This window comes from Theobroma cacao, unplaced genomic scaffold (assembly GCF_053813885.1).
Source record: "Theobroma cacao isolate CCN51 unplaced genomic scaffold, ASM5381388v1 tig013, whole genome shotgun sequence".
Classification (NCBI taxonomy): domain Eukaryota; kingdom Viridiplantae; phylum Streptophyta; class Magnoliopsida; order Malvales; family Malvaceae; genus Theobroma; species Theobroma cacao.
In genome coordinates this window covers 1-107,112 of record NW_028291724.1, presented here as the reverse complement: position 1 = coordinate 107,112, position 107,112 = coordinate 1, and the positions used below count along the sequence as shown (strand labels likewise).

The 107,112-nt window shown below is 32.1% G+C and overlaps 7 protein-coding genes and 2 pseudogenes across 27 annotated transcripts; 8 read left to right on the top strand and 1 right to left on the bottom strand.

Moving 5' to 3' along the window:
* Positions 1–11,813: 11,813 nt before the first annotated feature.
* On the top strand, positions 11,814–22,508 carry LOC148760190 (rab GTPase-activating protein 22-like). 5 transcript variants are annotated; one of them, XM_088802820.1, is made up of 11 exons: positions 11,814–12,362; positions 13,228–13,326; positions 14,659–14,762; positions 15,778–16,586; positions 16,709–16,831; positions 16,972–17,060; positions 17,141–17,341; positions 18,214–18,600; positions 19,280–19,363; positions 20,068–20,312; positions 22,140–22,508. In XM_088802820.1, exons 1-10 carry the CDS (start codon positions 12,204–12,206, stop codon positions 20,107–20,109), a joined length of 2,097 nt encoding a protein of 698 aa, XP_088658946.1. In that variant the 5' UTR covers positions 11,814–12,203; the 3' UTR covers positions 20,110–20,312; positions 22,140–22,508. The 5 variants fall into 5 exon arrangements, with proteins under 5 accessions (XP_088658946.1, XP_088658948.1, XP_088658947.1 ...); XM_088802822.1 differs by having other exon boundaries at positions 19,280–19,368; XM_088802821.1 differs by having other exon boundaries at positions 11,815–12,350.
* Positions 22,475–24,485, bottom strand: LOC18602422 (putative peroxidase 61). The gene is made up of 4 exons (XM_018119999.2): positions 24,186–24,485; positions 23,611–23,790; positions 23,233–23,392; positions 22,475–23,068 (listed from the first exon to the last, which is right to left on the bottom strand). Exons 1-4 carry the CDS (start codon positions 24,429–24,431, stop codon positions 22,626–22,628), a joined length of 1,029 nt encoding a protein of 342 aa, XP_017975488.1. The 5' UTR covers positions 24,432–24,485; the 3' UTR covers positions 22,475–22,625.
* A 6,718-nt stretch (positions 24,486–31,203) lies between these two features.
* Positions 31,204–42,192, top strand: LOC18602424 (uncharacterized). Of its 3 annotated transcripts, XM_007033798.3 has the most exons (8): positions 31,204–31,352; positions 31,549–31,840; positions 36,080–36,179; positions 36,515–36,580; positions 37,323–37,437; positions 38,568–38,650; positions 39,879–39,940; positions 41,771–42,192. In XM_007033798.3, the coding sequence occupies exons 2-8, from the start codon at positions 31,656–31,658 to the stop codon at positions 41,880–41,882; spliced, it is 723 nt and encodes a 240-aa protein (XP_007033860.2). In that variant the 5' UTR covers positions 31,204–31,352; positions 31,549–31,655; the 3' UTR covers positions 41,883–42,192. The 3 variants fall into 3 exon arrangements, with proteins under 3 accessions (XP_007033860.2, XP_017974956.1, XP_017974955.1); XM_018119467.2 differs by having other exon boundaries at positions 31,224–31,840; positions 38,586–38,650; XM_018119466.2 differs by having other exon boundaries at positions 31,226–31,840.
* Positions 42,193–52,124: 9,932 nt separating this feature from the next.
* LOC18602423 (uncharacterized) lies at positions 52,125–64,360 on the top strand (annotated as a pseudogene). The gene is made up of 12 exons (XR_016023327.1): positions 52,125–52,393; positions 52,591–52,872; positions 52,974–53,032; positions 53,295–53,331; positions 53,441–53,545; positions 53,747–54,037; positions 58,253–58,352; positions 58,689–58,754; positions 59,501–59,615; positions 60,742–60,824; positions 62,054–62,115; positions 63,944–64,360. The product of XR_016023327.1 is annotated as an uncharacterized LOC18602423 (transcript).
* Positions 64,361–66,965: 2,605 nt separating this feature from the next.
* LOC18602428 (uncharacterized) lies at positions 66,966–72,587 on the top strand. 3 transcript variants are annotated; one of them, XM_018119464.2, is made up of 11 exons: positions 66,966–67,605; positions 68,695–68,814; positions 69,327–69,451; positions 69,601–69,797; positions 69,995–70,276; positions 70,378–70,436; positions 70,699–70,735; positions 70,845–70,916; positions 71,034–71,184; positions 71,534–71,677; positions 71,807–72,587. In XM_018119464.2, the coding sequence occupies exons 2-11, from the start codon at positions 68,697–68,699 to the stop codon at positions 72,227–72,229; spliced, it is 1,608 nt and encodes a 535-aa protein (XP_017974953.1). In that variant the 5' UTR covers positions 66,966–67,605; positions 68,695–68,696; the 3' UTR covers positions 72,230–72,587. The 3 variants fall into 3 exon arrangements, with proteins under 3 accessions (XP_017974953.1, XP_007033864.2, XP_088658942.1); XM_007033802.3 differs by having other exon boundaries at positions 66,967–67,605; positions 68,690–68,814; XM_088802816.1 differs by lacking the exon at positions 66,966–67,605 and adding an exon at positions 68,207–68,223 and having other exon boundaries at positions 68,690–68,814.
* Positions 72,588–75,145: 2,558 nt separating this feature from the next.
* LOC18602429 (coumaroyl-CoA:anthocyanidin 3-O-glucoside-6''-O-coumaroyltransferase 1-like) lies at positions 75,146–77,271 on the top strand. Of its 2 annotated transcripts, none has more exons than XM_088802817.1 (2): positions 75,146–76,501; positions 76,781–77,271. In XM_088802817.1, the coding sequence occupies exons 1-2, from the start codon at positions 75,193–75,195 to the stop codon at positions 76,912–76,914; spliced, it is 1,443 nt and encodes a 480-aa protein (XP_088658943.1). In that variant the 5' UTR covers positions 75,146–75,192; the 3' UTR covers positions 76,915–77,271. The 2 variants fall into 2 exon arrangements, with proteins under 2 accessions (XP_088658943.1, XP_007033865.2); XM_007033803.3 differs by having other exon boundaries at positions 75,146–76,686; positions 76,781–76,908.
* Positions 77,272–80,482: 3,211 nt separating this feature from the next.
* On the top strand, positions 80,483–82,058 carry LOC18602431 (coumaroyl-CoA:anthocyanidin 3-O-glucoside-6''-O-coumaroyltransferase 1 pseudogene; annotated as a pseudogene).
* Positions 82,059–83,003: 945 nt separating this feature from the next.
* Positions 83,004–87,221, top strand: LOC18602432 (uncharacterized). Of its 6 annotated transcripts, none has more exons than XR_001927579.2 (9): positions 83,004–83,283; positions 83,470–83,660; positions 83,745–83,805; positions 84,113–84,161; positions 84,800–84,854; positions 84,943–85,030; positions 85,464–85,567; positions 85,740–85,858; positions 86,499–86,522. XR_001927579.2 is itself a non-coding variant. In XM_018119716.2 (8 exons), the coding sequence occupies exons 1-8, from the start codon at positions 83,097–83,099 to the stop codon at positions 86,562–86,564; spliced, it is 816 nt and encodes a 271-aa protein (XP_017975205.1). In that variant the 5' UTR covers positions 83,014–83,096; the 3' UTR covers positions 86,565–87,221. The 6 variants fall into 6 exon arrangements, 1 of the variants encoding a protein (XP_017975205.1); XR_001927580.2 differs by having other exon boundaries at positions 83,005–83,283; positions 85,486–85,567; XR_016023331.1 differs by having other exon boundaries at positions 85,486–85,858; positions 86,499–86,529.
* A 6,211-nt stretch (positions 87,222–93,432) lies between these two features.
* Positions 93,433–105,926, top strand: LOC148760189 (uncharacterized). Of its 6 annotated transcripts, none has more exons than XR_016023329.1 (13): positions 93,433–93,670; positions 93,798–93,985; positions 94,061–94,121; positions 94,207–94,255; positions 95,345–95,399; positions 95,474–95,561; positions 96,229–96,347; positions 97,792–97,917; positions 98,641–98,734; positions 100,003–100,157; positions 101,785–101,887; positions 104,545–104,752; positions 105,416–105,926. XR_016023329.1 is itself a non-coding variant. In XM_088802819.1 (12 exons), exons 1-11 carry the CDS (start codon positions 93,517–93,519, stop codon positions 101,842–101,844), a joined length of 1,149 nt encoding a protein of 382 aa, XP_088658945.1. In that variant the 5' UTR covers positions 93,433–93,516; the 3' UTR covers positions 101,845–101,887; positions 105,416–105,926. The 6 variants fall into 6 exon arrangements, 2 of the variants coding, with proteins under 2 accessions (XP_088658945.1, XP_088658944.1); XR_016023328.1 differs by having other exon boundaries at positions 104,545–104,798; XR_001927577.2 differs by having other exon boundaries at positions 104,379–104,798.
* The last annotated feature ends 1,186 nt before the right edge of the window (positions 105,927–107,112 follow it).

The following is a 107,112-nucleotide window of genomic DNA, read 5'->3' as shown; positions in this document are numbered from 1 at the left end:
GTTGTTAAAATGAATTAGACTAGTCAACCAAAGCAAAACAAACTCATTGTACAAAACAACTTATTAGCTACCTCATCTGTCATCTCACTAGCTACAATTGATCATTCATGGCATGTTCAAACCAATAGAACAAAATCTAAACCGAGCTTAACAAAATCCAATTTCTTCCTTTGGCTTTCCCTCGTGTATCTCCATCTTTTTTTGAAAAGTAACAACTTATCATATTTTTTTTTGGGATAAACTTTTTATTTTACTTGAATAATTGGTATAAAAAATAAATTTAAAAACAATGAGTAATACTTACTTTTCGAAAAAAGAAAGCAATATTGATGAAGATAATGGAAATTGGAAAGAACAGATAAATGAGAATTTTTTTTTATTATAAATCTCGTTATTGTTGCTATGTAGCTAAGCTTGGTACCGAACTATAAAAGTTTAGAATAGTATTAAAATCATTGGACGTTTACAATCACTGTAGTGAGAAGATTAAATGATTATTAAAATCAAATAGTTATTTTCATTTCAAAACATTTGTAATTGAGTAAACAAGTGGTATCAGTTTAAGTGATCGATTTACTATTTTAAATCATCAATCATACTTACAAAATTTACACAACTTTTACTTTAAAAGCGTTGGCTCTTAAAAATAGAAACATGAGCCCCCTGTCAAATTGTAGAATTACCCTAAAATTAATCTAAGTAGACCCATGAATGACCTTGGTCTGTTCCCACCCCTAGTGATTGGTTCAATGTAAAAAAAATAAAAAGAAAAGAAAAGAAAAGAAGAAGGAATCAATTTCTGAACAATTGGTTTAGTATAAGCATCACAACTCTGCTCTAGCTCTACTTGGATTAAGTAGCACGGTTTCGATTCAAGAATAGCAGTGGCACAAATACGACAACAAATAAGAAGATGAAAAACAGAGTCCATGTAGTGAACTTCAGCTTCAATGGAAAAGCAGTTGCAGTGGCGTGGCAAAATGCTGCGGCAGCTAGAAACAGTGGAACTTTTTCCAACACTTGTGCAGTTTAGGTATTGTTTTGGCTGATAAATAATGCAACGAAGAGAATGACAAATATAAGCAAGACAGCAAAAGAAAGCAACACAAAGGAAAAAGGGCGCTCCTTGTTCTTGGATTGATCAGTTTGTGAAACTTGGAGAGAGAATCCAAGGGCAAAAGTGAAGCAAAATGTCAAGATTGCACTTTGCCACTGTATATGCTACCGAGCAGCGAGTAAGTTAAGTAGTTGTGACTCCGCATTGAAGGAAGGGGACGATGACAGTGGTGGTGGCAGAGGCAGGGTCGACGGCGGCGATATTTCTAAGTCAATAACAGAAGAAGGCAGTGATGATGGCTGCTGCTGTTGTGATGGGGTGACTGTGACCTTCTTGTGTCTAATTTAGGACAAAGTCGGAGGACAAATGCTGCAATTAGAACAAGAAATGCTTTAACTTTCTCTTGGATAATGCTCATTACGTTCATTTGTGTTGAACACTAATTGCATCAATCTTGTTGTGTGTATATATGTACAGTGGGTCAAATGAGACTATAAGGAGAAAAATGAAATGTACAAGTTTAAGCACCGTTTGACGATACGAAAAAAATAAAAAGATCCGATTATTATATCCGGATTCTCTGTATATAAAAATAATGGATTTAGCGGTAAATAAAAATTCGAAAATCATCTGCTTTGACTGGTAAGGAAAATGTATAAGCCTTTTAAGTTTTAAGTCGAGCGGATACTGCGTGGGACCGGGCCAGTGGGTCACTGTCTTGAATCCTTTTTGCTTAGTTAGGGAGGCAAAGAGAAAGAAAATACACAGGACACTTGGGGCATTTAATAAAATTACAAATAAAAATCCATATCTAATGGATATTGATATTTTATAAAATTTTATGAAATCTATTAAATTGCATCTTACTATCACAATTATAAAACTTATTATATAAAACTCCACAAAATTTAAATTTTAAGTGTGAGTCAAGAACAATTGTAACAACAAAAACTAAATTACATCCTCCTATAATTGTCACATTTTCTCTTAATCAATGTAGTGAATGGATAATCATTCTTTTTCAATTTAAGAAATTTCTTATATATGTTATAGATCTTGGGAAAGTATATTCCCAAAAACTATTTAAAATGTCATAAAAACCTTTCAAAATTGTGCAAAATTAATGCAGTGACTTATCCCATTCCTCCATTGATGGATATATTCTAAAATTACTATCAATTTACTCCAGTTGACAAAATATTCTCTTAATTCCAAAGCACTATTGAGTATGTCAGTCTGAATACAATTTTAAAAGAAGATCTTTATGCCATGATTTCTCACCTTATAGCTTCACTTAATTTACTGTTTCTAAAACTTGAGTTTTCTCAATTCTGTCTCACTGTTCCGTATCTTCAAAAATATATCATCCATCACACGCAACTTATGGTAGCTGGTGTAATAACAAGAGAGAAGTAGCCTTAATTACGATCATTTTCTTTTATTTGTTGAACAATATCATCATCCAAAAAAAATTATCTACAGTAATCTAACTTAATTTCTTATTCATATTTCCACTTTGAGCTTCGAATAATTTCAGTTAAAGTATTTGCAATAGTTATACTCAACTTTTGAAAGCAAGAATCTTCATCTTTAATTCCCAACTTTTATTACCAAAGTGTACTATCAAACAACTTTTATTGCCAATTTTTGTTCAGCAATATCTAATGGATATTGATATTGATACCTAATAATTAGAATTTGATGAAATATGTCAAATTGCATCTTACCATCTTAATTATAAATCTCACTATATAAAAACTCCACAAATTTAAATTTTAACCATGAGTTAAAAACTGTTGCAACAACAAAAACTAAATTACATTTCCCACATATTATGTTAGTTTCTTGACCACCAACATAGGAGTATTTGGTGAAATGATAAAGTTTGAGAATAGATGAAATCACCTGGGAGAAAGAAGCCAACTTCCATGCTTTCAAGTAAAAGATCAAGAGTTCTAAGCCAACCAATCAATGAGGATGTCGACAATTGAGTGGAGAGGATGTAATGAGCTAACTTTTGTATAAAGCAATGACAGGGTAGAACTATATAGGAGACTAAGTCTTTTGTAGTTTAAGAGAAAATGATCCTATTTCAAATATTGTAACAGCACTTGGTGGCATATTTAAAAATTTTTATTAAGTCTTTAAGGAAAGAAATGTTTCCATTTCATGTATTGTAACAATTATTGGTGACATATGTGTAAAAGCTTGTCAGCTCTTTATAAGGGATGAGCAATTGACAAATTGTTAGGTTGTCTCACTAGTTAAGTTATATTTGTAACTAACCATCTAAAGCCGCCCCTATAGCCCAAAGATGGCATGTTTGGTACTCTCGGTTAGACCTGACAATTTTGGACACGACACGTTAATACGATACGAGAAGACACGAGTTAAATAGGTTTTGGGTTTACCCTTAACGTGTTTCGTGTCTAATTTTCGTGTCTTAATGTGTCGGACACGACAAATACGTTTAAAACACGTTTAAACACATTTACTTAATCGTGTTATCGTGTTTAAACGTGTATACGTGTTTAAACGTGTATATATGACACGTTTATTAACCTATTAAACATTAATAGTTAAAAACTATTTTAACCTTATATAAATAATTTTTAATAATTATTTAATGTGTATTTTAACCTTATATATGATAATGAATTTTATGTATGTTATTTATATTAAATTTTATTATATTTGATGTTATTATTATTATTTTTTTGTTATAATTATTTTTATAATTATAAATTTTAAATTTAAATAATAAAATTATATTTAATTATAAATATTTTTATTTAATCGTGTTAATCGTGTTAAACATGTTAAACGTATTATTAATCATGTCGTGTCGTATATTGACACGTTTAATAAACGTGTAAAACGTATTAATCGTGTCGTGTCGTGTTACACGTGTATTAAATGTATACGTGTTTCAAATTTAAGACACGAATATTAAACGTGTCGTGTTCGTGTTTAGCCTTAATGTGTTTCGTGTATAATCGTGTCTGACACGTTAAAGATACGAAAACACGAATTGCCAAGTCTACTATCGGTCTCTTTGTACATACTTTCAATATTAATAATATATTTTTTAATATGGATCTAGTGATTGTGTATATGGCATTCTTTATTCTCATGATTTCGATATTACTTTTGCATAAACTAATTCGTAGCTAAAAAAAAAACTAATTCGTAGCTATTATTGATGTTTGCTTAAATATAATCGAATTATTAATTGGCTTGTACGAAAGCGTTTGCTCGAACGCTACATGGACTATCACATATTTAAACGAAAATGTGTAATTTGTGACACTTAGCAAACTTAATGTTGCACACTTACTCTAACAAAGTATTTAGAAAAAACTAGAGAAGGAGAATGCATAGAAAGGATTGGTTGTTCCAAACCTTTAAAACTTTCCTTAGACCTAAAACCTCGCCAAAGACTCTTTAAAATGGTTAAATACATATAAAGTCCTTATACTTATGTATTTTTTTTTAATTTAGTCACTGTACTTAAAATTAAAGCAATTTAATCTTTTGATTTTGAAAATTATTTCAATTTAGTTTTTCTTCTTAACGGTATCCAATTTTACTCTTAAAAGGGATGACGTCAATATTGACGTGACTCATTGACGTAGCATTAATATGAAGATGTGACATGTCACGTGACATCAACATAATAACATTACAACGCTTATGCACGTTTGATTCGTGAAATAAATATGAATGAAATAGAATAGTTGTTTTGTGAGAATAGAATAAGTTGGCATTAACATTAGAAAATACGAATATTTTATTTATAATTTAAATATTATTATGATTATTTATTTTTAAATATTAATAATTTGAAAATTTTTTAAAATATGAATAATTGACAATTTAAATATTAATAATTTATATTTTCAAATGTTAATATTTTATTTATAATTTCAAAGTCATTATGATTATTTATTTTTATTTTATTTTATTTTTAAATATTAATAATTTATAATTTATTTAAAATATTAATAATTGATCATTTAAATATCAATATTTTATTTATAATTTAAATGTTATTATGATTATTTATTTTTATTATTATTTTATTGTATTTTTAAATATTAATAATTTATTTTTAATATTAATAATTTATCATTTAAATTTTAATATTTTATTTATAATTTAATCATTAATTTTTAAATATTTATATTTTATTTATAATTTAAATGTCATTATGATTGTTTATTTTTATTTTCTAAATATTAATAATTTATAATTTATTTATAATATTAATAATTCATCAATTAAATATTAATACTTTATTTACAATTTAATCAATAATTTTTCAAATATTAATATTTTATTTTGAATTTAAATGCTATTATGATTATTTTTTATTTTATTTTATTGTTTAAATATGAATAATTTATAATTTATTTAAAATATTAATAAATGATCATTTAAATATTAATATTTTATAAATAATTTAATCATTTTATAAAATACTAATATTTTATTTATAATTTAAATGTTATTATGATTATTGATTTATATTTTTAAATAATAAAAATTGATAATTTATTTAAAATATTAATGATTAATAATGTAAATATTAATATTTTATTTTATAATTTAATCATTGATATTATTATTTATTTTTATTTTATTTTTTAAAATGTTAATCACTTATAATTTATTTAAAATATAAATAATTGATCACTTAAATATTAATATTTTATTTGTAATGTAATCATTAATATTTGCAAATATTAATATTTTATTTCTAAATATTAATATGGGTAAGATTGTTAATTTTAAAACTTATGATGGATAATTTAGTCTTAACAAATTTTGAAGCTATTTCATAAAACATGAAATAACTAATACCAAAAGAGAATGTAGGTTTAGTTAAACCTAACTTTTAATTGATTTTAAAAAATAGCTACTCCCTAAACGTGTTATTAATTTACTCTAACAAAGTATTTAGAAAAAAACTAGAGAAGGAGAAAGCATAGAAAGGATTGGTTGTTCCAAACCTTTAAAACTTTCCTTAGACCTAAAACCTCGCCAAAGACTCTTTAGAATGGTTAAATACATATAAAGTCCTTATACTTATGTATTTTGTTTAATTTAATCACTGTACTTAAAATTAAAGCAAATTTATCTTTTGATTTTGAAAATTATTTCAATTTAGTTTTTATTCTTAACGGTATCCAATTTTACTCTTAAAAGGGATGATGTCAATATTGACGTGACTCATTGACGTAACATTAATATGAAGATGTGACATGTCACGTGACATCAACATAATAACACTACAACGCTTATGCACGTTTGATTCGTGAAATAAATAAGAATGGAATAGAATAGTTTTTTTGTGAGAATAGAATAAGTTGGCATTAACATTGGAAAATACGAATATTTTATTTATAATTTAAATATTATTATGATTATTTATTTTTAAATATTAATAATTTGAAAAAAATTTAAAATATGAATAATTGACAATTTAAATATTAATAATTTATATTTTCAAATGTTAATATTTTATTTATAATTTCAAAGTCATTATGATTATTTATTTTTATTTTATTTTATTTTTAAATATTAATAATTTATAATTTATTTAAAATATTAATAATTGATCATTTAAATATCAATATTTTATTTATAATTTAAATGTTATTATGATTATTTATTTTTATTATTATTTTATTGTATTTTTAAATATTAATAATTTATTTTTAATATTAATAATTTATCATTTAAATTTTAATATTTTATTTATAATTTAATCATTAATTTTTAAATATTTATATTTTATTTATAATTTAAATGTTATTATGATTGTTTAATTTTCTTTTCTAAATATTAATAATTTATAATTTATTTATAATATTAATAATTCAACAATTAAATATTAATACTTTATTTACAATTTAATCAATAATTTTTAAAATATTAATATTTTATTTTGAATTTAAATGCTATTATGATTATTTTTTATTTTATTGTTTAAATATGAATAATTTATAATTTATTTAAAATATTAATAAATGATCATTTAAATATTAATATTTTATCAATAATTTAATCATTATATAAAATACTAATATTTTATTTATAATTTAAATGTTATTATGATTATTTATTTATATTTTTAAATAATAATAATTGATAATTTATTTAAAATATTAATGATTAATAATCTAAATATTAATATTTTATTTTATAATTTAATCATTGATATTATTATTTATTTTTATTTTATTTTTTAAAATGTTAATCATTTATAATTTATTTAAAATATAAATAATTGATCACTTAAATATTAATATTTTATTTTTAATGTAATCATTAATATTTGCAAATATTAATATTTTATTTCTAAATATTAATATGGGTAAGATTGTTAATTTTAAAACTTATGATGGATAATTTAGTCTTAACAAATTTTGAAGCTATTTCATAAAACATGAAATAGCTAATACCAAAAGAGAATATAGGTTTAGTTAAACCTAACTTTTAATTGATTTTAAAAAATAGCTTTAGAAATAGCTACTCCTTTATACAATTGCAAACCAAACATGGGAGCAAGTATCAAATGGGCATAGAGGGGTAATAGCTTAACCCAATGTGCAGTTAGTTGTCAAGCTTGCTTGGCGCTTTGGAACTTCTGGTCAATTCTGCCTCCACCAACACACTGCCCTGCACCTTGGACTTGAGTCTTCTTACTCTCTAGCCCACTGCCACTTGGGTAGGCACCCTTCCGGCCCACTTATAGCACACTTGGGGTCAGACCTGGGCGTGGGCGATGACACAAGTTAGTAGTATCTTTGTTCATCGACCAATAAAATTTCAATCAAGATAGGAGTTATTATCACAAGCTGTCCATGGGTCGCATAGCTCACCAGACTTGCGAGTCTAATCTGACTTGGGTTGGCCTTTGGACGAGATATTTTAGATCCAACTCAATTCGATATATTATTATATTAGTAAAAATTATTTTTATTTAATTTTAGTTTTAATGTATATTGACAAACAGTAAAATATTAATATAATTTTTTTATATTTTAATAATTAATTTAATTTAAATGAGCTTAAATGGACCGGTCAAATCTGAGTTTAAACTTAATTTTTAAATATGTCAATTGAGTGTGTGGTCCGATCCATTGACATCTCTATCACACTTTCTCAATGGATCAAATTTTGTTTTATTTCCTACACAATTTTTTTTTTCAACTATAGGAATACTTTTGCTTCTCCGTTTGTGCGGTTATTGGCTTAGGAAACGATTTGGTGAAAGTGCCACTGCACTCAAACCTTGCTTCTTTCTGCTTTCTTCCTTCTTTCCATTTATATATAATAAGAATGAAAGCATGCGAGGGAGTAACCTTAACATAATTGTCTATCTTCCATCATCTATTTGTTCTGATCCTTATAAACATTTTAATTTAATTATGGTCGTGAATTTTCTATATTTAATAATAATTAATTATATTTATTTATATAAATTTTAAAATTCTAATTTATTAAAGATCGAAAGAAAGTTAAAATTTAATAAGCAATCCATTCGATTTTGAACATGAGAGAATTGAGAAACTTAAATATCACTTCTTCAAACTTATTTGCTATCATGTTAGAAAACGGAACCACCTTCATACTATTTTTCCAAGAGTACTGAAATAATTAAGGTAAGACACCATTATCATACTTAGAGTTGATTGATCAATTAATCAAATGTGACACGTACTAACAAGTATTGATTAGTATTCACATCAATGGAGCTTAAGAAAATCCGAACAAGTATTCTTACAATTGATCATTCATGACATGTTCGAACAAATTGATTCGAACATGTGATATAACTAAAGAATTGAAATAAGAAATTGATAAGAAGTGAAAATTGCCTTGATGATTTCAGTTCATGCTAAGATCTTTATAATACAAAGGTACGGTGGTTGGATAAATCTACAAGTTTGAATACAAGTGTGTTTAGATAAGATGATATCAAAACTTAAAAGTACTGATAAAGATTGAATATTGAATCTATTAGCTTCACATTTTCTTCTTCTTATCAAATTGATTATTCTCTCCCTGATGCAACGGAGTTAACTGATGGTGCTGCTGAAGATGTTGTTGCAGTGACGTTGATCCATTTATGTTAATAGATGATGCTGATCCATTTCCTTTGATATATTTGATATGCATTAAGAGAAGTATTCCGTATGAACAAAGCATAGCAAAATCCCATCCCTTTTTTAGCTCCACTCATATATTTCTTCCTTTGTCAAAAAGTACGATCAAGTTAATTTTTATTGTATTTTTTTTATCAAAACACTTGCATACAATGGGAAATCAAACTAATTCTTGTTTTCTAAAAAATAATTTGTATGTCAATCAAGATGGTAGAAAAAACACTTACATACGATGGCAAATCAAATTAATTATTGTAAAAAAAAACATTTGTACGGCAATAATCAATTTTTAGTTTTTAATTTTTTTTATTATATGTATAAAATTTAAAATATATAAATCTATAATATTATATATTCTTTTTTAATCACTTGTCATGTAAAATTTTGAATTTAAAAATAAATTTAAGATGAATAAAAAAATTAACATCACCAAAATTTTAAAATAGTTCTAAACAAGAGCTTTAAATTTAAGAAACAAAGAATAGACATCACCTTTAGTAAAATATCAACAAATGATATATAATATCTACAACCTTCAAGGCAAGGTATCCTAATAGGTCCCCAAACATCATTATATAAAAAATCAAGAGGTCTTATACTTGCTAAACTAGATTTATTGAAAGGAAACCTATGAATCTTACTGCAACCACATGAATTACATGGAAATATAACGAGAAGATCTTGAGAATGGATGTCAAAGTCTGACGTGTCTTGAGGCCTATAAGTGAGAGTGCAGCAGGTTTTGTTAAGAGTTTGGTTTCTTGAAAAGTATAAACTCCGCCTTTACTTGTAGCCTGTAGGGGTGAGCAAATGGATGATTTTGGTGGTTTAGTCCACCATATGTAAAACTAAATAAATCAATCATTTTAACAAATCAATCATTTTAAAAAATCGATCAAATATAAATAAAAATCAAATCAACCAAACATAGAATTGATTTTATTGGTCCGATTTTGAACCAATTGATTAAAATTTTATCACATTTTTTTCATAAATTATAATATTAAAATTTATAAACTTCATCTATAATTATATATATAGATATACATATATATGAAATTAATAAGATAACTTCTATGTTATAATGTTTTATATCAAGGTTTGAGATAACTTCTATGTTATAATGTTTTATATCAAAGTTTGTATAACTAATAACTAATTATAAACAATATGTTATAAAATCTAAAATGATAACTAATAAACTTATTAAGTGTAATCTTATAAATAAAATTTATTATAAGTTATAGTAATGCTTGTGTATAAATTAAATATATGTATATATAATATATTACTTTATTATATATATAAAATTAATGATAAAAATTATATGTTAAAATGTTTTATATCAAAGTTTGTATAAATAATAACTAATTATAAACAATATTTTATAAAATTTAAGGTAATAGCTAATAAAGTTATTAAGTATAATCATATAAATAAAATCTATTATAAGTTGTAGTGATGCTTATATATAATATATAATTTTATTATATATATACATATATATAAAATTAATGACATAACTTATATGTTATAATGTTTTATATTAAAGTTTATATAAATAATAACTAACTATAAACAATATATTATAAAATCTAAGATGATATATAATAAAGTTATTATGTGCAATCATATAAATAAAGTTTATTATAAATTATAATAATATTTATGTATAAATTACGTATATGTATATATAATATATTTATACTATTATATATATATTCATAACATTTTATATTACGAAACATTATTAAAGTGTAATAATTATAATATATTAATATGTAAGATATTTACTATCCTATATTATAATATTAACATATAAGTTATATTATTTAAAATATATAACTTGTAATTTCATATTAATATAGATTTATAAATAAATATATATAACTAATATTCAATCACTATAATTATGATTTGTGTATGTACATATAATACCCTAATATATTTTAAGTATATTATTAATTAAATTTACTATCAATTTTTTTTAATATATAAAAAAATTATATATATATATAAATATATAAAAAACTAGTTTGGTTTTTTGGATGGATTGGTTTAAAAATTTTAAAATTGAAAATTGACTAACAAGATCAAATATTTTGAATCAGTTAATCTAATGGATCAATTAGATCGAACAGTTTTACTCAAATTGCATTTAATTTAGATGAGTAATTGATCTGAATTGATATTACCCACCCCTACTTACTCAACCTTGATCAAGTGACTTATTGGTAAGATTTTTCATCAAGACAAATTGAAAATAATTATATAAATATATTTGAGTTTTAGATATTTTAAAATAAATTAACATCATACGAATTTATTTTTTTATAAAATTATTAATGAATCGATTTAACTTTTTATAAAGAGGTTCTTGTTTTCTTTATTCTTAAAAAAAAAGTTATTTTAATTTGCATACCAAACTATGACATAATTTTATTAAAATTTTGTTAAAATATTTTATTTTTGATCAATAAATTTGATTAAAAATCTAAAGCAAAGATAATATGAAAAAAAAAAACCAGCAAACAAACAATTTACTTGAAGGAATATATAAGGAAAGAAAGGAAAATTGAGGAGGAGATAAAAAGAAAAGAAAAGGAGAGCAACAAAAATGGGGGAAAATCAGTATAAATAAATAATAAAAAGGAGAGAGAAGAAACGGTCCAGCGATTGTAAAATGGCAACGGAGGAGAAGCTCCTCCTTTTCCTTGACAGATCTCTTTCTCTTCTTCGCTGTTATTTTAAAATTCTTTAATGAATTTGAATGCCTTTGATTAGATCAACCAACAACGATCTCGATTAATCAAATGAAATGCAAATCAAACTCCAAAATACGTGATTCGAATGTGAAATTTCGTCATTGTTGGAATTACTTTTGTTGGTAATAAAGAAAGAGGGTGAATGGTGGTTGGAAAAGAAAAAAAGAAAAGGAGGAGGCGGAGGAGGTGGGTATTGTTTTAAGTGTAATGTCTTGTGGGGGAAAGGAAAAGCAATGGAGTTGTGGAAAAGCCGCCGCCGCCGCCGCCGCCGCTGCCGGAGCCGTCAATATTCAAAGAGTTGGTTCTATCGTTCGCGACATTGGAGATCCTTGCCTTTCCCAATCTCCCATCAAGGTTGTTTTGGCTGTAAGATTGTTCCCTTAATATATATATATGTGTGTGTGTGTGTGTGTGTGTGTTGAACGATAATCAATCAATTTGATTTCTTATTCTCAAAATTTAATTCCTTTACATTTTGTGGCTTATGTTTCTATTAGTATTAATCTGTGATGCCTTAAGATGAAACTTTTTTTTCTTCAAGCTTTATAAGGTCTTTAGATGCTAACATTTTGGTTTAAATGAGTCTCTTGGGCAGGAGCTAGGGTTATTTGAAAACTGGAAAGGATGTTATTACAAACCTGAAAATTTTAGTTGGTTACATTTTTAGTTTCAATAGTTTAAGGCATTGACCAAACGTGAAATAAAAATAATTAGTAATTAAAAATTTTGTTGAATAATTAAGCTTTGTTGTTATTTCCTTTAATAGCTGAATTGGCAGCTTACAAAGCACAAAAGTTTGAATTGCAAGGGAAGGCATATGTATCCCAAAAATGGTTGCAACCAAACATTAATTATAAGGGAGGTTTGTCTGTTTGAAAGTTGAATGCTGTGCTCTGGCTAACACAGCTATATATGTAAAAAGGTACATTTTCTGGAAAAATGAGTTGAGATTATGCAATGTGAGTTCAAATCCATCGCAGGATTATACTCTTAGCACTGCAGGACTAATGAGTAATGAGTGTTGTCCACATATTAAATTGTTCCTTTACTCATTTTCTCCCTTTTCCATTTTAGTAATTTCAATGATTAGAGACTGGCATAACTTATCTTGGTTTTGGAAAATTGATATATTTAAAAATGTTCCTTCATCTATTTTTTCCTTTTTCTAGTTTTGGTGTGACTGTGGGTACCTTAATTTTTTTTATTTATAAACTATGTACTTATGTTGCAGGTAAGCAAGATGCTTAAGCCAGAGAAGTGGCAGGCCACTTTTGATAACGAAGGGAAGGTTTCTGGTTTTCAGAAAGCACTCAGGTTGATTGTTTTGGGGGTATGTCTTATTTATTTATTTATTTTTTTCAAAAATCTTGTTCAACTAGCTAGTATTTTTGTTGTTCATTCTTAATGCATTTTTTTTGTAAATCTGTTGGTATTTGGTTTGTATTTCTGGGACCTGGAATTGTGTTGGTGGTCCATGGTAAGAACTACTGTCCTCAAGGAACTTTAATTTCTTTTGTTGAAATAAATAGTTCCAAGTGTCAATAATCTGTCAATCATTATCCTTGCTTTCCTGCCAGATTGTTTGTCTTAGTCATTTGCGAGGTTATTTGCTGATATGCAAATTCTATTTCATTTTTTACTTATACCGCACCTATAGAAATATCTATACTTCATGCCTTTTTAAACAATGTCTACATGGCATGGTTCATTTAAGCAGGTCTTACCGTTGATGGGAATGGGATAGGTTTAGAGAGTACCAACTTGTCCCAACCCTAATAGGACCTGTCAATCAATACCTTATATGATAATCGAACCCTATTGATTGAGAAAAAGAAAAGCCCAATTATATTTTCTTTAATTCTTTTTTTTTTCTTAGTATTTCATTGTTGTATATGATAAGTTGTGTGCAAACTTATTATCATGTCACCATTTGAAGACTAAAATTTGAAAGAGCCTAATATGTTGGGAATTAATTTTTTGTTTGGTCAGATGCCTGCTTTAACCCATTCCATCTCTAATTCTTGGGTGGCTTGGTTGGGGAACAGTACACATCACTTATATGAATTTGCAGTTTTGGACATCGCCAAGTACCTAAATTTGTAAACACATTTGGGTTTTGTTTCAAGAAATTGCATGGTTTCCAACCCATTGCAACCTCTAGGCTTAATGACACTTCTCATCTTGTTTTGTTTGCATTCATGATGCTTGCTGTACATATTTTTACCTTCTCACACACTTTTGGTATCACAGTGGGTTTGTTTTGCCTCATAACACTTTGCATCCTCACTGGTTCTTAGGTACTTGGATATAATTCACCATTGGGCTTCTTTAGTTAGCCACTTGTCTCTTATGGCATCTAAGCTGGTAATTAAAGTGTGGAAGATGACGTATGGCTTCAATCCTCAGCTTGGATGCATGACTGAATAAGAGAATAGAAAATACAAACTAGCAACTTCTTCTTTTGTTATGTTTGGCTCCATAGGATACGCTTGTCTCCCCCTTAACCTTGACTAGCATTAAGACTTTTAGGTGTTGTGCTGCTGTTTTTCAGTATTGTATTCGCTTTCCATATCCCCCTTTCCCCAGCAAAATATGCATACACACTCACATTTTCTGCAGATAGTCAAAAATTGTAACAGCAATTTATCTCATGTGATGTTAGGGAGTTGATCCATCTATAAGACCAGAAGTTTGGGAATTTCTTCTAGGTTGCTATGCATTGGGCAGCACTGCAGACTACCGAAGGCAATTAAGGACAGCCCGAAGGTCTAGGCCAGTTCTTTTTCTTTTTATATTATACTAATATTTTTTTTCCTTGTAAGTTTCTATTTGTAGGCTGTTCTGTTTGCAAGGCAACCAACTGAATACCCTTTTGCAGTTGAATAGTCCTGTCTAATTGTTCTTTATTTTCAACCATGGTTAGCTTTTGATCATGAATTTTTTTAATGATTATCTGCATTGTCCATTATTTCTCCTCTTTCTCAATAGATAGACAAATATGATCTTAGTCATCTGAAGGAAATAGCTATCCATGAAACACATCTTTATGTTTGTCATTGTTTTCCTCATTGTTTAGCAAATTATTGAAAGGTGTGATTTGTTGTTAGCAAAGTCTTATTTCTTGATGATTTGGTTTATACCAACTAGAATGGTACCTTGTTACAGGTTCTTTTTGGAAAGAATTATAATTTTACCATTATTAGCTTTTATTATTTAAGTATAATGAAGTTTCTAGTTTATCCTTATCCACTTCACCCGCCATTTGCAAGCTACAACTTGTTTTAAAAACCTAATACCTTTAAATGGATACTATTGTTTTAAGTGCTGAGAAAAGAGCTCAAACTGCAAAACATTGAAAATGCAGAAAGGAGACAGAAGATTAACAGACTGTGACAAAATTAGGTGCCTTTTGCTTGGATAGAATTACTTTAAGATCATGCTTCTATAATTCACTTTAAAATTATTTATATTCAAAACAAGTTTAGGACCTATCTGTGGGTTTGCTTTGAACTTTTAGTTCTATGCTTTGGTTATGAGAATGATATACGTTAGCTTTATTGAAGAAAACATTTTTTTTTTCTTTTTGGGAAAAGGCTCTCTCTTGCTTAAGCATGGGTACAGATGCATTTGCATCTAACTTGTTTACTGTAGTAGTTGGAAATTTTTTAGAAAATTTCTCTATAGTGCTGGAAATGATGTGTATACCTCAATGCTTTGTTAAGATCAAGGCTCTGATTTGCTGATTTATGAATATTTAACAGCTTCATGGTAATGTACGCAGGGAACGTTACAAGGACCTCGTGAAGCAATGCCAGACTATGCATTCAAGCATAGGAACTGGCTCACTTGCCTATAATGTGGGTTCAAAAGTTATGGATATGAGGACATCCTCCAAAGATGGGGGAAAAAGGGAATCAAAAGTTGAATGTAGACAAGCTTCCACTGATGATACTGATAAAACGGAGAAATATTCTGATTTGGGTAATAACGGTACTGATAAGTCATATGCTGACCAAAGAGAGTGTTGTAGTGATATCACTGACCTTGTCAGTGTGAGGGGAAATACTCAGACTGCTGCATATGACTCTTGTTTTTTATCAACTTCTGGTCTGTATGGCCGCTGTTCCTCAAAAATAGGGGGAGAATGTCACGGATCAGAATTCATAACTGAATGTCATTTTGATTTTCCCCCTTTACCAGTAACAGATTTGTTTGAGAAGAGTGAAGACAAGAAAGAATTTGATGCAAATGAGGAAGGGTATTCTGCACAATGTAAATTGATATTTGAGGATGACAATATGCATAGTTTTCAAATCAATAACAATGCTGATTTAATCATGGAATCAAATGTTTCACCCTCACTATCTAACAATATCTCATGTCCCTTTAACTCGGAAATTCAGTTGATCCATCCTGATGCTTATGAGCCAGTTCTGACATCCAACAATGTAAGTTATAAAACAGAAACAGTCAACAGATTAAGAATATCAGATGTTCCAGAAACACCTTTGGTAAATGCAACCATATCTCAAGAAGGGGCTGCCAATGATGAAAGAGTATCTGAATGGCTTTGGACTCTGCACAGAATAGGTGACTTAGTTACCTTTTGTTATTTGTATTGCAAAATATTTTTCCCTTTTTGTATAGCAATTGATAATTAGATACTGTTTATTGGTTATTCTTCTCGGCTGACTTAATTTTCCTTTTCTCAGTTGTTGATGTGGTGAGAACGGATAGTCATCTTGAATTCTATGAGGATACGAGAAATTTAGCTAGAATGTCTGATATTCTTGCTGTTTATGCATGGGTTGATCCTGCAACTGGTTATTGTCAAGGTTTTAGCTTTCTACTCATAGCACGTTTTGTTGAACCTTTCTCTTGTTGAATTGCTATTTATCTGGTGCAAAACTGTGAAAGATTCACTTTGAAGTTTTGAGTCTTAAACGCTAATTGTCTTGGTTGGATTTTGATCTAGGTATGAGTGACCTGCTGTCTCCTTTTGTTGTTCTCTTTGAGGATAACGCGGATGCATTTTGGTGCTTTGAGATGCTCCTTAGGAGAATGGTATTTTAAACTTGGTGAATGTGTTGATATTTATCACTTATGTTTTCTCCACTTACATCTGCTTTTCCACATGCCTCCAGCGTGAAAATTTTCAGATGGAGGGACCAACTGGTGTGATGAAGCAGCTGCAAGCATTGTGGCATATCTTGGAACTCACAGACAGGGAAATTTTTGCACATCTGTCGAATATAGGTGCTGAAAGCCTTCATTTTGCATTTCCAATGCTGCTGGTTCTATTTCGCCGAGAATTATCTTTCAATGAGGCTCTTCGTATGTGGGAGGTATGTGCTCTTAGTCTCATATAAAGCTGTCAGCTTTGTTGGAATTAATATATTTAGGAAACAATGAAGCAAGCACTGTGTTAAAATTTGAAAAGGCACAATAGTCACTAGATGGAGGATAAAGCTAATGATGGTTGGGTAGAAAGCTTCTGGCACTAATTTTGATACCTATTTAGAGCATTCCTTGTTGCTAGCATCTTCTTTATTGCACACTTGATTGGGCCCCCATATTTCTGGATTTTTATGTCCTTTTTTTTTTGTCTTTTGTTTGTTTTTTTTTCCTTTTTCCGTCCTTGCCTTTTTTAGGGGCTTGCACGTTGTGATCAGTTATGGTTGTCTTACCCTAGATAAACTCCAACATTGGACTGATGGTATATATAAATGCAGGTCCTGAAATCAACTTGGAGGAATATAGACCCCATATTATTTCCAACTAGCAACTTTGAGTACTGCTTCTATGAGGGTCCTTTTACAATATAAAGTTGAACAAAAAGGGCCATAGGAAATTATTTGAAATTTCTAACAGATTTTCCTTTGTTCTGTAAATTGACAGGGGTCATTGTGAAACTATATATATGGGAGCAATATATGTTATTATTGGTTTGCATTTTAATTGAATCTCAAAATGTTAACTTGTTCTATCTTATTTTGTTATCAATTTCTAGTCTTTCAATGTATGAGAAGCAGTTAATGAGCATGGTTTCTTAAAATTGAGCATTAGCCTATTAGGGATGCTAAGATAAAAAATTCTATGAGATCACAAGAACTTCTCATGAAAAGAATGAAATGTATTTTACTTTTCATATTCATTTATTTACTTATTTGTTCGTTTCTTTTTGAGATTTGCACTGATGATATCAACCTCAATGTAGATGATGTGGGCAGCTGATTTTGATGAATCTGTCACATGCAATTTAGAGGAGATTTGTCTGGAAGCATTGATTGTACAGCTTCCGAGGGATTCTGGGTCAGAAATCGGAGAAGAAAACTCAGAAAATGGAAATGATGGTGTAAAGGATGGCCTACAGTTGAAACATTCCTTGTCTGAGAATGATGGAATAAAATCAGCATCAGCTTATCCCTTTTGTGGTTTGACACGGAATTTTTGGTCTAGAAATGATCGCCTTCAAATATGCAATGTTGTCTCATCAACTAGGAAAGGAGATGACGATTTGCCTGTCTTTTGTGTGGCTGCTATTCTTATCATGAACCGTCAAAAAATCATCAGGGAAACCCGTTCAATAGATGACATGATAAAGGCAAGTCCCTTAGAATTGTCAATTCATACTGTCTCCCTCTCTGTCTCTACAGACATGCACAGCTTTGATTGTCCATTCAACTCTCAACTCCTCCTAGTGGGACTTCTTGGGTGTTTGGTTACAACCTTCTTGCAATTTTTCGAGCTGGCCAGCCAAGATCTTGGGACTTATTAAATTTACTTAGAATTGAAAACTTTTTAGTTAGGCAATATATCTTGCCCTTTTGTAAAAAACTAGAAGAGTATTATTTTCTTCTAAAGAAACTTTCAGAACATGGTTATTGATGAAAGGATGTTTTGCAACATTTCTTCATCTGAGGAAGAAACTGAATTATCCCGAGTTAAGAGTTTCAATTACTGTTTTTAAGATGGATAACCAGGGCTACTTCTGCATTGGTGGCTTGATGGAAGTTTGATACAGTTTTGTAAATGAAAAATACAGTAGTTAACCTGATATTGGTGGAATCAACTCTTTAGTTGGTATTATGATGATTAAAGTAATGCCTTACCTATGAAATAGTGGCTTAGCTTCAGTTTGGAAAACGGTTGTTGTCAATATTTTTGTTCTACTTTTCTGTTGTGGGGAGAACTTAAAACTGAAAAAAGGAGGGGTTCTTTTTTTTTTTTCCTTTGGACTGTTGGGAATGTTTGTTTTGATTTCAATAATTTTACTTTTGCAGATTTTCAATGATAAGCTTCTGAAAATCCATGTCAAAAGATGCATAGGTGCTGCGATCAAACTCAGAAAGAAATATTTGTACAAGGTTAGGTAATTATGCATTTTCCTTTTATGGAATTTTGAGTGAGAGGTGACATATAAATTCAACTCTTTTATGCTACTAAGCAGTGAAACCTGAAAACTTTTGTTTCTCTCTCTCTCTCTCTCTCTCTCTCTCTCTCTCATGACAATGGGCACTGTCATATCAGAAACTCTAATGCTGTTATGGTGTTTGAACATGTAAAAAAGGGGCACAATTGCCCATGTGACAAGATGTGAGTTAATGCATGATACCTAAAACCTATGTCAAGGGAGGGACTACAAGAACAGGATTTATAGGACCTCAGTTTTTACTTGGTTTACTGATATAGTCTTAAACAAGAGCACTGTGGTTTTATATGACCCAGATATAGTGGAATAGACATCGTGTGTTTAGTTCTTGACGATGGCTTTTCTTGACCATAGTTAGGATTACCTTGCATCACTTAGTTTTCTGACAGAATTACTACACTTGTTTTAAACCAATTCTCCTTTTGAATGGATCGGATGAGAACATTAACATGCTGACCTGAAGTTATGAATTGTCTGTATTGCTAAGTTATGGTTAACGTAGCTGGCGTTAGATGGCATGTAAAATGTGCATATCCATGGTATGTAATGGGCATGCGTGGCATGACTTTCTTCTTTGCTCTATTAAATGTTTCACCTTCGTAGTAACCTTTAGTAAATCTAACATTTCGTTTTAATCAGCTAATCAAGAACAAAGGCCATCCAGCTCGGAATAGTGAGTAGGTCACAGCATTTCCTGCCTACTATCATGGCAAGAAAAGGCAGCAGCACTTTGAGCCAGTATTTAGTATCTGGGATTCCTAGTTTGGACATGGCATGAAAGTTTATGTTGAATCTCTTATGATGGAGCATGAAGCAGAAGTGCTTTTGCTGTCCGAAGATTCATCCTTTTTTTGCACCTCCATTTTCTTCAAGTCTGTTCCAAGGTAATTACCATCTGGTTTATATTCCTTTCTACACCAGTAGTAATATCTGATGCAGAGGATGTATAAAATTCATGAAGAAGAATTTTTGAGTGGAAGCAACTCAAAATTACATACTGGCACATATTTTTCCCCTATTCTTTGGGGTACACTTTGTCAAGTCAAATATAGTAATAGTAATTTTATGCTTGTGTAAATTAATCAGAGATTTTAACTGTTGATAATCAGATTGATAGTTTCAGGGGAACTACAAATCATTTGCTAATTTATTATGTAAAATGGATTGATATATGGCATGGACCACCATTCAGTGCTCCTTCCTGTGCACTAAAATTATAAAAAGAAGAAAGTTTGAATAAGGAAATGAAGATAACCTGGTGATAAGGGAAGAAATAGTCAGAATGGAGTACATGATTCAAGTAGCTGTTAAATGATAAATTAACATCGCCTTGTTTTGATCAAACCCTGGGAAAAAAATTTCATGAAATAGCTTTTTACTCAAAAAAGTTTTTATAAACATGTATATGTTTGTGTGTGTGTCTCTGTTCATAGGTTATTCTCAGATCATTTCCTGTACGTATTATGTTTGAAGCTGATGGTCGGGTCACCTAGCTCTTGCATACCAACCTTTCATATAAACTTGGAGTTTAAATTGTTATGTACTGTCTCAGCTCTAGGCCCAGCCTTACTTCCTAATTTAACACCAAAAGAAAAGTGATGCAGTATGAAATAGGATAAGTGGAACAAAACATGATAGAGGCTGAATTAATGTAGAATTGAAGGTGAAACAAGAATAGTAAGGTTTGTGGTTGTAGAAGACTATTTATACTAGGACAACAGCTGCTTTTTATCCTAGCCCTTGGTTACAAATAAACCTCATCTACACTGAGTTCAAATTCATTAAAATTTTCATGCAAGTCACATGACCATTTAAATAAAAATACAAACATAATACTGACAAATATAAGGGAATATATCAAGATAATAAATTTAGCAAAGTTCTAGGATGCTCCTGCATCAAAAGGGTTATTAAACCGTGCAAGAAGGGAGTTTGGTATTGAATTTATCAAAGATTTCGTAAAAATGATCAAAGCTACATTTTTCTTCCAGATCTTAGTCTTTCCTACATAGCAATGATCTTTCCTTTTTTGGTCTGATGACCTATTTATCAGATTTCAGAACTTGTTCCATGCTCTTATTTGTAGCAGTTTGGTGCTGGGCGTATGATTACTGTAATATGATATAAGCTTTTATACTAATAATTTTCTTGGTCACAATTAATGCTTGTATGGTTTGACAATCATTTTAATAGGCTGTTGTGTCTTCTTAGAGTGCACTCATCCAGTTATTAAGATGTGCAAGTAGGCAGTTTGATGTTCAATATATGATGGTTTCAGGAAAATTATCAACTTACATTTTTCTTCCAGATCTTAATCTTCCTATGAAGGGATTACATTTTTTTCTTAGATGACTAATCAGGATCTCATAACTTCTTCAATTCTATTATTCATTTCTGTAGTATCATATAATCCCACTTTATGGAGAATCTTTTGGTTAAGAGTGTTGTAAATACTTGCTTCACCTTGAGTTTGTGCGTTTGTCGTTCCATAATTATTAAACAGACTTTTACTATCTTCTTAGAGTGCAATGGACATTCTATTGATGCAAGTTTATTTTCTTGATTGTCTTTTTGAATATCACTGGAATCAATTAATTTGCATCAAAATAACATTCAACCCCTACTCAGTCATGAATGTTTGCCTGGCAATAATAGATGAAGCATGATTGAGATTGCTCTTAACACTTTTTTTGGCATCCGATTTACTGTAGCTTACAAAGATTTCTCCTTTTGCCCCCTCATTTTGGAGCCATGAGAAAGACTGGAAAGTGGTAAGAAGTCCCATCTATTCGAGGTTCATGCAGATGTAAGCATTTGGCTATTACGCGGAACCTCTCACAGGTTAGGCAAGCGTGATCTGGCTTTTTTTTACCTTTATATAATTTATATTATTTTGTAAATGTAAATGTTAAATTGTTCATCAAGTTTGTTTTCTTATTTATGCACGTGAATTTACAGATAATATTCTCTGTAGTTAATAGATGATTGTTGAACTTTTAGCTTTTCTGTAGGACAGTGTAGGCCAGGATTGAAAGAAGTTATACAATTTTATTTGTGGAAAGAAAAGAGTTTTTCCATCATGTTGTTTTTATTGATGTTCTGCTATATCTTAAACCCAAGAAAATTTGCATTTCAATGGCAATCACCCCTATAATTTTATGATTATAGATCGTTCTTCTCCCAGCAGAGTGACTCGCCTAGTTTTTACTGGGATTGTATTTATTTGTAAATCTGCAATTTTTGCGTATTTCTCCTTCCTTTCCAGTTAGCACATTGATATTTCCCATTCGACTCATGGAAAGAGCAAATGACCTCCTAAAATCTTCAAAGCTCGCAGCAAATTCTTGGGTGATTTGCTTTGTATCATCACCAAAGAATAGCTGCTGGTCAACTCCCAGGACAGCTTCCTTGGTTAAGACTCTGGAGTAGTAGGAGTTGGTGAAACTATATTTGGGGCCAGATGCTGGGTTCAGAAATACCAGCGGGTCGCTTTGGCCCTTTTTCAATCGCGGCGGACATAGCTTTCTCTGGTTTGCCAAGAACGATGCCTTCATGCTTGGGTCTGGCTTTCCTGTTTTATTGAACTTGTACAGCCGATCCTCAATGTAGCTACAGTGTGTTTTCCCCATGGAATGTGCTCCTGATATGCAAGAAAGGTAAGAAGTCAAATGGGAATGAAGTACCGTTAAGATTTGGTTGATGTCCTTGAAATCTATTATCACCCAATTAGTTTACATGATTTGATGGATTTCGCCGATGAAAATATGGATTAGTATTCATTCAGCTATGGTCTAGTGGCTTTACCTAAAAGCGTTGCCATATCCAACACATCCAAGCCTTTTGATTTGAAATATGCGAGAGCAGCTTCCCATGAGATGGACGGTGAGGGGAGATCAACCGATGCTGCAGTGGATGTTTTACCATCCTTTCGCCCTGTAAGTACAGGATAAGACGGTGCGCCTGCCTGTCCATCCATCACACCACTAATTAATGATTTTGTAACAACGCATTTGCCCTTTAACATCGTGGGATGGGATGCCGATCTTTCAGCATGTTATGGTAACAAAACTCAAATTTTACACGAATTTATGGGATAAGCTAAAATATTTATGCGTCATGTACATGAGAAGAAAGAGGAGACACGAGTCATGGAAGGAAGAATTTAGAGAGGAGGGATTATACCAAATGAACTGCATCTCGAGTGGCAAGGTTGAGAATGTCAGCACAAGAGACCACCCCAGGGCACCGAGCTTCTAGTACGGTTTTGATCTTGTCGATAAAAGCGAACCCTCCCAGTCCCCTGTTCTGCGGTGCAGTCTTCTCTGACTTTGGGCCATCTAGCAGAATTGAACCATCACTCCCCTACAATTCCATAAAACAAGATGACCTAAAAATACTGTTTAATTTTCCATGGCTGTTCAAACTTAAAACGAGATCAGTTTTTCTTAATATATTTGTTTTGGTACAATAATTGTACAATCTTAGCAACAAAATTCATAAATTAAAGCTAAAACCGAAACACATAAACTACTAGATTTGGAGCATTTGGTTGAGCAAGTAAAGTAAAATTTTTGTCTTAATATATATATATATATATATATATATATATATATATATATATATATATATATATATATATATAGTCGTTCCTTGTGTTCCCTAACTTTTAAATTAGGTTTGATTCTCCCCTGCAACCAAAACTGATTTGAGTTTTAATTCAAATAGAAAGTAGTAACTAGCAGGGAGAAAGCACTTACAGTAACGAAACAATCCGAGTATTGTAACCGGAGAAGCTTAGCTGCAATAGTTTTATCCCTTTTATAGAACTTTTCTACTTGGTGCCGGATATAAACCTCTGCATCAACACACGTGTTATGCACCCTATAGTAATGCCAAACCAGCTTCACCGGCGGTTGCAGCGACGACGCCCCCTCCACATCCACCATGCACAAGCTCAGTGCAAGAGCTAACAGTGGGAATATCACAATCATTTGTCTCCTCATTTTCTCTCCCAGCCCTAAATAAACAAATTAAGGTAAGATGCACCCAAGCTTGTATATTTCTTCATAGCTAGTAATGGTAAGCTTTATATAGAGTCAAGTTTTTCTACTTGCCACGTGTCTTGACCGACAACACCAAGCGGGATGAATTCAAAATTATATTTTTATTTCTTAATTTTAGAACTTTGATCATTTTATAACTAGGCAGCGTGAGGGTGGAGGAAATGTGTAGCAGTAGGCTGTTCACATGGACCAAGGCGTTCAACATTCTTGTACGCTACGTGAATAAGCAAAACGTACCTCGATAGCAGGCAACGTGAATGCATGTGATTTCAGCCTTGGCTTTAGGGTTTATTCATTTTACTACAAAAGAATTTTGTGATCCAAAAACTTTTAGGATTGATTTAAAAATGCGGTGGGATGCGAGAACTCGTTAACCAATGTTGAACGTTGTGATCATTGATGAATTATCATTTACGAACCTTGGATTTTGTAAGTTTGGGTTGCTATTGAAGGGAAGTAGACACAACTTTTTTGCACTATTATATTTATTATCAATATAGGTCAAGATTCCATTGCTAATAATCTTACCATTTTTTTAACCTCTATATTTCTAACCTTGTTTTTTTTTTTTTCAGTGTCTTTTTAGTCCATGCACACAGTTTCTATGTAATTATCTCTTTCATTTGCTTGCTCAAGTTCAGGACGGACGGAAGGTGGTGGTGATCACCATTTTTTTATTTTTAATTTTTTATATTATATATATAATTCAAAATATATAATTTCATCATTCCTATAAAAATTTTGAATCGTGTCACTGAAAAAATCTATTGAACCTGGAAAGCAAAACTAAATCAATATTGTTTTCTAAGACTATGGCAGACATTGGCCTACTAAATTACAGGAAATTTCCTTTGTTTTCTTCTGATTGCTCGCTTCTCCGACAAGTACGATAAAGCTCATTGTCTTGCACCTTAATGCATGCACTAAATTATTCTCTTTGTTTTGAAAATTAAATTGTTCTTTTAATGAGATTACATTCGTATAAGTTGTAATTACATTCACTTCACAAACAAATATATTATGAATAATACATTTAATATAATAAGTTAATAAAATAATATAAAATTAAACCAGACTAACCTATAATGCGGTAGAATTTGAACTTATGACCTAATAGTTCCAAAACTTTTTGCTTGCTATTGAGATAAAGGTCTCATCAGCAATGTACTAATTAAAATGTTAATCAATAATAATACGACATTCTCATTCTCAAACTGAGTAATTTAAGAACTCAAAATTTTGATCTAACTGGATTTCAAAGTCTCATAGGTGAAGGGATGCAAAAAGATTGTGTCTGCTTGGTGTAACTTTACTCTATTGATATATAAAGGAAAAGTACTCTTGGCCTATGTTCCTACGTGCAACAATTCATGCCTAATGTTACTTCAATTAATCCATATATTAATCACCATCTCTAGCTATTTCTTGGTCAAACATATTGGATTGAATTATTTTTATTAATCTCTAATTAGTTAAATTATATATTAACAAAAAAAAATTCTCATCTTATTTTAATAATAAAATACAAACTCGAGATCTTAAAACCTTTTTAAAAAGATATTATTAAAATATATAGTCATTGATTTGTTTTTATACATTGAGTTACACGATTATCTCTTATTTCATAAATCTCTTCCCGTTTATCTCAAAATTTGAACTAATAACTTTTAAAATACAGTGAAAATATAATGACCCGACGTCCCCTTTTAGTCCAATCATTGGGTTATTGACTTATTTGTTAGCCTAATAAACTGAATTACGAGGTCAAGGTCCAACCCCAACTGCACAACGTGCAGCAGCTGCATTACTTCCGAAGGAACTTGAAATTGGTTTTGCTTAGTGACACTGCTTCATTGAATGATCAAAAAGCATTCTGCACTCACTAGGAAATTAGTCGAAGGAGCAACAAGCTAGCTGCAAATGACCCACCATGCTCCTTTCTTTCTTCTATTGTTCCATTCTTTGGGCTTACTATCAATCAGCCCACAACTGATTTTCAGAAACCCTAAAGTCCTACATCTAATTGATTTAATAATTATTTAAGTTTGGTATTTAATCTTAATTATATATAAAAATATTATTTTAGCAAGACAACTGCATGAAACAAGAAAGACGGATAAGGACAAGTTTTCTCCATTCCCTTTAACAATGTCAAGATAAATCGTAAATTGTCAACCCAATTGATGCTACACATCAATAGTTGTTTAGTTTAATATTTTTATTGGAGAACTGATTGCATGAAAAGTAAAGAAAAGGTCCAAAAATATCAACTTACAAACAAAAAGATAAGGACAAAAGGGTTCTAAAAATAATTTTTAATAAGTCCAAAAATCGGGAACTGACAGGCGTGGGATGCCGCCATGACCAAACGAAGACATTTTCGGCAGCCGATTTCAAGTCAATTCCAAAAGAAAATAATGAACAATCTGTCTTTGTCATTTGATTTCAACAACCCAAATTATGGGTCTATTTTTTTTTTTAATTCGTTTTCAACCCATTTTGTGGAGACTCGAGAATGCTCATATTGCAAAAATATAATATTTCATAGTTAAAAAGATTTTGGTGACACAAAGTATTAAAAATTCTAATATGTGATGCCATTTATATTTATAATAGTAGAGTTGGGTTTCATTTTTTTTTTCTTTTTGGTGAAAGGCAAGACTCTTAGACAAGACTTTTTATGGTTATGTTAGGAACTCCAATTTGGATTTTAAATATTTTGTTTTATAATTCATAATTTCAAGATTTTAAACTTTGAGAAGGTGAGAGTGAGAGTTATAATTGAATTGAATTTGACAAATACCTATCTTAAAAAAAGTAATTTGAAATCCTAAGAAGGTTTTTTTTAAATTCCTTTTGTAATTTCACCTAAATCCAAATATATATTTTTTCAAAATTATTGTCAAATAATGTATTTGGATTTTAGATTCCAAATTCCAACTTGGAATCAAAAGTGTGAATTTTGTAGATTTTCAGTTTAAAATTATTTTAAAAATTTATCTAATTATTAAATTTAATATATTGATAAAATTAAATGAGTAGATTATAATATGTAAAAAAATCACAAAAAAATATATAGAAAATTTAATTTTTCAACCTGTTAAAAATGACATAATGAAAATTAAAAAATTTAAATGAGATTAATAGATTCTCTTTTTATAAAATTTATTTATCAATTTCTAATATAAAAAACACTCGAAATTCGATCTTTAGAAGCTTATTTTCATATTTTGTCAAATACAGAATTGTTGTTATTGAATTTGTATTTGTAATTTTGTATGCATACACATATATATTTTTGTATTTTTGTAATGCATTTGTAAGTTGTAAAATTACAATAATAGGGATAAAATAATCATTTAATAAATAATATAGTTACAAAGTCTGCTAATAAAAAAGTATCAATTCTGGCAAAAGAATACAGAGGAAACCATAAAAAAATGGAAGTGGGTAATGAAAGAATTGTACTTTGAGCTTCCAAACTTCAAATCAAAACCCTTCCATTCCCAAAGTTATTAGATTTTGATTTTTTACTAATTCCGTACACATCTCCATCTCTATCTGTCTCTCTCCGATTATGGTTTGCCCTTTCTTTAATCCAATGAGAATTAACTCATTCAACTCCATTGACTCCTCTTTCTTTCTATCTTTCCCCTTCTTCTCCCCCTTATCCAATTAGAATTAACTCATTCAATTCTATTAACTCGAGTTGCATAAATTTTACGACATTAAATATAATAATTTTTTTAAAATTTTTAAAGTTTGTTTAGAGTAATATTGATAACAATTTTTTTTAATTTTTTAAAATTTATTTAGAGTAATATATTTTTTATTTTCATTTTATTTTTTGATTTTAAACTAAGAAAAGAGATAACCGAAAGAAGAAAAAAAAAACTCTCTAGCAAGAGGAAAAAAAATAAGAAAAAAACATGAAGCAAAAAAATGGAGGAAGGGAGCGAGGGGCATGAAAACATAAGATTTTAATTAGAGGAAGTGGTAATTGTTTGTAGAGGGAAATCTTAGAAATTGAGTGAGAAGAAAAAAAGAAAAAAAAATCGGCTAAATCATTTTATTAAAATTAAATAAAAATCTAAATCATGTATGAAGAATGACTGTGAAATATTAGTGATACGTTGTTAAAAAGCATAACAAAAAATACTAAAATTTTAAAAATAGATAGACACATGTTTTTCACTTAATAGATAATAAAATATCAAAAAGCACATATTAAAAGATATAAAATAACTATAATACTATCTGTAGGTAAAAATCATTATACTTTATAATTTAGATATGCATGAAACAATAAAAAAGGATAAGGACAATTTTTGTATTCCATCCCCTTTTAACAATGTTAAAATAAATCCTAAAAAATTGTCAACCCAACAAGTTTTTCTTTGGGTACATTCAACCCAACAGTGTTTGATGCTACATATTTCTAATCATTTCATCAATGGTAGAATTAGTTGTTTGATGGATATTTTGATTGGAAAATTGATTGCATAAAAGGGAAAGAAAAGGTCCAAAAATATCAACTTCACAACAAAAAGATAAGGACAAAGGGTTCAAAAAATAATTTGGAATAAGTCCAATAATTGGGGACTGACAGGTATGGGATGCCCCATGACCAAACTAAGACATTTTTGGAAGCCGATTTCAAGTCAGTTCCAAAAGAAAATAATGAACAATCTGTCCTTGTCATTTGATTTCAACAACCCAAATTATGGGTCTACGTTTTTTTTTTTTCAAATTCCTTTTCAACCCATTTTGTGGAGACTCGAGAATGCTCATATTGCACAAAAAAAAAAAAAAAACATTTCATAGTAAGTTATTGAAAATTCTAATATATGATGTCATTTATACTTATAATGATAGAGTTGGGTTTCAATTTTATTTTTCTTTGGGGTAAATTCTATATACATTTTTAATGATATGACATTTTCTCAAATGACACTTTAAGGTTATTTTTTTCACATAAAATCTTGTAATTTACTTTTGTTTCCAAAATAGTTAATATTATTAAATGTTCAATTAATTTTTTTTATAAAAACAACAAAAACCTTTTTTTATAATTCTTTTATTCTTTTATTTAATTAAAGAAAAATTTTGAGTGTTTTTTAGATTTCTTTTATGACTTTTATCTCACTTTCTCTCCTCACTCTTTTTTTTTAATTAATTTTTGGGTAGTTGCATGTATATTAATTTGTTTTTTTATTTATAATCCTTAATTTTCAGTCTGTATCTACTGCTTAAGAAAACACTTTTAAAAAAGTTGTTAATCTGAACCTACTTAATGTTTATCTCAATGTGAAGCTTGTAACTTTTAAGATTTTAGCCCAAATCATTGTCTAAAATACAAACAACTTGCTTAAATGTTATATTTTTTTTTGTAAAAAAAAGCCGTACAAATTTGATGATAATACGAATGTACGAGCACTACCTCAATATGCTCACAAAGAAAATTCTTAGGAGGCATGCAAAATAGCAACTCTTGGGAACAATTTTCTTCTCATTGTTGATCAATAAAGGTATTTCTTCTGTGATATTAAGACTTTTTTGAACTTGGATATTAAGCTATTCTATTTATGCCTCCATAGCTGATCAATAAAGGTATTTCTTCTGTGATAGCACTGGTAATTACACTACTAGGATCAGCAAAATGTTGATCAATTTGCTAATGCTTCCCTAAATGGCTTTTATATTAATATGGTTTTTTTTTAACCTTAATATACATGCTGCGACTCAAAAATTAAAAAAAAAAACAATTGTGTGAGGAGAGAAAGTGAAATAAAAGTTTTAAAAGAAATAAAAAAATGCTCAAATCTTTTTTTAATTAGCAAATAAAAATAAAAAATTTATAAGATGAAGGTTTTTATTATCTTTTTACAAAAAGTAGTTAAAATTTAATATAGCTATATCTTTTTTTTGAATAAAAGTCAAACATAAAGTTTTATCTGATAAAAAATCTTAGAATATTCCGTGAAAAAATATCATGCAGAGTTTATTTTTTGTTTAAAAGGCAAGACTCCAGAATAAGAATTTTTTTTAAATTATGTTAAAAAATCAAATTTGGATTTTAAATACTTTGTTTTATATCTCATAATTTCAAAGATTTTAAATATTGAGGAGGTGACAGTGAGAGTTATAATTGAATTGAATTTGACAGATATCTATCCGAAAAAGAGTGATTTGAAATCTTAAAATGCTTTTTAAATCTTTTATATAATGACACCTAAATCCAAATATGTTTTTTTCAAAATTATTATCAAATAACGTATTTGGATTTTAGAATCCAAATTCCAATTCCGAATCAAAAGTGTGAATTTTTTAAATTTTTAGTTTAAAATTATCTTTAAAATTTATTTAATAATTAAATTTAATATATTGATAAAATTAAATGGGTAGATTATAACATGTAAAAAAATCACAACAAAATTTATATAGGAAATTTAAATGTTTCAACATAGCGAAAGTTAAACAATTTAAACGAGATCAATATACTATCTTTCCAATAAAATTTATTTATCAATTTTTAATATAAAAAACACCCAAAATGTGTTTGTAATTTTGTATACACACAGTTACATATTTTTTTCAATTTTTATACTGTATTTGTAATTTGAAAAACTACGTTAGCTGGGGTAAAATAGTAATTTAAAAAATCATATAGCTGCAAAGTCGGCTAATAAAAAATGAATACAAATAAAAATATAAAAAAGAAAAGAAAAAAAAAATGGTAAAGAAAGAATTGTAGTTCGAGCTTGAAACTTCAAATCAAAACCCTCCCATTCCCCAAATTGTTAGTTTTTGATTTTAGTACCAATTCCGTACACATCTCCCTCCCTATCTGTCTCTTTCCCGGTGCGTTTTGCCCTCTCCTTCTTTCTCTCCTCTTTTCTCTTAATCCAATTAGAATTAGAATTAGAATCAGAGCTCCCTTCAATCTAATAGGCCATACTCTTTTATCTCTTTGAATTTTCTTTTATTTTCAAAAACTTTGAGAATTCTCTCCATTTCTAATCTGAGTCTTGTCCTTTTTCTGGCGGGAACTCAACAGCTGGCGGGAAGGAACCAACGTTTTCCTCTGGGAATTCTGGGTTTTTTTTTGTTTCCATTATTTATTCTGTAATACCCCAAGGAAAGGTGAATTTTGAAGCTACACTGATGGCGAACCCACCGGGGAACCATCAACAAGAAGCGAATCACGCGTCGTCTTCTTTCAATGGAGGAAACTTGAGCAACGGGAGTACCATACCCGACAGCTCGGGTTCGGGTATGAAGCATAACCCCGGTATTGCCTTGGATTGGACCTTAGAGGAGCAAGCCATACTCGACGAAGGGTTAAAAAAGTGAGTCTTTTTTTTCCTATTTATGATTGTATAGAATTTTGGGTTTTTGGTGAAATTTTATTCTGTGAATTTTGAGACTCTTTAATTTCAAGTTTGAATTTTTAAATTCAATTTTAAAATACTAGGAATGTGAATTTTCTTGTTGGATTCTTGATTGAATTGTGGTTTCTTTATTGTTCCTTGGAACTGGTTGGAAACAATACATAAGGAGATAGTCTACATCTTACTGTGTTCGAGTTTATAAATGGCAGGGAAAGAAAAGGGAAGAAATGTTTAGTAGCCAATAATCGTGGGAACAACATATTATATACCATCATTGATCCTTCTCAGAATTTTAATGGAGATAGAGGTCGTTTTTCTGAATGTCACTGATTATATTTTACCTAATTATTTATTGTTTTGTTATAACCATGCTGCTGTTAATGACCCAATTGAATTCTTTCGACATTTGAGCTGATGAACTCATTATTTAATTTCGTTTATCTTTTCTTCTTTTTGTTGGGAGTGGGCAATGCATCAATAGTGCTTGTTCTAAATCTGTTTGTATTCCGCAGGTATATAATTTCACTTCTATGGTTTGAGGTGTTATCGATATTCCCAATTTACATATCATAGTTGCATTTTGAGTACTGATATGATTTGGATTGTGAATGAGGTGTTTTAAATGCTGTTTGAAAACCTTATGCTTGTTAGTATAAACTTTTGTCATGCCAAGACACTATGTATTTTTGCACCAAAGGTAAAATGAAGTGTTGTGCTTGAAATAACTGACCTCATAGACATTAAACTGCTATATAGTCAAATGTTTGAATCATCACTAACATTCGGATAAGTTCTGACCTCAGTTAACGTATCAAAACTTAAAGAATCACCTCTCCTCTAAACTCGGAATGCATAAGTTTCATAATCTAAAACATGACATTTTTGTGTGTGGTCTTTCCACATTTTTCCAAATGGTAACCAAAAGCTTATCACTAAGTTAAAACCGTACTGTTTACATATTTCTTTGTATCTGAACTTCTAATCAAGTGACTGACATCTCTCAAGCATCTTATTTCCTCCCAAGTCTTGATTCTGTATAATATTCAATCATTGAATTCCAATCTATATCTGACCTGCCCATAAGAATGTAATTCCTTAAACTTTCATTTCTTACTCATTTTTTTTTATCATAATGGAAGATTAAATTTAGTTGTGGTTGGAATCTCAAATTGGGGAATTTTCTTTGTAGTTGTGGAATTTGTGTTGCAATTAATTAGGCTGATACGTTTACTACAATATCTTGGAAAATCTTTTGTAATGTTTAATATGAATATTGCAATTAAATCAAGTTAATTTCTCTTGTAATTTTTGCCAGCCTCCTTCTTTTTATTTGTTTTGTTTCTTATGTTTCCTTCCATTTTCCTTTTTGTTTGGCTCCCCTACGATTTTGCAATCTTTTCCTATGTCACATCCACACTCCTGCTCTTTAAATACCCATTGATCTTCTTTACACGCCCTTCTCATAGTTGACCTTGTTTGCCTCTATTGAGATCACCCATCTTTAGATCTGTAAGAGATGGAAAGAAAAAGAAAAAGAAATTAATATTTTGTGATCATATATAGTTTTACTAATGATTGCCACTGGTATCCTAGAGACAGAGACAAAGGCTTGTGATAGTGGGTTTTAAGGTGTCTAGAGTTTATTATATGTTGTTCTATTTGTTCCATTCTTAGTTTTGTTGTTAGCCTTTGTTGAGCTATGTGGATAAGGCCTTTCTTTGGCGTAAACCTCCTCCTTATTTGTAGATATCATATGGCTTGATGCACTATAATGTGTTTACTTTCTTTCTTGTCAAAAGAAATACATAAACAAAGGAACTTAAGTAATTTGAAATGTATGGTGCACCAAAGTTATAATGGATAGCACATGCTGTTTGGTTTCGTTATCTTATCTCAATTTTGGCCACAAATTGTGCTAACTTCTATAGTAGCACATGCTTTCTTAGCTGGCTGGTGCCATGGAAGTTCCATGTGTCATACTGAAATGAATTATGACTTATCAATATGGAGATCCCTCTATTGAGAAAGAAAATAATAATTTTATTTAGCAAGGTTTCTTTTTTGTTTTTTTCCAAAACTTTTGTCCTTGACAAGATTAGATAAATGGTATCATAATCTTTTGGTCTGTTCAAATTGACATTGGAGAAAAAAGGACTCAAGCCTAGATCAATAAATCAGCTGAACGGAGGGAAATTTATTCCTTCCTGAAAACCACAATGATAAGAGAACAATTAGTCAACTTATTGACTAATTTTGCTAACTTAAACAATGTCAACTTAGATGAGACAAAATTTTAGATTCATCTAAAACATAAAGAAGAGAAAATGAAGAAATCATCTAAAAAACGTTTCTTGTAATTTTAAACTCAATGTTTCTTTATAATGTGAAAGATGATGAGGTGAACAAGAACGAGCAAGAAGAGCAGTTTATGAATGTATAAAAAGAAGAAGAGATTTGTTGAGATATGAGTAAGGAGGTAGTGGGCAATGCTCTTGGGCCTTGTATTATAGAAGGGTAGGGTGGGAGTTGGTGGGCTATGGCTTCATATCTCATATAATAAGACGAGAAGAAAAGATATATTAAAAAAATGCATATTCAGGTGCATTTGGAAGCTTGGAACACAGGGTGAAACCTTCAATCAATTATATTGGTGGCAAATTCTGGACCTTGTTTCTGCAAAAAAAAAAAAAAAAAACATTTATTGCTTAAATGACCACACTTGATGGGATATCATCTGGCTGGAGGGTCTAAACTACCTGTATTTCTTGTTACTGCTATATTGTCAAACTATGACCCAAATGCTTTCTGAATTGATGAATTCCGTTCTATAGCTAGTGGTAATAGTAGCCCCCTTTTGTCATTTTGAATTAATAATTTTCATGGACTATCAAGTAGCTGGGGTGATACAGCCACATTAGGAGCTGCTAAAATAATATTGCTATGTTTTTAAAATTTTTCATTTACTCCTTTTTTTCTTTTTTTAATGAAAGTGTCCCCTCCTTTTGAAGGCATTAAGATGACCTAAAGTTGCATTTCTCTCTGCAAATGAAAGTTTGTAACCCACGTACATGCTTGCTCCGTGTTGAAATCTAGAGTAATTAAGAAGGTAATGAAAACGCTTGTCTGTGCATTCTTGTCTTCACCTGGACAATAATTATCAAATAAATTTATTTTCTGACACATTTGACCAAGATGCGTCTTCAAATATTTCACTAACATGCATTGGGACAACTGCTGAATATCTGTCATTAAGTAGGTTGCAAAAATCCATGGAGTTTGTCGCACGTGTTGAGGAGAGGACTGCACAGATTTGCTTCTCTCCTCCTACCTTTTGTTGCATTATAAAACTCTGATATTTGATGTGGAAAATTGAAAATGGGTTCCTTATTTATTTATTTTTAACTATTTTCTTATAATTTCATCTGTTTCATATCTAGAGTCTCAATCATTTCCCTGATTGTAAGTTGTCTAGGATTTGTTAGAAATAGAATATCTGGTTGGATTTCTTTAAACCAATAATAGACGAAAAATCGGTGAGTGATTTAATATATTTAGATATGATTGATTTTACAATCTGAATTCATTATAATCCAATATTGATTTTACAATCTGAATCCATTATAATCTAATCTTTTTCCTTTTCTGTTCTGTTCTTTGCCATGAAAAAGTTGATTATGATCCTTATCTGTGGTTAATTATGGGATCCTTATTAATTATTAAGTGCATAGTTATATTTATATGTATATATATATATATATACATATATAAACTAATTTGTATATATATATATATATACATATATAAACTAATTTGACCTAGTCTTTCAAACAACCATTGGCAGGAGGTACTACTGGTAAGATTGCATATCGAAGCTTTTTGCGGGGAGTAAGCAGATAGAGAGGAATAATTCTCTCCCTCCCTCCATTCTTTTTTTTTTCTTTTTTGGTTGATTAACTAATTACCAAATGAATCCTCTAGTAGATGGAACATGCTATTTTTTTCCAGCACATTATTTTATTTTTGTTATTTGATTGGTCTTTTATTTTTCTTTTTGTTTTTTATGCCAATTAACCCAGTAACTTCATTTTCAAGTTTTAATGAATTGAAGTTTTTGTGTTTGCCTTGTATTGACTTCATCAATTTTGATTTTTCACAGAGGTGTTTAAGTTTTGATGTGATGTTGGTATCTCCTTGCAGATTTGCATCAGAATCGAGCATAATTCGTTACGCAAAGATAGCTATGCAGTTGCAAAATAAGACAGTCCGAGATGTGGCTTTGCGTTGCAGATGGATGACTGTAAGCCTTACTGTTCTCATATGTCTTTATTTAAACCCATCGGTTATTGTTTAATTGAATTGTAGAATGAATAGACTCATATATATAACCATATTTAGAACATATATCACAAGTGGCTTTAAGCATGCTACTACTCAAATAAGAAAGGCTGTAAACATTGGATTGCAATTCATATTTTTGGTATCATTTCTTTATTTGATTTCTGATGATTTAGCATTTCTGCTTGGTCAAAGGATATTTATTCTGTGTTTTCCAAGACAAATTTTGTTCATGCAGATATTATTTGTTTTTTTTTTTTTTTGATATGAGCATGATCTGGTTTATGCTTTATGCAGAAAAAGGAAAATAGCAAGAGAAGGAAGGAAGAACACAATTTGGCCAGGAAAAGTAAAGACAAAAAGGTATGGTTTACTGATTCTCTCTTTTCTGTGTGCATTGCTGTAGTAACTTTAGCAATTTGTGTTTTATTTGTTCCTTGACCCTGCTTAGTTGGTTATTTCTAAGAATGCATAAAATTAGGCATCAGCTAAAAAGCAAGTCTCTCTCTCTCTATGACACTCACATGCAGTCATTTTCTATTTATCTATCTGTCTATCTCCTCTTTCACATGGGCACACTTGAGGAGATGCAAATGACTGTTTCCTTTCACTGTGGAAAACTCTCTTATACATTAAGGTAGTGGACCGAAGCTCATTGACCATAGGAAAGTTATTGAGTTTAGCATAGTATTTTATATTTTTCTTGGTAGAGATGTTAGATGGAGATTTAACTAGTACCTGCTCCTAAGCAGCTATTTCTTTGGTGGAGTTTGATGGATGACCTTAAGTTCATGTGGCGTGTTTGTTATCATATATGCTCAAATCACGTTATGTGTGAATTAGTATATCAATGTCTTTTCCATCATCTTTTCTTTGAGGCCTTTGTTTTATTGGAGCAGTCTTTTGTCTGCTGATCAGTAGTTCTCTACTTCAACTGATTTTTAGACTTTGGAATATATTAGATTTAATAAGAAAAATTTTCTTTCAAAGTTACCTATTTGTGATAATATTTTTTTAATATGATGAGAAATAGGGCATATTTATATTTTAAACCATTCCTTGGAATCATAGATACTTAGGAATATATTTTGCTTGTGATTATCAGGAAAGAGTTGCTGATCCTTCGACAAAGCCTGCTCATTTTGCAGCTCGACCTAATGTTCCTCCATATGCACCCCCAATGATTCCTATGGACTATGATGATGGTATTCCGTACAAAGGTTGGATTTTATCTTTGAAGATTTTTACTTCTAATAACTCAAGGTTTAGCGATGTGCTTTGTTGCTTCTTATATGCAAGTTTAATTTCCTTAAAAATACTATCTTTTAGTCTGCATTTTTTAATTAAATTTTCTGAAATCAGTTGTTTTCTGTTTTATCAAGATATATTTGGTATAATATAAAAGAAGTTTTATGTACATCATCTTGAGGCAGAGAAACAGAGTCTTAGTCTATTATGTTTTATTACCTCACCAGTTGCATTGGGTTTTTGGTGTTTTCTTATATGCTATATTTGTTCACACCTCTTATAACTGGCATCGAAGATTGGTTGCTTGAGCTGTTTGTCAAAGAGGTTATAATATTTGGTTGAAAAAAAATGGTTAGACTTTTGAAGTAATTCAACAGTAGGTGTTGAAGCAGTTTTTTTTTCTCTTTTTTTAGCCTACATTTTTTTTGGCATGACTTGGTTGGTTCCCTTTTTATGTCTAGTTATCTGCTTTATAAACAAACAATTTCAAGTAAAGAAAAGAAAGGGAGAAAAGTGAGATGAAATTTTTCTGTTCTTACCATGGATAGTTTTAGCGCAGGCATGTTTTTCTCAATTCTTTGCAGAATGCGGGTGACAGAAAAAGGGTCCCAGACATGCCTAATAATATTACAGAAAGAATTATAAAGTAGCTGCAATACTCCATTTGGTTGGCGTTTTTGCTACTTGCTTTTGAAAAATTACTGTAAAGAAAAGTAAAAGGTAAAAAGCAATATCATAATTTATTCGAAATGGGAAAATAATTAAAATGTAACATAAATTACTGCATAATTAGTCCATACAAAAGTAAAATAATGCATTTTGTCATTTAAAAGAATTATACATTTTGTGCATGATCTTTGAAAAAGAATTTTGCTTTTATATTTAAATGGGCTTGCTGCTTTTTTGGTTCTAAAAGCAAAAAGCAAATAGTAAAAGCACCAACCAAGGTAGCCTAGCAAATGTCTTTTCTGTTTTTGTTCTTCTGCAAATGAAGCCTGAATTTAGATTTATAGTGTCTGAAATTTGCTGAGCATGAAAACTTTTATGCTGTTTATGTTGTTATTGGAAATTTAATTGAAAGCTGCATTATGCTGTTTGACAGCCATTGGTGGTGCAACAGGAGAACTTCTGGAGCGGAATGCCCAAGCCTTCAATCAAATATCTGCAAATCTTGCAGCTTTCCAGGTGAAGTACCCATGTTCTGAATAGATCAATTTTACTTTATTCTTCTGTTTATTTAGTTTGCATTCCAGTTTTCAATGTGCAAGGACTAGTATCAGATTTGGGTCCCTTAACCCTGTCTTTTGAACATCTTGATTTCTCACTTCTTTTAAGTCTGGTGTAAGGTATTTTAGCAAGCACATTGACTTTATGAAATCATCTACCCTGGTGCCAAATTCCTCTTTCTCTAATACATACTCATGCCTGCATGTGAAAGCACTCAGGAAGTAGTGTGAGCACAAAAACTATACGGTTGGATACAACCAGGTCCAGTCTTCATGTCCATTAGTTGATTCGATAACTGGTAAACCAAGGAATTATTAAAGGGATTTCTCATTATGTCTAAATTTTACAAGGTTGGATGAAATTTAAAGGAGTGCTTTATTTCTATCCGTCCAAGAGAAGTAGTGTATGCTTCAAATGTATTAATAAATAAAAGCATTTGTTACTCTACAGGTGAAAGCGGTTGCATCATTCTGAGTTCAGATTAGAATTAGTTTGTTTGGGCATTTTGTATGCTTGTTATAAAGCTACAGAAAATTATTTGTTTTGATATTAACATCATGATGGTATTGATTTTGTTCAAAGATTAAAGGAATAAGTATAGCATGTCTGTGGATTTAGATTTCTGTATACCCTTACCTATGCTTTTAAATATTTAGAGAGTCTCTTCATTTAGTATCAGCTGTGAATTTTTTTCTTTTGAAAGTTCATGAATTCCTTAAAAACAGAGGGAACAATTGTTCCACCTCTGAAAGGAACAGCAGATTTTGTCCTGTTACACTTTCACTCAAGTACAACATACCAAAATCTATTCAAAAATCATAACACTTCCCCTATATATATTTCAGCACTCATCATCCCCTAATCACCTAAGTTAAAAACCCAGAGAGCCTCAAAGGACAAGAGGCCATAGCGAAAAAGACACAAAAACAAAGGGTCAGTATCAGCCCAGCTATACATTTTTCACAGCCATTCCCTGTAAATCCAACATGTAATTTTTTAGAGTTAGCATTCTTCAGAGTGGAGCTGCAATAAAGAACATGTAAAAGTGACATCAATTATGACTGTCATACCAGTAAATAGCATTTCTAGCTGTTCATGTGGATTAACCAAACATTCTGATGTGCTATTTGTTTGCTTCAGTTTTGGTGGTTCTCTAACAGAATTTGTCTTCTTTATCATTTTTCAGATACAGGAAAATGTTGGTCTCCTCTGCCAAACTCGTGACAACATTTTCAAAATCATGAATGAGTAAGTTCCAGTTTTTGCTGAATTTCCCTTTCTATGATACTAGAATCTATTGTCACATGCATTGCGTGTGAATACTTGTTTGTTCACTTGTTTTAGTAACAATTATATATAAGATACAGATAATTATAAAATATAAAATTGTAGAAATAATTAAAATTTTGTAATATTAATTTATAGATGATTCAATACTATTAGATTAAGAAAAACATTTTTTTTACTCTTTAAAAAAAAGAAAAACTTTTTTTTAATGAAAGTCATTAAAATCAAATTCTTATTTACAAATTAATACTATTACATTAAGAAAAGTATTTTTTTAATGAAAGTCTTTCAAAAGAATTAGACTTTTTATTTGCAAATTGGATAAATTTTTTTAATATCTATAGCAAAAATTATTTTTAATGATAGTCACTTGATGTAATTAGGATAATAAAAAATATTTAAAATAGCAATTTAAAAATATAATGAGTAAAAGTTTTCATCAATGCAAAATATTTTCGACATCTGTACTTTTGTACATATTATAGATATATAGTGATTGAAAGTTGAGTTCTTTTTTATAAAAAAATTGAGCTATTTAAACAATGTTCCAGCTTACGCACTGTTGCAAACTGTCTTTCTTGACATGATAATTTGATTATTTAATACATTGTTTTCTCAACTGCAAGGATGTATATGCGTGAGTGTTTGGCACCTGTAGGTGCATGGTAGGCTTGGAATGCAAGTTTATCTTCATGCATTTATAATTTATTTGAAAAATTTTTTGCAGTGTTTTGTGTATTTGTGAGTGTCTCTGGGTTTCACTGGATTAGACAGAACTACAAATTAATGTTTTTCTCATCTCTTTGGTTCACCTTACTGTTATACAATTGGATAATATGCAGGTCTGCTTCTGTTTTACGTGTGCTAAATATTGTTAATGACAGTTGAACCGTCTTGCTGGGCATAAACATTAGTTAGTATCTGCCTCTAGGAATGTGTATCTGTTGTTTTCATCCAGGTTTTAGTCGTATGGATTGTGTTGTTTCTTTTATATTCTGCTCGCTGTTGGATGGGGGAAAATTTATTATCAATGTTTTTGGAGAAGTTCCATTAGCAATTGGTTTATCTTTCTATTAATGCTTCATTCACTCCAAACCAAAAGCCATCCCATTCGACAATCCAAGTTTGTGCTGAAGTTAGTATATTTAGGCACCCTTATAATCTTTAGCATTGGAAGGTAAAATTTAGGAAACACGGGTGGCTGATAGAAAGGACTTAAAAGTTCAGCTGGTGCCCTTTGTATTTATGCATACGTTTGTTACATGTCTGTTATTTTGGTTTCCTCTCATATGGGAAGGCCAGATTTTAGAAAAGATTAAATCACCTGACTTTATTTAATGATAAGATAATGCAGTTTATTGAGATGTGTGGAAACTTCTCTTTGGGGTTTTGCTTGGTCATGGCCATTTCTCAAATCTGAGATAATTTTATATTTGCAACAATCCTGTTATCAGTGCCATTCAAAATCATCTTTGTTTTTACTGAACCCAGATTGTTATTCGTAAAATAACTTAAATTGTGTATTCTCTCTTGCTCTCTCTCTTCGGGGTACAACAGTATATCGTCTGGTAGTTATTATTTCATAATAGTAATATTTCATTTTTTTATCAATTACAAATTTGCTAATGGATTAAATTCCTGCTAAGTGAGTATGCGATTTTGAAGATGCTAACTAATTTTTGTATAACCAATAATGCTTTTGGATGCTCATTTCTTGGTTTAGCTTGAGGATTTTTGTAACTTGAATATCGTTTCATTCACTAATATAATTCTTCTATGCTTCTATTACAGCTTGAATGACATGCCAGATATAATGAAGCAGATGCCACCACTTCCGGTGAAAGTGAATGATGAGCTAGCTGGCACCATCCTACCTCCTTCAACCCATATGATGCAATCATGATCCTGCCTCCGACTCATCAAAGTCTCCTGATTAGTTTCTGCGTAACAGTGCATGGGACGAGTCTGTGCTCCTGCCTCAAACCTGAACGAGAAAATAACTGTGGATGAGGTTGACCCACCTTTTACCATTGGAAATAAATTCTCTTCCCTCCTTGTATGTAGAGGCTTAGTAGCGTCATGGTTCCTTTTGGTTTCTGTACTCGATAGTTTGTTTCTTAGCTGATACTGTAGGAGGTGATTTAGGGCTTGTATAGGGGGACATATACATTAGAAAAGAGTTAAAATATCAATTTTAATTCTTTGTTTCGATATAGTTTTTCCAAACTTTTCTTTCCTTTTCTTTGTTGCGTGTTTTTCGGAGTCTACCGACAGGTGAGGCTGCGGATTGGGGATGTAGAAAGATTGTCTGGCGGGTTGGCTCACAGCATGGTAATGGGTTTGAACTTTGTATATCTGATATCTATTGTTGGGTAAATTATCACCCAAGGATCATGATCACATCTGCTGTGATGTCAAGAGAGATGCAAGTGCAGCCGCTTGTTTTGAATAATTTAGGGCGGAAGCAGCATTTTATTGACTGCAATTTGTAAGAAGCGAAATTTCCTTGCTAATGTCCTGCATGCCCACCATTTGCGCAATAAATTATCCTCCAATGCACGTTCTAGAATTGGACTCCTCTCTACGGCGTAGCCGACGTTTTAATGGTTACCCTTTTATATTATATTATTGGGACGAATTCTTCAGAAAGCCTAAACAAATTCAAGGCAGGAAAAGGATTTCAACTTTCTATTGAAGAAACGAGTATAACTGAATCAATCCAGAGTCCTTGCCAAAAACAATATAAAAATTAAAAAGCTCCCTTCTTATGAACCTTCAAGGAGTGTACGTCAGTCATTACGTTGACGTGTGATGTGAATTATTTTGTTTGTCTCTTTTCTTATTAAATCTTTTTAAGATAACAACCCTTAAATTATCTGAACTCTTTTCTCCAAAAATTAAAAAAGAAAAAGGAAGCAAACCTGTACATTTTCAAAGTAACTGTGTGTGGAGGCAGCGTTGTCATTTCGAATAAGAAATTTAATAATCTATTGTTTAATATAATCTATTGTTTTAATAATAAAATTTATTTTATGAATAAAAAAAGAGTTTTAATTATATTGAATTGTTATTATTAGCATAAGATTTTTAAGATGTTGATTCTTTATATAACTCTTAACTAGTAAAATTTCATTAAAAAAAATATTAGATTAGAGTTCATGAGTAATTAAATCTCAAATTATTATATATTGACAATTTTAATTTTAATATCATCCTAGCGTCAAATCTAAGATTTGACAAGTAAGGATTTTGTTTTATTGATTTGGGCTTAGGAATTAGATATACGCTTATTTTCTTTGCATGAGAAATAAGAGGTTCTTCGAGCAGACATGGTAAATTTCTCAAATAATTTTTTTTTCCTTTCATTCATTTCAATGAATATTACATATGCATATTTTTTATTTTGTTTCCATGATTATAATTTATCGATTTTGAAATTGAGGGAAAATATTCGAGTTAAAAATTAATTATACTAAATTAATATATCAAATCAATTTGCACGTTCTTATTTAACAATACATGTCTTTGTATTGATAGATACTCAGACATTAGTGATACTTTTTTCATATTTAAATTTATTTTCGTACAAATTAAAGTTTTAAAAAATAAATATATTATGCTTGCAACTGTAGAAAAATGATATTTGAGTCAAATTTAGAAACAAAAACATAGGGAAAAATTGTGTGGTCTAAGCAATTAAGATTTGGATTTTATTGGTTTAGTTAAACTTTAGTTAACAGATTAAAAAAAAAGTAGAGTGTCAAAGACGAAGATGCCAGCCCCCACTTGAATTGAATATCTGTTTATAGCTTCAAGCTGCAGTATTAGGCATATGTCTTTTGTCACTTACCCACATGAATTTTTTTGTTTCAAAATCCATAACTACAGTTTCGTCATATTCAGAGAACCGAAATTGCTCAGTTTCTTTTGGTTGTATCTTTTTGACTGTGCTTTTTTAGACAAAAACATGGAGAAAAAGAGGGTAATTTATTAATGAAGTGCAGAAGATGAAAAGGAAAGGAAACCGTGTGCAAACCTTTGTTTCTTCTGATTTTCTTCAATTATTTGGTTTTTTTTCTTTTCTTCTTTTCCAAAATTTATGAAAATAAAGAAAAAGGAAATTGATCCCTAGTCTCCTTTGTTGCCTACAATTCTACTTTTAGCCATCACTTTGGATCCAACGAAGACAAATTGATTTATTTTTACAAGTAAGCACATATGAAATATGACCATACTCTTGACGGAAAGGCAACCATCTTGACCTGAAAACTTGGTTGTTTCTTGACTTTTACGAGACACACACGGAGAGAGAAAGTGTTATGGTTAGAATCGGGATGCGTTTCAGACAACCACACTTGAAACGAATGAATACATATATTTGGAAAGCTGAGGGCTTGTTGTAGTTTTCAGAAGTGGGTTCAGTTGAGAAACTTCAAACTTCCCTCCATCCTCTCTCTCTCTCTCTCTACAAGGTATAGCCTTCGGCGCACATGCTTTGGTGCTTTCGTTTGAAACTTACAATGGAGATTTGATATATAAGGAGGAAGTTTGAAATTCACAGAGGTGTTTCTGTTGATGTTTCTTGACTTGGGTTTTTGGTTTTCAAGTTATAGAGCCTCCAGAAACACATCATTTGGAAGAGTCTAAGCTTCTAGAGTTGTGAACTCTTAAATTTCTATACAACCCCGTCTGCGTTTATATCAGAGTTTCCAGTCAGATTAAGTTTTAGGAAAATTCAAGCTGATGTATCAAAAGCAAAGATTGAAGATGTATTAAAAGCTATACCTAAAGGCAGCCATTGAAAGCATTTATTGCACAAAGTTTTCTCTCCGAACTTTCTGTAAGTATAATGTCATTGCTAACCCATGTCCCTTGCATGCTCACTTCTCCCAATCTTCCTCTTCTTCTTCTGTTCTTAATTAATCTTTTTCCTTTCTTAATTCTGTCCTTTAATTCTCTTATTGGTCATTGTTGCAAGTTAAAGCTAAGCTAATTCTAATGCTATCATCGAGCCACCAGATTAGAACTTTGTCGGCCTGCAAACATCTGCAAGTTGCAGTTTCCATCATACTTCTTCTTCGATCTTTTTTCTGATTCTTTAAACAGAAGAAAACTGTTATTTTGTTTTTCTTTTTTGTTCCTTTCGATGTCTAGCGGGTCTAGATCATGTCGGTTAAAAAATGTTCTTTGTGACAAACAGGATCCAAGAATAAGTCCAGAATTCTTCAAGCCTCAAGTGGAGAAGCAACAGAGCTGGACAGAACCATACACAACATATCCTTTAAGAGAGTACTACCTATACGCAACGTTTTGTTTATTGAAGGTTCTCTTTTGAATCTGCAAACATAAAACACACCGTTTTATTTATGTAAAGTTTGAAATTCAGTTAGTGTAGATAGTTAGTTGTATAAATTAGAATAATTAGTTTTTTTGCTTTCTGTCAATTGCTCATTGCCCTATGTATATAAGACAAGGGACAAACTATCCTTTGTGGGAAATTTCATTCTGAAACAGATCAGAATTCTTTTCAACCGCCTTAGCATTTTCTTCCCATTTTCATATTCTGTCTTGGTACCAGAGCAGGTAGGACTGAGGACCAGACGAATAGGGCTTTGACAGCAAATTTTTTTTTGGAGTGGTGGTTTTAATAGAACAGTGAGTATACTGGTTATCCTTTCATCCTTTATTCTTTAGCTTTCATTTACTTGCCTATTAGCTGAGAAAATGTTTGAATCAAGTGAATCAACCACTAGAAACACTGCACCTAAACCACAGCTCACATCACAGGTTTCACAAGCTAATGATCCCCAATCACCATATTACCTTCATCACACTGACCACCTTGGTTCAGTGGTTGTAAACCCCAAACTCACCACAAACAACTATGTTGCATGGAGCCGATCTTTCTTACTAACCTTGTCAATCAAAAACAAGGCTGGATTCATAAATGGCTCCATTCCCAAGCCTTCAATCACTAATGATCTATATCCTATCTGGAACAGATGCAATAACCTCAAAGTATCCTGGTTATTAGATTCTATCTCCCAACCAATAGCCTCTACCATCTTCTTTATGGAATCTGCTGCTGAAATTTGGAATACCCTGAAACTGAACTATGCTCAACCTGATGATACCCGTGTTTGTAATCTTCAATACACACTTGGAAGTGTAATTCAAGGAGTCAAAACAGTAGATGCCTATTTTATAGAGCTAAAATGCATATGGGAAGAACTAAGAAACTATAGGCCCTTGCCACATTGCGAATGTGAAAAATGCAATGCCAGTTGCTTCAAGAAATTCTCTAATCAATACCAAAAGGACATGGTATTTAGGTTCCTCAATGGTTTGAATGAATCCTTCTTAACCATTAGGTCCCAAATCATTCTAATGGACCCAATACCAACACTAGACAAGGTTTATAGCATGGTACTGAGAGAAGAATCATAGAGAAATATGTTCCTGCAATCCCAACCCTTCCTTGAGTCTTCAGCAATGTTAGGTACTACTGATGTAAAGAGAAAGCCAAGGAAGGATCTTACTTGTACTCACTGTGGGAAGAAAGGACATGTAAAGGAGAAGTGTTATAAGATAATTGGTTTTCTAGAGGATTTTAAATTCACTAAAGGGAAGCCTCATGTGAAGAAAGGGGCAGCTGTAAACAGTTTTACTACAGCAGTTGAACCACAGCCAGATGACAATCAAGCAAATCATGTGGAGGAGATAGGAGGCTCTAGTTCCATGTCACAGATGACTATGCTTAAGCAGCAAGTTAACAAGTTAATGGATCTCTTAAATGAGAATGGTTTAATTAGCAATGATGGTAAGAGCGCCCCTGCAAACACTTAACCCAACAAACACTCACTTGTTAATTCTGCCTTTGCAGGTATAGTCTCTAATTACCCTTGCTTCAATACACATAATAATTTGCCATTTGAATTCAAGCATGTTAACACTATCATGATTAAGCATGGACATTGGATCATGGACTCAAGTGCAACAGATCATATAGCCTATTCCTTAGATAATTTTCTTCAAGCCAACCCTTTAGAGAACTATTTTGTTCAACTGCCAAATGATAGAAGAACATTAGTTTCCCATATAGGCACAGTTAAAGTAAACTCTTCATTGATTCTATATGATGTCCTGTGTGTACCAAGCTTTAAATTCAATATAATATCAAAAGTAAACTTACCTGTAGCAAGAAAAACTATGTGCTGTTTATCGACTCACATTGTATTATCCAGGATACCCTCTCTTGGACAGTGATTGGGGTTGTTAGGGCTACTTCAGGGTTATATCTTATGCAAGACAGTGAGCAGGATATGTCTAGATTTTGTTTTGACAAAGTTGTAAAGTTTCCTTCAATTTTCTCTATCGATTCTTGTAAACCAGAAAACAAAATCAAAGGTTTTAATATTTGGCACTTTAGGTTAGGCCATGCACCTTTAGAATGGATTAATGTGATCCACCAACATTGTCCAGTTGTTGATTGTTCAAATGAATTAATATGTGAGATCTGCCCTTTGGCAAAGCAAAGAAAGCTTTCTTTTCCTCTTCATATTCAAAGTACAAATGCTATTTTTCAATTAATTCATGCTGACATTTGGGGACCTTGTGAGGTTTCAACTTTATCAGAACAAAGATATTTTTTAACTATTGTGTATGACTTTTCTTGATTCACTTGGGTATTCTTAATGAGAAACAAGTCAGAAGTCTCAACTATTATTCCTTCTTTTGATACATATGTACAAAAATAGTTTAATTGCTCAATTAAATGCATAAGATCAAATAATGGGAATGAGTTTAGACTTACTGATTTTTTCACCAAAACTGGCATAGTTCATTAGCTGTCCTATGTAGGTAACCCTCAGTAGAATGGTGTTGTTGAAAGAAAACACCAACACATTCTGATGGTTGCAAGAGCCTTAATACATCAGTCAAGTATCCCTCTTTATTTCTGGGGAGATGCAGTCCTCACTGCAGTTCACATAATTAATAGGGTACCTAGCAAAATAATTCACAATAAGTCACCATTTGAATTGTTACATGGAAAGCTACCATCATATGACCATCTCAAAGTTTTTGGATGTTTATGTTTTGTTTCCACCTTAACACAAAATAGAAAGAAGTTGGACCCGATAGCAAGCAAATGTATTTTTTTAGGCTATCCAAATAATGTAAAAGGGTATAAGGTATATGATCTTTGTGAACAAGAGGTCCTAATATCAAGGGATATTGTTTTTCATGAGCATGTGTTTCCATTTCATTCATCAAGCAATAACATGCAGTCTGATGCATTTTATCAAACACATAGTATGCATGATGAATACATGGAAGATTTTGATGCTAATTGTCCATATCAGCCTTACCAACAGCACACAACACCTGAATTATGTTCTCTTGAGCCTTCTTCATCATCTGAAACATTTTCTTCATTGAATTCAAGTGACATTTTCCTCAATCCACCCTTAAACGACAGCATATCACAAACTGTAGACAGTTTTAATGTTGATATGAGTACTTCTCAAGAAGCAGTAGCACCAGCCAGAAGAAGTACAAGACAAAAACAACCTCCTAAGTACCTTGATGCATATTATGTTGACATACCTTCACAATCTAATTCTATTACCCTTCATCCAATAACCAAGCACCTATCAACTAAATAACTCCCACCTGCACATAAGGCATTTACTATTACTTTGTCCCATATTCATGAGCCAAATTCTTACCATCAAGCTATAAACTATTCTCATTGGAGAGAAGCAATGGACCTAGAACTGAAAGCTTTGCAAGACAATGGTACATGGACCATAGAACCTCTACCTTCAAATTCACATGTAATTGGCTGCAAGTGGGTATACAAGGTTAAAATGAAGGCAAATGGTGAAATTGAAAGATATAAGGCAAGATTGGTTGCTAAAGGGTACAACCAAGTTGCAAGATTTGATTACCAAGAGATTTTTAGTACTGTAGCAAAACAGTCCACCATTAGAGTGTTCTTTGCTCTAGCTGCTACAAATAGTTGGTCTTTATCACAATTAGATATTAATAATGCCTTCCTTAATGGTGATCTAGATGAAGCAATATATATGGAGATACCACAAGGTTATGCTGTCCAGGGGGAGTGTCCAAAAGGATCCAAACTTGTTTGCAAACTATACAAATCCTTATATGGTTTAAAGCAAGCTTCCAGACGGTGGAATGCCAAACTTACTGCTTCACTTTTGCAATTTGGATTCACTCAATCATCAACAAATCATTCTTTATTTACTATGAAGACTCCTATTGGAAATTTCGTTGCTCTTCTCGTGTATGTAGATGACATGCTCATTGGGAGTACATTTATTAATGCTGCATCAGAAGTGAAAGAGTTTTTAAACTCAAAATTCAAGCTCAAGGATCTTGGAGATGTCAAATACTTCCTTGGACTTGAAATCATTGATATACCAAAAGAAATCTCTATAAGTCAGAGAAAGTACACTTTAGATCTCCTTGAAGAACAAGGGATGTTGGGAGCTCAACCTACAAGCACTCCCATTGACTACAATCATAAATTGCAGAAAGCACAAGATGGAGAAGAATTATTGAAGGATCCAACATGTTACAGACAATTTATAGACAAACTGCTATATCTTACTTTTAGCAAGCCTGATATATCTTATGCAGTGCAAACATTATCACAGTTCATGGACAGACCTAGTCAGATGCATTTGATGGCAGCTCATAGAATATTAAAGTATTTGAAAAATGCTGTTGGGCAAGGAATTCTAATGAAAAGAATATCAAATCTCAAGATCACAGCTTACTCAGACAGTGATTGGGCTGGATGTCCTCATAGTAGGAGATCAATCATAGGATATTGTGTGTTTATTGGAGACACTCTTGTCAGCTGGAAATCCAAAAAGCAAGCTGTTGTTGCTCGCAGTTCTGCTGAAGCAAAGTATCGTTCCATGGCATCCACCTGTTGTGAATTAATGTGGCTGAAGCACCTGCTGACTGATTTTAAGATAGACCATGATGATCCTATAGACTTGTATTCAGATAGTCAATTTGCCATTCATATCAGCAAGAATCCTGTGTACCATGAACGAACAAAACACATCGAGATGGATTGTCACTTCATCCGAGAAAAGGTGTTAGCAGGTATAATTAAGCCTCTTTACATATCCACTGATCTGCAAGCAGCTGATATTTTTACCAAGGCTTTGTTACCAAAGCAATTTTATAAGCTACTAGGCAAGTTGAGTGTTCATGATATTCACACCTCCTCTTGAGGGGGAATGACAAACAGGATCTAAGAATAAGTCCAGAATTCTTCAAGGCTCAAGTGGAGAAGCAACAGAGCTGGACAGAACTATACACAACCTATCCTTTAAGAGAGTACTACCTGTACGCAGCGTTTTGTTTATTAAAGGTTCTCTTTTGAATCTGCACACATAAAACACACCGTTTCATTTATGTAAAGTTTAAAATTCAGTTAGTGTAGATAGTTAGTTGTATAAATTAGGATAATTAGTTTTTCTATTTTCTGTTAATTGCTCATTGCCCTATGTATATAAGACAAGGGATAAACTATCCTTCGTGAGGAATTTCATTCTAAAACAGATCAGAATTCTTTTCAACCGCCTTAGCCTTTTCTTCGCAATTTCATATTCTGTCACTTTGCCTGTCGAGAAGTCATTTCTTTCAAACCAGCCTACTTCTAGAAAAGTTTTTCAAACCCTTTTGACTGTCCTACACAATATAGGCAAAAAAATAATATCTTTCTCCATTTACACTTAAACTAGATACCCTTTTGCTTTTCTTTTCTAAAGCTTATTATTATGTGCTTCAAAGTTCCCTTGTTTCCAATCCAACTGAATTTGCAAAGGAAAATCTCAACACTCAAACAAAGTAAACTAAAGCTCAATGCTCTTTCCTTGAAAGGTTATTGTGTACCTTATTCCTTGTTTTCATATGAACTGCAATGGTTTTTTCTCGGTACTTATCCCAATAATAAATTTGAAGATAATTGCATAATATAAATTATCTGATCTCAATCATATAGGGGGTGCATGGGGATAGTGCCTTTGTGCCTAGCAATATTCAAACCCCTTCTGTCTTAAACCCACCATTTTTGATCAGTTAGGTTCCTTTTTTACAAAGTATTAGGAACTTGTTTGCTGAGTTTCAGTGGTGTTTTAACTTGTTGAATGGGTTAGTTGTTCCATCCCTAGTGAGTTCATACAGCACTTGCATTTAATGGGTTGGTTCCACTTTGCCAGGAAAAACAGTAGCATTAATTATTCTTTGATCATTTGTCAAAGCATTCTAATTCCAAACTCGTAAATAATCTTTTTCCTTGTTTGACAGGGTAGAAATGGGATGCCCAAATGCCACGAGACTGCTTCTGCCCTCATTGTTTGCGCTGCTGATTTTAGCCTTAACCTTCACAGAAACTACCGGGCAATTCGATTCAGCTAGTGCTTCTCTACCAGGTTTGGCCTAAACTTCTTTTGACTTCTCTATTTCCTTTTTCCATCATTTAGAAGTCAATAGTTTTCTTTGCAATTAAGAAAAAAAGAATTAAATATATATTTCATATAAAATAAAATACGTCTGTTATGCAATTTGATACAAATTTCAATGAAAATGAATAATATATGCTTTGAATTTTTAAGTCAAAATCGTAAAGGACGGTCCACGAACTTGGCATTTGTTTTGTCAACAGTCAACCTATATCCTTTGCCGGTAGCTAAATAAATAAATGCTATCAGTCTTGAAGGAAGCATTAAAATATAGTATAAATTATTCTCAATTTCTGGTCAATTTGATAAATAATATGGGCCAAGTCTGGTTGTATGACAAATTAGTTGGGCTAAAATACAAGTTCAACTTGGGTCTAACCTAATGATTCATCATGGGCCAAGCAGCTTGTGTACTTGTTGCATATATTGATAAGGTACAAATTCAATCAATGTGTCACAACCCATGAGACAATCAGATGGTATTGTGAGGGTGGATCCATTGGACAATTTCAATAAGTATAGAGGAGGATTTGACATCACTAACAAGCATTATTGGAGTGCAATTCTATGAACCCTTTCAGATACAATTTTATTATTACTTAAATGGATTTTTTAGTTGAAGTTCTTTTTTTTTATTAAAAATAGCCGAGATTATGCAGACAGCTTTTGAAATTAATCTCAGAAAAATTTCCACCTTGCTTTTTCTGCAGTCAGTTATATTTACAGGGGTCCCTGCGTATGCAATTGGACTCCTATGGCTTTTGTTTGGAATTTTATATGGAGGCTATCTCGCGGCAACCGCTTACTGTTGTAAAAGAAAAGGAAAGCCTAAGACAAAATCACTCTGTCACAACCAATTTTGCTTATGGCCTATTCTCCTAGCTGTAATCTTCACAATCCTGGCAATGTAAGTGCTTCAACTCTCTAGTATAATGATGCTACAGCACTTCAAAATTTGATTGAAATTCTCATATATATGTATATTTCAATTACAAAGATCAAAAGCAATAGAGGATTTGTTAGAAACTGTTCATGAATTGTGGCAAGCATAACCCACTACTGATCAAACACTGTATATATTGTGTGATCCTAATTTCCTTGCAGTGCTGCATCTGGTTTAGCTCTTGGGGGGACTGCTAAATTCCATTCTGAAGCGAAGACTGTGGTGAACATTATTATGCGCACAGCAAATGGAGCATCAGAAACAATATACAACACTACAGGGGCAATGAAAGAAATGAGAGATAACTTGGGAGAAACTAATGGAACTGGAGAGGCAACTAGCTTTCTTACCTCCACATCTGAGAAACTGGATGTTGAAGCAGCAGATATAGAAAGACAGGCTAGAAAAAACAGACGATTGATTGACAGGGGTCTCAAGATAGTGTAAATCTCTCTCCTCTTCTTCTTTCCCCACCCAATGAGAAAAATTCCAATTGCATATCAATTAGAAGGATGTTGATACTTATATTTATTTGATGTTACAGGTTTATAATAACCATTGTGACTATCTCCTTGAACCTGGTAGCAGTTATTGCTTTGTCAGGTATGTTTAGAAGTGTTTCTGAAAATTTTCATTAACATAAACAAAACAAAATTTATAATCCTTATCAAGAAGGAAGTTGCCTTAAACTAAACTTAGAATATTTATATTTAAATCGTAAAAGGTTGAAATTATAGTTGCCGAGCCTCTTAAAGCAGTCAAACTTAAAGGAATAATAATGATGAATCCAAGATAAGTTTTGGATTCTTCCCGTCTATTACTCATGCTATGGTTCTTTTGAAAGTTGAATGATTTCCTTATGCAGTGACTGGAATTTTGAGAGTAGGACGAGCACTTTACTGGTAAGGAACTTGACCATTCATGAATCTAACTCATCATGCATGTTGCCAATCACTTGTTGAAAAGTGACAAAACTGACGTGAAGAATATTTTATATCTTACTCCTTTCAGGCTAATTGCAATATGTTGGTTTACAATTCTATGCTGGTTGTTCTTCGGGATTTATTTCTTAATATATTTCCGTGCACATCTCCCTCCCTATCTGTCTCTCTCCAGGTGCGTTTTGCCCTCTCTTTCTTTCTCTCCGCTTTCTCTTAATCCAATTAGAATTAGAATTAGAATTAGAATCAGAGCTCCCTTCAATCTAATAGGCCATACTCTTTTATCTCTTTGAATTTTCTTTTATTTTCAAAAACTTTGAGAATTCTCTCCATTTCTAATCTGAGTCTTGCCCTTTTTCTGGCGGGAACTCAACAGCTGGCGGGAAGGAACCAACGATTTCCTCTGGGAATTCTGGGTTTGTTTTGTTTCCATTATTTGTTCTGTAATACCCCAAGGAAAGGTGAATTTTGAAGCTACACTGATGGCAAACCCACCGGGGAACCATCAACAAGAAGCGAATCACGCGTCGTCTTCTTTCAATGGAGGAAACTTGAGCAACGGGAGTACCATACCTGACAGCTTGGGTTCGGGTATGAAGCATAACACCGGAATTGCCTTGGATTGGACCTTAGAGGAGCAAGCTATACTCGACGAAGGGTTAAAAAAGTGAGTCTTTTTTTTCCTATTTATGATTGCATAGAATTTTGGGTTTTTGGTGAAATTTTATTCTGTGAATTTTGAGACTCTTTAATTTCAAGTTTGAATTTTTAAATTCAATTTTAAAATACTAGGAATGTGAATTTTCTTGTTGGATTCTTGATTGAATTGTGGTTTCTTTATTGTTCCTTGGAACTGGTTGGAAACAATACATAAGGAGATAGTCTACATCTTACTGTGTTCGAGTTTATAAATGGCAGGGAAAGAAAAGGGAAGAAATGTTTAGTAGCCAATAATCGTGGGAACAACAGATTATATACCATCATGATCCTTCTCAGAATTTTAATGGAGATAGAGGTCGTTTTTCTGAATGTCACTGATTATATTTTACCTAATTATTTATTGTTTTGTTATAACCATGCTGCTGTTAATGATCCAATTGAATTCTTTCGACATTTGAGCTGATGAACTCATTATTTAATTTCTTTTATCTTTTCTTCTTTTTGTTGGGAGTGGGCAATGCATCAATAGTGCTTGTTCTAAATCTGTTTGTATTCCACAGGTATATAATTTCAATTCTATGGTTTGAGGTGTTATCGATATTCCCAATTTACATATCATAGTTGCATTTTGAGTACTGATATGATTTGGATTGTGAATGAGGTGTTTTAAATGCTGTTTAAAAACCTTATGCTTGTTGGTATAAACTTTTGTCATGCCAAGGCACACTAAGTATTTTTGCACCAAAGGTAAAATGAAGTGTTGTGCTTGAAATGACTGACCTCATAGACATTAAACTGCTATATAGTCAAACGTTTGAATCATCACTAACATTCGGATAAGTTCTGACCTCAGTTAACGTATCAAAACTTAAAGAATCACCTCTCCTCTAAACTCGGAATGCATAAGTTTCATAATCTAAAACATGACATTTTTGTGTGTGGTCTTTCCACATTTTTCCAAATGGTAACCAAAAGCTTATCACTAAGTTAAAACCGTACTGTTTACATATTTCTTTGTATCTGAACTTCTAATCAAGTGCCTGACATCTCTCAAGCATCTTATTTCCTCCCAAGTCTTGATTCTGTATAATATTCAATCATTGAATTCCAATCTATATCTGACCTGCCCATAAGAATGTAATTCCTTAAACTTTCATTTCTTACTCATTTTTTTTATCATAATGGAAGGTTAAATTTAGTTGCGGTTGGAATCTCATATTGGGGAATTTTCTTTGTTGTTGTGGAATTTGTGTTGCAATTAATTAGGCTGATACCTTTACTACAATATCTTGGAAAATCTTTTGTAATGTTTAATATGAATATTGCAATTAAATCAAGTTAATTTCTCCTGTAATTTTTGCCAGCCTCCTTCTTTTTATTTGTTTTGTTTTTTATGTTTCATTCCATTTTCCTTTTTGTTTGGCTGCCCTACTATTTTGCAATCTTTTCCTATGTCACATCCACACTCCTGCTCTTTAAATGCCCATTGATCTTCTTTACACGCCCTTCTCATAATTGACCTTGTTTGCCTCTATTGAGATCACCGATCTTTAGATCTGTAAGAGATGGGAAAGAAAAAGAAAAAGAAATTAATATTTTGTGATCATATATAGTTTTACTAATGATTGCCACTGGTATCCTAGAGACAAAGACAAAGGCTTATGAGAGTGGGTTTTAAGGTGTCTAGAGTTTATTATAATTTGTTCTATTTGTTCCATTCTTAGTTTTGTTGTTAGTCTTTGTTGAGCTATGTGGATAAGGCCTTTCTTTAGCGTAAACCTCCTCCTTATTTGTAGATATCATATGGCTTGATGCACTATAATGTGTTTACTTTCTTTCTTGTCAAAATAAATAAATAAACAAAGGAACTTAAGTAATTTGAAATGTTTGGTGCATCAAAGTTATAATGGATAGCACATGCTGTTTGGTTTCGTTATCTTATCTCAAGTTTGGCCACAAATGGTGCTAACTTCTATAGTAGCACATGCTTTCTTAGCTGGCTGGTGCCATGGAAGTTCCATGTGTCATACTGAAATGAATTATGACTTATCAATATGGAGATCTCTCTATTGAGAAAGAAAATAATAATTTTATTTAGCAAGGTTTCTTTTTTGTTTTTTTTCCAAAACTTTTGTCCTTGACAAGATTAGATAAATGGTATCATAATCTTTTGGTCTGTTCAAATTGACATTGGAGAAAAAAGGACTCAAGCCTAGATCAATAAATCAGCCGAACGGAGGGAAATTTATTCCTTCCTGAAAACCACAATGATAAGAGAACAATTAGTCAACTTATTGACTAATTTTGCGAACTTAAACAATGTCAACTTAGATGAGACAAAATTTTAGATTCATCTAAAACATAAAGAAGAGAAAATGAAGAAATCATCTAAAAAACGTTTCTTGTAATTTTAAACTCAATGTTTCTTTATAATGTGAAAGATGATGAGGTGAACAAGAACGAGCTAGAAGAGCAGTTTATGAATGTATAAAAAGAAGAAGAGATTTGTTGAGATATGAGTAAGGAGGTAGTGGGCAATGCTCTTGGGCCTTGTATTATAGAAGGGTAGGGTGGGAGCTGGTGGGCTATGGCTTCATATCTCATATAATAAGAAGAGAAGAGAAGAAAAGATATATTAAAAAAATGCACATTCATGTGCATTTGGTAGCTTGGAACACAGGGTGAAACCTTCAATCAATTATATTGGTGGCAAATTCTGGACCTTGTTTCTGCAAAAAAAAAAAAAAACATTTATTGCTTAAATAACCACACTTGATGGGATATCATCTGGATGGAGGGTCTAAACTACCTGTATTTCTTGCTACTGCTATATTGTCAAACTATGACCCAAATGCTTTCTGAATTGATGAATTCCGTTCTATAGCTAGTGGGAATTGTAGCCCCCATTTGTCATTTTGAATTAATAATTTTATTGGACTATCAAGTATCTGGGGTGATACAGCCACATTAGGAGCTGCTAAAATAATATTGCTATGTTTTCCAAATTTTTCATTTACTCCTTTTTTTCTTTTTTTAATGAAAGTGTCCCCTCCTTTTGAAGGCATTACGATGACCTAAAGTTGCATTTCTCTCTGCAAATGAAAGTTTGTAACCCACTTACATGCTTGCTCCGTGTTGAAATCTAGAGTAATTAAGAAGGTAACGAAAACGCTTGTCTGTGCATTCTTGTCTTCACCTGAACAATAATTATCAAATAAATTTATTTTCTGACACATTTGACCAAGATGCGTCTTCAAATATTTCACTAACATGCATTGGGACAATTGCTGAATATCTGTAATTAAGTAGGTGGCCAAAGTCCATGGAGTTCGTCGCACGTGTTGAGGAGAGGACTGCACAGATTTGCTTCTCACCTCCTACCTTTTGTTGCATTATAAAACTCTGATATTTGATGTGGAAAATTGAAAATGGGTTCTCTATTTATTTATTTCTAACTATTTTCTTATAATTTCATCTGTTTCATATCTAGAGTCTCAATCATTTCCCTGATTGTAAGTTGTCTAGGATTAGCTAGAAATAGAATATCTGGTTGGATTTCTTTGAGCCAATAATTAGACAAAAAATCGGTGAGTGATTTAACATATTTAGATATGATTGATTTTACAATCTGAAGTCATTATAATCCAATCTTGATTTTACAATCTGAATCCATTATAATCTAATCTTTTTCCTTTTCTGTTCTGTTCTTTGCCATGAAAAAGTTGATTATGATCCTTATCTGTGGTTAATTATGGGATTCTTATTAATTATTAAGTGCATAGTTATATTTATACGTGTATATATATATATATATATATATATATATAAACTAATTTGACCTAGTCTTTCAACCAACCATTGGCAGGAGGTACTACTGGTAATATTGGGTATCGAAGCTTTTTGCAGGGAGGAAACAGATAGAGAGGAATAATTCTCTCCCTCCCTCCATTCTTTTTACTTTTCTTTTTTGGTTGATTAACTAATTACCAAACGAATCCTCTAGTAGATGGAACATGCTATTTTTTTCCAGCACATTATTTTATTTTTGTTATTTGATTGGTCTTTTATTTTTCTTTTTGTTTTTTATGCCAATTAACTCAGCCACTTCATTTTCAAGTTTTAATGAATTGAAGTTTTTGTGTTTGCCTTGTATTGACTTCATCAATTTTGATTTTTCACAGAGGTGTATAAGTTTTGATGTAATGTTGGTATCTCCTTGCAGATTTGCATCAGAATCGAGCATAATTCGTTACGCAAAGATAGCTATGCAGTTGCAAAATAAGACAGTCCGAGATGTGGCTTTGCGTTGCAGATGGATGACTGTAAGCCTTACTGTTCTCATATGTCTTTATTTAAACCCATTAGTTATTGTTTACCTGAATTGTAGAATGAATAGACTCATATATATAACCATATTTAGAACATATATCACAAGTGGCTTTAAGCATGCTACTACTCAAATAAGAAAGGCTGTAAACATTGGATTGCAATTCATATTTTTGGTATCATTTCTTAATTCGATTTCTGATGATTTAGCATTTCTGCTTGGTCAAAAGGATATTTATTCTGTGTTTTCCGAGACAAATTTTGTTCATGCAGATATTATTTGTTTTTTTTTTTTTTTGATATGAGCATGATCTGGTTTACGCTTTATGCAGAAAAAGGAAAATAGCAAGAGAAGGAAGGAAGAACACAATTTGGCCAGGAAAAGTAAAGACAAAAAGGTATGGTTTACTGATTCTCTCTTTTCTGTGTGCGTAGCTGTAGTAACTTTAGTGATTTGTGTTTTATTTGTTCCTTGACCCTGCTTAGTTGGTTATTTCTAAGAATGCATAAAATTAGGCATCAGCTAAAAAGCAAGTCTCTCTCTCTCTCTATGACACTCACATGCAGTCATTTTCTATTTATCTGTCTGTCTATCTCCTCTTTCACATGGGCGCGCTTGAGGAGATGCAAATGACTGTTTCCATTCACAGTGGAAAACTCTCTTATACATTAAGGTAGTGGACCGAAGCTCATTGACCATAGGAAAGTTATTGAGTTTAGCATAGTATTTTATATTTTTCTTGGTAGAGATGTTAGATGGAGATTTAACTAGTACCTGCTCCTAAGCAGCTATTTCTTTGGTGGAATTTGATGGATGACCTTAAGTTCATGTGGCGTGTTCGTTATCATATATGCTCAAATCACGTTATGTGTGAATTAGTATATATCAATGTCTTTTCCATCATCTTTTCTTTGAGGCCTTTGTTTTATTGGAGCAGTCTTTTGTCTGCTGATCAGTAGTTCTCTACTTCAACTGATTTTTAGACTTTGGAATATATTAGATTGAATAAGAAAAATTTTCTTTCAAAGTTACATATTTGTGATAATATTTTTTTAATATGATGAGAAATAGGGCATATTTATATTTTAAACCATTCCTTGGAATCATAGATACTTAGCAATAGATTTTGCTTGTGATTTTCAGGAAAGAGTTGCTGATCCTTCGACAAAGCCTGCTCATTTTGCAGCTCGACCTAATGTTTCTCCATATGCACCCCCAATGATTCCTATGGACTATGATGATGGTATTCCGTACAAAGGTTGGATTCTATCTTTGAAGATATTTAGTTCTAATAACTCAAGGTTTAGCGATGTGCTTTGTTGCTTCTTATATGCAAGTTTAATTTCCTTAAAAATACTATCTTTTAGTCTGCATTTTTTAATTAAATTTTCTCTAATCAGTTGTTTTCTGTTTTATCAAGATATATTTGGTATAATATAAAAGAAGTTTTATGTACATCGTCTTGAGGCAGAGAGACAGAGTCTTAGTCTATTATGTTTTATTACCTCACCAGTTGCATTGCGTTTTTGGTGTTTTCTTATATGCTATATTTGTTCATACCTCTTATAGCTGGCATCGAAGGTTGGTTGCTTGAGCTGTTTGTCAAAGAGGTTATAATATTTGGTTCAAAAAAAATGGTTAGACTTTTGAAGTAATTCAACAGTAGGTGTTGAAGCAGTTTTTCTTTCTCTTTTTTTAGCCTACATTTTTTGTGGCATGACTTGGTTGGTTCCCTTTTTATTTCTAGTTATCTGCTTAATAAACAAACAATTTCAAGTAAAGAAAAGAAAGGGAGAAAAGTGAGACGAAATTTTTCTGTTCTTACCATGGATACAGCGCAGGCATGTTTTTCCCAATTCTTTGCAGAATGGAGGTGACAGAAAAAGGGTCCAAGACATGCCTAATAATATTACAGAAAGAATTATAAAGTAGCTGCAATACTTCATTTGGTTGGCGTTTTTGCCACTTGCTTTTGAAAAATTACTGTAAAGAAAAGTAAAAGGTAAAAAGCAATATCATAATTTATTCGAAATGGGAAAATAATTAAAATGTAACATAAATTACTGCATAATTAGTCCATATAAAAGTAAAATAATGCATTTTGTCATTTAAAAGAATTATACATTTTGTGCATGATCTTTGAAAAAGAATTTTGCTTTTATATTTAAATGGGCTTGTTGCTTTTTTGCTCCTAAAAGCAAAAAGCAAATAGTAAAAGCACCAACCAAGGTAGCCTAGCAAATGTCTTTTCTGTTTTTGTTCTTCTGCAAATGAAGCCTGAATTTAGATTTACAGTGTCTGAAATTTGCTGAGCATGAAAACTTTTATGCTGTTTATGTTGTTATTGGAAATTTAATTGAAAGCTCCATTATGCTGTTGGACAGCCATTGGTGGTGCAACAGGAGAACTTCTGGAGCAGAATGCCCAAGCCTTCAATCAAATATCTGCAAATCTTGCAGCTTTCCAGGTGAAGTACCCATGTTCTGAATAGATCAATTTTACTTTATTCTTCTGTTTATTTAGTTTGCATTCCAGTTTTCAATGTGCAAGGACTAGTATCAGATTTGGGTCCCTTAACCCTGTCTTTTGAACATCTTGATTTCTCACTTCCTTTAAATCTGGTGTAAGGTATTTATCAAGCACATTGACTTTATGAAATCATCTACCCTGGTGCCAAATTCCTCTTTCTCTAATACATACTCATGCCTGCATGTGAAAGCAGTCAGGAAGTAGTGTGAGCACAAAAACTATACGGTTGGATACAACCAGGTCCAGTCTTCATGTCCATTAGTTGATTCAATAACTGGTAAAACAAGGAATTATTAAAGGGATTTCTCATTATGTCTAAATTTTACAAGGTTGGATGAAATTTAAAGGAGTGCTTTATTTCTATCTGTCCAAGAGAAGTAGTGTATGCTTCAAATGTATTAATAAATAAAAGCATTTGTTACTCTACAGGTGAAAGCAGTTGCTTCATTCTGAGTTCAGATTAGAATTAGTTTGTTTGGGCATTTTGTATGCTTGTTATAAAGCTACAGAAAATTATTTGTTTTGATATTAACATCATGATGGTATTGATTTTGTTCAAAGGTTAAAGGAATAAGTATAGCATGTCTGTGGATTTAGATTTCTGTATACCTTTACCTATGCTTTTAAATATTTAGAGAGTCTCTTCATTTAATATCAGCTGTGAATTTTTTTTTTTTTTGAAAGTTCATGAATTCATTAAAAACAGAGGGAACAATTGTTCCACCTCTGAAAGGAACAGCAGATTTTGTCCTGTTACACTTTCACTCAAGTACAACATACCAAAATCTACTCCAAAATCATAACACTTCCCCTATATACATTTCTGCACTCATCATCCCCTAATCACCTAAGTTAAAAACCCAGAGAGCCTCAAAGCACAAGAGGCCATAGCGAAAAAGACACAAAAACAAAGGGTCAGTATCAGCCCAGCTATACATTTTTCACAGCCATTCCCTGTAAATCCAACATGTAATTTTTTAGAGTTAGCATTCTTCAGAGTGTAGCTGCAACAAAGAACATGTAAAAGTGACATCAATTATGACTGTCATACCAGTAAATAGCATTTCTAGCTGTTCATGTGGATTAACCAAACATTCTGATGTGCTATTTGTTTGCTGCAGTTTTGGTGGTTCTCTAACAGAATTTGTCGCCTTTATCATTTTTCAGATACAGGAAAATATTGGTCTCCTCTGCCAAACTCGTGACAACATTTTAAAAATCATGAATGAGTAAGTTCCAGTTTTTGCTGAATTTCCCTTTCTATGATACTAGTATCTATTGTCTCATGCATTGCGTGTGAATACTTGTTCTTTCACTTGTTTTACTAACAATTATATATAAGATACAGATAATTATAAAATATAAAATTGTAGAAATAATTAAAATTTTGTAATATTAATTTATAGATGATTCAATACTATTAGATTAAGAAAAACATTTTTTTTACTCTTTAAAAAAATTTTTTTTTTAATGAAAGTCATTAAAATCAAAATTCTTATTTACAAATTAATACTATTACATTAAGAAAAGTATTTTTTAATGAAAGTCTTTCAAAAGAATTAGACTTTTTATTTACAAATTGGATAAATTTTATTAATATTTATTGGAAAAATTATTTTTAATGATAGTCACTTGATGTAATTAGGATAATAAAAAACATTTAAAATAGCAATTTAAAAATATAATGAGTAACAGCTTTCATCAATGCAAAATATTTTCAACATCTCTACTTTTGTACATATTATTGATATATGGTGATTGAAAGTTTGAGTTCTTTTTTATAAAAAAGTTGAGTTATTTAAACAATGTTCCAGCTTACGCACTGTTGCAAACTGTCTTTCTTGACATGATAATTTGATTATTTAATACATTGTTTTCTCAACTGCTAGGATGTATATGCATGAGTGTTTGGCACCTGTAGGTGCACGGTAGGCTTGGAATGCAAGTTTATCGTCGTGGATTTATAATTTATTTGAAAATATTTTTGCAGTGTTTTGTGTATTTGTGAGTGTCTCTGGGTTTCACTGGATTATACAGAACTACAAATTAATGTTTTTCTCATCTCTTTTGTTGACCTTACTGTTATACAATTGGAAAATATGCAGGTCTGCTTCTGTTTTACGTGTGCTAAGTATTGTTAATGACAGTTGAACCGTCTTGCTGGGCATAAACATTAGTTAGTATCTGCCTCTAGGAATGCGTATCTGTTGTTTTCATCCAGGTTTTAGTTGTCTGGATTGTGTTGTTTCTTTTAGATTCTGCTTGCTGTTGTATGGGGGAAAATTTATTATCAATGTTTTTGGAGAAGTTCCATTAGCAATTGGTTTATCTTTCTATTAATGCTTCATTCACTCCAAACCAAAAGCCATTGCATTCGACAATCCAAGTTTGTGCTGAAGTTAGTATATTTAGGCACCCTTATAATCTTTAGCATTGGAAGGTAAAATTTAGGAAACACAGGGGTGGTTGATGGAAAGGACTTAAAAGTTCAGCAGGTGCCCTTTGTATTTATGCTTAGGTTTGTTACATGTCTGTTATTTTGGCTTCCTCTCATATGGGAAGTGCCAGAGTTTACAAAAGATTAAATCACCTGACTTTATCTAATGATAATATAATGCAGTTTATTGAGATGTGTGGAAACTTCTCTTTGGGGGTTTGCTTGGTCTTGGCCATTTCTCAAATATGAGATAATTTTATATTTGCAACAATCCTGTTATCAGTGCCATTCAAAATCATCTTTGTTTTTACTGAACCCAGATTGTTTTTCTTAAAATAACTTACATTGTGTATTCTCTCTTGCTCTCTCTCTTCGGGGTACAGTAGTGTATCCTCTAGTAGTTATTATTTCATAAAAGTAATATTTCATTTTTTTATCAATTACAAATTTGCTAATGGATTAAATTCCTGCCAAGTGAGTATGCGATTTTGAAGAGGCTAACTAATTTTTGTATAACCAATAATGCTTTTGGATGCTTTTTTCTTGGTTTAGCTTGAGGATTTTTGTAACTTGATTATCGTTTCATTCACTAATATAATTCTTCTATGCTTCATTTGCAGCTTGAATGACATGCCAGATATAATGCAGCGATGCCACCACTTCCCGTGAAAGTGAATGATGAGATAGCTAGCACCATCCTACCTCCTTCAACCCATACGATGCAATCACGATCCTGCCTCCGACTGATCAAAGTCTCCTGATTAGTTTCTGCGTAACAGTGCATGGGACGAGTCTGTGCTCCTGCCTCAAACCTGAACGAGAAAATAACTGTGGATGAGGTTGACCCACCTTTTACCATTTGAAATAAATTCTCTTCCCTCCTTGTATGTAGAGCCTTGGTAGCTTCATGGTTCCTTTTGGTTTCTGTACTCGATAGTTTGTTTCTTAGCTGATACTGTAGGAGGTGATTTAGGGCTTGTATAGGGGCACATATACATTAGAAAAGAGTTTAAATATCAATTTTAATTCTTTGTTTCGTTATAGTTTTTGCAAATTTGTCTCTCCTTTTTATTTGTAGAGTGTTTTTCTTGGTCTACCGACAGGTGAGGCTGCGAATTGTGGATGTAGAAAGATTGTCTGGCGGGTTGGCTCACAGCATGGTAATGGGTTTGAACTTTGTATATCTGATATCTATTTTTGGGTAAATTATCACCCAAGGATCATGATCACGTAAATGCTATGATGTCAAGAGCGATGCAAGTGCAGCCGTTTGATTTGAATAATTTAGGGTGGAAGCAGCATTTTATTGACTGCAATTTGTAAGTAGCGAAATTTCCTTGCTAATGTCCTACATGCCCACCATTTGCGCAATAAATTATCCTCCAATGTACGTTCTAGAATTGGACTCGTCTCTACGGCGTAGCCGACGTTTTGATGGTAACCCTTTTATATTATATTATTGGGACGAATTCTTCAGAAAGCCTAAACAAATTCAAGGCAGGAAAAGGATTTCAACTTTCTATTGAAGAAACGAGCATAACTGAATCAATCCAGAGTCCTTGCCAAAAACAATATAAAAATTAAAAAGCTCCCTTGTTATGAACCTTCAAGGAGTGCACGTCAGTCATTATGTTGACGTGTGATGTGAATTATTTTGTTTGTCCCTCTTCTTATTAAATCTTTTTAAGATAATAACCCTTAAATCATCTGAATTCTTTTCTCCAAAAATTAAAAAGAAAAAGGAAGCAAACCTGTACATTTTCAAAGTAACTGTGCGTGAAGGTAGCGTTGTCATTTTCGAATAAGAAATTTAACCACGTAACCCAAACGATATGTGGAAGTACAATATTTCTCTTTGTTGTGTTTAAGCGACTTAAATGAAAACAAATAGACGAAGGAAACGTGGTCTAAAGACGGAAGCCACAAAGTTACTAAAAGCTAAAAATGGAGCCAGGCTTGTTGACGAAGGGTGTGACTTTAACCCTCACACGTAGGAGGGACAAACCTTTCACGCAACTGGTTGAGTTACCTCTAAGAAGATGCCATATGTCATTATCATAATTAATCAAACACATGGACCATCTTATACCTTCTTAATTGGCTATTATTTAATTTATGGCCTAAGAAGTAGCTTCATTTATATAGTTTAATAACCTTTTAAGTTTATATAGCACTTGATTGCTTAAGCAAATTGCAACCCTGATATTGTCATGTTTGTCATCATAGATTGAAATGTCATGGTTTTGTTCTTAAACTTTTATTTCTTTTTTTTTTAAATCCTTTTCTTAATTTGATTAAAAATATTGTTAATCCATTATAAAAATATCTATGATCATATATATAGAAGTAAGGATGTGGGTAAAATGTTTTATTGAGGAAAGCAGACATTCACTTTAATTAAACTTTGAAATTGTCATTTCAGATTAATTTTTTTGTTTATTATAATCTATTGTTTTAATAATAAAATTTATTTTATGAATAAAAAAAGAGTTTTAATTATATTGAACTGTTATCATTAGCATAAGATTTTTAAGATATTGATTCTTTATATAACTCTTAACTAGTAAAATTTCATTAAAAAAGTATTAGATTAGAGTTCATGAGTAATTAAATCTCAAATTATTATATATTGACAACTTTAATTTTAATATCATCCTAACGTCAAAAGATTTGACAAGTAAGGATTTTATTTTATTGATTTGGGCTTAGGAATTAAATATATGCTTATTTTCTTTGCATGGCAAATAAGAGGTTCTTCGAGACAAGGTAAAATTTTCAAATAATTTCTTTTTTTTTTCCTTTGATTCATTTCATTGAATATTACTATGCATATTTTTTATTTTGTTTCCATGATTATAATTTATCGATTTTGAAATTGAAGGGAAATATTCAAGTTTAAAATTAATTATACTAAATTAATATATCAAATCAATTTGCATGTTCTTATTTAACAATACCTGTCTTTGTATTGATAGATACTCAGACATTAGTGATACTTTTTTCATATTTAAATTTATTTTTATACAAATTAAAATTTTAAAAAATAAATATATTATGCTTGCAACCGTAGAAAAATGATATTTGAGTCAAATTTCGAAACAAAAACATAGGGAAAAATTGTATGGTCTAATCAATTAAGATTTGGATTTTCTTGGTTTAGTTAAACTTTAGTTAACAGATCGAAAAAGTACAGTGTCAAAGAAGGAGATGCCAGCCCCCCCTTGAATTGAATATCTGTTTATAACTTCAAGTTGCAGTATTAGGCATATGTCTTTTGTCACTTACCCACATGATTTTTTTTGTTTCAAAATCCATAACTACAGTTTTGTCATATTCAGACAACCGAAATTGCTCAGTTTCCTTTGGTTGTATCTTTTTGACTGTGCTTTTTTAGACAAAAACATGGAGAAAAAGAGGGCAATTTATTAATGAAGTGCAGAAGATGAAAAGGAAAGGAAACCGTGTGCAAACCTTTGTTTCTTCTGATTTTCTTCAATTATTTGGTTTTTTTCTTTTCTTCTTTTCCAAAATTTATGAAAATAAAGAAAAAGGAAATTGATCCCTAGTCTCCTTTGTAGCCTACCATTTTACTTTTAGCCATCCCTTTGGATCCAACGAAGACAAATTGATTTATTTTTACAAGTCAGCACATATGAAATATGACCATACTCTTGACGGAAAGGCAACCATCTTGACCTGAAAACTTGGTTGTTTCTTGACTTTTACGAGACACACACAGAGAGAGAAAGTGTTTTGGTTAGAATCGGATGCGTTTCAGACAACCCCACTTGAAACGAATGAATACATATATTTGGAAAGCTGAGGAGTTGTTGTAGTTTTCAGAAGTGGGTTCAGTTGAGAAACTTCAAACTTCCCTCCATCCTCTCTCTCTCTCTCTTTCTCTCTCTACACAAAGTATAGCCTTCGGCGCACATGCTTGGGTGCTTTCGTTTGAAACTTACAATGGAGATTTGATATGTAAGGAGGAAATTTGAAATTCACAGAGGTGTTTCTGTTGATGTTTCTTGACTTGGGTTTTTGGTTTTCAAGTTATAGAGCCTCCAGAAACACATCATTTGGAAGAGTCTAAGCTTCTAGAGTTGTGAACTCTTAAATTTCTATACAACCCTGTTTGAGTTTATATCAGAGTTTCCAGTCAGATTAAGTTTTAGGAAAATTCAAACTGATGTATCAAAGCAAAGATTGAAGATATATTAAAAGCTGTACCTAAAGGCAGCCATTGAAAGCATTTATTGCACAAAGTTTTCTCTCTGAAGTTTCTGTAAGTATAATTTCATTGTTAACCCATGTCCCTTGCATGCTCACTTCTCCCAATCTTCCTCTTCTTCTTCTGTTCTTAATTAATCTTTTTCCTTTCTTAATTCTGTCCTTTAATTCTCTTATTGGTCATTGTTGCAAGTTAAAGCTAAGCTAATTCTAATGCTATCATCGAGCCACCAGATTAGGACTTTGTCGGCCTGCAAACATCTGCAAGTAGCAGTTTCCATCATACTTCTTCTTCAATCTTTTTTCTGATTCTTTAAACAGAAGAAAACTGTTATTTTGTGTTTCTTTTTTGTTCCTTTAGATGTCTAGAGGGTCTAGATCATGTCGGTTAAAAAATGTTCTTTGCTTGTCGAGAAGTCATTCCTTTCAAACCAGCCTGCTTTTAGAAAAGTTTTTCAAACCCTTTCAAACCAGCCTGCTTTTAGAAAAGTTTTTCAAACCCTTTTGACAGTCCTACACAATATAGGCAAAAAAATAATATCTTTCTCCATTTACACTTAAACTAGATACCCTTTTGCTTTTCTTTTGCTAAATCTTATTATTATGTGCGTCAAAGTTCCCTTGTTTCCAATCCAACTGAATTTGCTAAGGAAAATCTCAACACTCAAACAAAGTAAACTCAAGCTCAATGCTCTTTCCTGTAAATTTTTGAAAGATTATTGTGTACCTTTTTCCTTGTTTTCATATGAACTGCAATGGTTTTTTCTTAGTACTTATCCCAATAATAAATTTGAAGATAATTGCCTAATATAAATTATCTGAACTCAATCATATAGGGGTGCATGGGGATAGTGTCTTTGTGCCTAGCAATATTCAAACCCCTTCTGTATTAAAGCCACCATTTTTGATCAGTTAGGTTCCTTTTTTACAAAGTATTAGGAACTTGTTTGCTGAGTTTCAGTGGTGTTTTAACTTGTTGAATGGGTTAGTTGTTCCATCCCTAGTGAGTTCATACAGCACTTGCATTTAATGGGTTTGTTCCACTTTGCCAGGAAAACAGTAGTATTAATGATTCTTTGATCATTTGTCAAAGCATTCTAATTCCAAACTCATAAATAATCTTTTTCCTTGTTTGACAGGGTAGAAATGGGATGCCCAAATGCCACAAGACTGCTTCTGCCCTCATTGTTTGCGCTGCTGATTTTAGCCTTAACCTTCACAGAAACTACCGGGCAATTCGATTCAGCTAGTGCTTCTCTACCAGGTTTGGCATAAACTTCTTTTGACTTCTCTATTTCCTTTTTCCATCATTTAGAAGTCAATTGTCTTCTTTGCAATTAAGAAAAAAAGCATTAAATATATATTTCATATAAAATAAAATACGTCTGTTATGCAATTTGATACAAATTTCAATGAAAATGTATAATATATGCTTTGAATTTTTGAGTCAAAATCATAAAGGATGGTCCACGAACTTGGCATTTGTTTTGTCAAAAGTCAACCTATATCCTTTGCCGGTAGCTAAATAAATAAATGCAATCAGTCTTGAAGGAAGCATTAAAATATAGTATAAATTATTCTCAATTTCTGGTCAATTTGATAAATAATATGGGCCAAGTCTGGTTGTATGACAAATTAGTTGGGCTAAAACACAAGTTCAATTTGGGTCTAACCTAATGATTCATCATGGGGCAAGCAGCATGTGTTCTTGTTTCCAAAACATGACAGAAAAACTGATATATCTATCATTTTTTTTATGTTGCATGTATTGATTAGATACAAATTCAATCAATGTGTCACGACCCGTGAGACAATCAGATGATACTGTGAGGGTGGATCCATTGGACAATTTCAACAAGTATAGAGGAGGATTTGACATCACTAACAAGCATTATTGGAGTGTAATTCTCTGAACCCTTTCAGTTACAATTTTATTATTAATTAAATGGATTTTTTAGTTGAAGTTAATTTTTTTTTATTAAAAATAGCTGAGATTATGCAGACAGCTTTTGAAATTAATCTCAGAATTTCCACCTTGCTTTTTCTGCAGTCAGTTATATTTACGGGGGTTCCTGGGTATGCAGTTGGACTCCTATGGCTTTTGTTTGGAATTTTATATGGAGGCTATCTCGCGGCAACTGCTTACTGTTGTAAAAGAAAGGGAAAGCCTAAGACAAAATCACTCTGTCACAACCAATTTTGCTTATGGCCTATTCTCCTAGCTGTAATCTTCACAATCCTGGCAATGTAAGTGCTTCAACTCTCTAGTATAATGATGCTGCAGCACTTCAAAATTTGATTGAAATTCTCATATATATGTATATTTCAATTACAAAGATCAAAAGCAATAGAGGATTCGTTAGAAAATGTTCATGAATTGTGGCAAGCATAACCCACCACTGATCAAACACTGTATATATTGTGTGATCCTAATTTCCTTGCAGTGCTGCATCTGGTTTAGCTCTTGGGGGGACTGCTAAATTCCATTCTGAAGCGAAGACTGTGGTGAACATTATTATGCGCACAGCAAATGAAGCATCAGAAACAATATACAACACTACAGGGGCAATGAAAGAAATGAGAGATAACTTGGGAGAAACTAATGGAACTGGAGAGGCAACTAGCTTTCTTACCTCCACATCTGAGAAACTGGATGTTGAAGCAGCAGATATAGAAAGACAGGCTAGAAAAAACAGACGATTGATTGACAGGGGTCTCAAGATAGTGTAAATCTCTCTCCCCTTCTTCTTTCCCCACCCAATGAGAAAAATTCCAATTGCATATCAATTAGAAGGATGTTGACCCTTATATTTATTTGTTGTTACAGGTTTATAATAACCATTGTGACTATCTCCTTGAACCTGGTAGCAGTTATTGCTTTGTCAGGTATGTTTAGAAGTGTTTCTGAAAATTTTCATTATCATAAACAAAACAAAATTTATAATCCTTATCAAGAAGGAAGTTGCCTTAAACTAAACTTAGAATATTTATATTTAAATCGAAAAGGTTGAAATTATAGTTGCCTAGCCTCTTGAAGCTGTCAAACTTAAAGGTATAATAATGATGACTCCAAGATAAATTTTGGATTCTTCCTATCTATTACTCATGCTATGGTTCTTATGAAAGTTGAATGATTTTCCTTATGCAGTGACTGGAATTTTGAGAGTACGACGAGCACTTTACTGGTAAGGAACTTGACCATTCATGAATCTAACTCATCATGCATGTTGCCAATCACTTGTTGAAAAGTGAGAAAACTGACGTGAAGAATATTTTATATCTTTCTCCTTTCAGGCTAATTGCAATATGTTGGTTCTTTACAATTCTATGCTGGTTGTTCTTCGGGATTTATTTCTTCTTGGAAAAGTAAGTCTAAGGTTTATCTATATTCCTGCTTATTTATCAATTCTCAAGATTCTCCTAGGTTTGCTCGAATTGTTTGCAGGCATAACTGATTGCTCAAATAATTTATCGAATTGCCAGGTTCTCAGGTGATACATGTACAGCTCTAGAAAACTTCAAAGAAAATCCCTACAACAACAGCTTGAGTTCAATCCTCCCTTGTGATGAATTGCTCTCTGCAAAACCAGTCTTATTTGATGTTAGCGCTGGAATCTACGACCTTGTTAACGAGGTAAATGTCATTGTAATTTTAGTTCATATGTTACCTGAACAGGGTATTCTGCTGATAAACTGAAGGTTTAAGTTTTAGCTTACAATCTTTAGAACTGGTTTGAATATGTAGCATTTCATGACATTAAATACATCTCTTCGTGGCATTCAATCCTGCAACTGCTTAAGTTGAATTCAACTTCTGAAAGTAATCCAATTGCATTCAAATTCATGAAACTTTGAGGTCTCATACAATAGAAAAGTCTTGAGAGTGCAAAGGCAAACATCAAATTTGTCCTTTCAATTTCTATTTTCTAATTACAAGACAATTTACTTATGATTCAATTCGTCTTCTATTGACTATTCTTCAGGTGAATTCAAACATATCACTCCTGCAGGCAACAACATATCCCAATCTTGCTTATGTTTGCAATCCTTTCTCTGCGCCACCTGAATATACATACCGGCCAGATGACTGTCCTGCTAATACGATTAGGATTGGCGACATACCAAAGGTATGCAGAAGGAAAAATCCAATATGGTTTATGCATTGTAGCTAGCATCTCCAGTAATATTTCTCACTCCGTAACTACAAAGGAGAGACAGCTTGATGTCTGATTGACTCTCTTTGCATCTCTTTGTAGATATTGTCCGTATTTACTTGTTCTGATGCCAATAATGGGACCTGCAAAGAGGGAGAATTCATATCCACTAGTCAGTACAAAACAGTGGAGGCTTACACAAGTTCAATCCAAAACCTACTAAATGCTTATCCTGGCATGGAAAGTCTAGTAGAATGCCAGTCAGTGAGTGACGCATTTTCTGAGATCCTTCGCGAACACTGCAAACCATTGAAGAGATCCGTGCGAATGGCATGGGCTGCAATGGTGTTTCTCTCAATCATCATGGTATTTTTGGTTCTGATATGGACAGCAGAAGCTCATCACGAGCAACAACTTCATTCTTTGGACGGTTCTGTGAAACCTCAATCTGCAACAACAAATTCATTGGAATCCCAAGCAAATAATGAAGTGATCAAAGATCACTCGAACTCGAATTCAGTCTAGAAATTGCAAATTTCGATATTGTTTATTTTGGAAGACAATGCGCAAGCAGCTTCCAGGAACGCCGGCTAAAGCATCAACAATACTAGTTTGTACAGGTAGAGATACAAGATCGCAATAAGGATAGAGATGGATTATCTAGATAGGAAAAATAGAACACGGGCCATTTTTTTGTCTCCATAGGAAGGAAAAAGATTGAAGTTTAGTTTGCATTTTCTACTACCCTAGCGTTACAGATTTTGCTTCTGTAATCTAATGTAGTGTCCAATACGGGGATTAACCCCATAATATGGTGTAATACTCTAATTGTTTAGCAATAAAAAACAATTCCTTCATCTAGATTTTGGTTGTAGGATATTCATATGTATAGCCACATTGAAAAATGAGCTAGCTTTTTTTTTTTTCAACTAAGTTGGAAAGCTATTAAAGGCATTAATTATTTCTTTTGGTTGTCTGATTAATTATTATTATTATTATTATCATTTTGCATTTTCATTTTATTATGTCCATTAATTGTTGCCTTTCTTTACTTCCCTAGCTCATCTAATAATACGTAAATTTTGATGGTTTTTTTTTTTGGTTTAAAAAAAGAGAGACAATTCAACAAAAACTATATATTAAAAAATTACTTTGTAGCAAGAATGGAAATCGCAACCTTGAATTGGTGCTCCCTTCCTATTCCCTTTGTAATATTATGCCATATGTCCAACAAACAAAGTTTATTAACGACAATATTTTGCTCGTTGAATTTTTTTTCTCCCTTTCCAGATAAAAATAAATTTTACTTGAATGTTATGAATACAAATTAATGTCATTTTTTTATATAATAATAAATAAGTCCTTAAACTATTTTAAAAAATTAAAAAAAATTATTTTTTTATTACGTTTAAATGAAATACATGTACTTTTATTTTGAATCAAATAAGTCCTTGTAACTAATGATTGACTAATTGTCATTAGTTAAAATACTACTTGTCATTTTATATTCACATAACACTGAAATAACATTGATGTAAAAAGTGAAAAATGTTAAATAATTATGTAAATATGTCAAATTAATGTATCACATTATTATCAATTATAATACGTCAACATATCATATTATCATCAATTATGATATGCTAGCATGTCATATCAACGTCACACGAGATAAAATAACAAATGATATTTTGATTAAGTCAATCATTAATTATAAAAGTTTATCTGATTTAAAATAAAAATACAAGAGTTATTTGTATTAAAATAAAAGTATAAATGCTTAATTGATTTTTATTTGAATTTTTTAAAATAGTTTAAGGGTTTTTTCAGATGTTACACTTTTTTTCTAAAAAAAAGTTCAAGTGTTTTAAGAAACTGCTCATAAAAATAAACATTTATAATAATAATAGTAACATTTATTAGATTCGGGTAATTGAAATTCAAACAAAAAATCACTTGTTTACCATTGGACCCAGCACGTTTGGGGCATGGCTATGGCTCTTGGAAAGGCCCAACCACATGGTTGGACCAGCCGACCTCCCAATGCCAAAATGCTTAATTTTTCGTATTTTGATGCACTATAGTCTATTGAAAAAGGTAATCACTATGCACCAACCATTAGGTAAATTTTAGATGGATGGAGAAGACAAAATATATTGGCAGCAAATTTTAGATGGAAGGACTTAAACTTTGGAAAAAACATGAATGAAATTCAAACATGTACGAAACTTTTAGGGTTCAAAAGTGTTATTTTATTAGTTATTATTATTTAAATGCAATTTCGTCAGCCATTTATAAGAAACAAAAAGTAAAAACTATAATATATATCATATGTAAGCATTTTGACAAATGTTCGCTTTCATTCAAAACTTTGGAATATAATTTTATTTTTTTCATAGGTCAGCTTAATCCTATATCTTAGTGACCCATCAATGATGTAATCGTATGTTAACAATTTATTGGGAAATATAAAACAATATTTTGACTAATGGATGCTTATAAAATACACTTGTTAAGATGTTATAATCTTATTTTAACATCACATGTCTCATGTTTTTCTTTGTATTAAAAAGGGTATAATAATATATATTCCATCAAGTGCAGCACAGATAAAGAGAATTCATAAAACTGACATTAAATCCGATGGAATGAATAAAATTTGATAATTATATAACGATTAGTAGTATTGTTTGTTGACGTGATGCCTTTCTCTCATTCGTAATAAATTTCGAATCATTCTCTGGTATTCCTCTCCTATTTTAATAATTAAAATAAATCGTGTAATGTATGTGATGTGAGAGGGTCCAATAACTTGTATGGAAGAGAGCATATGTTCAAATTTAAAATAATTAAATTTCAGCACCAGGTCTTCACCTAACATCCTCAACAAAATGTGGACTTTCTTGTCATTATTTTATATATATTTGATGTGGTACTTTATGTACTTTTATTTTATTAAGTGAGTTATGTCATTTTTCTATATATAATATAATAAATAATTTGACAAAAAAACCAGATTCTAGAAAAGAAAATAGTCAATGAATTACATAGGATAAAAGGAGATCATATATATATATATGGACAAGTTGCACTATTTGTAAAATGTATAGAGTTGGTGGGAATAAAAGTATCCAAAGTTTGAATTTGATCAAATATAGAGGGAGACCTATCTCCATCTTTGACAATCCTTTGGGGTATAATTCTATAACATTATAACTTTCTAGAGAACATATAAATTAATAAATAACAGACAAAAACAATAACATTTGTCAACTCTTAACCTAACACAAAGATCAAACTTCTAATGTGGATGATAATAGAAGCTCCTCATTGAGGAGAAAAGTCAAAGAAACGTGCTGATTTTCAAATACTGCTTCCTATACTTTTAATATTGAGCTCTATTAGAAATCAATAGCACTATAATTCCTTGTTTCAGTCCTTTTAAGATTGTAAACAAATTAGCATAGCCAAATCTTTCCAACCTTCAAATGGCTGTCCTACCAGACACTCTCAAAGTTCTTGAAGATACCCATGTATTTCCTCCACCAGGCTCAGTTCCCACAACTTCTCTTCCTCTTACCTTCTTTGATATACACTGGCTTGGTTCTTCTCCCATGCAACGCCTTTTATTCTATGATTTCCCATACCCTACCTTTTATTTCACGCAAAGCACTCTTCCCAATCTCAAAAGATCTCTCTCACTCACTCTGCAGCATTTCTTCCCCCTTGCAGGCAATCTTGTGTTCCCTCCACCTCCTCAAAAGCCTTATATTCTGTACAAAGAGGGTGATTCTGTTCAGTTTATCGCCAAAGAATCCACGGCAGATTTCAGCCATCTCAAAGGCGACCATGCACGACATGTTCAAGAATTTCAAGCTCTTCTCCCCAAACTGAAACCGGCAAGTACGTACTCACATAGCACGACTAGTACTGCGTGCATGCAGAAGCCTCTCATGGCCATTCAGGTCACTCTATTTCCGAAGGCAGGCATTTGCGTAGGTGCCACGTTTAACCATGTTGCAGCAGATGGTAAGGCGTTTACTCATTTTATGAAATCATGGGCATCCGCTCATAGATCTCAAGGCGATCTCATGACTTGTCTGAACAAGTCCCTACCCGATTACAACAAGGATTTGATCAAAGATCCTCTGGGGCTAGCGTCCATTTTCATGAAGGACAAGTGGAATTGGGAGGATTTGGACAGCATTCCCTATGACAAGTTTCGGGTCACTTTTGTCATCAAACGATCCCAGGTTGAGTTATTGAAAAATTGGGTCACAAGGAAGTGCATGGAAGAAAATGGATCGGAGACATTAAGGACGTCAACTTTTGTGGTAACATGTGCTTACATGTGGGTTTGCTTGGTCCAATTACGAGAAAGTGGAACTCATGATCTTTCATCAACCGATAGTTATAACATGCTTTGCCATTTCATTTTTCTGGCAGATTGCAGAGACCGCCTGAAATTGCCTGCAACATACTTTGGGAACTGCCTCGAGCCACGTTTTGCAGCAGCTAAGAAGAGTGAGCTGCTTGGAGGGAAAGGAATTCTCGTGGCTGCAAAGGCTATTGGGAGAGAAGTCATGGAATTGGAGAAAGGAGCATTGAGAGAGGCAGAGAAATGGTTATCGAGGGCAGAGGAAATATTCAAATTTGGACGCCATGTTTGCATTGCTGCATCACCAAAATTGCGTGTGTATGAGACAGATTTTGGGTGGGGAAGGCCAAGAAAAACTGAAGTGGCTCACATTGGTTCTTTTGGATCCATTTCTATGGCTGAGAGTAGAGAAGAGGAAGGTGGTGTTGAGTTTGGCTTAGCACTTGCTCAAGATGAATTGGATAGCTTCAATGCTGTTTTTGAGCAAGGCTTATTAAAGTTGCAATAAACTGTTAAATTACGATTAACTAATTGTTGGAGCTGAATATAACAAACTATGTACATCTTTATATACAAGTATAACAAAATCTAAACTTTATTACAGGTGATACAAATGATCATAACAGATATTGAGATTCGATTTGCATATCAAGAATTGTTGATGAAATCAAATCTGAATCGTATTGTCTTCAATTCAGATTCTCTTGTTGATGTTCCTGTTGCTGGAATAAAGTGTTTGCTGCTGAGATCAAGTGTGATAGATTTGATCTTCATTTCAGAATTTCTGCTTACTTCGTTGATGCTTTTGCCGCTGATATGTGAGCTGAGCTAATTATTGAAGTGGCTGCTGATATGTCTTGAATTGTTGCTGTTGTGCTTTGCTTAGAGTGCCTGCTGTTGCAGCTGCTTCTGTTTGTGATTTCCTGCCACCATTGATGTGAGCTCCAGCTGCTGCTGAAGCTTTATTTTAAGCTGTCGAGGTTCCGTTTTGAACTTGTGCTCGATCCTTTACCCTGAAATGGTACCTATATATTGTGATAAAACTCATAGCATTAGCATCATAGTGTATCACCATACCTATAGGGATATATTTGATTACGCTGAAATGCTGCCATTGATCTTTTACAAATTGAAGCCTTGGGGGAGCATATTGTACATTTGTTTCATTTCAATAATGAACTTTCAAATAGGAACACTTTAGTGGTTGCTATTATTTACTTGCTAAAACAACCTTTAATTAATCATTTATTAGTAGATCGTTAATTTTGTTTGAAGAGCAATGGCAATTTTATTTATACTGGAGCCTGGAGGTGATATTATCACCATCTCCGTAAGAATTGTATAGCCTGAAATAAAATAGGCAAACAGCTCCCTGTGATCAGCTTATGGCAAGCAGAGACGACCAAAGAACAAGGCGAAAAGGCTTACAACAACCAATCACTTAAACCGCGTTTGGCTTCCACAACAGAAAACAGAGCAGCCAAGCCCTTTCTAAGCAGCAATAGGCCTATCTGGTTGTGGCAAGACTTTACATGAGTTGATTAAATCTCACTATAGCAGAACTTGAGACACATTCATTTGCTTTACAGACTATAAATAGGCAGCGAAGTCTTTTTTTTTTTTTTGAATAGCAGATGTATTGATCAAAAGGAAAAAGGGGGGAGAATCACACAAAAAGAATCCGTTTGTCATCCATAGCACCCCATATCCATCAACCACCACAGTCCAAAGCCAGGACCCCTGAAGGGGAAGACATCAGAAGCAGAACCACAAAAACCACAAAAAACAGCCCAGCAGAACCACAAAGACCACAAAAAAACAGCCCCTAAACAGACTCCCTTTGAAGTATATGGGGGAATCAAGACGAGTCATCGTTGACCTTATACAGACCCATTCATTCACAAGAATTACAAAAGAATAGTAACTGTAAGAATTTTCAAAGGTGTCACGCCTTTCCCCTGTATGCAGGCAAGATAACATAGCACAGAAGCAGGGAACAGCAGCGGGAGGGGAAAGCTTATGTGCCAATAACCCCACAGGCAGAGAAGTAATTTGTTCGTGTAAATCTGGATTTTGCAAGTCCATATAATAGTCAATAAGTTATTGGAGATATTCTTCATCCTCTAAACAACTTGGTCACTGTTATTTGCTTAAAGGATGGCATTTTCCATAATAAACGAGTGTGATGATAGCTAAGACGAAAGCAAGGAGAATCCTGCCTTAATTGTCATGTGTTCGACGACGAAGCTAGAGTCCTCCGCTCTACGGAGTTCGGAGAATACTCGTTTCATAACCCCTTTATCATCAGGAAAGAACCTTGGCACAGACATTGAATTTCATGAAACCACTAATGGGTTTGACCAATATTGAGCCATGGGCCGAGGTTTTGTGTCTGTGGTAAAGGCCATCCATCTCCTTTATCTTTCTGCAATCGTAAAAGGGTTATTTTTAAAAATATTTTTTTTATAATTTTAATTATTTTTAATTTAATTAGATAAAATTATTTTTAATAAAATTACACGCTACGATGTTACACGTTATGTATAAAAATATGTGATATATCATTATTAGGTTATTACACGTCATATACAAAAGCATGTGACGCGTTATGATTAGATTATTACACATCATATTGAAAAAAAAATATTATTGTTACAAGTTATGTAAAAAAACGTGTTGTATTGTTATGGTTAGGTTGTTACATGTCATATACAAAAATATGTGACATGTCATTGTTATGTACAAAAACATGTTACACACCATAGTTAGATTGTTACACGTCATATTGAAAAAAAATACTATTGTTACACGCCATGTTGAAAAAAATATTGTTATTACATGTCATGTATAAAAACATGTTACACGCCATGATAAAAAAAAGTTATTACACGTCATATTGATAAAAAAATATTGTTGTTACACACCATATTGAAAAAATATTGTTGTTACACGTCATATTCAAAAATAATTTGTTACACTTTAATGCTTAAAATGTTGTTGTTACATACGAACAAAAACTTCTAATCCTCTCAACTTTCTTCATTTTTTTTTGTTTTTTTTTATAATTTGATACCGATTAAAGTGTTTCTAATATGTTTTCATAAATCAAAACATAAATTTTCTTATCTAAAACACCTATTTCGACTAAAAATAATTTTTTTTTTTAAATCTAGGTTTATAAATTTTAAAATTTTGAGTTTATTGGTGTCTAAGTTCCGAATTAATTCAATTAAGAGCTATTTCAAATATCTAAGATCATTTTTACCGTTTTAGTTTTATCCAAAATACCTAAAAATCAAATTCTCCAAATAGTCACCTACCCAAACACATCAAAACCATTGCTTGGTGTCTTGAAAGAATCTAAAAATACGGGAGAGAGAAATCAGAAGAGATGAATGTCGAAGAGAGAAATCGATAAAATTTAAGAAAATGAGATGTTGAGAGAGAGAAATCAGAAGTACAAATAGAGAAAAATTATGATTAATGGTTTAATTTATTTGAAATAGTTTCAAAGGTATTTTTCTCAAATCATAACAAAATATGACTAAAAATAATTAAATTTATTTTGATAATTATTTTTAAAATATCTTTATCAAAAAAGGTTATTTCTCATAATCTTCTCATTGTAAAAAAAGAAATTAAAAAAATCCTTTTCCATTGAGAAGCTTATAATGAAGTTCATGCTTATACAGTTAAAAGAGATTTTAACATGTATAAGTGTGATTTTAATTGGTGCAACCAATCTCTTTCATTGATCAAGTTAGGTATTTTTTTTTTTCTTTGAGGAGAATTTGGTAGAATAGTTGATAGGAACATGATGAAGACACCTATAGAGATTAAAGGAGACAAGTAGTTTACTATTCTAGACGTGACTATAGCTTGTGCAAACTAGCTAACAACATAAAACAAAGGCTCCCAACTATTATTATGTAAAGGATTAGTAGTAACTCGTTGGTCTAAAACTAGAGATGAAGCGAACTAGACCGCAAGCAATATAAAATGACGCATAGAAAAGTACCAAAAGCACGTTACATATGAGCGGTTGGTGAGGAAATAAATTGTCTTGTTTGTTGTCGGTCCAAGTATTGCATCACACAGAATACCCTTTTCACGTGGGCCGTTGGCTCTATCTGAAGCTGCTAATTGAATGTAGCATCCATGCCTTACTTTATCTATGTTTAATGCAATTATATGACATGGAAACCGCGAGAAAGTGCGGGACTAAGTTTAGATAACGTAGAACTTGGTAGGCGGCCGAAACTACTCCTGCTTCCGAGATCCGAATGAGACACATAATCATTGCTTTATACCGAAAATTGATTCGCAAAAGGATTGCGGTGCTTCATCTCGTGAATTCAAAGCCATGCACCTGATTCTAGGCAAGCGTGACGAACTGATCGTCTGCATTACTATTTACTGCACCTCTAGTTTTATATAAAGCTTGCGTGAGCAGAAGTTTTCTGATCTGGCTACCTCTCCACAGTATGGCTCAACATTGCTTCATCAAGTTCCTTGAAGCTAGCCATGTCTCTCCACCGCCGGGCTCAGTTCCCACGACCTCTCTTCCTCTCACTTTCTTGGACACCCTATGGATTTCTTGCTGTCATATACAACGCCTTTTCTTCTACAAATTCCCCTACCCGACCTCCCATTTCCTGCATAACGCTCTCCCCAATCTCAAAACATCTCTCTCACTCACTCTGCAACATTTCTTCCCTTTTGCAGGCAATCTCAAGTTGCCTCCACTTCCTCAAAGGCCTTATATTTACTATGCCGATGGTGATTCTCTCCCGTTTGTTGTCATTGAATCCACAGCAGACTTCAAGCATCTGATCACAGGCAATCGTCCAAGACATGCTCAGGATTTAGAAGATCTCGTTCCCAACTTGCCACCGCCAAGTATGTCCTCCGATGGCGACAATATTTGCAAGCAGCAGCCGCTTATGGCCATCCAAGTCACTGTCTTTCCTAATGCCGGTATTTCCATAGGTATCACCTTCTGTCATGTTGCAGCTGATGGGAGGGCCTTTGGTCATTTCACCAAGTCCTGGGCATCTATTTGTAGGTCACTAGGGGACTCAACTTCTGTTCGCAATATTATTTCCCCACCTAACTATAGCAGGGATTTGATCCAAGATCCTCGAGGAATTTGGACCATTTTTCTCAAAGAATTATATGATTGGGAGACTTTGGAAAGAATGACTCCAACAGACAATGTTCGAATCACGCCTGTAATCAACAAATCCCATGTTGAGATGTTGAAAACATGGATTGCAAGAAAGTATGTGGAAGAGACCGAGAAGGAGCCGCCCAGATTGTCAACGTTTGTGGTAACCACTGCTTTCATGTGGGTTTGTTTGGTCAAACTGAAACAAAGTAATAAAACTCCTGATCAACGTTTAAGAAATGATGATGCGATTTGCGTCTTTACTTTTCTAGCTGATTGTAGGTACCGCCTAAGATTGCCCACAAATTATTTTGGAAACTGTCTAGAACCGTGTGTTGCAACAGCAAAAAGAAGTGAGCTAATTGGAGAAAATGGGATGGTTGTGGCTGCAAAGGCTATTGGAAGAGAAATTCTGGAGTTCGAGAAAGAACCATTGAGAGGGGCAGCGACTTGGATATCAAGTGGAAAGGAAGTCTTACGTAAATGTGAACACTACATAACACTTGCAGGATCGCCAAAACTGCGAGTTTACGAGACAGATTTTGGGTGGGGAAGACCAGCAAAGAGTGAGGTCGTTCACCTTGGTTCTCAAGGATCGATTGCCATTGCTGAGAGTAGTGATGAGGAAAGTGGCGTTGAATTTGGCGTACCCCTTGCTCCAGATGAATTCGACAAATTCAATGCTATTTTTGAGCAAGGTTTATTGAACCTGTGTAAATAAATTGTTGTACGATGGAGCGGTTGGTTGGTTTATGTGATGTTTGCTTCTACTTAAAACATTAAATAATCAAATGTTTTGTCCTTTTAAATTGGTCTTCAAGCTTAGGTTAGGGGAGAGAAAGAAGAAAACAACAAATTATCACCTCCACATCCTTTCATCATCCTCCAGTTCAATTAAAAGGTCTTGACTTACTATGCTATATCAAGTGTAATACAGGAGTATCATCCAACAGGATTGGCATAGACGAGTTCAGACTCAAGACACTCAGTTGCATTAACTTCTATTTCATGCTACCCTTCAATATTTTACCATTAAATTTAGATTTAATAATATTTGATATATTAATAGTGTATAATTTTTATTAAATAATGTTACTTCATTAGTAAAGTAAAATTAAAATTTTTTAAAAATTTAAATTTAAATATTAAAAAAATTTAATAATTAATTAAATAAAAAATTTCTCTCTCCAACTATCTCACAACATTCTTTTATCGTTTTCTTCTTTTATCTCCCTCTAATTCTATCACCAATTTCAAACATGATTTAATTTTGAAATACGCATAAATCTTGAACAACAAAGTTTGAACCTACTTGAAACTAATATGGAATTTATTTTTTTTATTTTTGACATAATATTTAAAATTTTTTAAATTATTTAAAAAATAAAAAAATTAAATTCTTTTATTATATCTACTAAAATCTTTATTAAATATGTTTTTAAAATAAATTATTAATAAAATTATTACTTATTATTTTATATTCATATAACATCCGTATATAATGTGAAAGATGAAAAATATCATATTATTATATTATTATATTAAATTATTATTTATGACATGTGACATAAAAATAATTAATTAATTATTAATTATAAAAATTTATTTTATTTAAAATAAAATTTTAATTAAATATAATAAAATAATAAAAAATTTTAAACATTTTTTTAATGTTATATTGAAAAATATGGCTGTTATTAAAGATTTAGTTATTATGGGTTAAGTTGAAAAATTTAGTTGTCAGCGTCACAATGAACAAGTTGTTACGTGTCAGCCCTTTCGTAAGTCACAAGCCCAGTTGATAACTGTAAGGAAGGAAGGAAAACGAAGTAAGAGAGCGAAGCCGAATGGAGCAACCGCCATCATCACCGGGAACAAACCCAGTTGACCTGAGGAACTGCGTAGAAGAGCTTGTGAAGTTCACTCTCCACTCTCAGATGAACGGAACTCTAGAATGGGATATTGGGCTCTCACAAGAATTCTGCTCTTCTCTCCTCGATCACCACTCAGCCGACCCCATCTCCACTATTGCCAGTAAGAAATGAAAAAAACCCAACAAATAATCTTCTTTTTTTTTTTCTGTGGAACTAAATATGTAATTGATAGTCCCCATTTGTATTCTATTTGCTGTCCAGTTTTTTTTTTCTTTATTTTTTTCAATTACAGTATCTACTTCATTTGGTTAGAGGTGGGATTCATTTCTTTGTACTTATGGAGCAGATTCTCCAGGAGTCTCTCAAAATCCTTTATACATCCAGTTAGCATCGGCCTTATATGAAATCATAACTTTTGGTTCACTTCAAGCGTCATCTAAGTGTAACAAGTTGGCATCTTCTTATGAAGGCAGTGGCTTGAAGCAGAAAGAAGAGTGGATTGACTTAGTTCACAAAAAGGGATCTGAATTAGCTGAAGTTTGTACATCTGATGATGATGGCTTTACCTTTTCCAGTTATATCCATAGTTAATGTGCATAGCTAATCATTGCATTTCATCAGATTTTGAAGAACATCAATTTTGAACTACATGTTCAGGAGCCTTTCTTCACTCAACTAAAGGGTATTATTCTGTTCCACAAATATTTATGCTAATGATTATGCTCTTCCGTTTCTTTGGTTTTTATATCAGCATTTATTCCATTCTTTATTTCTTTACATTAGTTGTTTCTCCTTTTTAATAGGTAAGTTGGGGCAGGGGCATTTGAACTTGGGACCTGCATTTTGGAGCTAAAGTGCAGCTACAGTTTCAATATTTGCTCTTTTCTATTACTCCTTTAGAAGAAGTGACACCTTGCATTCTAGACATTTTCCAAGTGTATACTATTCAAGTGAAGACATTTTTCCTATTAATTTGGTATTGTTTGTAGATGGCCTGAAAACAATGGAAGGAAGGTGCGCTGTTGGTGACTATAATAGGTAGGCCTCACCTTAATGCGCTTATATGAATCTGTGTTTGCTTCATTTCTTTCCCTACTTTGCAGTTTTTGCCCTTTATGATTCATTTTAATGTATGCCCTTGTTTAGATTTTTCTTGTGTAACAATAAACTCACTACACGGATACCATTATCTAACAAGTCCTATGAAATCTGACAAAAGAAAAAGGAAAAAGAGGTGGAAACATAAATTTTTTAATCAATGTTGTCATCATTAATATTGCATAATGTTTTCTATTTCATTTGGTGGGATGGGGGTCAATGGCTTAAGCATTTTCAGAAGGAACTCAACCGGCCTTATCTTGAAAAACCAAAAGAAAGATTATCCTATTAACCGATGCTATAATTTTAATTTGAGAATCACCTTTTATCAGCCTCAATAGAAATATGGTGTATTATTCAAAGTGGATAGGGAAGATAGATATTTACATCAAGAATAGTAAGACATTATCTTCAAAAAAAAAAAAAAAAGAAAGACATTGGAGGATAGGTACTGGTGATATTGCTTTTATTTTTTTCTGGTTATGCTTGCCACTGAACTTATAATGGATTTATATTGAATAGTTGAGTATATTTTATAAGCTTTTCTTTATATTTTCTGCTTATTGCGTTGACTTCAGAATTGCATCTGGGGCTTTGATCCTTTTCAACAAATGCTTGGTACTTGAAGTTCAGGTAGCAGGTGTTTTTCAAGTTATCCATGCTTCTTCTTTTTTTTTAATCTTTTATTCTGTTAGTTTCTTCTAATACATTTGATTGGCAGGATGTTCACCGTTATGCTTCATTCTTTGAGATGTTGGAAGCAGAGAGTCTTGCAAAGGTCCTTCCAGGAGTTGAAACAATAGATGAAGGTAATGAAGGGTTAAATAAATTATGATTTTTTCCATAAGGGTTAAAACTACAAATAAGTTTGGTCCACAAGCACAATTAACAAATATTGTTCACTCCTAGAACAATAAAAGGAAGAAAGGAATATGTTGGTCCCTTAGTACTTAGTTATCTAAAAGTTGAAAGAGTAGTTAGCCTAGGTGTGTTTGGATATTTTAAACCATATCAAATAATCTCGATACCTTTAAATTACAAACCAAAATTATCTTGGGAAGATGATCTGAGATCATTGTATTAAGCAGATATGAGATCATTTCATAATGATAAATCCAGTTATGAGAAGTTAATTTTATTAAGCAGGAAAAAGTTGAAAGCAGATGAAGAAACAAGTAAAACAGAAAGTATCACGTTTGGACAAGAATTTAAATGTTTAAAATTTCTGTTCTCTGAATTTAGCTCCAGTGAGCACTGTTAACAGTTTACAGAGCAGTTTTTGTGGAAATGGCGGACACAACCTAACACCAGTTGTTCTATACATTGTAGTCTGAGCCCCGTCATATGTGAGTTTCAAACTTTACTTGGAATTAATGACAATACCTTATAATTGTAATTACATGCTACAATTTTTTCCTTTACATTTATATTCTTTTAATGAGGAAATTTTGAACTTTTTAAAGTGAATTCTTCATCATATTCGGCATCACGCAAATTTATGAAATATTGCTCTTTCAGGCATTCAAGTTTACAGGAAGTTTTACTCGGAAGAGAAAGAAATGTCCAATGGTGTACTTGCAATTTGTGTTGCAAAAGTGGCTGCTCAACCCTACCTTTCATTGGCCAGAATACTATCTGTGAGTGAGCTGACTCTGTCCTGCATGGATTCATGCCTATAACCGTATGGATAGATGAAATTCTATACTTTTAGAGTAAGGGAAAATTTCTTTCCAGCTGAATAAAATTCATCAACAAATAGGAAAAATCACAAAGAGAGGCAGAATTTATGTCAAGTGCTCAAACCAAAAGCTTCCAAATGAAAACAATCCAAAATGAAAAGTGCAATCTTTGCCTCTGAGTAATATCAGAACTGAAAATGAGTTGAGTGAACTTGGCTTTGAAAGGATCTTGAATATGCTTTAATTGTGGAGTAATAGTTAGAGAGCATTGATGTCGTTAGGAGGCATAGTTGATGTATAGAATATTGGTCAGTCTGCATTTAAAAGTATTTAGTAAAGACTAAAGACTAAGCTTTGCAAATGTTGAGCATCTCACTTACATCATACATGCATGTAGATGATATATGCAGAAACCCTACTTCAGTGGAAAATGGACGGTAGCACTTGAAGTGTCCATCTGAATAAAGCAGTTTTCTATACTATGGAGATTGTAGGCTGTCTGATGTATATATGTAGGCTAGGAATTTTGTGACCTGTGCTGACAGTTGTATCCTTCTACTTTTTTGGTGTTGTGGTAAATTATTATGTGTGATTTCAGGGGTTGAGTTATGAGGGTGTTCACAGCCTTATAAATGAAGAGCATCTTCTTGGATCTATTCCATGAGAACTCGCATTGGTAAGGGTAACTTCTCTGCTACACGGCTGCACCGCAAATACAAGTCAAATGCAAGATGAGGACACAGGATCCATTGTTTGTTGTGTTATACTCCATCCCAAGAAAATTTGCTTGATATAGCTTCTAGAAATATCTTCTGTTTCCTTGGTTTTGAATCCTGTGACTGATTATAAAAAGTTCCAACATGTGGAGTAGATTGATATTGGAAGAGTAGATTGAAATTGGGATGAACTCGTTTATCACCACTCTCACCTTCCATACGCATGTCAGACAGGCTATGAAGTTGGTGCAACAAGAGACTCTTGGGAAGTTATGCAAAAATATAACATGCACACAGTGCCTTGAGATAAATTTTCCCGACTATCAGAGCTAGAAAATGATTTCTCTGACCATGATGTTAAGATAGACACAGCCTAAATTTCTCTCTAAAGGAAAAACAAATCCCCCTGCTGCTTCTCCTGAAGGCAGGATTTGATCTCCATTCCTTAATACACCCACCAAAAGACTTGATCAACTGAGGCAGCTAACATGCCCTCTGTTCCATTTGTTGTAAATATTTTAGCTGGTTAGAGAGATGGAAAAATGGTGATCTTGTGTATGGTTGAATTCAAGAAACGAAACCACAGAAATATGGAACTTGGATTCTTCTATGGCTTCTCGAGAGAATTAAAATAGAATAATACAAAAATGTTGTAGGATTTTAAACTTAAATTAAAACAATGAGTTGGTGAAACCCCTTGCCCTGATCCTTGCAAAGCTGCTCTGATTCCAGAACCACTCTTCCAATGACTTGTCTTAAGGGACCGCCCAAAATGGGCTTGGCAATATGCTGTGGCAAAACCAACTCACCTTCCCCACAAGGCTTAAACAATCAATCCCATAAAGTAATTTTTAAATTAAGAATGATTAAATTCACATTGAAATTAATTAAATTATATTGTTTTTATTAAGTAGTGCAATTAAATTAACTTTTACTTAAATTTGCTAACTTTTGTTGTTCTTGGAAATTAAACTTTTGCTACTATTAAATAGTGTTATGAAATAAATCTTAAAATAACAAATAAAGAACTTGAAAGAACAATTAAAGAGAAGAAATAAAGTATTTAGGGGGGAAAAGAAATCTTATTAAAGTGTATATTTACAAATGAACTGAGGGAGCTTATTGTAGGCAAATAACTCCTTTATCTTGATAGAATTTACAAGATAAAGATAACACTTAGAGATTAGATGGATTAAATGCTAATTCAATCTAATTTACATCAAATCTAGATATAGATAGAATAAATGGATATTCACAAAAATATTTATAACACTCGCCCCTGAATATCTATTATATTAAGAATATGCCTCGTTAAAACCATACAAGAAAAAAACCTCATGGGAAAAAAATTCGAGTGAAGAAAAAAGAGTATATAATTCTTTTCAAGAATACGCTTATGAAATACCGCCTCATTAAAAATCTTATCAAGAAAAATCCAGTGGGAAAAACCTTGATGAAGGAAAAGAGTACAGTGCGTATTTTACTCTCCCTGATGACTGCATTATAGAGATCTTTAAAATAATGTATTCCAACTTTTCAAATGTTGCAGTAAGAAGGGCTTTAGTGAACAAATCTAGTAGATTGTCACTTGACTAAATTTGCTTAACATTAATTTCACCATTTTCTTGGAGATCATGAGTGAAGAAGAATTTTTGGCGAACTATGTGTTTTGTTCGATCGCCTTTAATATATCCTTCCTTTAGTTGTGCTATGCAAACAGTATTATCCTCATGTAACATTGTTGAAATTTTCTTCTTGGTTGACATGCCATGCGTTTCTCGAATATGTTAAGTTATAGATATTAACCAAACACATTCATAACTTGCTTATGAGTTGCTAACATTTCTCCATGGCTAGAAGAAGTAGCAACTATAATTTGCTTTATAAAACGCCATAAAATAGCCATACATCCATATGTGAACAAATAACCTGTCTGGGATCGATCTTTGTGTGGATCAGATGAATGTTCTGCATCTACATAACTAATTAAATTTTATTTTGATGTATTTGAATTATATAAGCCATATCCATTGTTCTTCGGAGATATCAAAGTATATATTTAATTTCATTCCAATGTCTTCGAGTTGGAAAACAATTGCTATATCAAGTCATGTATTGCTAGCCAGATACATTAATGCTCCAATTTCAATAAGATATGGTACTTCAGGATCATGAAGTTCTTTATTATCCTCACAAGGTCGAAAAATATCTTTTTTCACATCTCATAACCTTACAACCATTAGTAAACTCAATAGATATGCTTTCTCCATATAAAATCATTTTAACATTTTTGTAATATAATTTGATTGATGAACAAAAATTCTATTTGGCAAGTGTTCAATCTAAAGACCCACACAAAACTTTATTTTTTCAAGGTCTTTCATCTCAAATTTTCTCTTTAAGTAATCCACGTCTTTTGATAGCTCTTCAAGAGTTTCAATAATATTCAAGTCATCAATATAGACAGCAATTATAATAAATTCATATCTAAACCCTTTTATAACATACATGGGCATATAGGATTATTTCTATAGCCTTCTTTCAATAAATATGCACTAAGACGATTGTGCCACATGTGTCTGGATTGCTTTAATCCATATACATATTTATTTAATTGAATAAATTTATCGGGAATTCAAATTTTGTGCTTCAGGCAACTTAAATCCTTCAAGGATTTTCATATAGATATCGATATCAAATGAGCCATATAAATAGGCTATAGCTACATTCATTAGATGCATTTCAATCTTCTTATATATTGCCAGACTAGTTAAAATAGAATTGTAATTATATCCATCACAAAGAATATATCTCTTCATATTTAATACTAGATCTTTGGAGAAAACCTTTTGCGATAAGCCATGTTTTATATCTTATAATCTCATCTTTCTCATTTCGTTTTCGCACAAATACCCATTTATATCTCACTGGTTTTACATCATTTGGTATACGGACTCCAGGTCCAAAAACTTCATATTTTGCAATTGAATTCAATTTCACTTTGATTGCGTCTTTTCACATTGACCAATTATTTCTATATCTATATTCTTCAATAGATGTAAGTTCAAGATCCTCATTTTCTTTCATAATATTGAGCTCTATATTTTATACAAAATATTGTTGATATTTATTTACCGGTTCCATCTTTTCCCATCATGACATAATTGATTGAGATCTTTTTATTTTAACTGATTCTAGGTACCTGAATTTCTTCTAAAGTGTTTATCACTTATGTCAAGGGTCTCTTCTAAAGTCTTTACTTCTTCTTTCTAACCATCTTAAATATTTGTTCCTTTTCTTTTTCGAGGACTTTATCTTTGGAATCGATTGATTTCCACGCTTCTGGCGTGCTTTGTCCTACAGGGACATCAATGCTAATAGGAGCATTTACAGCTGGTATATAAGATTTAGTTATTCCCTTTAGGTCAGTAAATACGTCTGACAACTTATTTACTATATTTTGTAAAATAATTATCTTTTGAACTTCAAGTTCATATTGCTTTGTGCGATGATCAAAACTAGATAATGATAATTTACTCTAAGAAATTTCCTCTTTCAGCTACTTATTTTCTCCCTCTAATGTTGGAAAAATTGTTTCATCAAAATAACAATTGACAAACTTTGTCATGAATAAATCTCCTATCGATAATTTTAAATATTTAATTACAAATGGAGATTTGTATCCAACATATATTTCTAACCTCCTTTGAGGACCCATCTTTGTGCGTTGTGGTGGACCAATTGAAACATATACCGCATATCTAAAAAATTCTTAGATGAAAAATATTTGGTTTCTAACCATAAACCAATTGTATAGGGAGAATTTATAATAACTCATTTAGCCTGATGCATACAAATGCTGCTGCATCCAAAATGGCATGCCCCCAAGTCAACATTGGGAGTTTTGAATTTCATAAGCTTGTAATCAGTTGGAAGTGTTTAATAAATAATTCTGCTAAACCATTTGTGTATAAACATAAGCAATAGGTTGTTCAATAGTTATTCCAACTAATATGCAATATTAAAGACTTGAAATGTATATCCACCAGCATTATCAAGATAAATAATCTTGATTACATAACCAGGAAAATGTGCTTGCAAATGAATGGTTGCAAATGCTAAATTGCAAGCTATAATAAGCACACATGTGACCATCTAGTCGATGCATTGGTTAAAATTATGAAATATCTAAATGGTTCACAAGATAGATGTATGAATCCACATATAACCTTGAATATTATTAAAAAACGTAGAGAATTCAGTCCCAACTTTAGTTGGTGATAGTCTTATAATTTATTTACCTTTAGAGCAAGTAGCACATAAAATTCATTAGATTAAAAAATCTTCTGGATTTTCAATGAATGATAAATTTTCAATCATTTTTGCACATTATTGATCCGAGATGGTCCAACCAATCATGCCAAATATTAAAATCATTAGTAAACTCCTAGTTCACTATGGGTTTCAATTATTCTAATATTTGTATAGTTTAATTCTGAGAACAGAGTGAGTAATTTTCTTTTCAACACACACTTTATACTTGAGATAATAGATGTAATATAGAGGTATTAAGTGTCATTTTCATTTGTTGTCTCAAAATGATATCTATTCAAACGAATATCTTCAAAACTTAATAAACTTTTTTGAGACTTAATAAAAAATAATACATCCTCTATTACTTTATTTCTCAAGGTAGTAAAATATTAGCTCTTCTGAAGCCTCCAATTAATCTTGTACTATCAGATATTGAACTAACATTGATTTTTTTGTCAAGTAGGAAAAATATTTATTGTTTTTAAATATAGTGTGTGTTGTAGCAATGTCTGCTAGACATATATTTACATTATTGATCTTAGATCCAACAAGATCAATATTTATATTTTCTTTAATAAAATAAAAAATTTACAAGTTAACATAAAAGAATATTAAATGCATAATTAAAACACATAATAATAACATATCATTTAAATATAATGAAAACATATTAAAACATCTTTATAATATAGATACTAAATATACCAATTATTATTAAGTTCATTATCAGATATTGCTATCATCAATCGAATGATCAATTCCTTTTTCAGGATAAGAAAATCAATAATAGATATTTTTATTACCAATCATGTAATCAATTCCTCTTTCAGGGTAGACAAATATCTTGATGTGCTATATAAACTTGGCAATGATTAAAATTTTCACAAGATGTTTTAATTTTCAATGATGCTTAATAAAATTTAAGACGTACAATAAGTACGTGACCAATGATTTTTCATGACACATCAATAATAGTACGTTTTTTGCATTCCTTTTATTCTTTTCATTATTTATCCACTTCTGGTGGGTTACAAGTATTCATCCACTTTTTGATGGGTTATCCACTTTTGATGGGTTAGTGGGTTAATGTATTCATCTACTTTTGGTACGTTGACAGTATTCATCTATTGTGGTAAGTTACAACTATACATCCACTTTTGGTGAGTGATCCACATATGATGGGTTATCCACTTTTAGTGGATTATTCATTTTTTTTAGTGAGTTAGAGCATCCATCTACTTTTTATGGTAAAATTATCTATCCACTTCTAGTAGTAAAATTATTCTTAAATTCAAATGATAAAATTATCCATCTACTTCTAGTGATAAAATAATAATTAAAATAGTGATAATGTATATTGTTATGGCCATTATAATTAAATGATATTGCATTCACTTCAAAGAATGGATGGATTCATGATTATGACCATAATTATTAAATGTGTCGCATTCACTTCAGAGAATGGAGAGATTTATAATTTTTTTTATTAGTATTTCGTTTGTTACATTCACTTCAAGGAATGAAGATTCATAGTTTTTCATTAATAGCTATATAATAGTAAATTCACTTTCCAATCAATAGATAAAATATAATATATAAAGCATGATAGTAAAATTCATATTAAGGTTGATTTTAAAAGAATGAAAAATACTAAAGAGATATCAAGTCACTTATCTGATTTTCTAAAATCAGAAATCAAAACTCAATTATTGAAATCCTTTTGAAGCTTGAAGATAATGAAAACATAATAATTAAATGTGTCGCATTCACTTCAGAGAATGGAGATATTTATAATTTTTTTTATTAGTATTTCGTTTGTTACATTCACTTCAAGGAATGGAGATTCATAGTTTTTCATTAATAGCTATATAATAGTAAATTCACTTTCCAATCAATAGACAAAATATAATATATAAAGCATGATAGTAAAATTCATATTAAGGTTGATTTTAAAAGAATGAAAAATACTAAAGAGATATCAAGTCACTTATTTGATTTTTTAAAATCAGAAATCAAAACCCAATTATTGAAATCCTTTTGAAGCTTGAAGATAATGAAAACATAATAATTGTAAAACTTGAGAGATCAGACCCAATTATTGAAATCCTTTTGAAGCTTGAAGATAATAAAAACATAATAATTGTAAAACTTGAGAGATCAGATATGAAATAAATCTTAAAAGAATAAATAAATATAACTTGAAAGAACAATTAAAGAGAAGAAAGAAAGTATTTATAGGGAAAATAGATCTTATTGAAGTGTATATTTATAAATGAACTAAAGGGCCTATTTATAGGTAAATAACTTCCTTATCTTGATAAAATTTATAAGATGAAGATAACATTTAGAGATTAGATAGATTAAATTATAATCTAATTTAATTTAAATCAAATCTAGATATATATAGAATAAATAGATATTTACAAAAATATTTATAACAGTTTTTGCTTTTTATCCGATTATTATTCCTTCACTGTAACGTATATATATAATGGATAGTGTTGAATTTGAAGAGAGGTGAAAGTGGTTCAACAGTGGAGCTCAGTAAACGAAAGTGGAAGAACTTACACTAACAAAGAGAGAGAAATGGAGAGATTAGGGGAATGTATAGAAGAGTTATTGAAGTTCACACTCCAATCTCACATTAACAAATCCCTCAATTTCGAACTGCGTCTCTCCCCTGAATTCTGCTCCGGCCTCCTCAATTCCGACCCCGCCGATCCCAACCCGGGCCCCCCTGGTAAGAAAATCCCCCACAAAATTTGAAGCGATAGCAAAGCAATGCATCTTGATAATCAGAAGGTTGTTAGGGTAATTTTAGTCATTTGATAGAAGCATATTTGCTTTTTCATACTGGGATGCTGCAGATATTTTGAAAGGAGTTCCCTCATACCCTTTATACAAGCATCTCGCATTAGCTTTGTACCAATCCATTGTTTCCGGCTCCATTTGCAATACACAACACAATTTGGGGCTAATGCACGACGAAATTTCTACCAAACAGAAGGAAGAGTGGAATAAGTTGGTTTCAAATAAGGGACTTGAATTGATAAATGTTAGTTAGTCATTGTTGATGCTGCTATTTTTGTTTTTCTTTTAGGTTTATGACTAATAATTTGTTTTCTTGTAGATTATGGATAATATAGAATTTGAACTTCATGTTCAGGAGCCCTTCTTTTCAATGTTAAGAGGTATTTTTGGTTATTTTATTTTTTACCATTGCCCTTGTTCCTTTTTCATTATCTAAGCAATTGAGAAACTTTACATTCTTCGCAGACGGCTTGAAGACCATTGAAGGAAGGTGTGCAGGTGGCAAATACAATAAGTAGGCCTTGGGATTCACTTCGTTTTTTTCTTCCCCCTTGTTCCTTTGCATGACTGTTATTTCTTTTTCTTTGGCACTTACTTTTTAAACTTGTTTTGTACTCATTGATTTCTGTTATGCAATCTATTTGTTTTGTTACTTGAGGACACCGTATGCATGCACTGATGGCCGAGCAAATTAAGATTTCTAATTCAACTGTAGTTAATCCAGCGTGGAATATACTCTATACAAGTAGCTAGGGAGTAAGTTGCTTTGGCAGGTTAAACTCAGCCTTAGCCGACCTTTCTGGTTGCTAAATAAAAACCATCCTGATAGCATATTTGATAGGTGAATTTTTTGTTTTTTTTTTCTTTTAAAAAGGAATAGATCCTGTTTTATTCCAGTGACAATGATAAGTATATAAACAAAAGGTAACCCCTTGTCTATCTAAGCTCTTATCTTTGGTAACAAAATTATGCGTTTGCTTGACAGCTTCAAAAACTCAATATTGCAGAACTCAGCCTGTGAGAGTATATACTTGTGTGAAATCTACATGACATATGTAATGTTCTTGGTTAGGGGCCATAAGAGGATTCTCAATATGTCCTGCTTTATATTTTGAGCAAGAAACAAAATGAACTCCTCTTTCTAATCAATGCATGCTTTTAGGGTTCATGAAACAGAAGGCCTGTGACTTTGTGGCTTACTTACTCATCATACATTTGAATTATCCTACATGCTCATCCTGTTGAGGCAGAGGTGGGAAACTTTGTTTGAGGGGGCAGCGGACGGCCTGGAGATTGAAGTGTCAATGTGACCTGAAAATCAGAGTTTATAATTGCTAAGCTGTGTGATTTAAAGTTTTGCATGTCTTCTGAACAATTTATGAGCTTTTAATGATAAGCCAATTCAGTTCTTCATTGATGGTCAGCCTTTGTTATGATATTGTTAATTTAATAATTAATTTCCAGTTGACTTTCCCCCTTTTTTCCATTATTGGTTTCAGGGTGTCTTGGTAGAAACCTGATTTATCTTTGATTCTTTTCCTTCTTTTCCTTTTGATAAGTGAGACCTTTTATTGATCCATATATTAATTATTTATTCTTTTAGTATTGAACCAGGTGCTATGATCCTCTTTAATAAATGTCTGGTGCTTGAAGTTCAGGTGAACTAATGCTGATGCCTTATACTCTATGTTCATGTTCTGAGTTGGGCTTTTCTAATTTCATCAATTCGCAGGATGTTCATCGTTATGCTACATTTTCTAAAATGTTAGAGGCTGAAAGTCTTTTGCAAGTCCTTCCGGGAGTTAAATCTACTGAAGAAGGTAATGGCAGTGGAAGTTGGCCCATGATTGGCTTAGAAATATTTCTTTCTTCAGACGGGGAGAACATGGTTTATTCTGTTGTACTATATATGGAATGAGGGAACTCATTACCGGATTTCAAATGAGGATTAATATCACTGTATAAAAATCATTTAAGACTGAGAGTAAATGATGTTGTTAAAAGATTGGATTCTAGTTCATTTGGTTCTCTGAGAGTTTATTGAATATCATAAGATCATAAAATCTGTTAACGTAGCTATTAATGAAATCTGATTTTGCTGAGAAATCTCAGAAATCGTAGCTTTTCTTTTATCAGAAACATCTTAAATGTATAGAGACTATAGAGGAATGTTAACAAAAGTTAACTAAGGATTTGACATAATAAGTATAGGAGGTTGCTAGTGTCTTGGGTCCATAACTTATAACCATGCATGTCTATGTGCTACTTAGCCTCCAACTTTCTTTTGTTTTATTAGTCATTAACAAAATGAAAATACTTGTGCTTACCTATTTTTATGTATTAGGACTTCGAAATCTAATTTTATTCTAAATGTGGCAGGTTTTTAGTTAATGCAGGAGTCATTGAAAGGAATATTGTGGGTAGTTTAATTCTTGTTTCTAAATGATTTGCTAATTCCTTTGTGGTAATTTGTTGTTGTGTTTGCAGGCTTGCAAATATATAGGAAATTTTATACAGAGGAGAAGGAAAGTTCTAATGGCGTCCTTGCAATCTGTGTTTCTAATTTGGTGGATCAGCCCTCTATCTTGTTGGCCAGCATACTCTCTGTGAGTCGTTTACAGCATTTTTTGAGTTGTAAATTTTGTTATATGTATCAAATTAATCTAATATCTTGCCAAAGGAAAATTTCTGTGTGGTTGCTTTGTGCATGCCTGGTTGGCTTATGTCATGTTGATCGAGTCTTAAAAACCTTTGAATTTCTGATACAATTCCAAATAGTTTACTGGGAACTTACTATTATATAGTAATGAGTGTCAAGAGAGAAAGAAAAAGCTAGAAGGAACAAACTAACATTGTGGTAGTCTCCTTTATTGATTCTATAAACATGAAAAAAACAATGTTATCCATTTTTTCATAATATACCCTATATAAGGAATGGTTAACAGGTAAGTGTCTAGATCTGTATGTTATCACCATCAGTCATGATTACAAAAAGGAGACATGTGAACTTATTCATGATATGGCGGTAGAAAGAAAGAAGTAAAGTGAATCTTGCGTCATGATCTGAAACTCTTGAAAATATTTAAGGGTGCATAATATATATACCTGGACTGTGACAAATTCTAATTTTGGATTCTCAGTTATCATTTACTTAGAAACGTAATTCTCAACTCAGTAGAACTGCTAATATATATACCTAGACTGTAACAAATACTAATTTTGGATTCTCAGTTATCATTTACTTAGAAACGCAATTCTCAATTCAGTAGAACTGCTGATAAAAAAGTGGTAAAATATTGATTATGATTAACTTAAATCTTCTCTTGGAACATGAGTTGAGATCCATTTTTCTGGTGAATAGTAATCTTTTTCTCAAGAATATGCTTCATCTTAGATCTAAGCAAGATCATGACATGATTGTATGAGCTGTATTTTAAAGGATTTTAGTAACTTGATTCAGCTATTTTATCATCCCAACACTATAGCAACGTTCCAGGCCATATGCATAGGAGAAAAAGGCATTTTGGACTAATAGAGATTTATTCTATTACCAATTGAAACATCTTGAACTAATGGTATATGGTTATATCTACTTTATTAGTTGGCCACATTAACAGATTATTTTACATATATTGTAGTTATATCTTTGCTGACAATGAACCAATAGGAATGCACCACGTGCTAGTGCTTTTTATAATTCTATATGTACAGCATACATCCTTTTTATGTTTGTAACTTTTGTAGGGATTTAATTGGTTTAACAGTTATTTCTGGCAGCATTTGCCTCATGGTGCCTGTTTCAAATCTTAAATCATGTTGGCAGAGTGATCAATTCATTTGCCATTCATATATGGATTTATTGACGGATTAAACATGTCATTTCACTTCTTATGAGATCAGTATTAGTGTTACTATTTTATGTCTGTTTGTGAATGCACTAGCTCTTTGAATCTCATATAACCAAAAATACAAAGTCCAAACTCATTACTTGCCCAATGTATTTTCTAAGTGCCCCAAGTGGATGTTGAAACATTTTATGTTTTAATCCAGGAACTAAGTTATGAAGGTGTTCAAAGGCTTCTGGCTCTAGCACATACTCCAGGAACAATTTCTGGTGCACTCCCCCCACCAAAATCGACACTTCTCTCGTCATTCATGTTGCCATATAATCCAGATGTAAGATAATGACTTGTGAATTGCTTTTATGCTTTCTATTTGCAAAGAAGGCTCTTTTACTTTTCTTCTTGTTTGCCCTAAGGTTTGTTTCTTGCATTGGACTTTCTTTTATTATCTCAACTGAATCACAATTAGTGTGCATGATTTTTAGTATTCAAATAAAAACGGAATGAAAAGGCTTGGTTATATTGATTGAAGAGATAGGTTTTTTTTTTTTTCCCTATAAAAAAATTTCTGTAAGTAAATGCAAAGAACTACGATAGTCTGGGTGGTGCAGGGAGAAGAGGCTATCCATATTTTTCTCACACCATGCCTGTGCAAAACTGACCTGTCGATGGGTGACTGTGAGTTTGTGTCCCACCAAACAACGGGTCCTAAGGACATTGATATTATCATTTTAACATTTCCTACTAGATAAATGTATGTTTTGGCGCTCCTTTTTGCTTTATTCATGATTTCAACTTTTGGTCTTTGAACTGGTAAAGAAAAACATTTTACTCTAGCCATGTGTCACAAGCTAGTTTGTTTTGGATATAACGTTTGGTAATCTTTAGTGTGCCTCTCTGTGTGTTTTTGTGGGGGAGGGGTATACATCTATACAGCACGATTTGATTATGGTATCTTTCTTTCTTTTCTTCCTTTTCTTTTAATAATTAATCCCAACATTGTTGCTGCTAACATATTGTATGACTTGATTATGGTTGTTCTTTTTGTGGTCTCTAGGTCAGAGGCAGTACCTTGACTCATGGAGCTAGGGCCTTGTCAAAGCACGCTGATCGAAGTAGTAGTAAGTACTGGGGAAATTTAAATGGAAGTGGTGAGTGCTTTTGTGGATTCAACTTGTCATCATGATGCTTAAAGATGTGCTTTTTGTTTGCCTTTTTTCTCTATCTTATTTGTTTTTGTTATTTGTGTGCTTGTGTGTGTGTTTATTTCATTAACATTGACTATCGAATGTGTGAATCTTTCCTGATTTCTTTGGTTGATAGAGGGGTCTGGTTTTGGTTACTCTGGTGTATGAAAAGACTAAAATCCTAGCTCTATTTTGGGCTTGCAAATTTTCCATGAGGCTTCTTGGAGATACTTGAGTGCGTAACAGAAAGCTTGATCTTACTAGGTTACATCTAAAATAAAGATAACTCCACTAGCAATAACATAAAATTAAATTCTATTGTTCCATCACTTGTACCATCTGAATTTTGGTTTCAAGAGTTCTAGTTTCTATGACTCATTCTAGGAGCATAATTTACTTTTGCTGGTTTTAAACAACCCAAATTCTCTGATTTTTAGTTTGGAAAAGTTGATCATCATAGGTTCTGTATCAAGCACACAACTGAAGTATTGTTATAATGTTTAGAAGACATGAGAGTATAAACTATACATTCATACTTAGAAATGTTAGTATATAGTTAAAAAGGGGGTTTAGTGTTTAAAGAATAATTTATGGATTTAGGTTTTGCTTTGAGTATGCAGTAACCAGATATATATTTGATAGGGTGGTAAGTGTTAATGTTGTAAGAAGATAAACCTATATCTATTGAACAATCTCCGTTTATATACCATAACTGAAAGACCAGACTAGGATCACATGATTTTTAGGTTGGAGTATGTGTAGGTGATTAGACAATGTTGCTCTCAATCTTCTAAAAAGTGCATTATGAAAAATATGACTTATGAAGGGAAAAGAGAGAGAGGCTAACCCATTTGGGTTTTATGCCTTTCCTCTAAAGCTCTTTGCTATACTTTGTGAGATACCTATATAGTAATTATTTACTTGGTGTATAGAATCTTACAATTCTGGAAGAGATCCTTGAGTTTAATCATGAAGTTTCTTGTGTTTACATTGGAAGATAGGTGCATCTTAGATGTGGGCACCAATTAGGATGGGAAAGAGGATAATCATATTAGTTAGGATATTTGCCTCTTAGTGCAAAGTTGGACCTTTCCAATATTACCAAATTAAAATTGATAGCGGGATGCCTAAATAGTCTATGTTGAGTGTTACACATGCTCACACATGGAACCTTGATTATTTCTTTAGTAAGTGACCATCTAATCGGTACTTTCCTATTTCTATTTCCCCAGATTCAAATAAAAATAATCTTGCAATGGGCGTCATTACTCATTTGATCACTAATTGTTGCTGGTTGAATGTGTATATTGTTCAATTGCATGGTGCTGTCTTTGAGATAAGAGTTGGTGAAGGCTATGGTGCACGATGGTCCAAAGATGGAACTAAGGTATACATATATTATCAAAAGCATAGTTATGGTATGCATGTATGCTAGTGATGCATTTATATCGATTGTTGTGTAGTTCGTATTTTATCATCTGATTGTTGGATGTAATAATCTATTTATACACAACATGCACATCAAAATCTAAGCTAACATGATACATTACGTTGATCAATGAAAATTTCTTAAATTATCTATATAACTATATAAATTTTATCCCTGAGGTAAAGTTTTTACTTACCTCTATTATCAATATACCATGAATTTTCAAAAAAAAAAAAAAAACTATATAAATTTTATGAAAAGTGGTTAGACATGCCCAAACCATTGGAAATTGGTAAGTGTCATCATCTATATAAATAGAATATTAAATTAAATGGTTGTTTAAAAAAAAAAAATTGCATAAAGCGCTTAGACTGGGGTAAGTTGGTTGTAACTCTATAAGCAACCTAGTGTAATAGTTATTGCCTTTTTCATATTTTCTTATATCAATTTTATTTTACCAATCCTTGGATTTGATGTCCCATTAACATTGATCATGCATGTCAAGTTTCAAGTTGATTATAATTTTCTAATTGATTCATTAATTTCAAAATTATTTCAATTGTTAGATACATATGAGTGAAACTGTAGTTTTCTTGATTTACCAGTAATTGATATTGGGTCAGCATGAATTTATGTGCATGATATTGTTGGGGGCTTGATTTAATATGATCCACCAAAGAAATTACTGATGGGTTATGGGTGAAATTATTTTAATTTTTTCAGTGGTAACTTGATCCCTACTGTCCCTAATTTAGCAATCTTTACACCTATTAGTAACTTGTTATGCAGATTATATCCTACCAATCCATTTTCAAGCCAATCCAATATATAACCATGGATCAATCAATTAGATTGTCTCAAACAGTATGTATTTAACAGTTATAATTTATGATGCAAAAGAAACAATTTGATTTATTCAGTTAAGTTGAAGATTAATATGTGTGATCTACATGGTACTTGAAAATTTTATATATTTATATAAGATAAAATATCTATTCCTGGATATGTTTGATATGTATGTGATAGTACCAACATTATTTGGATTGGGCTGATTAAATATTTAATTTTAGGTAACTGGGCTTAAAGCTTTTTTTCTCTTTGGTTGGAATTCATGCCTATACATATATATATTTGGATGGAATATATTGTGATTCCTTAGTGCCACTTGGCTTTGCGCCGTTTGCCTATATGCATGATTGTGGGACCTGGTGGATCCTTCACATCCAATATTTAATATTTTAGTATTGAGCCCATCTACCTTTTATTTACTTTTATATTTTTGTGTTATCTCTTTTAATGTCAACTTCCACTTGCAGTCCTATAAGTCCCCTAAACATGCCCATAAATGCCATAACAGAATGTATGTATATGCTACTGTCATCAATTTAAAAACAAAACAAAGATGCCTTACTTATGGCATCTGCATCTTTTCTACTACTGTATATTAATAACTGGCTATACATACTGCTAAAGCAACTTGACGCCATTCCTTTGATAGATATACATTTTATTTGCTTCAAGATATTTCACTTTAATATTTAAACTCTTAATGGATATAGTTTTTAACATTTTTCTGTTGTTTTAGTTCGTTGGATTTCTAGAACCATACATGGATGATGGTCACTTGAAGGGATGGAAGCATTGACTTGACTCTGGAGTTCTTTGCACTGGCTTCCATGATCTACAAGGTATCCCCTTCCATCTAATTGCTACCCCACTTTGTGAAGCTTTGGTCTGAGAAAAATTGAACTTTTCATTTCATGTGCAATTTTTCACCACAACACATGAACGCACATGCACTCTTGTTTCTTCCCTCTTTTTTGCAACCTTTTAATCACTTGCATAATACATGGTTTTTAACCTTCTTTTTCTTTCTGTTCATTCCATTCTCCTTTCATTTCCTAATTGTTTTCATTTCTCTTTTCTCTCTTCTTTGAGAAAAGAGTAATTTTTTTCACCTTTGAAGACCTTTTTATTAAGGTTAAGTTTGGCATCGTCACTTTGTTGTAAAATGGTGACTTGGGCCACAACACAACACCAAATAGATTGAAAACTGAGGTTTGTGGCTTTTCAGCACGGTTTTCGATGTCACAAGTTTTAAACAAACAGTTTTACAGTTCTTGATCTTGGTTTTTTTGTCTACTTTTCTTTGGCACTTTTTGTTTCTTTTCTTTTCTTTTTTGGGTCAAAGCATAGTCATTAAAGTTGAATCAGATGTCAGACTTGATGATAGCATTGGGTTGCTGGGTGATTAGTTCATAAATTGGGTTATTTTTTTGACACCATTGGATTAATTAAATATATTTATGTTATATAACATAATTTTAAAATTTAAGAATATAAAGGATATTATAGTTAAAAAATGTGGTTACAAATAAAAATTTGATGCAAAATACTCATAAAAGGAGTTATTGTTATAAACTTTCTAGTCATTAGACATATTATGATAATAATAGGAATATAAGTAAAATTATATGGAAGATTTGTCCTTTTCATTTTTTTTATCAAAATATTTAATGAAGCAATGATGGAGGTATCAGCTATCCTTTGTAAACCAAGGTTTTTTTTTTTTTAAATTGGGGAAAGAGGGATTCGAACGCTGCTCTTTAAGCAGAGATCATGCACCAATCAATGAGCCAAACTTTGGAAACCAAGGTTGAGAGTCAGCAACAACATATAAGAATTTTGCCAATTAAAAATAATAAAAGCCCTGGTTGACCCTAGAAAAGGCTGTCCTGGTTTGTCTAAAACTTGCCAGGTCAACGGTTTTGACTGTGTCATATGCATGAGCATTTCAAAATTAAACCTGACCCACTTTGGTTGCGCCTTGCTGTGTTTTAGAATTATGGTTCAGAGTTGAGACTAATAATTTTCTTCCAAGGTTTTGTATCTAGCGGTTATACCATATGTGAAACTGCAAAAATACATTTGCCAATCTTTGTAGCCGCATCAGTCTGGTAGGGAAACTCACAACATGAAGCCAATATTACTAATTTATATAAGTGGGATTGAGCTCATTTTAGATTTCCTTCAAATAGATTGGATAATTAGGAGCGGGTTTTGTATGTCATGTGGTTTTGGAAAGGTTTTATTTCCCTGACCTATATCTGCAATTACCTATATAAAAAATCAAATAATTATTTTTTTTTCTTCGTTGTGAATGAGTAAGTAATTAAACTAGGGTCATGGGATACTACATGACTACCCATTCTCATATTTTCATATTGAGGGTATCCTTTTCCATATCACTGGTTAAACTATTTCTTTTGGGCTAGAGTTTTCCAATGTTAGGGTTTCGATTCTGAAGAGGGCAATTGTTATGTATAAAAATGTTCTTATCCTAGTAGATTTATGTTTGTGCGTATGGATGGCTTTGACTTGGTTTTTTGGAGCCACTTCAATATGTTGAACTGATTCATCTCATAGACACTGGTGAGTGCATCAAGAATTAATAGTGAATTTATGCTTTTGTGGTCGTAATCCTGAATAGGATAAGATATGGTATATATCTGCTATTGAGTGTGGCATGGTGGCAGAGAGTGGTAATTGACAGAAACTAGTAATTTAAATTCATAAGTAATGCATTCATGGAGTTATAATTATGTTTGGTAGACTGCCTTGATTTAGCTGGAATGTTGGTGAACACAACACTTGTAGGCTAATATTAATCTAGTTCTTACCACAATACGGCGTCTTGCTGTGAAGTTTTTGCTGGTATTGAAGGCACAAGCTGGTAATCTAAACTTGGAAGAGTCATGCTTGTAAGGTAGTAATATACTTTTTCATTGATCTACATGGAGTGAAAGGAATGATAGTTCCTTTGAAAGAATAAAGTTGCTAACATGAGATTAAGATGGAATTCTGGGCACTTTACTTTCTTTGCTTTTTTATCCCTCTTTGTTGCTGATTCTCGTTTCTTCTTGCATTTCCTATCTTGAACTTTGGCCATTGAGTTTTGTTGTTTTTCTGGTTTTTGGTTTCTGCTTCTTGTTTTCTACTTTTTGTTGTTTTTATTTGTATGCTTTACACGAACTAGGGCAGTTTTTTGTTGTTCTTTCCCTTTTTCCTCCCTTACTGTTCTTCCTATTAAAAAGATATTAATAATGTTACTTATCCTGTTCAAGGGGAGGCATAATCCAGTATCCTTTGTTTTTTTTTGATGGGATGGGAGAGAAACAGGATTGGGGGGTGTTAGCCAGTGGAGGAATGGATGATTCTTAAGCTGAGCTACAGGGAAATGGTAGCTCAGTGGTGGCAATAAGTGCAATTAAACAGTGTCTCAGATGAATATGCATTTTGAGTTTTTGATTCATCATTTTTGGTGTTGCAAAATTTGACTGAATAGTTGAAAGGGAAAGATGATTGAGAAGAGAAAGAACCGACAGACGATAAACTTTGCAGCTGATGCTGACAAATTTGGATTGGTGATGGCAATGATGATGACAGCCAAGTGTGTATATTTGTCGGCCACTTCATGATAAGAGCTTTCACATGGATTTAGTTGTGACAAGATTGCATCAAACTGCCCCTTGGGTGGAAAAGTGCTGACTATAGTAAGCAAGTTGGTTTTTTGGCCCCATACTTCAAAGCAATATCTGAGTTGAGTCATCACAATCTGTTTCTCTATCATGAACATTTAGTGTATGGAATTATCTCAAGGACAACTGATGTTAAGATTTTAGCTTTTTAAGTATGCTTGAACACATGCACGAGCTAGGATACTCTATGCTTCCTCCCAACTTTTGTAAATTATTGAACCAAAAAATTATTCGAACATCCCACCATCTGATACTGGTATTTACCTTCATTTCTATGAAGCTCTTTTACTAATTCTATTGACCTTATTGTGTCTTACCTCCAGTACACAATAAGTCTTTTTTGTTGGCTTTTTTAAAAAACACACATTAAAGCTCCTTGAATATGCTAAACACTTAGTTGGACTCAGTGTGATTATGCAGGAGATCTAGAGGGATTATTGTTTCAGGAAGTAGAAGAAGGGAGGCTTGTATGAATAGAATGGACCCCTCAATCCTAGTTTATCCGTTTGGTGATTCTTGCTTTGTGTAAATTTAATTGCAATATCGGAGGGCATCTATTGACATACTAAACTACATGTTTTGAATGTTTGTTGGTGGTTTAACTATTAACAAAAGAACATCAGTATTTGTTAAATTTATGAGTTTTGATTCTGATAAGCCCCAAATTCTTTTGTCCAGCAAATCTGAAACAGGTTTGTCTTCCGGAATCTGGAGTTATCCAATGGGTAATCAAGTTGAGCACAGCAACATGATCTGCCAGTAAAACTTTCTGATGGTATGATTTTGTGGTGGGTTTGGCTTTCTTTTCTTTTCTGCAAACGTGGCAGAAGCCAATACCCTTTGCTTGCATGCCACGTGTCCCACTTTATTCATGAATTTTCCGTAAATAACACCTGCAAGCATGGATAGCTGACACACCCACGATGAACAAAAAGCTCAGATTTCTGATCCAAAGTTGGATCCATACATTCATATGTAAACAGTAAGTTGAACCCAAGACCTTTTCAGATACGTAACTCTGCTCTTTCACTTTACTTACCAGCAGAATATTTCTGCCTTGCGCCGTGTCATTTATTCGCTACCTTTTTAATGCTTTCGGTGTACATTGTTCTTTAAAATCTTTTATGAACCCACCAAAAAAGAAAGATGAATACAGGCAATGGCCTTATTCCCTGATTGCATTTTAAAATTATGTGTTATAGTTTGTGGAGGAATGTAACATCAAGCCCTTAAAGTTGTACCTCTTTTCTACTTTTGTTGGACATGTCATGTGGCTCTTGAAATTTTCCATCCCACATCATAAAATTATTACAAATCACATTCACCTCTAAAAACTTCATCAAAGCTTTTGATTGACTCCTAACTTCATAGACCTTGATCCATTTGCTTGCGGTTGCTTTCTGTTGTTGTTTATCATGGGATGAATGTGACCGTATTCAGTCCTTATCTATGAAATTTTTGTATCCCACCTTTACATGGAAATAGTAGATGAGAACTAAAAAGTCTTTCTCTAGAGGTCCTCAATATAATTGTGATGTATCTTACTGTTTTCGAATTTTGATTCCTTTTCTCAGGAATTATCTTGAGTCCTTCAGTCCCATTCACTCCCAATAGCCCTTTGATAAATCTAAAAATTACAAAAAAAAAAAAAAAAAGAAAAAGGAAGAGAAATAGCAGAAGGAACACACGTGTAGTTCCCTTGACTTGCTTCTTTCTAGCCCTAAATTGTAATTGAACCAATGAAAGCATTTGCTTTATTTCATGTCTCCTGGAAATGACTCTGTTTTTTGGTTGGTAGGCGCAATTTGATCCCTCTTTATGAAAAAGGTAATGTAATTATAAAATTATGAGGGCAAACTTATCTTTGTAGGACCCCATTACATATTTTTTACATATTTTGTAACAATAAAGGGGTTTGGAATAAGTAATTGGACAGTGGGATTATTGTACAGCATCGGGAAAAGGCTTTGGAGGGGGAACCATATCATTCTAGATGGCCTTGAGCTTTTCTGCAACTTTGGTAGCCTTTTATAAGCAGATGCCTTAACCCTACCATTCACACTTTTGACCTTTGGAAAAGCTTTTGATTCGAAGCTAAAAGCATTCAATCGCACGTCCATGCATGGACACATTGCCAAAATTTTAGGCAATGCTAATGGATCCCATCACGCAACCTCACACATGACGTTGGCTCCTAAGGTTCATCAGTTTGTATTAGACAAAACTGTATTAATGCTGCAATAACAAAATTGAACCATTTTGCAAAAAAATTGACATACTTTTCTCATTTCAGTCAAAAGAAATACTTATGGAAACATTTGTATTTTATTTGAAATATATGTCCAAGGGATACCTCACCTTTAGACCTATAGTCT

Coding starts and splice junctions, on each gene's coding strand:
- LOC148760190 (XM_088802820.1), top strand. CDS start 12,204: ATGTCTTGTGGGGGAAAGGAAAAGCAATGGAGTTGTGGAAAAGCCGCC. Junction 14,763..15,777: donor CAATTAAGGACAGCCCGAAG/GTCTAGGCCAGT, acceptor TAATGTACGCAG/GGAACGTTACAAGGACCTCG. Junction 17,061..17,140: donor AGATGCTCCTTAGGAGAATG/GTATTTTAAACT, acceptor ACATGCCTCCAG/CGTGAAAATTTTCAGATGGA.
- LOC18602422 (XM_018119999.2), bottom strand. CDS start 24,431: ATGAGGAGACAAATGATTGTGATATTCCCACTGTTAGCTCTTGCACTG. Junction 23,393..23,610: donor CTCGAGATGCAGTTCATTTG/GTATAATCCCTC, acceptor ATGGATGGACAG/GCAGGCGCACCGTCTTATCC. Junction 23,069..23,232: donor GGATATGGCAACGCTTTTAG/GTAAAGCCACTA, acceptor CTTGCATATCAG/GAGCACATTCCATGGGGAAA.
- LOC18602424 (XM_007033798.3), top strand. CDS start 31,656: ATGGCGAACCCACCGGGGAACCATCAACAAGAAGCGAATCACGCGTCG. Junction 36,180..36,514: donor TGCGTTGCAGATGGATGACT/GTAAGCCTTACT, acceptor TGCTTTATGCAG/AAAAAGGAAAATAGCAAGAG. Junction 38,651..39,878: donor CAAATCTTGCAGCTTTCCAG/GTGAAGTACCCA, acceptor ATCATTTTTCAG/ATACAGGAAAATGTTGGTCT.
- LOC18602428 (XM_018119464.2), top strand. CDS start 68,697: ATGGGATGCCCAAATGCCACAAGACTGCTTCTGCCCTCATTGTTTGCG. Junction 69,452..69,600: donor CTAACAAGCATTATTGGAGT/GTAATTCTCTGA, acceptor CTTTTTCTGCAG/TCAGTTATATTTACGGGGGT. Junction 70,736..70,844: donor GTACGACGAGCACTTTACTG/GTAAGGAACTTG, acceptor TTCTCCTTTCAG/GCTAATTGCAATATGTTGGT.
- LOC18602429 (XM_088802817.1), top strand. CDS start 75,193: ATGGCTGTCCTACCAGACACTCTCAAAGTTCTTGAAGATACCCATGTA. Junction 76,502..76,780: donor TGAGAGTAGAGAAGAGGAAG/GTGGTGTTGAGT, acceptor TCTTCAATTCAG/ATTCTCTTGTTGATGTTCCT.
- LOC18602432 (XM_018119716.2), top strand. CDS start 83,097: ATGGAGCAACCGCCATCATCACCGGGAACAAACCCAGTTGACCTGAGG. Junction 84,162..84,799: donor GCTGTTGGTGACTATAATAG/GTAGGCCTCACC, acceptor CGTTGACTTCAG/AATTGCATCTGGGGCTTTGA. Junction 85,031..85,739: donor AGTTGAAACAATAGATGAAG/GTAATGAAGGGT, acceptor TTGCTCTTTCAG/GCATTCAAGTTTACAGGAAG.
- LOC148760189 (XM_088802819.1), top strand. CDS start 93,517: ATGGAGAGATTAGGGGAATGTATAGAAGAGTTATTGAAGTTCACACTC. Junction 94,122..94,206: donor CTTCTTTTCAATGTTAAGAG/GTATTTTTGGTT, acceptor CATTCTTCGCAG/ACGGCTTGAAGACCATTGAA. Junction 100,158..101,784: donor GGTCCAAAGATGGAACTAAG/GTATACATATAT, acceptor CTGTTGTTTTAG/TTCGTTGGATTTCTAGAACC.